This window comes from Henckelia pumila, chromosome 2 (genome assembly GCF_033568475.1).
Source record: "Henckelia pumila isolate YLH828 chromosome 2, ASM3356847v2, whole genome shotgun sequence".
Classification (NCBI taxonomy): Eukaryota; Viridiplantae; Streptophyta; class Magnoliopsida; order Lamiales; family Gesneriaceae; genus Henckelia; species Henckelia pumila.
This window is the reverse complement of record NC_133121.1, coordinates 62,080,028-62,224,206: the sequence shown is the minus strand read 5'-3', so window position 1 is coordinate 62,224,206 and position 144,179 is coordinate 62,080,028. Positions and strand designations below refer to the sequence as shown.

Sequence of the window (144,179 nt, the reverse complement as noted above, 5' to 3'; positions counted from 1 at the left end):
ACTTGAAACATCATGGAGACTCTATATGCTAGTGCTGTGCTTTGACTCGTTTACCGACTCTATGGGGGTCATCAGGTGTCGAGATTGGGTACAGTTACGACACATATAGGAGTCAATGCATTGTTGTCAAGGATTCACCACATACTTGCGAGTGTGGATATCCTATGCGATCTGAGGAGATATTAGTGTGACAAATCTCTGGCCAGAGTACTTGATGTGATTTAAGAAATGGTTTCTTAGTAGCACATGCGATGTCACTAATTTGATCTTCAAGATGCATTGCATAGTTATCGAATCTTGAGCGACTCTCGATATACCAATGGTTGTTGATTCGATCGGGATATATGGATGAAGGGACCGTACTGTACGCTAACCAAAATCTACTGGTTCTTGTAGGCACTATCAGTGATACCTAGGGAATCATGGGGCGATGTTGCTAGGCGCTTTACCATGATTCGTTGGGCAAGTCGGAAATTGTTGTTCCGAGTCACAAGGAGTTGTGAGCCCACGGCTAGCTGTATCCCTGAACCATTGAGGGTCACACAGTGTAATGGAGTTTTAATCCCCGTTGAGATAGTTAAATTTAAAGAGTTAAATTTAATGAACTAAGGAGTTGGACTTCTTAAATAAGAGTAAGGGAGTAGGATTTCCTAAAATGACATAGGGATGGACATTTTAGGAAACCACTGAATTCGGATTCAGGAAAATTTATTTTGACTTTAAAATGTGCAGAAATGGTTTCTGTGCACATTGGTAAAATCGGTTTATCAATAGGAGTCACGATGAATTTTATATTAATTTCTGAACGAGCGGGCTTTGCTTGTCGGGCCCTAGCTTATGACTAATGGGCCCTAAGGTGTTAGTGGCCTGCATTATAAATAAGTTATTGCAGTACAGAAATTAGACACAACAGGTCATAATTTTTGAGACAGGATTTTCGAAACCCTAGCCTCCTCTCAAAAGAAATCGGCCGAACCCTCCCCCTCTGCCCGAGAAATTCCAGTCTGTGATTTTTAATTGCAGTCAGGAATAACGAATCAGATTCGTTTAATCTCTTCGCAGAAAAAATTCTGATAGATTTTCTAGTGCAATCTATCAGAGGGATTTAAACCCCATTCGTGGACCTGATTGAAGGAGTTCATCCGTTCCTGGGAGATACAAGAAGCGCAGAGAAATCTGTGTGGTGTCCATTAATCTCGCTTCGAGATTGAAGGTAAAATTTAATTAATTGTTATTTGAATTTTACACACACAATAATTTAATCGTTGAATGGTTGATACCCACACCATGGAATTGTTCCATGATAAAATTTTAAACTTCCGCTGCACCAGGTATCAATCGTGATTGATCTGACCGCCAGTTTTTCAAACATCTTGATGGCTTTGTAGTTATGTGAATCAATTTGTATGTAAAGCGTTTACGTACTCTATTTGTTGAGTCGAGTTTAAATAGAGTCAAGATGATTTATTTAACGCTTTCTATATGTTGGTTATACTGAGAATGTTTTCTCACCGGAGTTTGTCCGGCTGTTGTCTTGTTTTGTATGTGTGCATGACAACAGATGGGGCAGGAGCTGGTCATCGACGTCATTAACAGCTGGGAGAGAGTCTAGCACGTGAGGACTCAGGTTGTAGATGATGTCTTGAATTTGGAAGCATGAAACCTTAGTTATGTTGGTTTTGGAATACATGTATGAAACTTGATATAGTTGTGGTCGTTTACGATCTTTAGCGACTTGTTTGATGTAATAAAATGCATGTATAAATGCTTGAAACCTTGTTTGTATGTAGATGCAAGTTCCAGATCTTTTAAACCATGTTTTGCATTGATTTTGGTGATGAGATTTGATAGTGTATCGAGTTTGACAGCAAAAACTCTTCTGCCGAATTTCTGGAATTTGGAGCCCGCTCGATCCGCAGAAGTTGACGGATCGAGCGAGCCCTGTATATTGAAAACAGAGGATTTGGGTTTTTGGCTCGCTCAATCCGCATTTGAGTTTTTGGCTCGATTGATCTGCAGAAGTTGACGGATCGAGCGAGGCCAAATTATATTTCCATCCGAGAGTTGAGAAATTGTGCTCGCTCGATCGGGTGTTTTTCACCGATCGAGCGAGACACTGGAAATTTAAAAAAAAAATGTTTTTTTTTACTTGGCTCTTGGTTTCTTAATTGATGTTTAATGAATGTTAATTGTTCATTAATTGCCCTAAGATGAGATTAGCAACCCGAGGTCCCCACAACAGGTGGTATCAGAGCGATAAGTTTCTTGGACTGAGATTAGATGAGCGGGGTAGATCGAGTCTTCTATTCTGATTTATTTATTGCTTTCATAATTGTATGGTATATGATTGATTGATTACAGATATTAAATTGTCACATGATGCTGTGATAATTTGCGAAGAATATGCTATACAATGGTTTGAATTACATGCTATCTATTTATTTGATTGAAGTACTAGCATGTATTATGAGGATGAATCGAAACTCGATCTTTTATGAAGGCAATGTGGACTGCAACAGACTTGTTGTAATTGAGATTGAACTATACACTAATCTGTTTGATTATCATATATGCCTCCCCGACCAGCACCAAGAGTTAGACAGACGTTGGCTACGAATCAGCCTGAACAGACAAATGCTGCACAGGTCCCAGTGACAGTGTCTGAACATGGACAGGGTAGTACTTCTACTGATGAGTTTAGTGATGCTAATCCGATGGAGAAACTTCTGAAACGATTCCAGTCATTCCAACCACCGAAGTTGCAAGGAACAGAGAATGCTATAGAGTGTGAGAACTGGTTGGAAGATATTGAGCAGTTATTCGAGTCTATTGATTATTCAGATGATCGTCGTGTGAGACTGATTATTCATCAACTGCATGGCCTTGCCAAGAGTTGGTGGATAGCGACGAAGAAAGCATTGGAGAACCAAGGTACTGTTATTACCTGGTCTGTATTTCGAACTGCTTTCTATCAGCGTGTCTTTCCTGTGTCTTATCGCAAGAACAAAGGAGCAGAGTTTGCAAGTCTGCAACAGGGGCAGTTAAATATCGAATAATATGTTGCCAAATTCACCAGCTTGTTGAAGTTTACTCCACATATTGCTGTTAGTGATGAAGCTCAAGCCGATCAATTCATCAATGGCTTGAATCCTGATGTGTTTACACTTGTAAACTCGGGAAGACCCAATACCTTTGCTGATGCTCTGAATCGAGCAAAGGGTGCAGAAGCAAGGATACTGAAACAACGAGGAGCACAGTTTGTGCCACAGCCAGTGAGACAGTCCCAAGAACAGCCACAGATTCCACCGCCACCTCGATTTGAAGCTGGAGGTAGCAGCAGTGGAAAGAAGAACTTCTTCAAGGGCAAGAGTAAACAGTTCAAGAGATTTGGTGGTAGTAACTCTTCGAGATCAGGTAGTTCCCGACATTCTAGAACTGGACAGAAGTCTGATGTGTATTGCACCAAGTGTGGTGGTCGCCATACCAGTGAACAATGCCGAGGTGTATTTGGAAGCTGCCACATTTGCAACAAGATGGGACACTTTGCGAGGGTGTGTCCACAACGAGGATCTGAGGGTGCGCAGGGTGCGGGATCATTGAGACCGGTAGGTCAATCTACATCTTTTGTTCACTCTTTTCAACCACAGCCTGCAGCACAGAGTGGAGGAGGAGGAGGTCAGTCAGTAAATCAACCTCCGAGGCAACAAGCACGAGTGTTTGCATTGACAGAAGAGCAAGCACAAGCAGCACCGGATGATGTGATTGCAGGTAACTGTTCTCTTTTTGGTTATCCTGCCTATGTCTTATTCGATACTGGTGCGTCTCATACATTCATATCTGAACAATTTGTTACGTTGTATTCATTGCCTGTTGAGTCATTAACTACTGTAGTGTTTATATCTTCACCGTTGGGAAAAGGTATAGTATCAGTGAAGTCTGTTAGAAACTGTGTACTACAGTACGAAGGTAATGAAGTTGAGCTTGACTGTATCGTTCTTGGTTTATCTGATTTTGATTGCATAATCGGTATCGATATGCTAACCAAGTACAGAGCAACAGTTGACTGTTTTCAGAAGATTGTGAAGTTCAGACCTGATATGACTGATGAATGGAAGTTCTATGGTAAGGGATCACGAGCCAGAATTCATTTGATATCTGTTCTTTCTATGACTGACTTGTTACGGAAAGGGGCGGAAAGATTCCTTATTTATGCAGTTGATATACTGAAGTCTAGTCCGACATTGACGGATATACCGGTGGTGAGTGAGTTTGCAGATGTATTTCCTGATGAGATTACAGGATTGCCACCATACAGAGAGGTAGATTTCGGTATTGAATTGATGTCAATTGAAAGAGTGGGTGCCCAGTGAGCCAACTTGTGGCTATGGGCTTTGATGACTCTTTGTATAAACAATCTTTTGTTTAATATAATTTACATTTTTTAATGGCAATGACTTTATCTTTCTTCATATTGTTATATTATGATATACTATTGTTGTTTTGATAAAGACCTTGAATATACTATAGTGTATGTAAGATGTGGTAGAACATGGGGATGTCTATCATGAAATACATCTTATAGTCACTGTATATTCTAAATTGTTCCTAGTCGATTGAGCCGTCCGATAATAAGGATAAGGATCGCTCGAGTTTGAGACTAGCATTTGCGATGCGGAGTACCACGTTTCATTGGTAGGGAACATGGAGATGTTCGAAGCATGCAAATGGATATTCATAGGATGAATAATCGAACTACCCTATCCGGACTTTCCAAGTGGTTATCACTTATCGAGTGGATAAAGTCCGCGGTTTTGGTTGTACACCATTAGTCCTTACTACTTGAAACATCATGGAGACTCTATATGCTAGTACTATGCTTTGACTCGTTTACCGACTCTATAGGGGTCATCAGGTGTCGGGATTGGGTACAGTTACAACACATATAGGAGTCGATGCATTGTTGTCAAGGATTCACCACATACTTGCGAGTGTGGATATCCTATGCGATCTGAGGTGATATTAGTGTGACGAATCTCTGGCCAGAGTACTTGATGTGATTTAAGAAATGGTTTCTTAGTAGCACATGCGATGTCACTAATTTGATCTTCAAGATGTATTGCATAGTTATCGAATCTTGAGCGACTCTCGATATACCAATGGTTGTTGATTCGATCGGGATATATGGATGAAGGGACCGTACTGTACGCTAACCAAAATCTACTGGTTCTTGTAGGCACTATCAGTGATACCTAGGGAATCATGGGGCGATGTTGCTAGGCGCTTTACCATGATTCGTTGGGCAAGTCGGAAATCGTTGTTCCGAGTCACAAGGAGTTGTGAGCCCACGGCTAGCTGTATCCCTGAACCATTGAGGGTCACACAGTGTAATGGAGTTTTAATCCCCGTTGAGATAGTTAAATTTAAAGAGTTAAATTTAATGAATAAAGAAGTTGGACTTCTTAAATAAGAGTAAGGGAGTAGGATTTCCTAAAATGACATAGGGATGGACATTTTTGGAAACCACTGAATTCGGATTCAGGAAAATTTATCTTGACTTTAAAATGTGCAGAAATGGTTTCTGTGCACATTGATGAAATCGGTTTATCAATCGGAGTCACGATGAATTTTATATTAATTTCTGAACATGCGGGCTTTGCTTGTCGGGCCTCAACTTATGACTAATGGGCCCTAAGGTGTTAGTGGCCTGCATTATAAATAAGTTATTGCAGTACAGAAATTACACACAACTGGTCATAATTTGAGAGACAGAAAATTGAAAACCCTAGCTCTCTCTCAAAAGAAATTTGGCCGGCCCCCTCCCTTCTCTGCGTGAGAAATTCCGGTCTGTGATTTTGAATTGCAGTCTGGAATAGCGAATCAAATTCGTTTATTCTCTTCGTAGAAAACTTCTGATAGATTTTCTAGTGCAATCTATCAGAGGGATTAAACCTCTATTCGTGGACCTGATTGAAGGAGATTAAAGTTCATCAGTTCCAGGGAGATACAAGAAGCGCAGAGAAATCTGTGTGGTGTCCAATAATCTCGCTTCGAGATTGAAGGTAAAATTTAATAATTGTTATTTAATTTTACACACACTTATAATTTAATCGTTAAACGGTTGATACCCACACTATGGAATTGTTCCATAATAAAATTTTTAAACTTCCGCTGCACCGGGTATCAATCGTGATTGATCTGAACGCCAGTTTTCCAACAGTGGTATCAGAGCCAGGTTGCTCAGATCAAACGATTAAATTAATCGATTGTACAAAAATTTTTGAGTCTTGGTTTTTTAAAACAAAATAAATATTTTAAATAAAAAAAAAAAATATTTCGGGCAAAACCCGGGCAGCGACGGTCGCTGCCCCGGGCGGCGCACGGCGCCGCCCAAAGGGGGCGCACAGCGCCGCCCACGGCGGCGCACGTCGCCGCCCAGGGGCAGCGCTCAGCGCCGCCAGGGCAGCGCGGCGCCGCCCAGGGGCGACGCTCGGCGCCGCCCAGGGGCGGCGCCAGGCGCCGCCAGGGCAGCGATTGTCGCTGCCCTAAAGGGGCAGCCGGGCTGCCCCGGCCCGCGCCCACGGGTGCGGGCCGGCCCGGGAGTGTCCCGGGCGGCCCGCGGGAAAAATTATTTTTTTTATTTAAATTAATTTTAATGTGTTAAAATTTTATTTTTGGTCCGGTCAAAAATTGTTTTTGATTGGTTCACGAGGCATCGGATCGAATTGTTCGAGTCCGAAAATTTTAAAATTGATTTTTGGATAAATTTGAATTTTTGGAAAATTTTAATATTTTATCCTTAAATTGAATTTAGAAATCAATTATTTTTGGTACAATTGATGATAAGATTTGATCTTATGTATATATTAAGTAAAATATGATTTTATCTATAAAATTAGATTCTGTAGATAAAATATGATTTTATTTAATAAAAGGTAAAATATGATTTTATATGTAAAATATGATTTTATATATAAAATATGATTTTATCCTGTTTAAATTTAAATTGCCATATGCATGATATCCAATGAATTAATTTTGAATTAAATGTTATTGGATAAGGATGATCGATTGCCATGACCAATTTTGTAGGTGTATGTTAGGAATTTACATTTGTTTTATTGTTGTTGGTTTTATTAATGGGCCTGGTTTATGGCCCAATATGAATGTCATATGTAATAAAAGTGGGCTTGGTTTATGGCCCGTTCCCACTCCTAAAATGTATCCCCTACTTGTCATTGCTATTTATTGTAAATACATTAGATTTAGTGGGAGATCAAGATTTGAAGATGGTGGGCCCAGCAGACAATAAAGACGAAGAAATGTAAATTGGAAGCTAATGTAATAGGATTGCATTGCATACTGCATATTACCTAGGATTGGACTAAGACTCGTGATTGGCAACCACGAGTCAATTAGAAATGGAATCGATCATCCTATATATAATATATGATATTATGATTGTATGCATGTTTTAGACATAATTGTATGAATCCAGCAAGCATACAATAAATTGAAAAATGATGAGACAAATTTTCATAATTAAAAATCCCTCATTTTAAATATGATTTAAAATTGATATCAAGATAAATAAAGGAAATTTAAATTTGTTTAAATGTTCCTACCTTCCATCAACGGTCAATGTATGTGATGCTACCCGCGGATACGGTCCGGCTCATATTATTGGGGGGGCCCGTCCGTCGGAAAGCTGTACATTGGATCGACACATGTTGTAAGTTGGGTGGAACTCCCATGGGATCGACTCATATTATTGGGGAATCCACATGGCGACCGTCCATCACAACTTAATATTGATGGGTCATCTTGACATGTCACTATAAACGGCGTCATATTATTGGGCCCTTATTGGACATGAGGTAAAAACATGGGGGTTGCTTTGGAAGCAATTGGGCTCTACCTTTTGAGAATTATGGTTGGCTGATATTATTCGGGACCATAAGTTTGTCAATTGGACTCCATGTTCTCACTAAGGAAAAAGTTTCCCGTTTTCACTAGAGGGTAGTGAAATCGTTAAAATAGTGGGAGTGAGATTCATAAAATTAAAATTCGCCTATTTTATGTCTTAGTAAATTGCTTAAACAATCATTGATATATGTCTGTTTTTCTTTTCAGTATTTCATACAATGAATTCGCGTAATCCATTATTCTCGATCCTCGAACAAAACAAGTTGACTGGTGCAAACTATACGGAATGGTTCCGGAAGTTGAAGATTGTCTTGACTTCGGAGAAGATGCTCTACGTGTTAGAGAAATCACCTCCGAAGGAAGCACCAGCTGACGTAAGTCCGGAGGAATTGGCCAAACTTGATGCATGGTGGGACCATGACATCAAGACCAAATGCTATATGCAAGCCTCGATGTCTGATGAACTCCAGAGGCGATTTGAGGACACCGTGAATGCTGCTGACATTCACGCTCAACTCAAGGAACTTTTTGGGGCTCAATCGAGGGCTGAAAGGTTCGCTACTGTTAAGGAGCTAATGACGTGTCGCATGCGTGAAGGGACTTCGGTCCGTGATCATGGGGTACGAGTGATTTGGCTCATACAGAAGTTAGCAACTCTTGATTTGGTGTTGGAGCATGAACTCAACGTGGATTTACTGCTTCTGTCTCTTCCTTCTTCGTTTGACGGATTTGTGGTAAATTTTAATATGAACAAGATAGAGGCCACCCTTGAAGAGATGGTCAATATGCTTGTGACATATGAATCCACACTAAAGAAGGATAAACCAGCTTTCTTGGTGGGCTCCTCATCTTCTGCTAAGAAGGGGCCAAGTACGAAGGGTAAGAAACGTTCTGCCCCACCCAAGAAAGTCGAACCCGAGAAGAAGCACAAGACAAAGGCTTCAAACAATGGAAAATCCAAGGATGTTTGCCATTACTGCAAGAAGCCCGGTCATTGGAAGCGCAACTGCAAGGAATATCTAGAGCAGTTGGGAACTGCAAAGGGTATGTTCTATATTGAAATAAACATTTCACTTAATACTACTTCTTGGGTATTGGATACCGGATGTGGATCTCACATTTGCAATGATTTGTAGGTGATGACAAGAAGTCGCAGGCTTAGAATGGGTGAGACCCAGCTGAGGCTCGGGAATGGTTCCAGAGTTGAAGCTACAGCCATTGGAGATGTTTGTTTAATTTTGCAGAACGGTTTTAAGTTATTTTTAAGAGATGTTTTATTTGTTCCGGATTTAATTAAAAACATTATTTCTGTTTTTATGCTAGATAGAGATGGTTATTCTTGCAATTTTGTGAATGGGATTTGCAATATTTACAAGAATGAATGTTTGATTGGAAATGGACAACTTGAAAACGATCTATACAACTTAAAACTAAAAGACGTTCCAATAAATTATGTTGATAAACCGGCGACAACAAACAAAAGGAAAATCGATAGCCAAAACCCGGCAAACCTTTGGCACGCTAGGCTAGGTCATATTTCCTCAAGGAGGATGAACAAGCTAGTGGGAGAGGGCATGTTTGATATGTCTGATATTAACTCTCTACCTACTTGTGAATCCTGCCTAAAAGGGAAAATGACTAAATCTCCTTTTAAGGGGAAACCTGAGCGTAGTCAAAATCTGTTGGATTTGATCCATACAGATGTTTGTGGTCCATTTAGAGTTGGGACTCAATATGGCCACACCTACTTCATTACCTTTACTGATGATTATTCAAGGTATGGGTATTTATATTTAATGAAATATAAGTCTGAAGCATTTGAAAAGTTCAAAGAATTCAAGGCTGAAGTAGAAAACAAGCTAGGTAAAAGTATTAAAGCACTTAGATCGGATCGAGGTGGAGAATACTTGAGTACCGAGTTTTTGGACTATCTGAAAGATAATGGGATTCTCTCTCAGTGGACTCCTCCTATGACACCACAGCTGAATGGTGTATCGGAGCGTCGTAATCGAACTTTGTTGGACATGGTTCGATCCATGATGAGCTTCACTGAGCTTCAACCTTCGTTTTGGGGCTATGCGCTTGAAACGGCGGTATTGTTGTTGAACAACGTCCACACTAAAGCAGTGAACAAAACACCATACGAGTTATGGAATGGCAAAGCTCCTAAGTATTCGTACTTGAGGATTTGGGGATGTCCTGCTTACGTGAAGCGAACAGTGGGAGATAAGTTGGATAGTCGATCCAGCTTATGTTATTTTGTAGGGTATCCGAAGAATTCAATCGGATATTATTTCTATTATCCTGCTGAAACAAAGGTGTTTGTTTCGAGGAATGCCACCTTCTTGGAGAAGGAGTTCTTATTGGATAAGAAAGGCGAGATGATGGAACTCGAAGAAATTCGAGAAGAACCCGAAATACAAAATAACGATCCTACACCTCAGGAACCATTACTGGACACGCCTGAACCTAGAAGATCCGAGAGGACTTCTAGACCTCCTGTTCGATATGGTCTTCTTCTTGAAGGGGATCAAGATGAACCCGACATTGGATGTGATCCAAGAAACTTCAAGGAAGCAATTTCTGATGCGGATTCGAATTTATGGCTTGAAGCTATGCAGTCTGAATTGGATTCAATGCATACAAACCAAGTTTGGTCTTTAGTAGATCCTCCTGATGGAATTGTTCCAATAGGGTGTAAATGGATCTACAAGAGAAAGCTTGGGCCTGATGGTAAGGTATTGACCTACAAGGCGCGATTGGTGGCGAAAGGTTACACTCAAAGACAAGGAGTTGACTATGATGAAACCTTTTCACCAGTTGCAATGTTCAAGTCCATAAGAATCCTTATTGCCATAGCTGCATGGTATGACTATGAGATATGGCAAATGGATGTGAAGACTGCTTTTCTTAATGGAGACATTAAGGAAGAAATCTATATGAAGCAGCCTGAGGGGTTCACATCCATGGGAAGCGAGCATAAGGTATGCAAGCTTCAGAGATCAATTTATGGTCTAAAACAAGCATCAAGAAGTTGGAACCAGAAATTTGATGAAACAATAAAAGATTTTGGTTTCATCAAGAACCCGGAGGAACCGTGCGTGTACAAGAAAGTAGTTAAGGATGCTGTGACATTCTTAGTACTTTATGTTGATGACATCCTACTCATTGGGAATGATGTAGGGATGTTGCAGTCAACAAAGATATGGTTATCAGATAGATTCTCGATGAAGGATTTGGGTGAGGCATCCTACATTCTTGGGATACAGATCTATAGAGATAGATCTAAGAGAATGATAGGACTCACTCAATCAACCTACATCGACACCATATTGAAACGTTTTTCAATGGATGGGTCCAAGAGAGGACATCTACCCATGTGTCATGGAGTTTCTTTATCCAAGTCTATGTGTCCCAAGACTGATGCAGAGATAGAGAATATGACACATGTACCATATGCGTCAGCTATAGGTAGTATCATGTATGGGATGATATCTACCAGACCGGATGTAGCATTTGCTCTGAGTGTCACGAGCAGATATCAGGCTAATCCTGGTCAAATGCATTGGAAAGCCGTGAAGGACATTCTTAAGTACTTGCGAAGGACTAAGAATATGTTCATGGTATATGGAGGACGAGATCTGAAATTGGAAGGCTATACCGACTCTAGCTTCCAAAGTGACGTGGATGACTCGAAGTCAACCTCTGGATTTGTGTTCATGCTCAATGGCGGTGCTGTCTCTTGGAAGAGTTCCAAGCAGGACACCACAGCGGATTCCACCACTGAGGCTGAATACATTGCAGCATCAGCTGCTGCTAAAGAGGCCGTTTGGATGAGGAAGTTCGTCCAAGAGTTGGGCGTCATTCCTGAATTTGTTGGTCCAGTCCCGGTGTACTGTGACAACACGGGTGCCGTTGCTCAAGCAAAGGAACCAAGGTCTCATCAAAGATCCAAACACGTACTGAGGAAATACCACATCATCCGGGAGATTGTGGAAAGAGGAGACATCACTGTCGAACGAGTGGCCTCTGCAGACAATATCGCTGATCCGCTTACTAAGCCCTTGCCAGGACCATTGTTTGACAAACATCGCGAAGCAATGGGTCTACGTAGTATGACTAGTTGGCTATAGGGAAAGTGGGAGATTGAAAGAGTGGGTGCCCAGTGAGCCAACTTGTGGCTATGGGCTTTGATGACTCTTTGTATAAACAATCTTTTGTTTAATATAATTTACATTTTTTAATGGCAATGACTTTATCTTTCTTCATATTGTTATATTATGATATACTATTGTTGTTTTGATAAAGACCTTGAATATACTATAGTGTATGTAAGATGTGGTAGAACATGGGGATGTCTATCATGAAATACATCTTATAGTCACTGTATATTCTAAACTGTTCCTAGTCGATTGAGCCGTCCAATAATAAGGATAAGGATCGCTCGAGTTTGAGACTAGCATTTGCGATGCGGAGTACCACGTTTCATTGGTAGGGAACATGGAGATGTTCGAAGCATGCAAATGGATATTCATAGGATGAATAATCGAACTACCCTATCCGGACTTTCCAAGTGGTTATCACTTATCGAGTGGATAAAGTCCGCGGTTTTGGTTGTACACCATTAGTCCTTACTACTTGAAACATCATGGAGACTCTATATGCTAGTACTATGCTTTGACTCGTTTACCGACTCTATGGGGGTCATCAGGTGTCGGGATTGGGTACAGTTACAACACATATAGGAGTCGATGCATTGTTGTCAAGGATTCACCACATACTTGCGAGTGTGGATATCCTATGCGATCTGAGGAGATATTAGTGTGACGAATCTCTGGCCAGAGTACTTGATGTGATTTAAGAAATGGTTTCTTAGTAGCACATGCGATGTCACTAATTTGATCTTCAAGATGTATTGCATAGTTATCGAATCTTGAGCGACTCTCGATATACCAATGGTTGTTGATTCGATCGGGATATATGGATGAAGGGACCGTATTGTACGCTAACCAAAATCTACTGGTTCTTGTAGGCACTATCAGTGATACCTAGGGAATCATGGGGCGATGTTGCTAGGCGCTTTACCATGATTCGTTGGGCAAGTCGGAAATCGTTGTTCCGAGTCACAAGGAGTTGTGAGCCCACGGCTAGCTGTATCCCTGAACCATTGAGGGTCACACAGTGTAATGGAGTTTTAATCCCCGTTGAGATAGTTAAATTTAAAGAGTTAAATTTAATGAATAAAGAAGTTGGACTTCTTAAATAAGAGTAAGGGAGTAGGATTTCCTAAAATGACATAGGGATGGACATTTTTGGAAACCACTGAATTCGGATTCAGGAAAATTTATCTTGACTTTAAAATGTGCAGAAATGGTTTCTGTGCACATTGATGAAATCGGTTTATCAATCGGAGTCACGATGAATTTTATATTAATTTCTGAACATGCGGGCTTTGCTTGTCGGGCCTCAACTTATGACTAATGGGCCCTAAGGTGTTAGTGGCCTGCATTATAAATAAGTTATTGCAGTACAGAAATTACACACAACTGGTCATAATTTGAGAGACAGAAAATCGAAAACCCTAGCTCTCTCTCAAAAGAAATTCGGCCGGCCCCCCTCCCTTCTCTACGTGAGAAATTCCGGTCTGTGATTTTGAATTGCAGTCTGGAATAGCGAATCAAATTCGTTTATTCTCTTCGTAGAAAACTTCTGATAGATTTTCTAGTGCAATCTATCAGAGGGATTAAACCTCTATTCGTGGACCTGATTGAAGGAGATTAAAGTTCATCAGTTCCAGGGAGATACAAGAAGCGCAGAGAAATCTGTGTGGTGTCCAATAATCTCGCTTCGAGATTGAAGGTAAAATTTAATAATTGTTATTTAATTTTACACACACTTATAATTTAATCGTTAAACGGTTGATACCCACACTATGGAATTGTTCCATAATAAAATTTTTAAACTTCCGCTGCACCGGGTATCAATCGTGATTGATCTGAACGCCAGTTTTCCAACAAGGTATACAGCCGATATCGAAAGCACCTTACCGTATGGCACGGATTGAACTGAAAGAACTGAAAGACCAACTCGAAGATTGTTGGCCAAAGGATATATCAGACCGAGTGTATCCCCATGGGGTGCTCCGGTATTATTTGTTAGAAAGAAAGATGGATCAATGAGATTATGTATTGACTACCGGCAATTGAACAAAGCAACGGTAAAGAATCGCTATCCTTTACCTCGTATCGATGATTTATTTGATCAATTGCAGGGATCGTCTGTATATTCGAAGATTGACTTACGATCCGGATATCATCAACTGAGGGTTAGATACGAAGACATTCCTAAGACTGCATTTAGAACCAGGTATGGCCATTATGAATTCATAGTCATGCCTTTTGGTCTAACGAATGCACCTGCAGTTTTTATGGGATTGATGAATAGAGTATTTCAAAGATATTTAGATGATTTTGTGATTATCTTTATCGATGATATTTTGATATACTCTAAGAATCTGTGTGAACATGCTGATCATCTCTGAATTTTATTGAGAATATTAAGAGAAGAGAAATTGTATGCCAAGTTATCCAAATGTGAGTTTTGGTTGCAACGAGTTGTTTTTCTTGGTCATGTAATTTCAGGAGATGGTATTTCAGTGGATCCGAGTAAGGTTGAATCTGTGATCAGTTGGCAGAGACCGACATCTGTGCCAGAAATTTGAAGTTTTATGGGCTTGGCAGGTTATTACCGTCGTTTCATTCGAGATTTTTCCTCGATAGCGAAGCCTATTACACAGCTTACACAGAAGAATGCACCATTTATTTGGTCTGAGGCATGTGAAAAAAGTTTCGTTGAACTCAAGAAGAGATTGACGACAATGCCGATTTTAATAATCCCTACAGGTGCTGGTGATTTTATTGTTTATTGTGATGCTTCTCACCAGGGTTTGGGATGTATTTTAATGCAGAAAGGACATGTTGTCGCTTATGCTTCTCGACAACTTAAACCACATGAAGTCAGGTATCCGATTCATGATCTTGAATTGGCTGCAATTGTCTTTGCATTGAAGATCTGGAGACATTATTTATATGGCAAGAAGTTTGAAATCTTTTCTGATCACAAAAGTCAAAAGTATATGTTCTCACAATCTGAATTGAATATGAGACAACGACGATGGCTTGATTTGTTGAAGGATTTTGATTGTGAAATCAAATACTATCCGGGAAAATCTAATGCAGCAGCTGATGCCCTAAGTAGAAAGGTATGTGCTTTATCCTTGTCTACGATAGGTGTATCTAATTTGATTGAAGATTGTTGTATTTCGGGGTATGTATTTGAGACAGATAGAAGGCCGATGAGAGTGTATGCAATTAGTGCTGAGCCAGAGTTATTGATTCGTATGAAAGAAACACAAAAAGCCGATCAGAATGTGCATAAATCGATTGAAATGATTCGATCAGGACATCAGTCTGAGTACAAGGTTAGTGATGATGATATCTTGTATGTGAATGACCGAATAGTTGTCCCCAATATTGTAGAGTTGAGACAGAATATTTTGAGAGAAGCCCATTGCAGTCGTTATAGTGTTCACCCTGGAGGCAGAAAGATGTACAACGACTTGAAGAGTCAGTACTGGTGGAAACAAATGAAGTCTGATGTGACTGAATTTGTATCTAAATGTTTGAATTGCCAACAGGTGAAAGCTGAAAGAAAGAAACCAGGTGACTTATTACAGAGTTTATCGATTCCTGAATGGAAATGGGATCACATTTCCATGGACTTTGTAACGAAGTTTCCACGATCATCTCGAGGATGTGATGTTGTTTGGGTGATCATCGACAGATTGACAAAATCTGCATGCTTTATTCCCTACCGAATGACTTATCATCATGATCAAATGGCGGATCTCTATATTAAAGAAGTGGTAAGACTACATGGTGTGCCAAAGTCGATTGTATCAGATCGAGATCCGAGGTTTACTTCGCACTTTTGGCATAGCTTACAGGAAGCTCTAGGTACGCGCTTACATTTGAGTACTGCTTACCATCCTCAAACTGACGGTCAATCTGAACGAACTATTCAGACGCTTGAGGATATGCTTAGAGCTGTAGTACTTGATTTTGGTGTTACATGGCAAAATTCTATACCACTCGTGGAATTTTCTTAGAACAACAGTTATCAGACGAGTATAAAGATGGCACCATTTGAAGCATTATATGGAAAGAAGCGTCGATCGCCTTTATATTAGGATGATGTTTCTGAGGTACCTGAGTTAGGGCCAGATATGATCAGACAGATGACTGAGAAAGTGAAATTGATACAGCGGAGAATGAGAACAGCGCAGCATAGACAGACGAGATATGCAAATGTACGATGACGGCCGTTATCTTTTGATCAAGGAGATAGAGTGTTTCTGAAGATTTCACCGTTCAGAGTCACCGTTCGATTTGGAAAACGGGGGAAATTATCTCCAAGGTATATTGGGCCGTATGAAATTCTCGAGAAGATAGGAAATCTTGCTTATCAACTCGCTCTTCCTATGTCTTTATCTGGGATACATGATATCTTTCATGTATCGATGTTGAGGAAGTATATATCTGATGCGTCTCATGTGATTCGATCTCATGAAGCTGAGTTGGATGATACTCTTTGCTATTTCGAACGACCTATTCAGATTCTTGATAGGAAGACAAAGCAACTCCGAACAAAGACTATTCCATTGGTAAAGATTCAATGGAGTAGACACGGAGTTGAAGAAGATACGTGGGAAGTTGAAGAAGATATGAAGCAACGATTTCCTTATCTATTCCACTGATGTGAGTTCTTATTCAGTTTTCAGTTATTTTTTATTCTTATGAGCATGCAGTCTGCATATCTATACTGTTTATGAATTCGAGGACGAACTCATGTCTTAGTGAGGGAGAAATGTAAGGCCCGGGATTAATTAGAAATTAATCCAAATTTATTTAATTTTAATCCGAGTATATTTAATTTGGGAATATTTAGAGTTTCGATTTAAATTCTAATATTCTTAAATTATTTAGGATTGAAATTGAATTAAAATAAGGGCCGAGGACCGAATTGCAATTATTGAAGAATTGAGGGACTAAATTGAAATTTGGGCTGAAGTTATCTGATTTGAAATATAACACTCAGCATGAAACGTGTATTTGCCTTAGACAATTCAGAAAACTTGTACAGATCAAGCCGAGATCTTTCTTTTCTTTTGATTTTCCGATCTTCAAATCCTCGTAACTTTTGAACCGGTTGTCCGATTTCGATTTCTTAAAGTGTTCTGGAATCCTTACGACGAGGGCTTCGATCTCGTGTAAGTTTTATGTTGTGTTATATGGATTTCAAAATCAATAAAGGGCAGATATCAGATGTTGAGTTTTTGATCATGTTTATTGACGTGTATGCGATTTTATCTCGAAACCGGATTGATGAGTTTGTGTTATTTGTATCCAATCTTGATTCCAGCATGTTAATCGATTTTTATAGCTATTGAGATGAGGATTTGAATGATATATCAGCTGGTTATTGATTTGAAATACATGTATGAGTTGGTTAGAAGTTAGAAATGGTTTCGGGATTACGTCGGTTACCGATTTTGAATCGCTACGCCGTCGATTCGAGTTTTTGGATCGTTTTGATAGCCTATATCTGAGCTGAAGTTGTTATCTTGATGATGTGAATGTTATAGCATTTTTATTCTTCAATTTCAGTCAAGTTTGAAGGCCAACGATTCAAGACGCCGAGTTAAACCGAAGAAGAAAGAGTTGAGGTTTGAAATGAGTTTGATTGACGATCGATTAATGGTTTTGATTCGTTTCTGAAATGATAATCTTGAATGAAGTTTGATATATGTATTTTGGTTGTATCTTTCAGATTTGAAGAGTTCAGAATCAAAATAAACGAAGGTATAATGACGACATCGCGAAGTAGGGACTTTGAAACTCAAGAACGACTAATCTTGAGTTGGCCCGCAAAAACCACATACTTGTTTATGTTTTTGATTTGATTGTGATGTTGTAAATCCATCACAGGTAGTGGATCTTTATATTCGAGTAGATATGATGCTATATTGAATTGATTCTATGCCAAGGTTGCTGTTAACCTTATTTGCGAGTCGGTTACGAACTCGTTAGATGGATATCCATGTCAAGATCAGTTATGAATCTTGATGGCTTTGTAGTTATGTGAATCAATTCGTATGTAAAGCGTTTACGTACTCTATTTGTTGAGTCGAGTTTAAATAGAGTCAAGATGATTTATTTAACGCTTTCTATATGTTGGTTATACTGAGAATGTTTTCTCACCGGAGTTTATCCGGCTGTTGTCTTATTTTGTATGTGTGCATGACAACAGATGGGGCGGGAGCTAGTCATCGACGTCATTGACAGCTAGGAGAGAGTCTAGCATGTGAGGACTCGGGTTGTAGATGATGTCTTGAACTTTGGAAGCATGAAACCTTAGTTATGTTGGTTTGGGAATACATGTATGAAACTTGATATAGTTGTGGTTGTTTACGATCTTTAGCGACTTGTTTGTTGTAATAAAATGCATGTATAAATGCTTGAAACCTTGTTTGTATGTAGATGCAAGTTCCAGATCTTTTAAACCATGTTTTGCATTGATTATGGTGATGAGATTTGATAGTGTATCGAGTTTGACAGCAAAAACTCTTCTGCAGAATTTCTGGAATTTGGAGCCCGCTCGATCCGCAGAAGTTGACGGATTGAGCTAGGCCAAATTATATTTCCATCCGAGAGTTGAGAAATTGTGCTCGCTCGATCGGGTGTTTTTCACCGATCGAGCGAGACACTGGAAATTTTAAAAAAAAAAATTTTTTTTACTTGGCTTTTGGTTTCTTAATTGATGTTTAATGAATGTTAATTGTTCATTAATTGCCCTAAGATGAGATTAGCAACCCGAGGTCCCCACAACACTTGCTACATCTCTCTCCCGAGTTATCAATGTCTTCTTTGATAAGCTCCTGCCCCATCTGTTGCAATGCACACACACAAAACAAAGCAACAGCCGGATAAACTCTGGTGAGAAATCATTCTCAGTATAATCGACATATAACTGCGTTAAATAAATTCATATCTACTCTAAACATGTCAACTCAATAATAGAGTAAAAATAACGCATATATCGACTCAAATTTCAAATCAAAACTTCCATTTATACAGCGCGCTTATCTCAAGAATTGATTCTTATCACTTCATTGCCATCAAGATTCGTAACCGATCTTGATATGGATATCCATCTATCGTCGTTTCATCAGACTAGAAAATAAGGTCCTATCCGACCTTGGAAAAGAATCAATTCATATCTTATCTCATTTCATAATCAAATAATGATCCACTACCTGTGATGGATCAACAAGAACAATAACAAATTCTCAATCAAAAATAAAACATAATTAGTATGTGATTTGGCGGACTACTCAAGATTCATCAATCTTGAGTATAATAGTCCTGAATCTCAATGTCATCTTATACCTTTCATTCTCGAGTTTGTCATGTTCCACATCTGGATATGAAGTACAACAACTCCTACAAGAATATGATCATTCAAACATCAATCAATCTTCAATCAAATTCACATCAATCTTGATCACTTCTTCTTCGGTTTCAAGTCGAGGTTCTTGAGTCAATAGTCTCCTATTAAACTCTGAAACATAACATCAAAACATGCATATCAAACTTCATTCTATTTAATCATTTCAGAATCGAGTCAAAATCATCAATATAAATTCAATCAACATCATTTCAAACTTCAACTTCTTCTTATTCGGTACAACTCGGAGTCGTGAATCGTTAGCCTTCGAAACTCAACTGAAATCGAGAAATAAAAATGTCATAACATTCATAACATCTATACAACTATCTCAACTCAGTTATAGGCTATTAAAACGATGTCAAAACATCAACCGGCGGTGTAGCGATTAAAAATCGGTAACCGACTCGGTATCGAATTCATTATTAACTTATTTAACTTCAATCCAATTCATACGTCCATTCCAAATCATTAATACATCATTCTAATCCTCATAACAGCAGCTAAGTCTATCAAATACAAGCTGAACATCATAACAAGTTCATTCCTTAATTCATTTGCAATCCGGCTTCGATATCGAACGACATACAACTCAAGAACACAAACATAAATTCATAATCTGATCTCTGCCAAGTATCGATTCTTAAAACATGCCGAAATAATAAAATACTTACATTAAATCGAAGTTCTCGTCGCAAAGATTCCAGAACATCTTTCGGAATCGAAATCGGACGATCGAATCAAAACTTATCGACGTTTGAAAATCAAAAATCAAAAGAAATGGAAAAGCTTCGGCTCCTCTGTTCAACTTTCAGAATTCCATATCAAACATACACGTGACATGCATACAAATCTGATTAAATCGGATATGTATTGCATATTTGCAACTTAACCCCTCAAGTCTTCATTAATTGCAATTCAGTCCTCGGCCCTCTTTTTAATTCAATTTCAATCCTAAATAATTTAAGAATATTAGAATTTAAATCAAAACTCTAAATATTCCCAAATTAAATATACTCGGATTAAAATTAAATAAATTCGAATTAATTAAATAATCCCAGCCTTTTGCATTTTAGCCCTTCAAACTTCGATATATGCAAATCATTCCCTGATTGGGTTTTATCTTCAAATTTAGTCTTCGTTAATTTCCGAAACATGGAATTTAATCTTAAATCCCATAAATATTCAAATCGAATATTTATTTTTTTAATTTAAGAATTCTCGGAATTTAATTCTCAAACTCCGTATATTCTTAAATTAAATATTTTCGGCTCGGAAATTAAATCTATAATTTCTTTCGCTTCTCAAATCAATATTAGCCCATAATATGGACTTGAATTCTCAAATCCCATAAGTATTCATCTAATATTTCTGGGCCTTACAATTCCTCCCCTCTAAGAAATGATTTTGTCCTCGAAATCACATTCAATCGAACTATTCAATCTGGTAGACTGAATGATCATCTGAAGTTATTAGCACTTCAATCATATAGTTCTGAACTTCGTATCTCATCCTTCATCTCTTCTCAGATTCTTTCCTCGAATCTGTTTCTATTCTCTTGTATTTTAATTAACTGAAAAGAATATCTCTGAGTTGTTTTTTTTTTCGTAAACAAGGATCTGTCAAATATTTGACTTAACTCAGAATCTCTTCAATATCTATCTCATATGATTAAAGTACAAAGAAAAAAATCGAATTGATATTTCCTTCACTTATATACGTGGAACAAATCAGATCCATCATATCAAGCTGATCAAGAAAATCATCAATTATGTCTAACCTCTCAATCAGTGAAATTCAACTTCACTAATGACTTGTTTTCTTTTTGTATATCATTCGATGTTCTGTATAGAACATATACCAAGTCTATATTATTATTCAATTCATCGCTTCAAGATTTGTATTCAATTTCATATTCTGAATCTGTAATTTAAACTCTGCTCTTTCTCTATTCTAAATTGAATGATGTGTCAAGAATAACTTTTCCGCTTAACTAATCAGTTTCAGCTTCAAAAATTATATCTATCATTCAATTACTAATTATGTTTCCTCTTCTCTGTTTTCATTTCATACAGATTCATCTTCAAAATCTTTGTGTGTCTCAAATCAATCTGATCTGATGTCATATACTTCGGTAGTATCATTTCAACACAAAGAAATCGGATTTCTTTCCATCATATCATCATAGCATTATCTCAAAATCGACTCAATAGCTGTTACAGGAATTATAATCATCAAGTGGCAACACATCAAGTTCAGTAATATCGAATCAGGTATTAAAGTTCTGAGAATATTCTCAACATCTGGAAAATCAACTCAGATAATCCATCAATCGAAGAATGGTATAATGCAATCACATATAACCAACTCTCAGAACATCAGTCAATCAATCGATGCCACATTCTGTCGAATAAATCTAAAGTCTTAATCCTGACAATAGATTTTAATCATTCCTGTAATTTCATCATATCTCTATTTTCTTCACAGCTATCTAGTCATATCTGTATCACATCTTATACAGCGTATTCTAAAATTCTGATTAGTCTATTCGGACTATCTATTAATCAGAGTATAATATGTTGTATTCACAGATTTCAAAGTATTCAGAGTTGTTGATTATCGGTATCATGTCAGGTAAAGTTCATTCTCTAAATTCGATTCATCTTCTCTGACTACTCTTCAATTCAAGAATAACATCTTGTACTTTCACATCCAAAAACAAATACTCAGAGCCTTCTGATCGTCTGTATTACAATTCACTAGTAAACCTAATGTCTCAATTTGAAACAATAATTCTTGGCTTACTGTGACATCTCACACAATTCTGATCACGGTTCAGTGATTCATTCGTACATACAGATCATCTTATTCAGTAACTTCAATCAATCTGATCATAACTACCACCTGTTTACCTCATCTATACTGCTTCATCATGGTAGTTTCGCAAAATATTCTTTCAAATCATAATCTCGTAACAATTCTGGAGTTTCTAAACTGTCACTGAACTAATCTATTCAATGATTTTCAACTTCATCAGAAACTCTCTATACGTTTAACTTTGAAAACGTACTAATTCTGTTACATCTGTTTGCTTTATCTTCTGATAAAACAATTATTGAACGAATATTGAATTCATTGTTGTGCAATTCTTCAAATTCTGATATCTCTTTTCGAAAATATCAGGCACAATCAGATAATCAGTCACAAATGAATTCATCCATTCTGATTTGAGTCTTCAATTTATATCTCAATCTGACATTCTTTACTGAATTCTCATCACTTTAGTTACTTTCTGTGTTTCTTTTATCTTCTGAACAGTGCTGGCTTATTTCCAATCAAAAATCATTCTGATTGGGATATAGTCGTCTGAATATGTAAATCAGAATACACAGAAATCTAATATCAATTTATCGAATGTTTATTTCAATTCTCATTTCTATCTCCAAATACCGACAATTCATATCATCTAACCCAAAAATCAAGGATCATAGTCAAATTCTTCTAACAGTTACGAGTCAACAATCGTAAAATACGCTGAAATATCATCAAAGGATCAATAATTCTCAAAATCAAAAGAAATAAATCAAGATTGAGAAAATCCCTCAATCAAGGTCATCCAAAATCAAATCTTCTGGATAACAAACTCAACAAAGTGAAAGCAACTCACTTGCATCACCCAACTCAGAATGAGTGAATCAACACATGCTCTAAATGAAAGCAATGTGCCATGAGAGCCAATCAATATTCAATCATTTCAAGAATCATATTTCCAATTGATGTAATCGATTCAGCATAATTAAAGAATAGACTCAACTGTAACTGATTTTCATATCATCGTCTATCTTGTAAACCTCAAATGCAGCATTCAATTCATCAAGTCGCTATAAAATTCCAGTTCACAACTTAAACTAAAGTCAAAATCTTATTCGAATATATCTGTCATCTCTATTCATCGGCATAACTATCAATGCTGATTTAGATCTTGAACATATCTAGTGCATCGAATATACTGATTTCGGAATATTTCTATAGTCAAACATCATATATCAAACCGAAATCACAGAATCTTAATTCGAAAGTCTATATCATATCATCATATTCATATGCACATTATGTTCTTGCTGATCTAATTTTATCGCTTCTTATCATCAATTCTTCTAACAATCTGTAATAGGTTATTGCATCATCATCTATCACGCAACCTAACAGATATCTCAAAATACGAACACAATCATATTCAGTTTCATTTCGTTGAAGCAAAATCATGTTCAGTCTCATTTCATCAATTCAGTAGTTTCATTCTTCAGTTCAATTCACAAATTCTCTTTTCAGATACAGAGGTAAGATATAACACAGCTTCCAGCTATCATATATCTATTGCACCAATAACATAAATAGATTAAAACAAAATAAATTTGTTACCTGCAATTTCGTTCTCAGGTGCAATTTCATTCTGATCCTCTGTACTGTATACTTCTGGAACCGTTTTTCATTCAAATCATCTCAGAATCTGATTTACGTAGGAAATCGCCTAATACATCTGCCTGAACTGTTTTTACATTGATCGTTAGGATATCTCCTCCCACAATGAGTGTAATAATCTCTAACATCCTCTGTATTCAGAACTAGACTAATCTGTCTCGGTTCGCTAGAGTTAGAGAATTACTTTCGTATTATTTACTTCATATCTTCTCTAGAATAGAAATTGTACCTAAAGTTGTGATTATCTCACATACTATGGCATGTCTACAATTTCATTCTTTCTGCCTCATCATTCAAATTCAGTTCCCTTAGCCTTATCTATGTCTTTCATAAAATGTTTCAGTCATCAACATTTATTCAGACATAATCCTCGAATCCAAACCGCAACTAACAATTCAATGTTGAGCTTCTTCATCATCATCATCAACAATTCAAGAATTGTAGTAAACTTGAAAATCAAATAAGGCATTCTCCAAGATTCAAAATATTCAAAATATTCGAATTCTAATGGGTATATTTTTCTTTCTGATCATTTCTATCTGTTGTGACAAAGAATCGTGAATCAAAATCTGTTCTGAGCACTACCAACAAATAAATATACCTCAAGTCTGTCAGAATTTCTTCATCAAAATCTATCAGCTGGTTGCTAGGTCTTGAAGTTGATAAACAGTCAATCTGATACGTCATTCATCGGTATCTTTCAGGTATCTGAACGACTGATCAAGTTATTCAAGTCAACTTCTACCTGCAATATCATCTATTTATTCGCTGATATTCTGTTCTGTTCAATCAGAGATACTTCTTTCAGCTGAGCAATACTATTTTGTTCAGTCTGACCATACCATTATGTTTAGTCTGGGGTGCTTACATCACCCAAAGAACACTGTTTTCTTCGATTCTGGGTGCTTACATCACCCAGGGAAAATCTTATAACAAAATCAATAAGAAATTCAAAAATTTACAAATCAGTAAATAATCAGGCAGTTGAATTTCAAAAGTAGATCATGCTCACATGCAATTCATCAAATCATAAAATCAAGTAATGCATAATCATGCAATACTATAAATGCATGTGACTCCATCTACCCCGCTCAGCTTCTATCTCAGTCCAAGAAACTTACGCTCTGATACCACCTGTTGTGGGGACCTCGGGTTGCTAATCTCGTCTTAGGGCAACTAATGATTAATTAAACAATTAATCAAACATTAAAAAAATAAATAAACCAAGAGCACAAATTTTTTTTTTTAAAATTCCATCACCTCGCTCGATCGGTCAAACTTCACCGATCGAGCGAGCTATCAAAATCAAGCTGTCGGTCTGCATCATTTTTGGTCTCGCTCGATCGTTCAAATCCTACCGATCGAGCGAGCAAGAAAAATCAAGTTTTCTTCCCAAGAATAACAAGCCTTGATCGATCGGTAACAATCACCCGATCGAGTGGGCTCCTTTTTCCAAAAAATCTGCAGAATCCATTTTTGCTGTCAAACAATGGTACAAGGTATGAATCATCATCAAAATCAATTTCAAGCATGTTATCAAATCTAAAAACATGCACATACACTTGTAAACAGTCCCAAGCATTAATTCATGCATTTCTTACATCAAACTAATAACTCATCAAGGTAAGTACAAACCAACTATACAACCTTTCAAAAGTGAATTCAATTCTAAACTTCGTCGAACTAGTTTGATGTATACTACTGCATAGTTTCAACTAAAAACCTGAGTCCACACTTGCTACATCTCTCTCCCGAGCTATCAATGTATTCTTTGATAAGCTCCTGCCCCATCTGTTGCAATGCACACACACAAAACAAAGCAACAGCCGGATAAACTCCGGTGAGAAATCATTCTCAGTATAATCGACATATAAATGCGTTAAATAAATTCATATCTACTCTAAACATGTCAACTCAAGAATAAAGTAAAAATAACGCATATATCGACTCAAATTTCAAATCAAGACTTCCATTTATATAGCGCGTTTATCTCAAGAATTGATTCTTATCACTTCATTGCCATCAAGATTCGTAACCGATCTTGATATGGATATCCATCTATCGTCGTCTCATCAGACTAGAAAATAAGGTCCTATCCGACCTTGGCAAAGAATCAATTCATATCTTATCTCATTTCATAATCAAATAATGATCCACTACCTGTGATGGATCAACAAGAACAATAACAAGTTCTCAATCAAAAATAAAACATAATCAGTATGTGATTTGGCGGACTACTCAAGATTCATCAATCTTGAGTATCATAGTCCTGAATCTCAATGTCATCTTATACCTTTCATTCTCGAGTTTGTCATGTTCCACATCTGGATAGGAAGTACAACAACTCCTACAAGAATCTGATCATTCAAACATCAATCAATCTTCAATCAAATTCACTTCAATCTTGTTCACTTCTTCTTCGGTTTCAAGTCGAGGTTCTTGAGTCAATAGTCTCCTATTAAAATATGAAACATAACATCAAAACATGCATATCAAACTTCATTCTATTTAATCATTTCAGAATCGAGTCAAAATCATCAATATAAATTCAATCAATATCATTTCAAACTTCAACTTCTTCTTATTCGGTACAACTCGGAGTCGTGAATCGTTAACCTTCGAAACTCAACTGAAATCAAGAAATAAAAATGCCATAACATTCATAACATCTAAACAACTATCGCAACTCAGTTATAGGCTATCAAAATGATGTCAAAACATCAACCGGCGGCATAGCGATTGAAAATCGATAACCGACTCGGTATCGAATTCATTATTAACTTATTTAACTTCAATCCAATTCATACGTCCATTCCAAATCATTAATAAATCATTCTAATCCTCATAAAAGCAGCTAAGTCTATCAAATACAAGCTGGACATCATAACAAGTTCATTCCTTAATTCATTTGCAATCCGTCTTCGATATCGAATGGCATACAACTCAAGAACACAAACATAAATTCATAATATGATCTCTGCCAAGTCTCGATTCTTAAAACATGCCGAAATAATAAAATACTTACATCAAATCAAAGTCCTTGTCGCAAAGATTTCAGAACATCTTTCGGAATCGAAATCGGACGATCGGATCAAAAGTTATCGACGTTTGAAAATAGAAAATCAAAAGAAATGGAAAAGCTTCGGCTCCTCTGTTCAAATTTCAGAATTCCATATCAAACATACACGTGACATGCGTACAAATCTGATTAAATCGGATATGTATTGCATATTTGCAACTTAACCCCTCAAGTCTTCATTAATTGCAATTCAGTCCTCGGCACTCTTTTTAATTTAATTTCAATCCTAAATACTTTAAGAATATTAGAATTTAAATCAAAACTCTAAATATTCTCAAATTAAATATACTCGGATTAAAATTAAATAAATTCGGATTAATTAAATAATCCCAGCCTTTTGCATTTTAGCCCTTCAAACTTCGATATATGCAAATCAGTCCCTGATTGGGTTTTATCTTCAAATTTAGTCTTCGTTAATTTCCGAAACATGGAATTTAATCTTAAATCCCATAAATATTCAAATCGAATATTTAATCTTTTAATTTAAGAATTCTCATAATTTAATTCTCAAACTCCGTATATTCTCAAATTAAATATTTTCGGCTCGGAAATTAAATCTATAATTTCTTTCGCTTCTCAAATCAATATTAGCCCATAATATGGATTTGAATTCTCAAATCCCATAAGTATTCATCTAATATTTCTGGGCCTTACAAAAGTAGAGACAGGAAAGGGAGTTGGTAGTTTCCCAGGATAGTGTCTGTTGCTAAAGAGAAACTGATATTGATTCCTGCAATTGCTTAGTGATAGTAATTGCATACACAGGTTGAGTGAGGAAAGGATTAAGTTTTGCTTCATGTGAGAGTTGCCCACTAACAACGATATCAAGGGTGTCAACGGAACATTTTGACAAAGTGTTCTTGTGTTGAACCGTTATGTTGAAACCGACGAGTGTAGGAAAAGCTAATGGACATTAGCTAGGATATAATTCTCAAGATCTAGCAGGTTGTGTCATTGGTTTTCCAGCATGAGATGCGTGATGTTGTTGAGGTGATTGAGATAATCGATGATAGGCTTAGTAGCCAACAAGGTTTGCCTTTGGAATTGAAGAATTCGCAAGAATCGGGATGGATAAAATTCGTTCTTTCCAGTCAGTGAGTCACATCTGTGCGGACTGTTTGTCAAGGATATTGCGTTTTAGCAATGGACAATGGTCGGATGCGTGATAGGTAGCTAGTGATGATGGTGTCATCAGAGACCTCGAGGTTGGTTATACCAGGTTCAATGACTGTTGAGTTTCGAGACAGAATAGGAAGCGTTTCCATATTTTTGTGCGCTGTGGAATGTCCCAGTCGAGCATATTGGTGGGGGCTTGCCTTTGTCTTGATTTGTGTACAGTGATTGCGAGTATGTATAACTATCAGGAGGATGTTCATCGATAGAATTAATGGGTGAATAACCTATGGTCGAGATGATGTAGATCATCAGAGGTGTGATGACTTCCATTGTAGTATATGCATGGCTTCGCAAGCCAACGGTTAAGAGATGACTTAGCGTCATTATTGGCGACCGATGATAGTTTTCATCAGGGCATAGTGTCGAGTTATACTGAGAAACATGAACTATGATTCGCACTATACTTGGTGGTCTGAGTTTCTAGTATTTCTTTAGAAGCTTGTCTTTTCTTCAAGGGAGCATAGGAGTAATGAACCAGTCTGGGAATCTTGATAAGCATTTACGTTGAAGTATAGCTTTGTGTCAACCGAATTTTTTTGGGAGAGATTCATGCGTTGCTATATATTAGGACGGTGTTGGAATGGGTATTCTACATAGCGAGCTTTTGGAACCATTAGATGGTTGGATTGGGTTTAGTGATTTGATGAATATCGTAAGATAGTTTTGTTATGACTTGGTCTTCGTCAGTCTAAGATTTTTCCTTGGGATGATGATCTCAATCGAGCGGGTGTTTGTATCCTTCGTGATCAGGGAGATCGTGGTTAGGATGGAAAATGTATCAGTGTTGTGATACATTAGTGCCTGATAAGTTTGACTGTCGTCAAGTAGCGCAGTAGTTTTCAGCTGGGAGAATGCTAATGCGGTTCAGCATTAATGGAGCCTACAGGAATTTAGACAAGAGTCTGAGTGTGTTGAAATCTATTCGACCAGACACGCAAGTAACGATTTTTAATACGTTCTCGAGGTTTTACCCTAGATTTCGAGGGCAAAATATTTTAAGGGGGGAGAATGTAGTGACCCGTATCCAGAATTAACGATTAAATGAGTAATTAATCATGTGATCATGTTTAGATTAATCAAAACATGATTAAGGATATTTCAGATCAATAAACGGAGTCCTAAAATGGATCCAAAACACTCGAATTATGCCAAAAAGGTTCCGAAGGATTGGACGATCCGAACCAGGTACGGAGGATCCGAATTGGGAACGTAGCCAAGGATCGGAGAATACGAGCAGTTCGGACACTGAGAAGTCAAGTTCGGATGATCCAAACTTGAGCAGGGACATGTGTCTTCATATCATCGGAAGGCTGACGTCACGAATGACGTAATATTGAGTTCGGACGATTCAAAGGGCCAGATTGGACCATACGAACAGTGTATGGGATAGGTGCATGGTTGCATGCGATAGGTTTGACGCGTGGCGGATATCGAAAGATCCGATGAGGCAATCGGACGGTCCGAAGCAGATCGGACGGTCCGAAGGCATGATCGGACGGTCCGAACGTGTTCTATAAATATGGGGTCCGAGTTCCTCATTCGTGCAAATTCCGAATTCCTCTCTTTCGCCCACGAGGCTGTAAGAGTGGGTGCCCAGTGAGCCAACTGTGTGGCTATGGGCTTTGATGACTCTTTGTATAAACAATCTTTTGTTTAATATTATTTACACTTTTATGGCAGTGACTTTATATTACTTCATATTGTTATATTGTGATATACTATTGTTGTTTTGATAAAGACCTTGAATATACTATAGTGTATGTAAGATGTGGTAGAACATGGAGATGTCTATCATGAAATACATCTTATAGTCACTGTATGTTCTAAAACCGTTCCTAGTCGATTGAGCCGTCCGATAATAAGGATAAGGATCGCTCGAGTTTGAGACTAGCATTTGCGATGCGGAGTACCACGTTTCATTGGTAGGGAACATGGAGATGTTCGAAGCATGCAAATGGATATTCATAGGATGAATAATCGAACTACCCTATCCGGACTTTCCAAGTGGTTATCACTTATCGAGTGGATTAAGTCCGCGGTTTTGGTTGTACACCATTAGTCCTTACGACTTGAAACATCATGGAGACTCTATATGCTAGTGCTGTGCTTTGACTCGTTTACCGACTCTATGGGGGTCATCAGGTGTCGAGATTGGGTACAGTTACGACACATATAGGAGTCAATGCATTGTTGTCAAGGATTCACCACATACTTGCGAGTGTGGATATCCTATGCGATCTGAGGAGATATTAGTGTGATAAATCTCTGGCCAGAGTAATTGATGTGATTTAAGAAATGGTTTCTTAGTAGCACATGCGATGTCACTAATTTGATCTTCAAGATGTATTGCATAGTTATCGAATCTTGAGCGACTCTCGATATACCAATGGTTGTTGATTCGATCGGGATATATGGATGAAGGGACCGTACTGTACGCTAACCAAAATCTACTGGTTCTTGTAGGCACTATCAGTGATACCTAGGGAATCATGGGGCGATGTTGCTAGGCGCTTTACCATGATTCGTTGGGCAAGTCGGAAAGTGTTGTTCCGAGTCACAAGGAGTTGTGAGCCCACGGCTAGCTGTATCCCTGAACCATTGAGGGTCACACAGTGTAATGGAGTTTTAATCCCCGTTGAGATAGTTAAATTTAAAGAGTTAAATTTAATGAACTAAGGAGTTGGACTTCTTAAATAAGAGTAAGGGAGTAGGATTTCCTAAAATGACATAGGGATGGACATTTTTGGAAACCACTGAATTCGGATTCAGGAAAATTTATTTTGACTTTAAAATGTGCAGAAATGGTTTCTGTGCACATTGGTGAAATCAGTTCATCAATCGGAGTCACGATGAATTTTATATTAATTTCTGAACGAGCGGGCTTTGCTTGTCGGGCCCCAGCTTATGACTAATGGGCCCTAAGGTGTTAGTGGCCTGCATTATAAATAAGTTATTTCAGTACAGAAATTACACACAACAGGTCATAATTTTTGAGACAGAGAAAATTTTCGAACCCTAGCTCTCTCTCTCTGTTCGGCCGACCCCTCCCCCTCTGCCCGAGATTTTCCGGTCTGTGATTTTGAATTGCAGTCTGGAATAGCGAATCAGATTCGTTTATTCTCTTCGCAGAAAACTTCTGATAGATTTTCTAGTGCAATCTATCAGAGGGATTAAACCTCTGTTCGTGGACCTGATTGAAGGAGTTCATCGGTTCCAGGGAGAGACAACAAGAGCAGATCAAATCTGTTGGTGTCCATTAATCTCGTTGCGAGATTGGAGGTAAAATTTAATAACTGTTATTTAAATTTTACACACACAATAATTTAATCGTTGAACGGTTGATACCCACACTATGGAATTGTTCCATAACAAAATTTTTAAACTTCCGCTGCACCGGGTATCAATCGTGATTGATCTGACCGCCAGTTAACCAACAGAGGCTCTATTTTAGGGCTTTGGGTACTCTTATTTTAGAGTTGGAGTAGGGAATATATATTTGTTTGCACACAAAATTTGGCTCGAGCGGGTCGATTGCAGGCGTGCCAGGCACGTGAGTGCCGAAATGAAATAAAAATGAAAAATAAAATCTAACTTCTGAAACCAATCGAATGTGATCCCCGATTTTGTCGGCGGTCTCAAGTTCACCGGTAAAACCCCAAAAAACTAAAATGACACAAAAGATGAATTATTAATAGCAACTAAATATGAATTCAGTGCCACTGAAAATTCTAAATGACAAGTGTTTGTCATAACAACACAAAAGAAATTCCTGCAATAGTTCGAAGAACCCAGCAAAAACAAGCTAAATATGTACGATGATATTTCTAGAAAATTGCTAAAATATGAAGCTGATAAAATGTAGAAATGTTGTTAAAAAGTACAAAGCTTTTGGAGCTGTGTCTGTTGATGAGATGATGTCTGTCCTTTCCTTGTTATGCCAATTACCTTCTGTTCCCAATTTTTGCCATAACCTCTCACTCCATTATCCCTTAAAATGTGCCACGTTCACCACTCCATATCCCTCAGATTGACCTTGACTTGGTCTTAATTTTGAATGTAACTCTCCATTTCAAATTTTGCCGCTTGATCTTTAACTCTTGGACTCATTTCTGATGGGCCAAAATATTTGGGCTACATGATTTCGAGGAACTGGGCCAAAGAACTTAAATTATTAAAATATTTTATTTTATGGGCTAACAATTGCCCCCTGCAGGTTGATGGCCCATTGGGCCATCGAAATTGGGTTATGAGTCCATTTCTAGCTTTTGGACCGTGCATCTTCACCATAGTAGTTTACACTGGATAAGCTTTGTGATTTTCAAAAACTACATCAGTGATCCTGTTCCACAATTTTTGAATTGATTGATCACATCATTCCAGCTTTATCATTATTGTTCCTCCGATGATCGCGCCTCTCTCTCTCTTTTAGACTCTTCATCTTCGCCGAATAATCACGTTGATCTGGTTTTTTGATCTCATCTCCAACGCATCAATATCTTAGGGTTTTTCCTGACCTTATGCTGCTTCTCTGACTAGTAAGTCAATCTCCCTTTGCTTGTTCCTCTGTTAAACCTTGCATAGACAACAAAATCACCTTGAATGGGTTGATTCACCTTTTTACTAGTGTGGTAGTTCCTTCGTATCCTTCTATGTCTTCTACCCTTTCTGGTTCATCGAATGTTCCTGAGGAAATGGAAGTAATTAGGTATGCATACTCCCCTTGGATTCACGATTAATTTCATTATTACTTCATTTGTCTAGCACCCCTATGTTCTTGATTTGACTTTTGTTCTTCTCAGGCCTCCAAATCCCCTTTCCACTAAACCTAATTGTGTTGAGGTTTTGGCTACAATAACTCGTGTTCCTTATGTAGATGTTCCCTTACCACCCACAGTCTTTTCCAACATGTTTCCTCTAGCTTCTTTATCTTCCTCCTCTTTACTTTTAAACAGTTCTGTGCAACCACCTGCCAAAGCAGCTAAGCTCAAATCTTGACCCTGTTACTTCCTTGAATGGGTCAGTTGGATCGATAAACTGGAACCCTATTTTAGTGACCTCTGGAAATCTCAAGGTTTTTACTACTTTATTCAGCTTACCAAAGGCCCATTCCCGTTACAAACAAATTTGTTAGAATCTGCACTCTGTTTTTGGGCTCCCTCTTGTAATTCCTTCATATTTGCTAGTGGACCAATGACCATTACCCTTCATGATATCCTTCGCTTACTGAGGCTTTCGGTTATTGGCTTGGAATTGATAGGGGTCATATCGATGAAGGATGTTCCAAATCTTCCAGATTAATATCCTAAATATACTTCTTATGCCTCTATAATAGGAACTTGGTACACCTCTTCCAATACTCCTAATGCTGAAGAACATATCTTGTTCATGTGGGTACTCATTTGTAAATTTTTGTTTTGTCCCGCTTCCGGTTGTCCATCCACTGAGTATTTGTCTCTTGCGCGTCTGCTAAGTACCGGTAACGTTGTAAACTTTGGGATCATGTTCTTATGATCCACTCTCGAGGGTTGAGTAAGAGTGTACTTGATACTCCCCTCCGTAAAATTCAGGGCATATGCTAGTTCTTTCAATTGTGGCTCTTCTCCTATTTTCCAGACATCAGAAACCTTCCTTTCACTAGCATTAGTCCTTCTGACAGTAATGCTCTATCCTACTGCATAACCACAGTTTCTAAGGACTTCTTGATGACTTTATTTAACACGCTTGGAGAAGGACGTTGTTATTATTTGCCAGTGGTTCTCAGCACGGCATATTATCATGGATATTACGTTTTATGTCCCACCAAATCAAATCATTTCCACAAGTTGTAGATGAAATACGAACTGCCTGTCTGCATGAAAAATTTTTGGTTAGCAGTGGTACCTTAGCCAATGATAATGCAACTCTCCCTTTTGAGATATACAACCCCTTGATTGTAGCTCGGCAATTTGGTTTCCCTGCTACTATACCCGAAAAACCCTTTTTCTTCCCCCAACAACTGCCTGAGAATATTTGGGATGAACTAGTTGACCGCCGGTTCTCCTTGGCCACTGCTAAATTAAATGTTGTATGGGGATCCTTCTTTCAAGCTCCGGTCCAAGAAATAACTTGTGACAACATGGTTCCTTTTATGCCATGGTGGACTCCAAAGTACCAAGCTCTTACTACTGTTTTGACAGTTCCTCCTGGTAATCTTACAACCTTTGAACTGGAATTTGAAATTAGTTTGCATACTTATAATTACCTTATTTTCTTTAGTAGTTCAAACTTCTACCAAAAAACTGAAAACAATGGGTGGTGGAGCGCCAAAGGAATCTCCCCCTGCCAAGATAAAAAAAAGTACTCGTGTATCGTGAAGATTGGCTATGCAACCCTGACCTAGTTCTGAGGTTCCTGTTGATGCAGATGAAGATGATACCATATTTGTTTCCTCAATTCCCACCACCGTTGATTCTCCTGGATCAACCGTTGAAGTAGTTCAGCCAAAGAATTCTATGCCATTAAAGGATGCAGCGTCCCCCAAACGCACCCAACGCCTGCTGATGTTGCTGAGAACATCATTGCGGCACAAATCATCACGGGCATCTCCTCTAAAGCTCCTCCTATCAAGCTAAGTGTTCCTGGTCAGGCACTTCCTGTTGAACAAGTTTCCACCACAGTCACTGCCTCAACTGTTTACACGGTAATAATTCGCTTATGACTGGTGTCCTGCTAATGTTATCATTATTTCATTATCTCCTGGTACCTTATCTTAGGATTACTCCTCTCGGCGGGTTGAAATGTGCACTCTTTCCTCTGTCACGATGGACTTAGATTTTAGATTTCTACAGGATATTAAAATTGAACCCATTCCTGAAGTTCCACAATATCCTAATTCATAATCCATCAATCGTGCTATGACCACCGTTAAATACCTAATCCTTCAGGATTTATTTGCATTAATAGACCAACAACATCAAGAGCTTCTGGCAGCTTTTCAATTAATTAAGAGTTCCCCGGGGTTTTCTGAATCTCCCTTAGGTATGTCTTCCTACTCTTTTCTTTCTATCCTTTCTCAGGCAAGAGATGCTATGGACAAGCATACATAATTCTCTGCCAAGTTGGAAGCCTTCAGGATTTCTAAAGAAACTTGGGATAATCTCAAGAGAACGAGAGACAGTGATGTCAACAAACTGATTGAAGTGGGTCAGAATTTTGATGTTGTGGAATAACAAATATTGCAATTGAAAAAATAACTGACTGCTCATGAGGGTAAAAGAGTGCAATTGCTGGAGGAAGGTGAATCCCTCAAGGCACAAATATTGTCTGTCGATAAGGAGATTAGCAACACTGGGGGCCGATTGGTGAATTAAAAAAAAACTGAGTATCAGGGATGGAACACCGTTTTGAATGAATACAAGTATACACAGCTAGAATGTAAGCAAAAGTGGGAAGAATTGGCGGCCGCCGTGGGGTAATTTTTAATGTTTTATGATGAAAACAATATTTCTTTTTGTTGCTGGGAACTTGTCAAACTTATGCTCTCAAACACTCTCATTTCCTTTTTTGCTTCAGATTGATGGCCCAATCGACAATTTATTGCTTGCTACTTTGTACCATCATTTCTATCGCAACTTTTTTCAATTTTTTTATTTATTTACAAATGCTTATGGCCATAATTTAGCCTGATAATTACAAATGTGGCCCTTGAAGACACTTACACTATTTAGGTTACATATTCCTCTCGCATACTAGGAATATATTGTTTTAAATATTTGACATTGATGCACCGTTTGTGAGGTTCCCCTTCTATAATGGCCAACCAATACGCATTCCCATCAAGAACTCGATGAACTTTAAATGGTCCTTCCCAATTGGGAGACCATTTTCCCAATTTCCTATCTTTAACTCCCATTGGTAATATGACTTTCCACACCAGATCACCTTCATGGAATGACTTCTTTTTAACCCGTTTATTATAACGCCGAGCCACTTTTTTTTTTCTTAAGCATGAGGCTATTGAGAGCTTGCATTCGCATGTCATCGAGATCCTCTATCTCTGTGATCATAGCTTCATTACACAATTCTGGAATCAAGTGATTTTTCATAGCTATTCGCAATGATGGAACCATGATTTCCATAGGCAATACAACTTCGTTTCCATAAGCTAATGCAAAAGGACTTACCCCAGTTGCAGTTATCTTTGATGTTCTATATGCCCACAATGTTTCGGATAACAGCCTAGGCCAATCTCTTAGATTATCCTCCATCATTTTATTTCAAGATTTGAATCAATACTTTGTTAGAAGCTTCTGCCTGCCCATTGGCTTGAGGGTAATATGGTGAAGAACAATGTAGTTTAATACCATAATCTGCTGCAAAATCTTTCACTTCTGATCCTACGAACATGGTTCCTTGATCAGTGATAATGGATTTTGGTATACCAAATCAATGTATAATATGTTCCTTGATAAAATTGATCACATCTTTCTGTTCCACCTTTTTTTAATGGTATTGCTTCCACCCATTTAGTGAAGAATTCAGTAGCCACAATAATGAAATTATGGCCTCTTGATGAAGATGGATATATTATTCTGATTAAATCCATAGCCCAACCTCGGAATGGCCATGGCTTTACAATAGCATACATTTCATCCACAGGAACCCATTGAATATTGCCATGTTTTTGGCAAGGCTGACCCCCTTTAGAGTATCTAATACAATCCTTCAACATTGATGGCCAATAATACCCATGTCTTCTTACGAGCCACCTCATCTTAATTCTCGACTGATGTGAACTGCATACTCCTTCATGGACCTGTTTCATGATTTCCATCGCATCGGGGAACCCAAAACATCGTAACAACAAACCATCCATTCATTTCCTATATAAGTCACCTTCAACCATCACATAATTAAGGACTTACATCCTTACTCCATAGGGAACCGACTTCTCAGGAAATTGCAAGGCTTCCTTTAGTTCATCCCTCCAATCACTTGCCAAATTAACATCCAAATTAAAAGTTTCAACCTGTAATCACCTTTGTAGGATGGAAGGATGATTCCTTTTCTGAATTAACACCAATCTATGGGTGAGTTCCTTGGACAATTTCAACCCCGATGCAATCTGAGCTAGTTCGTTGGCTTCCCAATTTTGCTGTCTTGGTACGTACTGAAAGTTTATTTACTCAAAATCATCAGCCAGCTGGAAAGCGGCAGAAAAGTATGGGACGAATGATAAGCTGGTGCATTTATATTCTCCAGCTACTTGCCGAAGGACCAACTGCGAATCTCCAATTACTTGGATGTTTTTATCTTGCAAATCTTTGAGAATTTTTAAGCCAATCACCAATGCTTCATACTCAGCATGCTTGTTAGTACAAGGAAAATCCAAATTAAATGACAAAGATGTTTTTACTCTAGTTGGAGATACAATTACTACCCCTGCATCTGCAGTTCCCTCAGTGCTGGACCCATCAAATTTTAGTGTCCATGGTGGTTCTTCTACCCCCATACACAGGAATTTCCACCTCTTCTGGTATTGATTCATCAGAGCCTGTATGGTGAGCTAAAAAATCCGCAATAGCTTGTCTTTTTATGGACTTTTGAGGACAATAAATCAATGTAAACTATGTTAAAGCTAATGACCATTTAACAATTCTACCTGATAATACAGGTCTACTAAGCATGTACTTGACCAAATAAGTTTTTGACACAACAAAAACTGTTGACTGAATTAAAAAATGCCTCAATTTGGTACACGCGTAAAACAAAGTTAAACACAATTTTTCAATAGCAAAATACTTGCATTCCACATCATGAGTGACCTACTTAAATAATATATAGCATACTCTTTATCTTCTTCATTGTTTTGGGCTAGTAAACACCCTATCGTTTCCGGAGCGGCTGCAATATATAATTTCAAAGGAACTCCATAACTTGGAGGCATCAGTATTGGCGGTTTAGATAAGTACTCTTTTATCCTTTCAAAAGCTTCTTGGTGATGAATCTCCCATATGAATTCGTCAGACTCTTTGAGCTTCAACAGCTGAGATAACTCTTTGGTTTTACCTGCCAAATTTGAAATGAACCTTCTCAAGTAATTTACCTGGACAAGGGACCTCTGTAGTTTCTTTTTACTCTTCGGTGGCCTGGCCTCTAAAATGGCTTTGGACTTGTTTTGATCCACCTCAATGCCCCGCTGGTGCACTAAAAAACCCAAGAAGTTCCCAGCTTTAACTCCCAAGGCACACTTCATTGGATTCAACTTTAGATTATGTTTCCTCATTCGTTCAAAATTTTTCCTCAGATGTTTCACGTGATCCTCTGTTTTTTAAGATTTTACCACAATATCATCAATGTAAACTTCAACAAAGTGGTTAATCATATAATGAATGATTGCATTCATGGCTCTTTGATAAGTTTCACCAGCGTTCTTTAACCCGAATGGCATCACAAGCCATTCAAAAGTTTCAATAGCACCTGGACACCTAAAAGCAGTCTTTGTTAAGTTGCACCAGAGTTCTTTAACCCGAATGGCATCACAAGCCATTCAAAAGTGCCAATAGCACCTGGACACCTAAAGGTAGTCTTTGAGGTATCTCTTTCGTCAATTTTTATTTGGTTATACCCAAAGTAACCATCCATAAATGATAATAATTCATTGTTGGCTACCGAATCAACGAGCATATCAGTTATTGGCATCACATATACATCTTTTGGAGTGGCTCTATTAAGATCCCTGAAATCAATACAAACTCTCAGTTTTCCATTCTTCTTTATCATAGGAACTACATTCGAGAGCCACTCTGTATATCTGATTGGTTTAATGAACCCTGCTCTCACCAATTACTCTATTTATTCCTTCACCTTTTCTTCCACTTCTTTAAACATCCGTCTTGATGGTTGCTTATATGGCTTGAAATCATCTTTGATGGAAAGACGATGTTATACTAACTGCCGATTCAACCCCGGCATATCTTCATAACTCCACGCAAAACAATCCTTGAATTTTGCTTCCCACATAAATAATCTCATATCCATTTACTTCCCATAGTAGACTGTCCTGTATTAATTCAATTGTCTGCTGCACCCGTGCTTTCCTGATAGAGGTTGCAGCTACCTCTAGTTCCACATGATGGAACTCAGTCATCAACACCTTCAATGAGCAGCTGGATCATCGACCTGGGAGGCGCAATGACAGTAGTCTTAAGAACTCTATCAAACATTGGATTAGTTTCTAGTGTCTCCATATATACAGATTTGGGATGCCCACAATCTGGATTCAACCACACTGGAACTTGCCTGGAAAGGTTGGGAATCTGCTTGAAAATCTCCACATTGTCCCCTATCCAAAACAACAGGAACTGGTGCATTGACGAAGGTATGTAATGATTTGCATGTATCGAATCTCGGCCTAACAAAGCCTGAAAATTGGCAGAAGAATTTACCACAAAGAATGCTGAAATCGACACTTTACTTCCCACAAAAACCTCTGCAGTGAATACTACGATAGTCTTAGTAGCTTCACCGGTGAATGCTATTACAGAAACCTCCGTAGGAATAAGATCGGATTCTTCTTTTCCAAGGTTCTTAAATACCCTTAATGGCAAGATGTTCACTGCAGAACCATTATCAATCAAAACCCTTGAGATTGGGTGACCATTCACATGTTCCTTTATATATAGAGGTCTGATATGTTTGGTCAATTCAATCGCGGGGTTTTCAATAACCACTCTCTTTGGTTTATGTGGTTCTTCTTCTATAGTCACCCCATTACATGGTTCTTTATAAACATCCTCCTGCATTAATTCTGCTTGACTAGCATATCCTTCCTTAGACTTAAACATGTCAGGCAGAACCACAGATCCAGTGGCACAATCCACCGATATGGTGAATTCCTCTTTTTGGAAACTAACCTGTTTATTGTTACTTGGTTCCTCATCAGAGAACAAGTCATCATCCTCAAACTCTTTATCTTCTGTTGCCTTTCTACCAAATTTGATTTTGTTTGGTATAGGAGGCCCTTCCTTAGCTCTGCGTGCTATTGATTTTTCCCTTAGAAGCCTCCTTTATTGAGTTCTTGTGAGTGGAAAAGGAAATTTTTTGTGACGCAATAACTGCCACTGTCCTTCATGTTGCACATTTGGTGGAACAACAAATCTAGGCTTCTCTCTTCGTAAGTTTTGAGTTTCGTGACCATGGTTCACCTGCCTGGACAATGGTCGATTAGTTTGAGGAGAAACTTTTACTTGCCGGGGAACCACCTTGTTGCCCCCTGAGCATGGTCATCTAGGATTACCAGAAGAATTCCTTGGCCCATAGGCCATGGTTTTTTCTTCATGTTCCATTATCCTATGGTTATTTTTATATCAAGTGGGCTTATCTCTATATCTCTCTGCTTTGACTTCAAATAACATATCCTTGGGAACCCAACCTTGCTTCACTGATTTCCTCATATGCATCTCCCTGTCTCTTCGAGACTTCCTTTTTTGGTTAATAATGTTTTTGAGATCCGGAGTACTGACATTCACTTGCGCCACCGGAGGAAAAAGATCTTCATCTATCAGCATGGTATCTTTCTTCTCAGGGAACTTCAATATTCCCTTTGTAATCCTATCCTGGACGATGTTCTTGAAAGCCCAACAAGCATTGGTAGTATGACTAACAGAATTATGATACTTACAGTATCCTTTTCCTTTCAATTCCTCTTTCTTTGGGACATGATGATCTGTCGGAAAGGTGATGAACTTCTCCTTGACCAAGAAATCAAAAATATCTTCTATTTTTGACACATCAAATGTATACTGTATAGTATTCTGTCCTTGCATCATTGAAGAACTTGATTTTACTGGTTCCCCTACCTTGCGCTTTAAAGACGGGCATACAAAGGATCCTGATTTACCAACCTCTTCCAATGAAACATCCTCCACATCCTGGTAATAAGAACCAATTGTAACTCTCTTTCTACGAGACTCCTCCTGCAAGAGTTCTTCATATTCAGCCACTTTCACGTCGATTTCATAGAAATCGCGGAACATAGTTCCCTGGAACTTCTTCCTCAATTCTAAGTCTAAACCTCTTTGAGCCAACTTCACAAATTCAGGTTCTGGAAGAAACACCTTGCAACGGCTCTTTAATTTCTTGAATAGTTCGATGAATAACCACGTTGTTTCTCCAGATTTTTGAGTTAATCTGGACAAATCAGCAATACTCGTCTCTAGTTCAGTTCGGTAGAACTGAGTGTGAAACAATTTCTCCAATTCATGCCAAGTGAAAATAGAATTACGTGGCAATTGAGTGTATCATGTGAAAGTTGTTCTGGTAAGAGTATTCGGGAACAACCTCATTTTGAAAAATGGAAATTGTCATAATTAGCCAACATACCACATCGGATAGTGAACCGTGCTATGTGTTCTGTAGAAGATTGATCATCATCCCCTCAGAACATTGTAAAGTCAGGTACCTTAAATGTAGTGACCCTTACCCGGTACACCTACTAAAGAGAACTTAGGCATGCAATTAACTTAATAAAACAGATGTCAGAATAAAACTGCGGAAACCATAAACATTATACAATCCCAAGTAAAGGAATCTGTAATTTATCCAAATAATATACAACCAAATCAAATAGCTGTATAAAACCCAAACAACAGTAATAAAACCTAAGTGAAGCTCCAGCTGGCCAACCACTGACTAGCCCCTCCTGGATCCACCCTCCTCGTCCAACCGCAAACCTGCCCCATGGAATAGGGTGTCCAGAAAATACAGAGTACGAGACGTGAGCATAAAATGCTCAGTGCGAGAGTATGAGTATACATGTATGCAAAGTGAACTCCCTATAGACTCGAGGTCAAGGATCAGATAACAGAGACAAACCGGGCCCTGGTATGTAGCACGCTGTGCCGTCGCTTCAGGAGGTGGCTCCCATACCGAGATAACCGTGGAAACGCCAAACCGAAATCGATGGAAGTCCATCCACTAACAGGATAGGGTACAACCCTACTAACAGACATCTCGAAGGAGATACAGCAAGATGCAAATGAATGCAGCATAATATCATGGCATATAAATCATGCAGTCACATAATACATGCATACTCAGTCAGGATATCTCGAACAGTACTTTCATACCTCAAAATAGTGCAAGCTCTACCAACTCTAGGTCCACGCCTATAGTCTGCTCTACACTGCCAAATGATACTACTATCATTAAAGTGCTCTAAAAGCCTTAACTAAGCTATTGCATACTCCTAAATATTTATAGGAAGCAAAAGCTATACTTTTGTCCGTCGTTAGCCCTTTGATGTCGATGCCTCCAGAACTTGGGCACAACTCCGCTACGACTACCGAATGCCTCGCCGACCTCCGGACCAAGCCTAAGAAGACTAGAACAGCTCCAAAAGGACTAGAAGGAAAAGGAGAACTCGGAATTGGCAAATGAAAGTGAAGTCTCGGCCTTCTATTTATAGACAACGATCGGAACTTTCGATCCTTGATCGGAACGTCCGAACCTCGATCGAAACGTCCGATCCTGCCATCGGAGCTTTTGAAGATCCTGATCTGCCACGTGTCAAAATATCACTTGTTGATTCCGGATAGGGGTGATCGGAGCCTCCGGTCCTGATCGGAGCTTACGATCCAACCACACGTCATGCCTGACGTAATAACATCGGTGCCTCCGATCGCTCATCGGAGCTTCCGATCCTGTTCGGAGCTTCCGATCGTGCCTTCGGAGCTTCCGATCCGTCCAATACCCAATTCAATTAATTAGCATTAATCCTTTAATTACTCAATTAGGGTACGGGCTACTACATTAAAACCCTTCGGATAAGGATTATTAATATCGATGATCTCTGTGTAAGGCTTGTGGAACTCTGGCCTAACCATCGGCCTAATACAAGGTCCATATAGATCCTGAACCATTTCTCTCAACAACTCTTGATCCACCGGTGCATGTCCAACCAATGGATGATGGTAAGTGTTTGCCCCCCGATCATTCATCATGAGATAAGGGCAAACAAGTGGTTCCTCATAAAATCCAGGCTGAGCTCCTGGATTCTTGACTGCAAAACTTTGAACAATAGGTCCTTTTTCCACTTGCTCTCGAATTTGGCAGAACTCTACACCACAGTTCCTCTTCCCTTCTATGAGGAGGAGTATACCTTTCACTTTGGTGAACAAAACCAGAGTGCCTAGGGCGGCGAAAATCACCTGCCGGGGACCCTCTATTTGAACCATCACCTTCATTAGGTTTATGGCTTTCTTCAACAATCTTTTTCGGATTCACTGTAGGTTCCTGTGTTACAGTTATCTTAGGAACTGAATCCCCATCAGACTTAATTTTGCTCATTTCACCTCGCATAAAACCCATGGCGGATACCACCAGCCTATGAGCCTCTTCCAGATGTTCCATGGTGCTATCAACCACTATATCCATATCTTCAAATTTTTTCGACATCACGGAATCAAACTGCTCATCAGGAACCAACAACATTTCTGGAACTCCGCTGGGTCTTCCGTCTTCATTAGTTTGATCGGTCTTCTCAAAATTTTCACCCTCGATGTGCATGATAATTTCTGCATCACCAACTTGTGAAATAGAACCTCCTGCACCATCTCCTTGCGACAACTTTCCGTCACCTTTCTCTTGGTCCCTATAGGTCTTCGGCGCCATAAGAGTCCCACTGGGCGTGCCAAAATTATGTTTGCACACAAAAATTGGCTCGAGCAGGTTGATTGCAGGCGTGCCAGGCACGTGAGTGCAGAAATGAAATAAAAATGAAAAATAAAATCTAACTTCTAAAACCAAGTAAATGTGAGCCCCGGTTTTGTCGGCGGTCTCAAGTTCACCGGTAAAACGCCAAAGAACTAAAATGACACAAAAGACGAATTATTAATAGCAACTAAATATGAATTTATTGATACTAAAAATTTTAAATGACAAGTGTTTGTCATAACAACACAAAAGAAATTGCTGCAATAGTTCGAGGAACCCAGCCAAAACAAGCTAAATATGTACGATGATATTTCTAAAAAATTGCTAAAAAATGAAGCTGATAAAATGTAGAAATGTTGTTAAAAAGAACAAAGCTTTTGGTGCTGTGTCTGTTGATGAGATGATGTCTGTCCTTTCCTTGTTCTGCCAATTACCTTTTGTTCCCAATTTTTTCCATAACCTCTCACTCCATTATCCTTTAAAATGTGCCACGTTCACCACTCCATATCACTCAGATTGATCTTGACTTGGTCTTCATTTTGAATGTAACTCCCCATTTCAAATTTTGCCGCTTGATCTCTAACTCTTGGACTCATTTTTGATGGGCCGAAATATTTGGGCTGCATGATTTTGAGGAACTGGGCCAAAGAACTTAGATTATATAAATATTTTATTTTATGGGCTAACAATATTTTAGCATAGTCAGACAGTGTCTGACATAGTAGCGGAGCAGTGCTCGAGGCTGTGGAGCTGTAGCAGGGGTGTGCCCCTAGTTGCGGGATAGTCGCCATCAGTGGGCTGACGACGGACGCAGGTATAGCTATGGTATCCTTCAATTATTTAGGAGTATGCAATAGCTTAATTAAGGCTATTAGGGCTTAATGATTGATGCATGGGTAATTTGAATTGTAGAGTTGATGATATGCTTGGAACCTAGAGTGAATCTACTAGGACTGCCTATAGTAAGGTACGTAAGTACTGACTGAGATGGCCATCATGATATATATTATATGTGTTGCATGAGTATGTGCTATGTGTCTTGTATGTTTTACTGCTTTAGCACATGCATGATTTTACGGTAGACTGCATCTGGTATGATGTGAGTCATGACAGTGTCCATCGGTGAGGGGTTACTCCTTATGGATTCGTGTCTGGGAGACTCACCCCCTAGTTTTGCTATCACTAAGAGCGGCCACGACGGTGGGTTTTGACACTATTGTCGGTAAAAGAATATGGGAGCGGCACCGCAGATTAGCTATCCGGCACAGCCTTGCATATTCTTGGCGCCCCTGAGTATACTGTTTTACCCTTGTTTTAAACACACTTATGTATTGCATATATTATATATATCATTGCTTATGTATTTGTGACGCCCGGGGCTGAAGAGGCAGGGAGTGATCGCCGGTGCCAAGAGGTTGCACGGACAATGAGCGTCTCCTGGTAGGCTTCTAGGCGGAGGGAGACATGAATGAACCAATCCCGTGCCGGAATGAGAGGGGATTCTGAGACTGTGTAGGTATGGGACTACATAGTTGAGGAGGGCTTAAAAGATTTCATATGTACTGCTCAAATCAAGAAGATGCATCTTTTTTTCGGAAGCTCATCACATAAGAACTTCAAAGTTAAGCATGCTTGACTTGGAGAAATTATAGGATGGGTGACCTCCTGGGAAGTTTTTTCAGGGTGCGTGTGAGTGAGGACATAAGCACGCTGAAAAGACCCGTCTTGATACAGTGGGGCATTACAGTATTAAGCTTAGAGCTCACGTCCAGTCTTTTCTGTGTATCTGGACACCCCATTCGATGGGGCAGGTGTAGGTGCAGTGTTGAGCACCAGAAGCTTGGAGTAGCCAATGACCAGTAAAGACAGAACGATTAGTTGTAGGTCTTTACCCTTAGGATTATTTGAAATTCAATTGGGTTGTGTATTGGTTTATTTAACCGGTTGTATTATGCCGATCTGCTTTTATTTAAGTCTTCCGCAGTAATTTATTTTACATGCATGCGTAATTATGCCCTAACTCTGATTAGGTAGTGGATCCGGGTTGGGTCGCTACAGGTCTCACTTGATCGGTAAAAAATTACGGATCGAGCGAGAAAGTTTCTGTCCAGCACGCAACGAATTTTAAAAATTCATAACTGGAGTTCTAGCTGTCGGATCAAGCAGAAATTTGGACAACAACTTCAAAACATCTTGACTTCATTGTGAACAGTGGAGATCAGATTTAAATATCTCTAGCATCAAAAATAAGTTTTTGACCATTGCTGCTCCGTAATTCATTCTTGCGGCTTTCCTCCACTCCAAATTCTTTCTTTTTCTGCGCTTTTCTTCCATCATTTGCTCCATTTATTCTCTTTACCTTCATCAAATCACATACATTGATTAGGAACTATAAAATGAATTTAATCAATCAAAACGCACCTAATCCTCACAACTTAATCCAAGTAATCGTAGAAAAATATCGACATATCAACATACCCCAAACCCTGGAGAGAAGCATCGGTGTAGACTACGAAACCACCAGATCCAGATGGCAATGCTAGCACTAGAGCTGTCGTCAAACGACGTCTCAACTCACGAAAGTTCTCTTTGCACTCTGCAGACCAAACGAAAGAAACATCCTTCCTCGTAAACTGCATCAATGGCTTGGCTATTTGAGAGAAATTCTCCACAAATCGGCGATAGTATCCTTCTAACCCCAAGAAACTACGAATCTCGGAGGATGTCGTCGGACGCAACCAATTCAAAATAGCCTCTTTTTTTCTAGGATCAACTGCCACACCATCTCGAGAAATCACATGACCAAGAAATACAACTCGTTCAATCCAGAAAGCACACTTGCTGAGCTTAGCATACAACTGTCGCTCTCTCAATATCTGCAACACAACACGAAGATGAAAAGCAAGTTGTCCACACTGCGAGAATAGACCAAGATGTAATCGATGAACATTACCACGAACTTATCTAAGAAATCGTGGAAAACCCTGTTCATCAAGTCCATGAAAACAGCAAGAGCATTCGTCAATCCAAACGGCATCTCCAAGAACACATAATACCCATACCATGTGCAAAATGTTGCTTAGAGATGTCCTCATCTTTAACTCTCAATTGATGATATCCTGATCGCCGATCAATCTTAGAATACACAAAAGTCCCCTGAAGCTGATCAAACAGATCATCTATCCGCGGAAGAGGATATTGTTCTTGATAGTCACCTGGTTCAACTGGAGGTAGTCTATGCAAAGACGCATTGAACCATCTTTCTTCTTGACAAACAGCACTGGCTCCCCAAGGTGAAACACTAGGTCAAATGTAACCCTTATCAAGAAGATCCTGCAAATGCTTTTGCAATTCCCTCACATCGGTCGAAGCCAGACAATAAGGTGATCTGGAAATCGGCGATGTCACTGGCAACAACTCAATGCCAAACTCTACCTCTCGAACAGGTGGCAAACCGAGAATCTCGTCAGGAAACACATCCGAAAACTCGCGGACCACTGGTATCTCCTGAATGTCCGGACCTTCTAAGGATGTATCGATCGCATAGATAAGGTAGCCTTCACCTCCAGACTCTAAAGCATGACAAGCTTTCAAAGCAGAAACCACTGGTATCGGGGGTCGCGCTCCCTCACCATAGAAATACCACGCATCCCCATCCTCAGGGCAAAACTAGACAAACCTCTGGTAACAATCCACTACGGCTCTATAGGTAGTCAACAAATCAATCCCAATGATACAGTCGAAATCATCCATCACTAAAACCATCAAGTTAGCACTCAACTGATGACCCTCAAAACTCAAAACACAACCCAACACTGGGCGTTTAGCTAACACCTCCTGACCCATAGGAATCGAAACAGCTACTAACACGTCTAAAGGAAAATATGATAGTCTAAACCTCTTAACAAACCGAGTTGATATAAAAGAATGGGATGCACCAGTATCAATAAAAACGCATGCAGGAAAGCCACACAAACTGAAAGTACTTGCAATCATGCACTCGCTATCAGCCTGAGCCTGGTCCTGTTTCAGCGCAAAAACTTGCCCCTGAGTACGAGGGCATAAAGTAGAATGAGCATGAGAACAAGATGGAAGTCACTAATGCTGCAGGTGTTGCTGTGACTGCTGATGCGACTACTACGGCGACTGCTGCTGCTGGACGGTAGCCTGAGAACCACTACCGCTACCAGATTCACTCGCTTCTCCCACAAGGTTAGGACAGTCCTTCCTCAAATGTCCCATCTCACCGTAGAGAAAACAAGCACCAGAAGCACGATTACACTGGCCTGGAGGGTGTCGCCTCCTACACTGTCAACAACGACTCATCCGCTGACCACCGAAATGATGTACACCGCTAGATCCGAAAGAAGAAAAGGAAGTACCGCCTTGATTCTTAAAAGACTGGGAACGCGGACCTAAAGAACTCAAAGGTCGAGACGACTGCAGCTCTCTCCCTTGTCTCACACTGATCTCTGCTTAGCGACAATGATTCACCAAACCCTCATACGATGTAGTATTGTCACGTACAGTCACCCTATTAAAGATTTCCTGATTTAGGCCCTGGAGAAAATGGTCGTACTTCGCGTCATAACTGGTGCAAATGTGCGGGCAATAGGGAAGAAGATCAATAAACTTCTGCTGGTACTCATCAATGTACATCGTCCCCTAATTTAGATTAAGAAGCTTGATCTCCTTCACCTGACGAAGGGCTGGAAGAAAGTGCAACTGACAGAACAAGCGACAAAAGTCTTTCAACAAATCATGGCCCTGATCATGGATCAATTGAGCGGACCCGGATCTCCACCACTTACGGGCTCGTCCCTCCATCCTCAGTTCCTTGGAACAATCGAATTCACAAAAATAGTGCTTCATCCGTTCAAGCCAATCTTCTGTTGCCTCAGGAGTCTCACCTCCCACCAAAGGCTTATGCCCGATCTAAAAAAACTTATGCAGCTCGAATCTACATGTAACGCCACAAATTTATCTTAATTTAGTTTATTTGAGATAATCGAAGATTACAGAATTAAAGAGCCGATTTGTTTTTTATCAGGGTCTATTTTACAAATTTCGGATTTTTCAGGGACTAAAATGCAAAAATGGGACTTGTATATTATTAGGTCTTGGTATTGTGTTGAATAAGTCTCATTATCTTTTCCATCATCTCCTCCATCGTGCTCTCTCCATTGAAGCTTGGAAAAGCTTTCTTCAAGCTTTGTTATTTCGGTTTCCGGTCGATCCGTCCGTTAAAAATTATTTTCAAAGGCAGATTCGCGATCCGGGCAGCGATAGCTTCATTCTATTGTAAGTATTTCTCCGATCAGTTATACTTCTATTTTTGGATGTTGTTAGAATCGATTGAGTTTTGGTTATGTCATTCTTGAGATAGTTCTTATCGTTTATTCTTAGTCGGTTTTGAAATAGAGCGTCGTTCGGATTTGTTATGATTTTCGAAAGCATAATTCGAAAATGGGGATTTTGAGATGTGTTGGATTTGAATTGTTTTTTTATGTTTTAGCATTGATTTGAGTTTTTTGCAATGCTATACTGCAGTCTGTGTTTCCGATTTGATAAGTTTATAGTCATTATGCCGCCGGTTTGAGTTTTGGGATTTTGAACCGTTTGAATTGTTGAACTTTGGCTATTGGGTTTGTTCGTCTTTGTTGATCTTCTTTGGCCTCCGTACAGATTCCTTTGAAGTCTGTTGAGCCAGGGGTTAGCAGAAGTCGATCGTCGAAGAGTTGGACGAAGAACGGTAAAGAGTTTACCTTGAGCGTTGTTGTTGTTTAGGTTGTATAGATTTTGATATAACCTCTTTTGTAGCGTATCCAGAGTTGGAGCTAATTGCATCAAAAGGTACAAGTAGACAACGTTTTAGCGGGATAGCACACTCAAGATAGTTGGTTCTTGAATTTCCCTTAAAATCACACACTTGCATCAATACTTGTTCTAGAATGTGGGACTTGTATTTTGTTGTTTGAATTTTTGTTTATGGTTTAGTTTTTGTGTTTCTGTATGTGTTAACCCATAAAATAAATATTTTAGGAATCCAAAGTTCCTTGGCCCAGCTCCTGAAAATGGTGCATCCCAATTATTTCGGCCCATCAGAAACAAGACCCAAAAATGAAAATCCAGCGGCAAGAGATGAGGTGTGTTGTGAAAATTACTCGCAAGCATACGAGTGTCATGTTTTAATATAGTGAAAGAGAGAGTGTCGATCCCACAAGGAGTAATTTGAAAATATTCAATACTTGTAATTAAAATAGTCTTAATTTTATCTAGAAAATCAAACTTTGGAAATTTGCTGAACAATTAAATAAATAGTAAAATTTGTAAAAACGCGCACACACACAATTCCAATAAATAGTCTAGAGGTTTTGATTTCACCTGGTCTCGAAAATATTCATTCCTAATTAATCTATTTTCATGAGTTCATTTCAATTAATAACGAAGAACACATAGATTATATTATTTCCCTCTCCCGAGTATCAAATAGAATGTATCAATCACAGATCGATTCCAATATCCCTATTAAAAATCTACTTGTAATGATATGTGCAAAACAATGTTCTTTCTAGGCTCTATTAAAGTTATAAGCTCTCCCGAGTCATGTAAACAATTAATAGTGTGAATTCTATTGATCCTATTCTAAATCCCCTCTCCCGAGTGTCGAATTCTAAATAAATATGACAAATCAATTTATGGCCAGTAAATTGAAAAGACTTTCAAAACTAGAATCACAATTAATGTAGAAGAACTCAAATCATTAAAATCAATAATTCATAAACATGTCTTGACCAGGCTACATAAACCTCTAGACTTAAAAAGTTTAGTTCATAATCAAAAATAGTTGAAACCAAATCATATTCATGAAACTAGAAATCAAATCAATAATACAAATTCTAGAGAAAGAAAACAAATCCAAATATTCGATCTTCCGTGTCCGGAAGATCTATATTCGTCTTTGTTCTTTGATGTTCTTCCAACTTGTGCAGAATTTTCTCTTCCAAAGTCTCCAAAATTTTCTCTCAATCAATCTTTGATGTGTTTCTCTCTATGTGGCGGCTTCTTCTTTCAATTGTGTGCAAAAGAATCCCTTTTATATGTGCTTCAAATCCAATAAATAAAAGCCCACGAAAGTCCAAAGGTTTTCTTTCCAAAAAACCCAAAAAGCTGACTTTTGCGATGGCGCGCCCGCGCCTGAAGAGAGGGGTGCCCGCGCATGACTCTCTATCTCCGGATGCTCAAAATTTACCCTGACGCGCGCCCGCGCGTGAATGAGGCACGCCCGCGCATGCCTCTCGGGTTAGAAAATCTGCATCGCGCGACAATTTTCAAATAATCATAACTCACAATCTAACCGTCGGATTGAGCTGAAATTTTGACAGTAGCTTTAAAACATCCTAAAATATATTCTAGACATGAAGATTGGATTTTGATGCCTGAATAATTCCCAGTAATTTTCTGAATTTGATACTCTATAATGCATCCTTCCGCTTCTTCTTGCTACTTTTGCACCAATCCTTGAAACTCACAAAAACAACAACTAATACACATAAAATCCACTCGATACATTACAAAATCCAAGTAAAATCATACATATATTAAGTGCATAAATTGCACTTATCGAATTCCCCCAAACTTAGACTTTTGCTAGTCCCGAGCAAAACAATAATGAGCAATATAGTTAGCCTCCGAATTTTTACATTCCAAGATTAAATACACATGTAGGCTAATTTTCTCAAGAGTTTTCGTGTATGTGTGATTTGTCAATCTTGTCTATCCTCCTCGCTTTCGATACAATAATGCAATCCGTAAGCTTCACAGATTCATTAATCCCGCCCTCAAGTTTCAAGACACTCTACATCAAGTTAAACTTATAATTGCACAGATCAACATGACTTTTTCGGTTAACATTAGGCTCAAGTATAATCAGCAGGAGATAAGAATCCATATGTATATCAATGTAAACAAGGACTCAGGATACAAAGCAAAGGGAATTGAATATTTTCAATTTGTGCAGGATGATGAGTAGCTAAAAATATTTATTTGCACTGCCAGACATTAGTCTTGGCTTTCTTCTGCTCCATACATCTCCATCTTTATACCTTGTGTTTGGACTAGAATTTCAATCCATTTTTTTTCTTTTCAAGGCCTCCCCTCACCTTACTTTCTCCGCAATTACTTTTCTTTGAACTTTTTAGCTACTCAATTTGTTTTGGATTTTTCATGATTTATATGACTAACAAATGAATAATGGCTAAAAAGGCTCAACGAATTCAAAAATGCCTAAATCACTTCTGTGCTCTTAAAAATCTACCTCAGTTTCAAATAAAAATCACAAGAGTTAAGAATCAAATCATCTAATCCACATCACAAATCCACATAATTTTTTTTAATTGCTAGGAGTATCGAAAATCATGGCATTCGTGCATGAATGTGAGAACTCAAGATTAAATATAGCTAACATTAACTTTTTAGCACAAAAAATTATTTTCATCATAGGCCAACACAATTACAACATCATTTTTTCAACTCCAATTAAATCATAAAAAATTTCAGATTTTCACAATTTTTAAACATCCCCCCAAACTTAAATTGTGCATTGTTCTCAATGAACAGTATCATTAAAAACAAGGGACACATACCTTGTGTACCAAGCGTCAGTACTCGGTACCATCTTAATCACTCAATACTTTTCATCAGGGGTGGCTCCTAAACTCTTTCAGCTCCGTACTTTTTCACCTACACAACTCAAAATCATTATTGATGTCTAGTCTCAACATGCACAAAATATTAAAAAAAACAAACAAACAAATCAGCATAAAGAAAATAACAAAAAAAAAATCTTGGGTTGCCTCACAAGAAGCGCTTAGTTTATAGTCCATAGCCTGACTCTATGCCGCTTTCAGCCCGGTTCCGCTTTATTGGAGGATTTTCCTTTTTCCTTCACCCTCCAAATATATTCTACAATCCGCTTGATCTTTGGTTTCTTTCTTTTCTTTTTCTTCTTCTTTAGCACCGGTGGATCCTTCTCTCTTGGCACTTTTATAGCACTAACATCTGCACGAAAACTTTCCATCTTCTTTGATTCTTTAATCATAAACACCTTTTTCGTGGATGGATTGTTAGCCTCGTTGAACACATGAAAGATCACTTTCTCACCATCAACTCCCATCAACAGCTCTCCTTTCTTAACATCAATCTTGGCTTCAGCAGTAGCCAAGAACGGTCTCCCCAATATCAATGGCATATTTCCATCTTCCTCCATATCCAACACCACAAAATCCGCAGGAAAAATAAAATTATCTATTTTTACCAGAACATCCTCGATGATTCCACGCGGATATGTGAGAGATCTATCAGCTAGCTGTAATGCGATCGTCGTGGGCTTCACATCGCAAAGTCCTAAGTTTCTGAAAACAGACAAAGGCATCAAATTAATGCTAGCTCCTAAATCTCAAAGTGCATTTTTAAAATGAGAAGAACCAATAATGCAAGGAATCGTAAAACTCCCTGGATCTTTTAATTTTTGTGGTAGCTTCTTTTGCAAGATAGCACTGCACTTCTCAGTCAGATTCACTATCTCGAACTCTTCTAACTTCCTCTTCCTCGACATCACTTCCTTCAAGAATTTGGCATAATTCGGCATTTGCAGCAAAGCATCGGCGAATGGAATATTGATATGAAGTTTCTTGAAGATCTCAAGAAACTTGACAAACTGTTCATCCAACACCTTTTTCTTGAATCTCTGGGGATATGAAAGTGGAGGCTTGTACATCGGTTTTTGCTTAGTTTTAATCTCCTTCTCCTTAACTTTTTTCTCATCAACCACCTTTTCTTTCTCTACATCAGCTGCATGTTCCTGGACTCCAACTTCTTTCTCACTCCTCAACTCTATGGCCTTACACTGTTCTATAGGATTCACCTCAGTATTGCTTGGGAATTGACCGTGGTTGTTGTCTTTTAGTGTGTTCGCCAACTGTCCTATGCTAGTCTCCATAGACTTCATCATGACACCCATATTTACCACACGTGTCTCCAAGTTGTCAAGACGAGACTCAGTTCTCGCCATCCTCTTACCTGATTCTTGAACAAAGGTAATAACCACATCCTCCAAAGACAACTTACCATCACCCTTATTAGTATTGTTATCATATGAAAAATTTTCATTATTCCGCAAACTAGGATGAAAAGTATTGGGAACAGTATTACCTCTATAAGCTCCATAACCTCGGTAGCCATTAGGATGGATATAATTAACTTCTTTTGGGGTATGTGATCCTTCAACTCCAGTTGAATTTGAAACATTAATCTTATTCAAAGAAGCTACCTGTGTAGTCAATGCAGATAATTGAGCGGTGATCGATGTGAGAGGATCCACTGCATACACTCCAACTGGCTTCTTGACTCCCATACGCTCAGATGTTCATTGAAAACTATTGATCGTCATCTGTTCATTGTAAAACCACTCGATCTGAGCGGGACCCTTTGCAAATATAGTACCTCCAGCCGCAGAATCCACATTCATCCTTGTAGGCGCATTCAGTCCATTGTAAAACCACTCGATCTGTTCCCAATCTGCAAAATTGTGGTTAGGACAACGTCTAAGTAATTCTTTGTACCTTTCCCACGCCTCGTATAGTTGTTCAGTGTCCATCTGCCTGAAGGTGCTGATTTCAATTTTCAGTTGGGTGGACTTGGCAGGTGAAAAATATTTTGCAAGAAATTTGACCGCCATATCCTCCCATATAGTAATGCTCCCTAGCGGCAGTGACTGCAACCAACTCCTTGCTTGATCCCTGAGAGAAAAAGGAAACAAGCGTAAACGTATAATATCCTCAGACACACCATTAATTTTTACCATATCAGATATTTCCAAGAAAGTGCGTAGGTGTAGGTGAAGATCAGCAGTGGCGCTCCCATTAAATTGGTTCTTTTGAACCATGTTGATCAACGACGGCTTCAGTTCAAAATTATTGGCGTTAATGGTCCCTCGAGCGATTCCAGAATAGTGAGCCTGGATCGTCGGCCTGAAGTGATCTCTGATAGGCACCAGGGGAGCTTGATTCACATTATCTTCAGCCATGTTATTGACTTCTTCTCTTCTAATTCTTCTCAAAGCACGTGCAGTGCGCTCGATCTCTTGATCAAAAAGTAAAGAATTCGCACTTTGAGATCGTCGCATAAACTACAATTAAAAATAAGAAAAAATCAATTAGTAAATTAACATAAAATAAAAAAAACTCTAAATTAAAGTCTAGACTAATTGGTAACAAGACTAAAAAATAATCAAAATTTACTCCCCGGTGATAGGAGTCATTTTTGTGCGTTATTTTGCATGTTTTGTGTTTGTTTTGCATTCGTTTCGTTTACGTTGTGTCTGTTCCTTACCATTCTTGTTCTGTTTTTTTGTTTTATTGTGTTTGTAGTCACTCCTCTGGTTTATTTATTTATACTGCAAAAAATCACTAGGAAATGCTGATTTATAGTGAGAAGGAGTTGCACGCATGAGGCCGTGAGGAAAGCAAGAGAAGGACTTTATATTTCTGGAAAAAGACAAGGCGCTCGGGCGGCACTTTTCTACCGCCCGCGCAAACTCCCGTTTGAAGAAAAACCCTCAAGGCAGAGCTCAGGCGCTCGGGCGGCACTTTTCTACCGCCCGAGCGCAATCCCGTTTGAAGAAAAACCCTCGAGGCAGAGCTCAGGCACCCGGGCGGCTCTTTTCTACCGCTCGGGCACCTGCACGTAATTTTGGGAAATATTTTATTTCGGGTAATTGGTTTGACGAGGACTCTTGGGCCATATAAATAGGATTTATTAAACGGTTTTGAGGGTTGGACACACGCACAGACACAGGAGGAGGCGGCTCTGAATATTGGAGATTTCTCATCTCCGTTGGGAGTTTTTCTCTTCATCTTTTCTGAATTTTTATGTTAAACATTTTTTTAGATTGAATTTTGTAATGACGTTCAGTAGCTAAACTTTTATTTTGTTGGAATCAAGGGGATCCGAACCCCAAAACACTGTAATGTGATTGAATCACCGGACGTATTGAGATTTGATTTATTTTTATAACTGATTTTATCATGTGTTTTTCTCTATGTTGATGATTAGCTACCCTTAACATAGATTCGTAAATTGTGAATTGCTGTCGAGAGATAGGTTCATAATTAAGACGAATGATAGAATCCATGGACTTAAAATATGCATAGAGATATGGTATTTAGTACATGTTGATAGTCATAGACCACCAGGTTGAAAGCTGTAGAATTCATAGAACGCAAAGCAATCAGTCGTGATAAATAATTAGAGAGATTTAATTGTTTCACTGATTTGATTAGTTTGGCATAATCTCGAGAGAGAGTGTCAATGTTACAGGGATTTCTGTCAAACTTATGCGCATTAATTAAGTTTCAATCGTCCAGTTCAATTAGGGGGAAGGTGAACCGAAATTCCAACAAAATCTTTTCAAATTGTTATTTCTTTTAGTGGTGCAAATTGGTTTCGTGGTTGTGAAATTTAGATTTATTTACATTGAGTTCTTAGTGTTAAATGTTAGATAGAATCCAAAATCAAATTTTCGATACTTTGTGTAGTTAAAAATCAAAGAAACAAATTATTATTGTTTGGTCCCTGAGGACAATACTCGTACTCATTACATCTTATTATAACTTGAATCGTGCACTTGCGATTATTTCGACTGGAATTGAGAGATTTTTAGAACAAAGGTGAGGTATGAGGCGGCCAAATCTAATAGGAATCCAATTGCAGAGAGGGGATTCAATCTCTTCGAAGAACGCACCGCCTCCCTTGGCATCGTGGCTCGAGGATGGACCAAATTTTGCCGACAACCTCTAGCGGAGATTGTCCCCTTGGTACGAGATTTCTACACCAATGCTGTCAAGCGTACAGATAGCACGGTTTTCGTGCGGGGTAAGATGGTTTCTTTCACTCCTGCCGTTATTAATGATTTTTTGGAAACTCCGGATGTTGATGATAGCCAATTTCAAGCTTTTAAGGCTAACCCGGATTATAATGAAATTACTAATGTTCTGTGCTATGATGGAAACGTTTGGAAAGACTCAGTGAAATTTGTGTCTTTTAAAGAAAAATATTTGCGGCTGGAACCGGCCTTGTGGTATGCTTTTCTGACTCACAGATTAATGCCGGTATCCCACACCAATGAGGTGGTAATGAGCATGGCGGTGCTGCTGTATGCCCTGCACAAGCAATGGCCGCTCAATGTCGAACGAATTATCAACCGAGAGTTGTACACTTCCATTCGCACTTCCAACATTGCGATATTCTTTCCGACCATTGTTTCTGCACTTTGTGTGCGAGCTGGTGTCCCAACCAGGGATGACGAAGAATGGTTGCACCCAACGCAGGAGGTGGATGACACTATTTTGAGGGCGAAAAATTCGTTCCGACTCAGGGAGTTTACATCTGATGGCCGGGCACGTTCTAGGCCCGGTCAATCATCAAGGAATGTGCTTAAGCCACCCCCTGCTCGACGCACCACGAATGAGACAATGAGAGAAATTTCTGCCTGGGTGCAACACATGGATAAATGCCAGGAGGTGAATGCAGCCCACAAAGAATCTACCAATGCCATGATGCGAGGGCTGCTCGCAAATGCTGGGATGGACCCTGCAGCTTATCCAGTTCCACCGCCGTATCCTCCGCCTTTCCCATTCCAATATGCTCCGCCGCTTCGGGATCTGCCCGAAGACCTCGATGGGGAGGATTTTGATTCAGACCAGGGGAGTGATTAGTGCTTTTTGTTTTTATGTTTCTTTTGTGTTTTTAGATTTGGTGGTGTCAAGTATCATTGGGGACAATGCTCATCTTTAGTTTGGGAAGGTTGTATCTTTTGTGTTTTCATTCTGTTTTCATGTTTTTTGTTCGTTCGAGTCGTTTGTACTGTTGTTGCAAGTGTTGTGAATGAAACCAAAAAGCCAATGATAAAAAAAATAAAATATTTTTTTTTTTAGTTTTGAATCCATGATCATCTTCTTTGCTTGACAAATAGTTTTGAACTAGTACAACCAAGTCGATGAATAGATCTCTAAACACTCTGTGAGGTATACTTGAATCTGAAGTTGAAACATACAAACTTGGATATGATTGAGGCAATTTGTTTGATCTTTGGGCTTAAAATTTTTCATGAATTATCCTTAGATGCCCAGTTGAGCCTTCACGTTTATATGAGCACGAGAGGTGCATAATCTGAAGCTTGTTTTGGTGTAATCATCGCTTACTACTGATGATTCTATGTTCTGCACTGATTGAGATCTGTATGAGTTAACTGTGAATTGAAATTTGTCTAGAACAAGTTCAAACACCCCTTGAGGCGCAATACGGGTATACTGTGATTTAGGAGTGATATAGGCAATTCTTTCTGAATTATGTTTGTGTCTTTCAAACCACCCTTGACTTAATGTGTCCCTATTGCCTAATTTGAGCTTAATAAAAAACAAATGGCATGCGTGAAAACGTGTGGTAAACCCCCATTCTACTTTGTTCAATATCCTATAACTTCTACCCATAGCTTAAACACTCATTCCTACCTTGTGGGGAGTAAATTGAATGTAGTTTATTTTTGTTTATGCTCCGAATGAAAAATTGAGATTGGAATGGTGTGTTGGTTGTGTTCAGTACAAAAGAAATAAAAAACAAATGGTGGAAAATAAAGAAAGAAAGGAATGTTGGCAGAAGGCAAGTGAAAAAAAAAGAAAAATTTGGAAATCAATGAATGAGAAGAGGTGCAAATTTGTTAGTCAAAAGGAGTAGACTGTAGAGAATGATCATCATTTACTCCCTCTTTGAATTCTTTTCCTTCATTTGGAGCCATTAACCTAGCCTGACATTATAAGCCGAATAAGACCTATTGACCGAGTCACAGTCGCCCAATATACTAGTGGAGAGGGGTTGTAGGAATTTTGTTGATGGACTGTTGATAGACACGGTTAATGAATGTGGATTCTTGACCAAAACACGCACACACTATTTTTCGTTGAGTTATACCAGTCGTGAGTGTGTGTATCATTGAATGTTTCTAAATCTTGATCCCAGTATAACTGAAAAAGTCCTTATGATCTTAGAATGTGTGAATTGAATTCGGAGTAGAGTATTCCAAAAACGGAGTTGTGAGATTCTTAAGTTTGCAAGGTTTGCTAGTTATTGTTAAATTTTTTTTGTTTTAAAAGGTCGGCATGTTGATATGATTGGATTGGTTATCTGTTGGAAAAAGTTTTGAGGCTTGAGAAGGTTGATTTTACCTACTTGTGTCGTCTATTTGTTGTTTCTGCATGCTAGAATTGTCACCTATTTTGCTCGAAGGCGAGCAAAAGGTTAGTTTGGGGAGGTTGATAGGAGTCGTTTTTGTGCGTTATTTTGCATGTTTTGTGTTTGTTTTGCATTCGTTTCGTTTACGTTGTGTCTGTTCCTTACCATTCTTGTTCTGTTTTTTTTTGTTTTATTGTGTTTGTAGTCACTCCTCTGGTTTATTTATTTATACTGCAGAAAATCACTAGGAAATGCTGATTTATAGTGAAAAGGCGTTGCACGCATGCGGCCGTGAGGAAAGCAAGAGAAGGACTTTATATTTCTGAAAAAAAACAAGGCGCTCGGGCGGCACTTTTCTACCGCCCGCGCGAAATCCCGTTTGAAGAAAAACCCTCGAGGCAGAGCTCAGGCGCTCGGGCGGCACTTTTCTACCGCCCGAGCGCACTCCCGTTTGAAGAAAAACCCTCGAGGCAGAGCTCAGGCGCCCGGGCGGCTCTTTTCTACTGCTCGGGCGCCTGCACGTAATTTTGGGAAATATTTTATTTCGTGTAATTGATTTGACGAGGACTCTTGGGCCATATAAATAGGATTTATTAAATGGTTTTGAGGGTTGGACACACGCACAGACACAGGAGGAGGCGGCTCTGAATATTGAAGATTTCTCATCTCCGTTGGGAGTTTTTCTCTTCATCTTTTCTGAATTTTTATGTTAAACATTTTTTTTAGATTGAATTTTGTAATGACGTTCAGTAGCTAAACTTTTATTTTGTTGGAATCAAGGGGATCCGAACCCCGAAACACTGTAGTGTGATTGAATCACCGGACGTATTGAGATTTGATTTATGTTTATAAATGATTTTATCATGTGTTTTTCTCTATGTTGATGATTAGCTACCCTTAACATAGATTCGTAAATTGTGAATTGCTATCGAGAGATAGGTTCATAATTAGGACGAATGATAGAATCCATGGACTTAAAATATGCATAGAGATATGGTATTTAGTACATGTTGATAGCCATAGACCACCAAGTTAAAAGCTGTAGAATTCATAGAACGCAAAGCAATCGATCGTGATAAATAATTAGAGAGATTTAATTGTTTCACTGATTTGATTAGTTTGGCATAACCTCGAGAGAGAGTGTCAATGTTATAGGGATTTCTGTCAAACTTATGCGCATTAATTAAGTTCCAATCGTCCAGTTCAATTAGGGGGAAGGTGAACCGAAATTCCAACAAAATCTTTTCAAATTGTTATTTCTTTTAGTGGTGCAAATTGGTTTCGAGGTTGTGAAATTTAGATTTATTTACATTGAGTTCTTAGTGTTAAACGTTAGATAGAATCCAAAATCAAATTTTCGATACTTTGTGTAGTTAAAAATCAAAGAAACAAATTATTATTGTTTGGTCCATGAGGACGATACTCGTACTCAGTACATCTTATTATAACTTGAATCGTGCACTTGCGATTATTTCGACTGAAATTGAGAGATTTTTAGAGAAAATTTAAGTGTTAGTATTCCGTCGATTACCCGGAAACGACGCCAAAAACTTGTTGTGAAAATTACTCGCAAGCGTACGAGTGTCAAGTTTTAATATAGTGAAAGAGAGAGTGCCGATCCCACAAGGAGTAATTTGAAAATATTCAATACTTGTAATTAAAATAGTCTTAATTTTATCTAGAAAATCAAACTTTGGAAATTTGCTGAACAATTAAATAAATAGTAAAATTTGTAAAACGCACACACACACAATCCTTAAGAGATTATCAATCACAGAGAAATAGTCTAGAGGTTTTGATTTCACCTGGTCTCGATAATATTCATTCCTAATTAATCTATTTTCATGAGTTCATTTCAATTAATAACCAAGAACACATAGATTATACTATTTCCCTCTCCCGAGTATCAAATAGAATGTATCAATCACAGATCGAATCCAATATCCCTATTAAAAATCTACTTGTAATGATATGTGTAAAATAATGTTCTTTCTAGGCTCTATTAAAGTTATAAGCTCTCTCCCGAGTCATGTAAAAAATTAATAGTGTGAATTCTATTGATCATATTTTAAATCCCCTCTCCCGAGTGTCGAATTCTAAATAAATATGACAAATCAATTTATGGCCAGTAAATTGAAAAGACTTTCAAAATTAGAATCATAATTAATTTAGAAGAACTCAAATCATTAAAATCAATAATTCATAAACATGTCTTGACCATGCTACATCAACCTCTAGACTTAAAAAGTTTAGTTAATAATCAAAAATAGTTGAAACCAAATCATATTCATGAAACTAGACATCAAATCAATAATACAAATTCAAGAGAAAGAAAACAAATCCCAATATTCGATCTTCCGTGTCCGGACGATCTATTTTCGTCTTTGTTTTTTGATGTTCTTCCAACTTGTGCAGAATTTTCTCTTCCAAAGTCTCCAAAATCTTCTCTCGATCGATCCTTGATGTGTTTCTCTCTATGCGGCGGCTTCTTCTTTCAATTGTGTGCAAAAGAATCCCTTTTATATGTGTTTCAAAACCAATAAATAAAAGCCCACGAAAGTCCAAAGGTTTCCTTCCCAAAAATCCAAAAAACTGACTTTTGCGATGGCGCGCCCGCGCCTGAAGAGAGGGGTTCCCGCGCATGACTCTCTGTCTCCGGATGCTCAAAATTTGCCCTGACGCGCGTCCGCGCGTTAATGAGGCGCGCCCGCGCATGCCTCTCGGGTTAGAAAATCTACATCGCGCGACAATTTTCAAAAAATCATATCTAACAATCTAACTATCGGATTGAGCTGAAATTTTGATAGTAGCTTCAATACATCCTAAAATATTTTCTGGACGGTGGAGATTGGATTTTGATGCCTCAATAATTCCCAATAATTTTCTGAATTTGATACTCTATAATGCATCCTTCCACTTCTTCTTGCTACTTTTGCACCAATTCTTGTAACTCACAAAAACAACAACTAATACGCATAAAATCCACTCGATACATTACAAAAGCCAAGTAAAATCATACATAAATTAAGTGCATAAATTGCACTTATCAAATTCCCCCAAACTTATACTTTTGCTAGTCCCGAGCAAAACAATATTGAGCAATATAGTTAGCCTCCGAATTTTTACATTCCAAGATTAAATACACATGTAGGCTAATTTTCTCAAGATTTCTCGTGTCTGTGTGATTTGCCATCTTGTCTATCCTCCTCGCTTTCGATACAATAATGCAATCCGTAAGGTTCACAGATTCATTAATCCCGCCCTCAAGATTCAAGACACTCTCCATCAAGTTAAACTTATAATTGCACAGATCAACAGGACTTTTTCGGTTAACATTAGGCTCAAGTATAATCAGCAGGAGATAAGCATCCATATGTATATCAATGTAAACAAGGACTCAGGATACAAAACAAAGGGAATTGAATATTTTCAATTTGTGCAGGATGATGAGTAGCTAAAAATTTTTATTTGCATTGCCAGACGTTAGTCTTGGCTTTTTTATACTCCATACATCTTCATCTTTATGCCTTGTATTTGGACTAGAATTTCAATCCATTTTTTTTTTCTTTTCAAGGCCTTCCCTCACCTTACTTTCTCCGCCATTACTTTTCTTTGAACTTTTTAGCTTCTCAATTTGTTTTGGATTTTTCATGATTTATATGACTAACAAATGAATAATGGCTAAAAAGTCTCAACGAATTCAAAAATGCCTAAATCACTTCTGTGCTCTTAAAAATCTACCTCAGTTTCAAGTAAAAATCACAAGAGTTAAGAATCAAATCATCTAATCCACATCACAAATCCACATAATTTTTTTCTAATTGCAAGAAGTATCGAAAATCATGGCATTCGTGCATGAATGTGAGAACTCAAGATTAAATATAGCTAACATGAACTCAAAAAGCTCTGTATTTTTAGCAATCTTTCCGCAAAAATTTCATACCTTAATCTTGTCATTTTCTAGACATTTTAGCATACATGTTTTGCTTATTGTTGTTGGGTTCTTCGAACTTTTACAACACTTTCTTTTGTGATTAGTATGGCAAAAATTTGTCGTTTTGAATTTTCAGTAGCAAAGAATCAATATCCGATTGCTTTTAATAATTCGTCTTCTACTTTATTTTAGTTATTTAGCATTTCACCGGTGAACTTGAGACCGACGACGGAACCAGGGCTCATTTTCTCTTGGTTTTAGAAGTTAGATTTTTATTTTTATTTGTTATTTTCATTTGGCACTCACGTTCCTGGCACGCCTGCAATCAACCCGCTCGAGCCAATTTTTTGTGTGCAAACGTAATTTTGGCACGCCCAGTGGGACCGTTATGGCGCCGAAGAACCGTAGAGATCAAGAGAAAGGTGATGGAAATTCATTACAAGGAGATGGTGCTGTAGGTTCTGTTTCACAAGCTGGTGATGCAGAAATTATTATGTATTGAAAAGACCCAACAAACTAACGAAGATGGAAGACCTAGCGTAATTCCAGAAATGTTGTTAGTTCCTGCCGAACAATTTGATTCTATGATTTCGAAAAAATTTGAAGATATGGATATTGTGGTCTCTAGCACCATGGAACATCTGGAAGAGGCTCATAGGCTGGTGATATCTGCCATGGGTTTTATGCGAGCCGAGATGAGTAAGATTAAGTCTAGTGGGGAATCTGTTCCTAAGGTCACTGTCACACAGGAACCAACAGTTAATCCAAAGAAAATGCTTGAAGAGAGCCATAAACCAAACGAAGGTGGTGGTTCAAATGGAGGGTCTCCAGCAGGAGATTATCGCCGCCCTGGGCACTCTGGTTTTTTTCATCAAAATGAAAGGTATACTCCTCCTGATCGACGGGAAGAAGAACAGTGGGGTAGGGTTCCTCCAAATCCACGAACCAGTGGAAAAGGACCTGTTATTCAAAGCTTTGCAGTAACAAATCCAGGTGCTCAGCCTTGATTGTATGAGGAACCATTTGTTCGACCTTATCCCATGATGAATGCTCGGGGGGCTAACACTTATCCTCACCCTTTGAATGGGCCAGCGCCAATGGATCAGGATCTGTTGAGGGAAATGGTGCAGGATCTATATGGACCTAGGATTAGGCTGATGGTTAGGCCAGAGTTTCACAAGCCTTATCCAGAGATCATCGACATTAATAATCCTTATCCCAAAGGTTTCAAGGTACCTGATTTTACATTGTTCTCAGGGGATGATGATCAATCTTCTATATAACACATAGCACGGTTCACTACTCGATGTGGCATGTTGGCTAACTATGAAAATTTTCCATTTTTTAAAATGAGGTTGTTCCCGAACTCTTACCGGAACAGCTTTTACATGGTACACTCAGTTGCCAAGGAACTCTATTTTACCTTGCATGAGTTGGAAAAGTTGTTTAATACTCAGTTCTACCGAACGGAACCAGAGGCTAGTATTGCTGATTTATCCCGATTAACACAAAAATCTAGAAAAACAGCATGGTTGTTCATTGAACGGTTCAAGAAATTAAAAAGTCATTGTAAGGTGTTCCTTCCAGAACCTGAATTCGTCAAATTGGCTCAAAGAGGGTTAGACTTTGAGTTGAGAAAGAAGTTTCAGGGAACTGAATTCCGTGATTTCTATGAAATGGCCGCAAAAGTAGCTGAGTATGAGGAGCTCCTATAGGAAGAGTCTCTTCGGCTTAGGAAAACAAGGAGCCGAGATCATTAAAGGGCAGTGATCCAAATTTTCCCAATGCAGATGTTCAATTTTAAAGGAATTAAAAAAGTTCGCCCAAAATGAAGATATCAAGACTTGATCCAAACGTTTCCAAATCCTAGAATTCGTCCAGGTGAATCTAGAACCAACAAAACCAGCATCCGCCAAACCAGCGGAAACTATGAATTCAGAAAATTCATACATACCGCCAGGATGATTGAAAATTCCAAGAGAATGATCCAACGGATCTGCAATGATATTAAAATCTCCGCCAACAATCCATGGACAACCATCTCGCAGTTGACACTCGAGGAGACTTTCGCATAAATGCCTTCGAAGAACCCGATTGGATTTGGCATAGACAATAGTTAGGAAAAAAACAGTCGGAAACAAACCGGACGAAATCTTCAGATGAATAAACTGATCATGATCAATGATTACAGTAGAAAAAATATCATCAACACAATAAAACCAAATATTGTTATTCACATTAGCAATAACAGAAGAAAAACCAAATTTATTATTAGCCCATCCATGATCTAACACATGCAGCGGTTCCAAAATCGCTAAAAACAACAGATGGTACGAGTCTTTCAAGAATTTAATCCTACGTTCAGAATATTTATTCTCAATACCACGCACATTCCAAATGATTCTGTTCAACATTGAGAAATATTTTTCGGGTCTGCAAATTGCATACTTTGACCACCTCGGTTACATAAGGAACTAACCGATTTACTTATTTTAGGCGAACGTCCAGGCCCCCTCTTCTGCGAAACGGCACCATGTAAAATAGGTTTGTCAGCCACAACTTCAGAAATCTGTACACATTTCGACACCCCCCTCTTCCAACCGTGAAGGAGAAGTACATCGCACATTATCCCCTTCCCCATCTACCAGACGATTTTCCAGGCTGTTATCTTCAAAATCAAGAGGCTGCTCGTGCTCACTTTCAGAAATATCATCACTTTCAGCAGCAAAATGAACATCTTGATCGTCCTCCAACCCGGCTTGAACAAACACTCCATCGACCCATGAACCATGCCATAGCCCATCAAATTTCTTACTCCCAACAGAAACATTCGGAATAGCCAAATTCCTAGCTAGCATAGGATCACCTGCAAGAATATCCACACAAGGATCAAATTTACCCGAATCTTCCTCCTGTTGGATACGCAAAGAAGCCATGTCCATCTCAGTACCCTCCGGACACTACAAGAAAAAAGCTCATACACAACACTTAAAAGATAACGTTTTTTGTAAAAAATGTTGTTTTTTTTAACAACGCTTTTAGTGAAAAGCATTGTCATATATATATTTTTTATTTATAAATACAACACTTTTTCGTAAAAGCGTGTCTATAAATATTTTTTTTGGTTAAAGACAACGCTTTTTAAAAGTGTTGTGTATGAGCGTTTTTTAGTCTCTACAACAACAATTTTTAAAAAGCATTGTGGATGACCAATCTATTTTTTTTATTCTATGACAAAGCTTTAAAAAAAAAATTCTCTCCCCTCCACCCACGTCCATCCGCGCGTTCCTTTGTTCTCTTCTTCTTCACTATTCACCAGCGCCTTTGACCGCCGGTTGCTCCGCCATTGGTGATCGAAATCTAGATCTGAAAGTAGATTCGGAATCCTTGCAAAGAGAGCTAGCTAGTGATACCTACATTGTAAGGTTTCTTCGCGTCACCTGGAAACCCTTTTTCCCAGCTGTCGTCGTTCCGCCGCCCTTACCGTCGCCGACAGTCATTCAGCCTTGGGTTGAGGTCGTTTATTTGTTTGGAGTTTGTTTGCGTAGCCAAGAATAAATCGAATTCTAGAGTTTCGAAATTTGGAAATTTTGATTCATTCGAATTTGTATTATTGATATTTGTTTTATTGTTGATTGTAGGTTCTATATTTGAGCCGATTGAAGGTATCAATTGATTTTTTAATTTCTTAAGAATTATTTCGAATTTTAAAAATTTATTTATCTAGGATTTTTGGATGAAATTGAGTAGTTAATTAACAGAAACCATGGAAACAGGATTAGAGGGGCCGGCCGTTTCTTTCAGCACCATCTTTCTATGAAATTTGATTTATTTCTACTATCTATAGCTTTGGTTTTATATGCTAATATCACTGGACTTTTCTTTATTGTTTTTGTACTCTTTATCTTATGTTAATGTACGTGCTAATTTGTCATCCATTATATAGATGATCGTGTTGATTATTTAAAATGACGATTGTGTCGGTAGAAGCATCCAAGCACATGCTGCATTCATTATAAGGTTAGATAAAAAAAAATTTCAAACTTTGAAACATTATGGATAAGTGGATCTGAAAATTGTAGTGAGAGGGTCGAAATGTATTCGGAAGCAACACTTTATTTAATATATCATTTTCTAAAGGGCAATTTTTTTAGCCATGAATTGTGGTGGCTTACAAGATGAGTTACAATTAAAAAATTTTGAATTATTCAGCCGACTTGGTTTACAAATGCACACCACCTAATAAAGTGAGTTGTTAATTAAAACTCCCTGACAGTATATATTTACTTATATTTTTTAAATATTCCTTCAAATGCTATAATTTCTCGTATGCTCACTGTCTCTTAGTGGTAAGAACTTGTATAGACTACAGACAGCTACTAGAACATTTTTGTATTCATTCAGCTGTAAGTCCAGAAAGGCTTCTTACGAGATACTTTATGGGTCACTGGAGGGGATTAGCCGAATAAATTATTATAGGAATCCACCTTCTCCAAAAACATGTTCATATACTTTGTTTCTAACCTACTAGGAATTCTTAGTAGTAATGAAATTTAAAATTGTGTTGTGGCTTTGAAAGAGGGACTGTAGCATATTCATAGAACAGAAATGACTAGCACATAGAAAATTGGCTATTCTAGCATTTATAATGCTTCCTGAAAAATTGTTCCTCTAACATGTGCCCTAAATGTTTGCCACCGTAGTTTGTTTGCAGGTACATGGCACCAAGGTTTTGCGCAAATTTGCAGAAGTCAGCATTATTCTTATCTCCTATTCCTGAGGTTGATCTGAGTAAATCACCTGATTGGGATGAGGTTTATTCTGTTCTTGGGAACTTATCTCTTGATGGAATTGGTTATTTTCCACAGACAAAATCCAGCAAAGTTCCATATGAGTCTTGCAGTGAACATTTTAATGTCAAGTTGTCTATATGTCAGTGTTTGATTACCATTTTGATTCGGATGCATGAAGAATATTTCAGTTTGAGATCATCATCATTGTATATCACCGGCATCCTCAACCTCAAGAGGTATTTTGTTGACATTTAATTTCCATACATACTCTATCTATTTGTTCCAGTATTTTAGGAGAGTTGCTTGTCTTTATAGTATCTTAGAATAACTTTGACTGCTTATTACAATCAATATTGTTGGTTTTCTGGATAATAAGCGTATCATATAATATATTTACTTCTCTATCCTTTTCTCATTGTAAGATGCTAAATTTCAGGATGGCAATTTGCTGTCATTAAAAGGCTAACAGGTGAATTAACTTGTACATTTTAATTCATATTTATATAAAAATGAATAACTTTTGTTGCTTCATAACCTCTTCAAAAGTAAATATGATTATATTGTACAAAAACTTTTAAAGTAAAACATGAATTTTTTAAGACCCTAGTAATGATGATAAGTGTTTGATCGGAATTTCCTTATCTGATTTTGATATTGGTTATATGCTTGTAGCTGTCGGAAAGATGATTATAATTGGACATATGATAATGATGACCTTCCTGATGATATGATGCATGCTTCAGCTGCTTTAGAAGGTTGCCTTCGCCGACCATCACCTAGGTTAGGAATAAGGTTGCTTGAAATGATGTGGGACTGGTTTTGATTCATTAGCAGCTGTGTTTGTTTTGAGGTGATGTTTCTACGTCAAACTTCCTTGTTTTTTCGAGGTTTCACTTTCTCATTTCACGTGATGCAAAATTTCAATAAATTCTGGAGCAAGTCTTGATACTTACTGAGTTGTGAGTGGAGTAAGTAATGGCAGTATATATTAGTCAAGATCTTTGCGAAAGATCTATTACTGTTAGTGGAATTCTCATATTTTCTTTGACACTCGAAATCTTACTCAGTTTATGTAGGTAAATTTGATTATAGACAGTCGTTTATAGCTTGTAGGTAGATGAGATGGTGTTCCAAAGTGTGTTGTTTCAACAAAATTTTTGAATTGCTGCTCCTATTCTATATTGCAACTGGCGACAACCATTATAGATTTTACACTTGGAATATCAAATATAGCGATATCTATCCCCTAGGTGTTAAGCAAGAAGTTTTTTTTTTGGGTGTGCGTGTATATGTGTTGTGTAGTTTCTTGGATTTTCTTGGATTAGAAGTCTTTGATGGTAAGGAATGGTGATTCTTGCTGAGTTGTTTTTATTCTCTTTGCCCGTGTCTGCGTGGGTGTGTAGTGTCAAAATAGGAGCGCATTGTTCTCGAGGGAAGCTGTTTAATGCAGTTTAAAGCTGAAATTAACTTTATTCAGTACTATGAATTTGATTTTTTGTTTCCTTTTCATTTGAGGAAGGTAGTACCCACTTAAACTGCTAGATCTGTCTTCTTAGTTTCTTGGATTAATGATATTTTGAATGTGAAGTAAATGGTGATTTTGGTGCAGGGAATTCTGATTAATGGGCAGTTTCCAGGGCCTCAAATCGACTGTAAGACTAATGATAACTTGATTAGGTGTTTACAACTACTTGGACGAACCCTTTCTCATTTCTTGGTGAGTGAGCAGCGTATTCACACCATACTAGTATTTTAAAAGAGTGTAGCAGATCTATATATTTTCTTGGTATTTAATCCATATGAAATGAATTACGTAAGTTGTGATAAAATTTGAGTAGTCTGGCTTAGTTCTTGTCATGTTGATAGGAATCTGTTTTTTTATCTGTCATTGGATTAGAATACTAAAATGGAAACTTTTTAATGGAAAGTGTCGCTCTTCGCCAGTCCATTGTGTTGGTATTGCCTTAGAATACACTTAAGTTCTTTTTTCACATTCAATTTGTGATGGGGTTGTACGACAATTTCACTTGTGACATCTAATTTTCAAATTTTTCAAAGAGGATATGTTCAAAATAATAGTTTAAAACAGAGCTTAATACCCCATGTTTATGTATTGCTAGTTTTGAGTCAAAAAGCAGAATATGATACCGTCTTTTTAAGCTGAACTTTTTTTTGTTAAATTTGCTTGAAGTTGATGGCTAATTGTGTTTTATATATTTGGTTCAGGTCTATGAGTGGGGGAAGTTTCTCGTGGCTGATTGTGTTTTACTTCTACGAAAGCGCTGAGAAGATTTGTTTTTTCTTTGAAGGTAGGAATCTGTGATTGATTTTGTTCTGTTGTATATTGATTTTGAAGTGAAAATTTTAGTATGTGTTTTCAAGTTGCTTGGCTTCACTGTTATTTAATGCATAAAGTAATGGTTGCTAGATTTATTTCGAATTTTTCCCATTTTCATGTCGTTATATTCATTATCGGATTGTTGTAGGTTCAATCGTTTGACAAGTTCAGTATCCAAAAGAGACAACGTCAATGCATACAATATGTGTTTTTAAATGTTGAAGGGAAAAGCTGAATTCTATGATTTTTTTTTTACAAAAATAAAACATGCTTGTTATATGTAATTAATTCTCTTTTAAAATCCCGAGTTTTTAAAAATATGATGCAAAAGCCCCTGAATCTGACAATGTATCTGATTTTTACAAAATATGAGCTTTTAAAAGATCTCTAATTTAATATGAGAGCTTGTAATGCTTTATTTGTATTAGTCATTTTTTTTGAAATGTTTATTAGTCGTTAACACATGTTTTGCGCATATATATGTATATATATGTAGATACATATCTACTTGTAGTAAAGCATCAATAATTTGAAATATGTGTGTTTCTCGCCCGTTCCCGATAAGAAAGAATGCCCGCGGCATGTTTTTTTTCTACAAAACCTAATCACATCAAATGTGTTGAAATAACAATGGTAGAGATAATCGGTTGTTACCACTGTTCGTCTCTTTTGCTTCTCTTGGTGGTTTTCTTTTACTCAGTCAAACGATTCCCCTTCTTCTCTTTTCCCAATCTTTCTTTGTTCTCACTTCTGCATCATATGCTTCGCTTATGCTTTCACTGAACGTCCCCTTCTCTGCAGTGAATTAGGAGTTACACCATCCTTCCAACAGTTCTGCGTCGTGTTGCTTGTATTTGGGAGTTGGAAACATCTTACATGTAACTGGTTCACCTTTCTTTGTTTTGCCCATTTTGTGTTGCAAAACTTGATGACATATCTTTTTCTGTTTCATTTTTTTTTTTGTTTGTTATATTATATAGAAAATGGGATATTGTTTCTGTCTCATTTGCTCAAGTAAAATAAGCAAGAAAATAAGTGATGAAATATCTTTTTCTGTTTCATTTTTGTGCCAATGAAGTGTTTATTGTGTGGTTTTTGTATATTGAATTTTTGTGAAAAATGATTGCTGGTCATGAGATGTTTATAGGGTTTCTTAAGGCTCAGTTGCTTGGCACATATTTGAAATAACATCATTACATATTTGAAATAACATCATTAGAACATGCATATAGGTTGAAGTTTCTCTTTTCTTGTGATTTATGTCTTATGCCAGCTCACTTTCATTTTTTGTCATGCAATTCTTTATTCCCTCCAGTCTTAAATATGCATGTGGTGCTTCTTGCTTAGAAATTAAAATTCTTGTTTGCTTTGAAAGAGGAGGAATCCGAATTATAAACGTGATCACCAGAAAGCTCGTGGGCTAAGTGCATGGAAACGTGGAGGTATCATCGGTGTTGCTGCACTAACGAGGAACATTGATGGCTATTACTGGAGGTATACAAACTAGGAACATTGATGGCTATTACTGGAGGTATACAAACTTTATCACTCATTAAATAATTGAGTAATAAAGTCATGATTGTTAAATCTAGTATCTGGAAAGAAGATATTTCCGCATTCTTTAATTAAATGGATAACAACTTGATAATTCCAATCGCTTAGTGATAATTTCATAAACCGTAGTTCATTTGATAATTTCAATCTCTTAGTGATAGTTTCGTTATTCGTAGTTCATGTTCTTTTACTGATAAATATGTTTGCTTTTACTTTTCATTGTAATCTATTTATATTTGTTTTATGTTTGTTTTTATTTTTAATAATTTACAGTATGAAGATACAAATTAAAGAAAAAGAGATTGTTGCGGCTTTTATGAAAGCTTGGGACGCTAACATGTGCTGAAGGAAGGAATCAAAGTTTATCGAGATTAATGCATAGTTTTTTCCTAGTGTTCATTAATTTAGAATTCGATTATTTTTTTATTTGAATGATTTATAATATTGGAAGACTCTATATTAAATTTTATTCTACAAATTTTTGAATTTTGAGTGATTTATAATATTAAAAATTTGTTAATTAAATTTTTTTTTTGTTTTTTTTTAACAATGACAACGCTTTTTAAAGTGTTGTCTTTACCAAAAAAGACAACGCTTCTTTGAAGCGTTGTCTTTACCAGATACAATGACGCTTAAAAAGCGTTGTTTTTTCCAAAAATAACAACGCTTTTTATAAAAGACAACGCTTAAATAGTGTTGCCGTTTTTAGATACGACAACACTTTTTAAGCGTTGTCTTTTCCAGAAACGACAACGCTTTTTTTGCGTTGTCTTTGAGCGCGATCTTTTACAACACTGGCTACGACAACGCTTTTTCGGGGACATTAACAACGCGAAAAAAGCGTTGTCTTTAACCGTTTTTCTTGTAGTGGGAGGTTGCTGAACTAACGGTTCCTCATAAATTAATTCCAGAAGAGGATCAAAATGATTAATAGATTTTAAACCCTAACCATTGAACGGGTTGCGAGGCCCCAGAGATTTTAAACCCTGACCATTGAACGGGTTGCGAGGCCCCAGATATGCGTGATCATCTTCAATCAAATTAGGAGAACCATGCAGAGCGTGAGAAGGAGTATTGAAAGAAGTCAGTAAATATTCATGAATTGGTTTTGCTTTTCCTTTCTGAATTACTCTCTCGAGTATTGTACGTTCTTTTTTATACAAGAAAGGCCTAGAACTATCTATGACAAGAACACACAAATAATCCAATGATTAATGGGATACATCCGATAATAGAGATATACACAATGTCAACAAATAATTAAATAAGGAAATTAAATTTAGAATATATGTACGGTGGAGTATGGCTCACGCTAACACTCCCCCTCAAGTTGGTTCAAAGATATCTTTGATACCCAACTTGTCCAGTGAGCTATGGAAGCTTTTACTTGAGATGGCTTTTGTAAGCATGTCTGCTAGTTGATCTTCTGACCTCACAAAGGGAAAACGAATCACCCCTTCTTCAAGCTTTTGTTTAATGAAATGTCGATCTATCTCAATGTGTTTTGTTCGGTCATGTTGAATTGGATTATGGGATATCTCAATGGAAGCTTTATTGTCGCAAAACAAATTCATTCCTAAGTTAGGAGCAAAACAAATTTCTGAGAGCAATTTTCTGAGCCACATAAGCTCACAAAGTCCCTTTGTCATTCCTCTGAATTCTTCCTCGGCACTTGACAATGCCACTACTTTTTGTTTCTTACTCCTCCAAGTAACCAAGTTACCACCCACAAATGTAAAGTACCCCAATGTAGATTTCCTGTCCACTAAACTCTCTGCCCAATCTGCATCTGTATACCCTTCAATGTCTAAATGCCCACTCTTACTAAACATGAGCCCCCGTCCAGGGGCTGATTTCAAGTAACGAAGTATTCTAAAAACTGCATCCATGTGGTCTTTACGAGGGCAATGCATAAATTGGCTTACTAAACTAACAGAATAGGAAATGTTCGGGCGAGTGTGGGATAAATATATCAACTTACCCACTATTCGTTGATACATCTCTTTATTTGTTGGTTCTTGATCGGGGAGTTCTTCAAGTTTCAGATTTTGCGCCATTGGGGTGTCAACTGGCTTACAATCCAACATTCCCACTTCAGCTAATAGGTCAAGTACATATTTTCTTTGTGATAGAAAAATACCTTGTTTCGACCTCGCTACTTCAATTCCCAGGAAGTATTTCAGTCCACCCAAGTTCTTCATTTCAAATTCAGCAGCCAATTGCTTTTGAAGCTCGCAAATTTCTTCCATATCATCCCCTGTAATAATCATGTCATTTACATAAATTATCAAGGCAGTTAGTTACCTTTCCTTTTTTATGTTTCATAAAAAGTGTATGATATAAGTTGCTTTGCTGAAAACCATACTTTTTCATTGCCATGCTAAAGCGTCCAAATCATGCCCACGGTGACTGCTTCAGCCCATATAAAGACCTTCGTAGCTTGCAAACACTCTTAACAGTAGATGAAGAATAGCCCGATGGGACATCCATGTATATTTCCTCCTTTAGATCACCGTGAAGAAATGCATTTTTCACGTCAAATTGGTGTAGTGGCCAATCCAAATTTGTTGCTAGGGATAGCAAAACTCTAACAGTGTTTAGTTTTGCTATTGGAGAGAACGTCTCTTGATAATCTATTCCGTATGTTTGAGTGTAACCCTTGGCTACCAATCTTGCTTTGTACCTTTCAATAGATCCATCTGCTTTATGTTTAATGGAGAACACCCACTTACATCCAACTGTTTTTTTCCATTTGGTAGAGGAACAAGATCCCATGATTTATTATTTTCCAAGGCTTCAATCTCTTCTTGAATAGCTTGTGACCATTTTGGATCTGTTAGAGCTTCATCGACACATGAGGGGACTGGACAAGTTGATAACTTGTTTGCAAAGGCTTTCAGGCATTGGGACAGCCCTTGCGTAGTAACATAATTAGAGATTGGATACTTCGATCTTTTCCCTGCACCATCTGGTGAGTAACGAATTGGGGGTTTACCCCTGTTGTGCCTGAAAGGTAAGCCATAACCAACAGAAATGTCCAAAGTATGATTAGGAGTTTGAGCAGTAGATGTTACCTCACCAATATTCTCAATGACAGGATTCTCATTGTCAGGTACATGAGGGAGATGGGTTTCTTTCCTTGCTGTAAGAGATTCACTTTCCTGAGTTGCATTAATTGTTGGAGCAACCCCAGCTGGAGAGATAATTTCTCTATCATCTTCACTCTCATTGTCAAAACATTGTGTAACTGATGCAATTTTTTCATTCTCATGATCAGCTGAACAATCAGGCCCTTTCTGCTCTTAATTCCAGATCTGTGCATTCTCATTTTCGGTTGGACAATCATGGCACTTCTGCTCTTCATTCCAAGTCTCCCCCTGAAGAGAAGAAGTTGATACATGGGAAGGGTAGAAAGTTTCTAATTCTAAAAAGGTGACATCCATTGTGATATAGATGCGCCTTTTTATAGGATCATAGCACCGATATCCATTTTTATTTGTACCATAGCCTAGAAAGACGCAGCGGACAGCACAAGGCTCAAGTTTCGTTCGTTGAGTTTTGTGTAAATGTACGAATGCAACACATCCAAATATCCGTGGGGCAATGAGCAACACAGATGGCAAAACAACATATTTAGATAAACTTTATAGTGGAGCTTCAAATTTCAAAACTTTGGTGGGCATTCGGTTCAATAATTAGACAGCAGTAACAATAGCATCATCCCAATGTTGGCTAGGAACTTTAGCTTCAATAAATAATGCACGGGCAGTTTCTAAAATGTGCCTATTTTTCCGTTCGAAAACTCCACTTTGTTGCGGGGTTTGGCTACAGGTTGTTTCATGGATGAGACCATTCTTTTGAAAGTATTCAAAGAAATTTTTGTTCACGTACTCTCCCCCATAATCCGATCTAAGGATTCGAATTTTAGCTGAAAATTGATTTTGAATCATAGCATGAAATGCACAAAAAACACCAAACACTTCATCTTTGCGTTTTAACAGATAGAGCCATGTCATACAGGTACAATCATCGACAAAAGTTACAAACCACCATATACCAGCAACAGTAGTAATAGGAGATGGTCCCCAAACATCGGAGTGAATCAGAGCAAAAGGAATTTCACTTTTATTGAGAGAAACTGGGAAAGGAACACGATGACTTTTATCTAAGATGCATGTTTCACACTTGAAATCAGAATGGTTCAGATTTGAGAACAATTTAGGGAATAAATGTTTCATGTAGCTAAAAGACGGATGTCCCAAACGACGGTGCCACTGCCATATCAATTTTTCTTTTATGCTAAGAGAGCTGCTCACATTATTAACTCTTCCAAGGATAAAGTCATCCATGTAGTATAACCCCTCTCGCTTAGTACCACGCCCAATGATCTCCTTTGTGAGAATGTCCTGAAAAAGGCAAAATTTTGGATACATTAATGCCACACAATTCAATTCTTCAGTAGCTTGGCTCACATACATCAATTTATTTGAGAGTGATGGTACTAATAAGGTATTAGATAGAGAAAACGAGGGAGATATATATGTTCACTGTTCCAGCCCCTGTAACTGGATATAGAACACCATTAGCATTGGATATATTCGTCCGCCTTGGTTTCGTAATTCTGACAAAGTCAACTGGACAAAATTTCATATGATCCGTTGCCCCAGAATCCACAATCCAACCGCTGGAATGCTCCTTGAAAACATGTAAAGCACTACTGTCATGACATCCATTTTTACCTTGATTTTCAGTTGTAGTTGTAGGTTCATAATTCGATTCCACAAGTGGCGTAAATGTAAGTTTATGTTCTGCATTTGCCATAGCTGCTCGACCAATTCCACCTGCAGTTTCCTTTTGTTTCCGTGCTTTAAATTCAGCCCACCATTCTGGATATCCATGTAGTTCGAAACAGGTTTCATGAGTATGTTTCTTGTTTCCACAATGAGTGCAGCCACTTCCTGTACCTTCGGCTTCTTTAGTTTTTGACTGGAAGTTTGATTTTCCCCCACGTGACAAAGATGTTCCTTGCTTGGCTCTATGGAGTGCAGATTGTAGGGACAGACCATTCTTTATTCCTTTAGAAGCCATTACTGCACCGGTAGTGAGCTCAACATCCGTGAGCATGATAGTTTGCCGAGTATCTTCCCTTCGAACAAAGGCATACGCTTGCTCAAGTGTGGGGAATGGTTTTAATTGAAGTACATCACTCCGAATTTTATCGAGTCTATCATCAAGTCCATCAAGAAAGGTATACACCCGATCCTCTTGAAGAAGAGTATTATATTTCTTTGTATCATCGGCATACTTCATCGGATTTGGTCGACGAAAGTCGATCTCTCTCCATAAGCCTTGGAGGTTATGGTAATATGACTCAATAGATCCACCAGATTGATGCATTTGAGTCACACGTCTCTTTAAACCATATACTTGTGCTGTGTCGGTGCCATCAAAGAAGGTTGTGGCGATTGAATCCCATACCTCTTTTGCAGTTGCGAATCGAAAAAAATTTCCGATTAAAGATGAATCCATTGAATTAATCAACCATCCTTTCACAATGGAGTTCTCTGTTCTCCATTTCCTAAAAGTGGGATCTTCTGGTTCTGGTGGTGGTAGATCGCCATTTATGTATCCCAATTTGTCCTTTCCCGAGATATACATCTCAACAATTTGGGACCATAATGCATAATTGGTACCATCAAGTTTGATACCAATATGTGCCGCTGCACTTTCGTGTATCATAGTTGGAATCTGAGTTTGGTTCTGGGACAAAGCCTGCGCCATCTTCAGTGTGAGATCTTCAAGAATTGCAACTGTATTTGGCTGGTCTTGTCGTATTGATTCAGCCATTATCAATATTATTAGTGAATGGTAGAGATTAGAAAATCATCAAGGATCTCCTCTCTGATACCAAGAAAGAAGTCAGTAAATATTCATGAATTGGTTTTGCTTTTCCTTTCTGAATTGCTCTCTCGAGTACTGTACGTTCTTTTTTATACTAGAAAGGCCTAAAACTATCTATGACAAGAACACACAAATAATCCCATGATTAATGGGATACATCCGATAATAGAGATATACACAATCTCAACAAATAATTAAATAAGGAAACTATATTTAGAATATATGTACGGTGGAGTATGGCTCACGCTAACAAGTATTAGCTAAACCTTCTTCTGATTCTTTTCCACTTCCTTCTCTTTTCCTTTTTTTTAGAACCCACTTTCTTCCAAACCATTCGAGGACCATCAGAGCTCGTCCCTAAATCTGAAGTTTGTTGGACAACAACTCCCTTAGAGGCTGCTTCTTTGGATTTCTTCTCGTTAATAACTTCACGTAAATCACCCAGCTTTTTACTTTTAGGAGACGGCCTCGGAACACTACCATTAACAAAAAATTCCTCAATTCTATGTCCAACATGGCAGCAATCTATACAATATTTAGGAATGGATTCATAGATCACTTTTTGCTGGACAATCTTATCACCGAGTCCAATATAAACCTCATCATGTCGGGGTTGCAAAAGATCAATTTCCACACAAACTCTAGCCAAGGAAAGTCTCTCCGATTTAGAGGTGGCTTCGTCCATCTTTAAAGGTTTACCGACAAGGTAGGAGACCGAATACAAATGCTTTTTATCAAATAACGAAATTGGCAAATCAGGAAATCGAACCCAAACCAGAACGATGGAGCTATCTTTCTGATAATCAAACTTATGCGTCCACTTGAACACACGCAACAAATGGCCCTGTAGATACCATCTCCCCCTTCCCCAGAATCTAGTCATGTCTTTCTCCAGCTTAAAATCAATGAACAAATACCCTGGTCGGAGGAATTTTACTTTGTAAGGCCCTAAAAACCCGACACCTACAAAAGCCTGAAGTATAGGCTTAAGTAAATATGTTAAAAACACAATAACAAGTTTCGTTATCATCAAAATCAAGATTGCTTGTGTTTTTAGAACCAACATAAACCACTTGAGATTAGGTGTAAAGATTACACTGTATAAAATTTCAACTCCTCACAAGTTTCATTAACACAAGGATCCATATCATTCAATTGTATTAATACTAATCAATATAGAGTTCAATCTGCTGTAGGACGATGCCTCAAATATATATCCAATAATCCATAAATATTTTTTTTAGTTGAGAAAGATGCTTATTATATACTCTGTCATGAACATTCATTGTATCAAGTTACAACAAAATATTGTTATGCTTGATATATAGACAACATCAGTAAGTAGAGACTGTATGATTATTTTGCAAACGTGTTATGTATATGTATATCTGACAGGAAATGTAAGTTGAATTCAAATAAGAGTTATATAAAAACTAAAAATAATTTATTAAATTATATATATGTTATATTCACATTCTTCATATGTATAATCACTCTTTTATCATTCGGCCCCATCGTGACCTGCATCAACATATCCATTAATATGGCTATTGCGTTAGTTCGGGGTTTACCCAGAGCGCACGTAAGGATAGCGGCCGCGGGTTCTCATATAAAAAAAAAAAAAAACATATCCATTAATATTTGTTATTATATCTCATATAGTACAGCTTCTGTTCTCAGCCTTGTCTGAAAAAGACAACGAGGTTATTTATCATACTAGAAGTGATTGGTTGATTTTTATTGGGTCTTATCTCTATCACATGGTACGTATAGAATTAATTGATTGATTTTTTTATCTAATTAATTGGCCGTTGGCCGAAGGTAGATTATCTACCAAATCCTTGACAAATGAGACTACGTACCCAATTTGTTTGTCTGGAAATCTGAACTTTTCTTCAATTAGTCACCTTCTTCCCGATTTTTCTCATGTGTCTTAGTTAAATCTTGCCTTTTAGTCCTAATGTTTCCTTCGAACCAATATTGTCTTCCGAGGCACGACTAAGTTTATAATGTAGGGGCATAACCAAAAATTTTTAATCTGATGGGCTAAAATTTATTCTAAAGCACATAGATAAACATAGAGAAGCAATATGCAATATATATATTACGTAGATTAATTGAGCAACAAAAGCGGAGAGCAAAAACTTTTGTCAAGAGAAGCAATATGCAATATATATTTTTTTAATTAATAAATAAATTTCAAAGAGAATTGATATATAATTTGTTACAATCCAAGTAAGTAGTTATCAAAATCATTCAAAACTTTTTTTTAAAACAAAATAAGGGCAAATTATTTTAAACTCCCCACTACCAAACTTTTCTTTAACTTAACTCCCTACCCACCCTTTTCTTTATTTTCACTCCCTAGTGGCCCCCATATTTGAATTAAAATATAATTAAAACTAATTCTTTGTACGTGGCTTTGTTATACCTATCGAACCAGTCCCGGCCATGCAAGACTATTAGTTACGCAAGGTTTCCAGCCGATATACTTCAGATTAGGGTCCAACATGCTTCCGTACGATGAATTAAATTTAAATACCTCTTTGACCATAATGTCGTCGGGTCATACCTGCCGAGTTTTACGAAGTTCTCCTCACACTCCAACCAGGCAGTCGCAGCAGATGGTTTCTGCACAAGCTCCTTCAACGACACCCAGCACAGCCTTAATTCGTTTTCTACCTTAAGGCGTATGGTATATAAATTTAATTATAAAATATGAGCATGAAGAACGAGAGATTTAGGAAATTTATTCAGACATAATATTATTACATAAATCAACTCCTTTAAGGAGGAGAAGACAACTTGTTTAGCTACTCTTAGTAGCCTTGTTTTTGAAATATATAAAAGAAAACTTAATACAATAGAAAGAGAAATATTACAACAATTTATTTGTAAGAAAACTGAAGGGAATGATCGATATCTTCAGCTTCCTCAAATGCCTGTATTTATAGCTGTAGTTCCACTCGTTTCACCGAGAAACTTCAGGAAATCTCACAGCTGTCTTGTATTTCTTTATGTCATTATTGATGGCATCTTTTACTAGTGGAGGAGGCAGCTGTCTGGAATTTTTTATGCCATTATTGATGGCATCTTTTACTAGTGGAGGAATCACATGCCTGCCACTTTCTTTTGGCTTTATTCTCCTCACATGCCTGCTTTATTGTTGTCGGGGCATCTTTTGCTTTTGAAGTAGGCCCCTGTGAAAACGCATCTTCGGTGGTCTTTGTCTACCTTTGCTTGTCTCGGAAAAATTCTTTCGATCCGTTCGGGGTCTAAAGGTTTTTTCAAATTCTGGCTCCTTCTGATTTGGGCATTCTGGGCAGATATTCTCTGACCATCGTCCAATATGAGCCATGTTACAAAATTTTCGGCGAGTTTTCTTATTTCCCGGCAGCTTGCTGTTCCACAAAAGGTTTCTCTTCTTTTCGAAGAGTTCTTCCGCAAATGCTGTAGTTTTTCCTGTCATTGTGTTCAACAGGAACGATCCATTCACAGAATTCTGATAAAATTTGAATGAAAACTTGACTTTGTTCATCTCAGTAAGACAGACCCAAATACCCCATGCCCTTCTGGTTGAGATCTCATTTTCCCCGAAAGTGGACACCAAGGGTATTTCTTCAGTTTTAGGATCCTTGATAAATTTATGACTGTTTATATCAAGTCTCCTCAGCTTGATGAAATAAAAGGGTTCATGTGATCCTTTCACTGTTGGTTCTGGAGCTGCACTAAAAAAGTATAACTCAAGCACATCTCCTCTGGACAAATGATCATTATTTGCCCATGTTTCTTGGACTGCTTCCTGGATTCATTTTGGTAACTGTGATATCTTCGGGAAGCTTGGTGACGTTGTATAAACTGAGGCCAAAGCCCCATATTCATACCAGAGTTTTACATCTTTAGGATTGACATTATTTTTTAGCCAAACCCTTGGATATATTCCTGCAACATCAACCCTGCAAGTGTTCGGGTTGATTTCACTCCTTGTATTCAATTTCTCCCACCTTTGTTGATAAACCTGGAATGGAGAAATAATAGATGGATTAGTATCAATCTTAGATTTGCCCTTGTCAGTGTTGGGCCTAAGATTGATCTCTTCCTCTTTTACTCCAGAGGCGGAGGGTTGACTTGATGAGTTATCCTCATCAATTGTTGCTTCATCCAGCTCATCAAAGGCTGATGATAGATTAGCACTTGTTTCTTGAGTTTTGGATTCCTCAACATCTTGTTTCACAACCGGTGGTTGTATTTCTTGTTCTTGTAAAACCAATGGTTTTAGCATATCTTGTTTATGAGAAACCAATGGTTTTTCTATAGCCTTCACAATTGGCCCTTGAATAGCAGCTCATAGTTGTGTTTGAGCTTGCATACATCTTGTAATTCGATTAGATATTTTGATCCGATCAGCTTGTTGTAACCTGCCGGCCAATATTTCAGCATTAATGGCTAACTGGTTGAACTCGTTTTGAAGAAACCCAATGTGTTCCCTGAGATGCCTCTGCATTTTCATGATGGAATCCACGTCACTGCCTTCCATCTCTTGTTAAGAAATCTGCAAGAATATTTTCATGAGATTTAATAATAACAATATCAAAAATATAATTTTGACATAATGCTTGCCATCTTAATAACCTAGCTTTCTCAGGTTTAGATTCAATCTTATTTTTTAGGAAAGCTTTTACCTGGGTGTTATCAACCTTCAGAGTGAATTTTTTAGCAAGTAAAAATAATGGCCATTTTTCAAAAGCCCTTTTAACTGCATAAAATTCCTTCTCATTGATATGTCATCTAATGGCCTCCGATTCTGAAAAAGACCGCTACAGTATCTGTATGGTATTTCCCCATCTGGAGTGATCTTGGTAAGGACTGGTGCCCACCAATCGTCGTTGGCATCCGTAAATAATACCATATCATCTTCATCTACGGGTATAGCCATTTTTGGGAGATTCTTACATATCTTTTTTAATTGTTTTACCCCTTTAGTATGGTCATCGGTCCATATAAACCTAGCATCCTTTTTTAACAAAGGACTGAACACTTTTCTGTACATTGCTAGATTGTTAATAAACATCCCTGCAAAATTAACTACTCCAAGAAAACTCTGGAGTTGTTTTACATCTTTGAGTTTGTCTGAAAAATTCTTTACCTTTTCCACAATATGGGGTTGTAGAATTATTCCAGTTTCATCAATCTCAATACCGAGGAATTCAATTTTTCTCGTTGCTATGACTGCTTTTTTTTCAGATAAAACCAATCTTTCTTGTTTACAAATTTTAGAGAAAATCTCTAAGTGTTTAACGTGTTCGTCTATATTTTTTGATGCTATAAGAATATCATCAATATAAACAAACATAAAGTTGAAATAATCTTTAAAAAGGTTATCCATCTTTCTTTGAAATATCTGGGGTGCATTAGCTAATCCCATAGGCATAACTTCCCAAATATAGTGTCCTTGTGGAGTAGAGAAGGCTGTGAATTTCTTACTTCCTTCTTCCATTCGAATCTGGTAAAATCCAGACTTACAATCAAATTTTGAGAACACTCTAGCATTTCGTACACAGCTAATTAGGTGTTCTCTACTCGGTATGAAGTACCCATCAAACTCCAGGATTTTATTAATACCTTGGTATTTAATAACTAGCCTGGGTTTCCCTCTTTTTATTTCACCATGATTTCTAACCAGAAAACCTGGGCTGCTATATGGTGAAACTCCTTCTTTGATTAAACCAAGGTCCAAATATTCCTTGATAATTATTCCCATATCCCTTTAATCTGTTATGTTCATCGGGATATGCTTATATCTGACGAATTCATACTCTTTGCCTTCCTTTAGAGTAAGACTGACTTTGAGTTGATTTCTATCCCACCATGCCAATGGATGCTCGTTGTAACTTTTTTTGAGCTTCTTTTTGACATCTTCAAGGGATACTTTATTCTCTAACTCTATATCTCTGTGATTTAGAGTTACCTTGAGAAGCTCCATATCCTCTGTTTGGAGTTCTTGTTCTGTTGTTATTTTCAACATGGTTTCTCCAAACCTTCTTGGATCTTTCATTTTTGGGTGAAAAAGTTGTCCTTTATCACCACGCTGGCTGCGAAATATTATCGGCAATTGTCGATAAAAAGCAACCTTGAGTCTTTGAACGATAATTTTATGCTCACAAATTGTAGTGAACATAAGTCTTCTTGACTCATTGTCTTGTATGTACTTCTTAAACATTTGTAAGAAGTTATTTCCTAACAGGATATCAGCTCCTGTATCATGAAAATAGATTTATGGTGTTTTTACCTTGTACCAAGGTGTTTGAATTGCACCTCCCATAAGGATCTCTGCTTGTTTTATTTCTTTGCAAAGAATTAAAATTCTTCGAGAGAAATCTCGTCCAGAAATTTTTGGCAATTCCTCTTCACATTCTTCAGGGAAGACTCCTCTTTTTGCTGTACAAATTCCTGCTCCCGTTGTAACTTTTTTTGAGCTTCTTTTTGACATCTTCAAGGGATACTTTATTCTCTAACTCTATATCTCTGTGATTTAGAGTTACCTTGAGAAGCTCCATATCCTCTGTTTGGAGTTCTTGTTCTGTTGTTATTTTCAACATGGTTTCTCCAAACCTTCTTGGATCTTTCATTTTTGGGTGAAAAAGTTGTCCTTTATCACCACGCTGGCTGCGAAATATTATCGGCAATTGTCGATAAAAAGCAACCTTGAGTCTTTGAACGATAATTTTATGCTCACAAATTGTAGTGAACATAAGTCTTCTTGACTCATTGTCTTGTATGTACTTCTTAAACATTTGTAAGAAGTTATTTCCTAACAGGATATCAGCTCCTGTATCATGAAAATAGATTTATGGTGTTTTTACCTTGTACCAAGGTGTTTGAATTGCACCTCCCATAAGGATCTCTGCTTGTTTTATTTCTTTGCAAAGAATTAAAATTCTTCGAGAGAAATCTCGTCCAGCAATTTTTGGCAATTCCTCTTCACATTCTTCAGGGAAGACTCCTCTTTTTGCTGTACAAATTCCTGCTCCCGAGTCAATATAAGCTACAAAATACTCAGCCTTATATTGTTCATATAACATCCCTATCGGAATGTATATGGAGAAAGGACTTGTTGTCATTTTTTAAAGGGATTAATAAATGGCCCCGCCATTTTTAACAGACTGTGTTGTAACTCAGTAATCCGATTAAGACTATTTACCTTTAGTTTCCCTAATGCCTCAGAAGGTAGAGTATGGTTACTCCTTTCTATTTCTTCAATGTGTTCTAGTAAATCATGTTCATGACTTACTAATTTCAACTGTTGCTTCTTCCTCTGTCTGCGAACAGAGTTCTCGAATCTGATTAAGGGATTGTCCCTTATCCAATTCTCTTGGTTTTTCATTTCGTATAATTCTTATTGAATTCTCCAAGTCTTTTCTTTTTCCATGAACTCTATTCCTTTTTCAAGGCGTTTCCATGGTTTATGGTCCTCCAGGAATTCTAGACCAAGAATGAGTTGATCTATTTCTTTTTCTGGAATTCCCCATATTTGAACTTCCAATTCTCCAATATTTATCACTCCTTGGTAAGTTCCTTTTTCCTGTTGTTCCAAATAGTAAATCGAGTTACAAGAGAACAAGTTCCGATGACTTGTAATTTCGAATACTATTTTCAATTCTTTCCATCCTTCTGGAGATCTAAGTTTTTCTATTATAGAAAACTCTTTTTCTTCTGGTGGAATTTCTTGAATAGGAGATTTGTCCCATCTCCTGCTTGTCATTCTGTCTCCTTGGAAAGATAACCTTCGGGGTTCTATTTTAAGGTCTCTGTATAGAACCGGTATGTCTTGAATTTGAATGTCTGTTTTCTGAATTGAAGGAAACTCGATTCTTTCCGGATATATTTCTTGAGCAACTTTCCCAAAGATCTCTGGAATTTCAATGAACTCATTTCTAATAAATAATTCAGAATGGTGAGTATTAGAAAGAGCATATGAAATTTGATACGTAATAGAATATGGCCTATTACCTTCCTTCATTAGTCTTTTTTCCTTGAATTTTTGATGCAAAGTCAAGGCTCGACTAAAATCTTTATCAGCTAAATTGTAGGCTATTCTTGGATAAATAACTCCCATAATTTTTCCTGCACATAAATTTCCCGAGATAGTTCCTAGAACCGCATCTTGTATATTCCCCATTCTTTTATCGCATACTATGATATCTATGGGTGAATCTATTCCCTCTTTAAAAGTAGCCTTGATCATAATCTGGATTGCTCCAATATGAATCCAAGACATTGTCTTTGCTACTTCTGCTTTTAATTTATGTAATTCTTCTCGAATTTCTTCAAAGGAAATTAACTGCATTTCAATTTGATTACTGGTTAGTTCTATAGGGATCGCCATTTCCCTTCTGGATACCTTATAAATCAAATTATGTCTTCTTTGTCTTAACCCTAGGTTTCCTAAGACTCTTTCAACTTGTCCTGCCGAAAATCCTTGGTACTTCTGTAATGTTGGATTTTCTCTCATAATTCTTTGGACCATATTATGAGATATCGTGGTTTGACTAAAGAACCCAGCCAAACTTTCATGTGTTTCATGACAAAACACTTCCTCTTTACTCTGATTCTGATTCTGATTCATCTTCAGAAACTTCTCGACTAAACAATATCTCTTCTTCGTATATGCTTTCATCTTAGGGGATATCCTCAAATTGATATACTTGGACTAGATCTTGAAAGAAGACCGCATCATCCATATCTGGTGTTGCTTCAAAGAGTTTAACTCATTTTTTCTCGTTTTCTGGACAATTTTTAGATATATGTCCTCTTGCTCCACATGTCCAGCAGTTGCAATCCTTGAAACTTTCACTTGCTCTTGTATGAGTTCTTCGGAAAGTTCTTCTTGATGGTGTTCTTCCCCTGCTTTGTGATGAGCTTTTTGTTGGGGATGTTCTTGTAGGTCCACTTCTTCTACCTGATCTATAGAATCTGACCTTTTGTTTGGACCAAAATGTTCTTGGTTTCCAAGAACTTTTCATTCTTTTATTATAGGGATTATTTTTGAATTTTTTCCTTTTAAATCCCTGTGATCTATTTCCAATGATCGTTGGAAGATCATTTTCTCTACAACACAAAGGTGTACGCTTATCTATACCCCTTATTTTCTTGTAGTTCTTCTGTAATGCTGTCATATGGCACCATTCTGCTAATTTTCCTTTCAAAAAGGAGGCACGTCTTGCCAATATATCAAGATTGCCTGGAGCATATTCTTTAATCAGCATTTCTCTCCAGGGACTTGACATTTTTTCAAAAAATAGCTGAATAGCTATATTTTCCTCGACTCCCGAATTCCATCTGTATTTAGTGAATAACATAATGTATTTATCAACTAAGCAGATATCATGTAACTCGAGGCTATAAAGAGCTTGAGTATATCTTCTCTTTTTCTCTGTATCTTGATTATTGAAATAGTCTACCCCTATGAATTGTGCTTTAAATAGGGTGGCCATTCTTTCACCAATCTCGCTGAGGGATTCTCCTGCTAAGATTGATTCCTTAGTTTCTGGCATATTCATCTCCCATGCGATCTTAACAGATCCCATTAGACTCATTTCTAGAAGTTTAATGAATCTTTCTTTATTGAGATCTAATGTACCTGCTGCTATTCTCATAGCTGACGTCCAATCATCTATAAGATCTTCTCTGTTTTTGAAGTCCAAAACATCAAGGTTTAACATAACCCCGTAAGGATGTATTGGATCTAAAACAGTTTTTTCGTAAGGAGTTTGATGGAGTGGGATTTTAATCCTTATCGATCTGGTTCCTGCTGGATGTGAATTTTCTCCAACCTGAAACTCACTATGTGGTTCTTCTGTTTTAACCACATATCTTGGGGGATTCACTATGGGTTGTTCACCCTCAGGGGAATTCATTTTTAGATCTACTACTTTGAGATTCGCAAAAGAATCCGCAAGATCTTGTAGATCCTCGAGATTTAATCTTTCTAAAGTAGTCATCAGATAGTGTTTTTCTCTGATACTGCTTTTATAAGATTAATCATCATTTCATCATTGGTTAAAGGTTTTTGGACCATTTTTGTTTTACCTTTCTGACGTAACAAAGGTTCGGTACCAAATGAAAGTGGTAATCTTCCTCCTGTATTTCCTTTTCTATAACCCAAAGTGTGTTCTAGATTTATGATTTTATTTTGAAGATCCTTTAGGTTTCCAATAATTTCTTCTTGTTTCTTAAGGATTTCTTCAATTTGTCGAGACATTTCATACAGCTGATTGCTGTAATATTGTACCGTCTTTTGAATTTCTCTAAGATCTCCGGAGAGTTTAGAGGAATCTGAGGTAATCTCTAAAAATTGAGAGTTAGAAATCATTTTTCTTTATATCTTCAAAATTAAGAGCATTAATCACAACCTGTTGTAAGTAATCTATTGTGAATAGATTAACTTGTTTATAGGATTTCATATGAATAAAATCCTCTTGATTCAAACCTTCGTTTGAAGTCATCTTTTTTAAAAAAATCTTCTCCTCAACAAAGAAAAGCATGAATTAAAGAATAATATTATGTCTGAATAATTAACCTAAGGCTTTGATACCATTTTTACGGATAATTCTTTGTACCATGAATAAGCACAAAATCTTCAGATTTTAGCATAAAGTCTTTAGATTTTAAGCATAAAAAAGCATAAATCCAGTACAAGAATTAAACAATTAAATATTCAAGTTTTGTGGTCCTAGGAAGATATTGCAAAGAATCTTATGGGTAGGGAGCTAGGGCAAAGTCAAGTTTGGGTTTGGAAATTTATCACCAATTTGCTCACAAAATAAACGATAAAGAATAATTATAATCAAAATGTAACGTACGTAAATAATCAAACAGAAAATTAAATCACAAATATTTCACTTTACACAAACCAACAAACTGCAATGAATAATAATAATTTAATAAGAAAAAATTAATTTTCTGGTTTTGTAGGTTTGTCACTTTTTGATTTTGGTCATCTATGCTTTCATGTTTCAGTTTTAGTCGGTTATCTTTATTTTTTTGGCAATTCTAGTTTTTTTTTCGATGTGGCACTGATGTGGCACCATTGCAGTGCTGCTGTGGAGCTGACGTGTATAATGTCACGTAAGCATTTTCGATGAAAAATGACTGAAATTGCCAAAAATCAGAACATGCAGGACTAAAACTGAAATATGAAAATATAGAGGACCGAAATCGCAAAGTGACAAACATACAAGACCAAAATTACAGTTTTTCCTAATAATAATAATTAAATAAATTGAGTTTCAAATTTAAGCTTTAGACTATTGGAATTTTGTTAACCCTCCTGTCATTGTCCATTAAATAATATATTATTTTAGAGTTTGTTGGGATTATTGTTAACGTGTGTAGAGGGGGAGTGCATAATATTTTTAAAGTATTTGCTTAAAAATCACTAACTAATGTGGTCGGTCAAGTAGGTGTTAACCAACTTGACCAAATATCTCAACACCTAAAAATTGTCGAACAACTAAATAGAATAGTTTGAGTATTTTCAATGATTTCTTTTATACTCGACATAATAATGAACACAACAAGATAAGTAATAATGAAATATAAAGAACACATAATATATGGAAGTTCGAAGAAAAATCCTTCTACGTCTCCCCCTCTTTTTTTGAGGTAAAATTGTAAATTTATTAAGAAATATCGTCATTACAAATTCTATCAACCACGAGAAAAACTCATCATTCACCCAAACAAACGATGAATGTGAGAAAGAATAAAAATGAGCAACTTTATGAGCTATACTATTAGCCAATCTATTCTCATGAATCAAATTGTTAATAACAGGAAGCTTCAAAAGGTTCTTGATCCTTAGACGAAATAATCATTATAACTAAGGTTTTCTTGCGTAGTCAAGACTGCATGCACTGATAATAAAGAATCAGTTTTCAACTTGGACATTAAAGAAATTTTTTCCATAAAGAAGTTGGACCCCTTCTCAGATGGCCAAGAGCTCGCCATGAACCACAGACAAAGGTTGAGAGATTTAATTACCAAAGTCCAGAAGCAATTGACCTTGTTCATCTCGCAACACTCCTCCCACACTGTATCTAGATGTCATTAACACACATGTCCACATTCATTTTGAGCATACTATCATTTGTACGTTGCCATTTTTTGTTGGCCCTTCTCCCCGAATGCGCCTCACTGGATTGAGTTGCGTGGCATGCTGAACGAAAGTTGGCTAAGAAGGACTCACACCAACTTACATCCACTGATATCACAAACTTGCCTGAATCATGTATGAAGCTTTGTGTATCATGTCATGCACACAACCCAAGTTTGGATAGAAAAATGTTCAAATTCATCGGTAGTCAGCTTCAATCTCATCCATTCACAAAAGTCTAGTGTGCAACCGTCCTTCTCCCTCTTCATCACCTCAACAAACTCTGTTCATTTCCAAAAGTGTTTAATCGCATCACAAAAGAATAAAAAGTGGCAGGTAGAATCTTGAGCAAAGTTACATAAACTGCAATTGCCACTAGTTGGTATAAAAAAGTTACACTCTTTTATTCCATGATGAAACTTTGGTTTACACACTCTTATATACAAATCACTCCTAAAATAAACTGATCCTAGTTAACTCAATGATAAGACCTCAAATCCTATCAATATACCAAAAATTAATTGCTATCCGGGAAGGACTCAAAGTTGCTCGATCTAGGGGATTCCTGAGTATTCAAGTTTTTTGAGATTCACTTTTGGCAGTGCAAGCAGTCACGGAGCCTTCAAGTGATCTGAGTTATGCTGGTTTATGTGCTCTAGAGATTGAGTCTCTTAGCTCTATTTTTGATAGTATCTCTTTTTTTTTTTCATTCTAGGAGGACGGCTAATGAAGTAGTCCACTTCTTAGCAAAATTTTTTCTTTCTTCCCCTACACCTTTTATGTGGGTATGTCGAAATTTTTCTTTGTAGTTGGATCGACTTATAACTCGTGATACTCTTAATCTTTAATAAAGATTTACAAACTCCTGTCAATATATATATATATATATATATATATATATATATATAAGAAATTGTTTGAATCTTTCGATCTAAACAAAGCAAACTCTTCTCCGAAGACTCTCTCTCTTGAACCGGTTCAAACTCTGATAACCCTGAGTGATCTTTGATGACCAAATTTATATCTCTTAGGCGATGGTGGTTTGGGTAGATAAAGATAGAACTCTGAGTGTGCTCAAATAATCAATAGGAATGCACACTTTTTGAATGAGAGATCAGAGAGATAAGCACCTGTTCAAATTGGTTTTCACATTCTCTCATAAAAGCATCCTCTATATACCTCTATATATAGAGTCTCTTTCAACGTTCATGTTTAACGTTCGACTGTAGGGACATTAAATTTCTCATAAATGCAAGAGTATAAATGTCGATGTCATCCTTGATAGATAGTACACTTCAATTTATGCGCGATTTGGACTGCGTCCAAATAAGAAAACAAGGATTGCAGACATTTTCTGCGCATACTCTAGGCATTGCACAGTTAGGTTATAATTCCGACTTCTTGATTCTTGATAGTTGTGCATTGCTTCTCAACCGAAATGTTTCTGATAAAACATCTGAAATACTTCGAAGTATGTGAAACTCGTATCATAAGATATTCTCTCGACCGTTGTGCAAAATCTCTGATATGGTAACCGGTCTAGGAAGGCTGTTTGTTGAAAATCTGAGAGAGGCAAACATCCAAGGTGAGACAATCCTTCTGTCCGGGTGAGGTGATCATCTTGACCGGGAGAGACAGAGAAGGAAAGCATCTGATTGAGATCTTGAACTGCTTGAGTCTTGAGAACCTGATTTATTAGTAAAAGGCAGCTAATTTATAACAATGATATATTGTTTTTTATCATCAAAACTAAAGGATCTAATGGACTTAAAAAAATTGATGGGTTACACATATATTAAGGTTTAAGATAAAAAATAACTAGTAGGTTACAGCCCAATTTTGTCCCTCGGATAATACGCTCTGTTGTAATGGGCTTTGATCTATAGCAAAACAATTTAATTATTTTTGTAAAACGAAGACAAATATTAAGGGAGTGTTTGTAATTACTAAAAAAAAAAAGTAATTGTTAGATGTAGGCTTAAAAAAATCATTTTTGTGTGTTTCTTAAACCTAAATTATGTGTTAGCTTATGCTTAAATTAATTGAAATTCAAAAGCTAGTATTATGATTCTCCAAAAGTGATTATAATAAAAAGGTCAATATTAAATCACTTTAATCACTAATTTATCAAACACTACCCAACTTTTATTTTTAGATTTTCACATTTTTTTTTCAAACACTACCAACTTTTAAATTATCTTAATTTTTTTATAATTTATAAATTTAATCATTTTTACAAAAATATAATATTTTGCAAAACACTCCCTAAATATGACTTAAATAAACTTTTTTATGCAGTCTTGTTTGCACGGACATAGAGTAGTGCGGGGAGATCAAATTATCCCCCTAGATCTATCCTATGCTTTTCAAATTTACAAATCCTAATCAAACTTGGGTCTTCTCTGAATTACGTCCAACATTGTATTAATTCACGTCCACAAGTGCAAGAAATCACAATCTTCGTGGGGTCAATGCATGATTTTGAACCATAAGTTAATTCTTGCCTCATAAATATTTAAATCCCGGAGGTGGGACCGATCTAAGATATACATTAATTAGGAAAGAAAATTTAAAGTATATGTTTTTTACAAAATTAATTTCTCTTTGTAAAAAAATAAAATCAAATAATCTTATTTGGGATTAAGATTGTCTAGCTTCTCTCTAAAAAGCAAAAAACAAAGAAGAAAAAGATTTTCTACTTTCAAAAAAAGATTGCCTAATTTCATTAATTATGGGTCTGCTTACTTCGGATGAAGATTGTCTACTTGGGAAAAAAAACAAGATATTGCCTACTTTCTTTAATTTTAGGTGCATAGTTTACACCGATTAATCCCGATCATAATATCATATGCTATTTGGAAAGACATTTTCATTCGTATACCTAAAGGGAACTTATACTTGATATGATGATATAATTTGGAAAATGGACTTTTGTTCATAATTTTTATGTTGTGGTCCATACCGTGTAAGCATTACCGTAAACAATGTTCTAAAAAACGCAAAAAATGCTGCTTAATCGCGATTAAGCGTGAAACGTGAACAGAAATATTCACTTTGGTAAAAAATGTGAAAAAACGATCAACTTTTCGATTAACCATATTAAGCGCAGAAAAATATGAAAAAATCATGAAAAAATAATTTTTTAAAAATCATATTTAACTAAAATTTTTATTTTTTAATTTTTTTTAACTTTTAAAATTTATTTTAAATTTGCTTCGTGCATTTCTTTTCTTCGCGACTAGGATATAAAACCTAACCCAACACAGATATTTTACTCCATATAATTTGTTATTTTGAGACTTGCATTTTTTATAACTTAAAATATATTTATTTATTCTTAAAATTTTTAAGTTTATATGTAATTTATTCTGTTGATTAACTTGATATAATTAAAATTATATAAAAAATGAAAAACACATTTTCACTCTTAAGTTTATTCTAAACTCGCTTAAGTTTGTGAAGTTTAAAGCTTGATCGTGACGTTTAATCACGCTTCGCATTTTTTATAACCTTGCTGTAAATAGAATTTTATAATAAGAGAAAATAATTTTTTTGGTCCATTAACCTGCTCGTTTTTTGTTTTGGTCCATTAATTTTTTAAAGTTTGGTTGTGGTACATTAATTATTAATTTTCGGCAATTTTGGTCCAACGAACGACGTGACACCGAAAAATGCTAACGTGACATTGAAAAATGATGATGTATCGTAAAAAATGATGAAATGTCAAGATGTCACGTCTTAAATTGGATCAAAATAACCTAAAATAAAAATTAAGTGTACCAAAACTAAACTTTGAAAACTTAATGGATCAAAACCAAAAAATAAAAAAGTTAAATGACCAAAAAATCATTTTCTCTCGTAATAACTATTACATATCCGCTTTTCGTGAAATGAAAATTATTTCCCAAATTCTTTAGAACTCAATTGCATCTCAATATAAGCTCGTTTAAATATCAAAATCTACTAGGACAATATATATAATCTAACAAAACCAAATTCTCTATCAATAAGTTCCTCAAAAATCTGATTCAAGAGGACTCTTTCCACAATTAATGAAGAGATCTTGGTGGACCAATATGAAATTGAGCACAATTTCTTTCAGTTGAGCACAATTTCAAATAGCTAGATGACCCACCTGTTTCTCTATAACCTGCCCATTAATTTGTTTGAATAATTATTGTCAAAAAAAAAAATTTGTTTGAATAATTGGCCAAGCTTGGTGTTTTAAAAACCTCTACTTAAATTATTATTTCTCATAAAAGGAAAAAAAAAAAAAAAAGAAATCAACATTTCCCCAGTATTTTTTATTTGTGATCCTGAATTTCAATTAATTCTATTTCGCCTCTTCCTCCAAACTTATTGTGGATCGAATCTTCCATACATGCAATATATGCGAAATTAATTCAATTACATATATTTGAATAATATCTTTAATTCCAGTGATTATTTCATTATATATCATGTATTTAGTATGATGTTTATTTTTTCCTTTAAAAAATAAATTCATATCATTTTCAAAGAAATTCAACCACGATCATTAATATCATATTACATTTCACTTTAACCCTTCTTATGATTTATTAAAAAAAAAAAACTATTCAATTTTATTTCATTCAAATATCATACACATCATAGTCAAAAAAGACATATATATATATATACACACACACATATAAAAATCATATTTTATTATGGTCATAAAAACATATATATATATATATATATATATATATATATATAGAGTTCTTTTATGGTGCCCAACTCTATATGCCCAACTCCATGCCCACCATGTACAATATGTGATAAGTCACTCATCAATTGTGTTGTCAACTCACATATTGTACATGGTGGGCATGGAGTTGGGCATATGAGTTGGGCATCATAAAAGAACTCTATATATATAATCAAATCTAGCATACTTTTAATTCAGTCCATACCTTCTATTACATGAAATCCATATCCATATCCATAATAATTAAAAATATAAAGACAAGCGGATCATATTTATTTTTGAATGCCATGTTTATTTAAAACACACGTTTTCAGAAATAGTACTACTATCTTAAAAAATTACTTGAAAAAAAAAAAAAGAAAAGAAAACTATGGAGAAATAATAATGGGGTCCACACCAACCCTACTACTACTACTGCCATTATTCTCACCAACCTCATCATCGTCGTCGTCACCGTGAATCCGATCAAGCACCAAAACCAGAGCCATAGCGAAGGCTCCATCGAAGCCAGGCTTCAGCGAAAGCAAGAAAACGTCTTTTCCAAGAATCACATTCGTGGTGGCGTCCACCTTGCGGCTTATCTCCGCCACCGCTTCGTTCTCCTCGTTCAAGATTCTGCAGCTCCGGCACCCGAAGGAGCCCTCTACATGGTACTCCACGCTCCCAACGCTGTAAACCTCCACCTCCACGCTGGATCTGCCGATTATGGATGATCTACGTACGCTGAAGAGCGGCTTTTGCCCTTCGCTTCTCTCCCCGACGAACCCTTCCCATCTCTGATGCAGACTCGGCCACTGTCATGAATCCCATCAGAAATCACTGGCTACTTGTCAAATAAATAATATAAAATCTAAAAAATCACGACCTTTCTGCGGACTGTGAAGAGGCATCTACCGTCGGCCTCCATGAGAACGAGTTCGCCTGATTCAGCAGCGTCGGGGCCGTAGGAATCCACACGGAAGACGAGTTGGCCTTTGGAATCATAAGCACTGAATCCGTCTCCAGAGAAGAAATGAGAGGTTTTGAGCACTGTGAGGTGGGTTTCTTCCTCATACACATACCCACCTTCTTCCAATATCGTCATTATATTATTGATTACGGAGGGAGGGAGGCTGATGATATTTGGGTGGCTCCTACTTATTTGTGAACAAATGGAATGTGAAAAGGAAAAATTCAGCAAGAAAATGATCTGTTTTCGGCTCCAAGTTAGGTAAAATATTCTCCAACCCAAATTTCTTAGAACTCGAGGCCAAGGACTTAGATGTCTTTTCATGCTTCTATTATCATAATTTACTTCTAATTACCTATTAAACTTAATGAATATATATTGGAATATATTTACGCAAGATTTTATGTTATATCGCGGGTTTTTTTGTATTCAATAATTTAAGATTTTTTGAAAAGAATAATTCAACATGTTATTAGTCAATAAATTATTTTTGTATTAATTTTTTTTATGATATAAGAATTGATGCACATGTATCATCAATCGCTTAAAAACAGATTTGTTTATCCATTTATGATTTTATAATATATTATTAAGTTGTTCAGAAATCTTAAATTATCGATATTTTATCTTTTTTCTCTATTTTAATTTATTTTTTGGATTTAGAACATGTAATTCGTTTTTTGTTTTTGTTTTTTTGGAAAAACTTGAATTCTTGTTCTTTTCTTGTTTTGTATCTTTATTTTTATTTTAACTTGTGTTTGAAATTATTTTTTTAGTGAAACTGTGATTTTTGAAGGTTGCGTAAATATGTCTATTATTCTTGGTCAGAGTTTATTAACTTTCACAAATTTTTAAAATTTTATTAATGAAAAGCTGAGAAGTACTTCCTATACTTACTAAAACTGGGTACGGGCTACTACATTCTCCCCCATTTAAGATATTTCGTCCTCGAAATCAGATCTTAAGTACTGAATGTAAAACAAGGTGCAGAAACATGCTTTTATTCAAATTGCAAAATTTACAGAGTTTACAACTGAATACAATTCGAAAATGAAATCAAAATAACTCAGGATGTTCTGTGCGCATCCTGCTTTCGAGCTCCCAAGTGACTTCTTCAGTGCCTCGGCACTGCCACTGAACTAATACCAGGGGAATGACTTTATTCCGCAAGACATTATCCTTATGGTCCAAGATACGAATAGGTCTCTCAATATAAGAAAAATTCTTATCCACCTGAACCTCAGACCGCTGCAGAATATGAGACGGATCTGCCACATACCGACGCAACAGAGATACGTGGAACACGTTGTGAATACTGGACAGATACGGTGGCAAAGCCAGACGATAAGCCAAATCGCCAATGCTCTTCAAGATCTCAAACGGACCGATAAATCTGGGAAACAACTTCCCTTAAGGCCAAATCTGAGAATCCTGCGGAAAGGTGACACCATCAGAAACACTTTCTCCCCAACATCAAACTGCAGAGGCCTACGCTTAGTGTTAGCGTAGCTGGCCTGACGATCCTGTGCAGTCTTAATCCGTTTCTTGATCTGATCAACAACATCTACTGTCTGCTGGATAAACTTCGGTCCCTCAGCCTGTCTCTCCCCCACTTATTCCCAGAAGAGTGGAGTACGACAACGTCGCCCGTATAACTCCTCAAAAGGTGCCATCTCAATGCTAGTATGATAGCTTTGTTGTACGCGAACTAGATCAATGGCAAATGATCCTGCCAGGCTGTACCAAAGTCCATATTGCAAGCTCGAAGCATATCCTCCAAAGTAAGGATAGTGCGTTCTGACTGACCATCTGACTCCGGATGATAGGCAGTACTCAAGCTGAGAGTAGTGCCCATCGCACGCTGAACACTCCCCCAGAACCTAGAAGTGAACCTGGGGTCTCGATCGCTGACAATTTTCACAGGCACTCCATGAAGTCGAACGATCTCCTGAACATACAAACGGGCCATACGATCCATGGTGTACTCTCGGCTATAGGCAATGAAATGCGCTGACTTGGTGAGTCGGTCCACCACAACCCAGATAGCATCACAATTCCTCGAGGACATCGGCAAATGGGTCACAAAATCCATCGTGATAAAATCCCATTTCCACTCCGGAATAGGCAGACTGTGAAGCAAACCTCCAGGTCGTCGGTGCTCTGCCTTGACCTGATGACACACCAAACATCTCGAAACATACTGATACACGCTCCGTTTCATCCCCTTCCACCAAAACCGAGTACGTAGATCCGTGTACATCTTGTTGCTCCCCGGATGAATACTTAACTTGGTGCGATGTGCCTGAGACAAGATCTCCTCTCGCAACTCTTCATCCTGCGGAATCACAAGTCTACCAGACAAACACAGAAAACCATCTGACTGATAGTGAAATCGAACGTACTACCCTCGTTGGCTAGACGAGCCAAATGCTGGGTCTTTGAATCCGACATCTGAGCATCTCGAATTCGCGAATACAAAGCTGGCTCGGATAATATCGCAAACATCTGGATACTCTGCATACCTTTCTTTTGCTTGAAGGTATACCCTGAAGAACAACAATCACCGATCGCACTAGACATAGAATAAGTCTGAAGTGCGGACAGTCGCACCTTGCGACTCAAGGCATCAGCAGTGAGATTAGTAGCTCCCGGATGGTACTTAATCTCGCAATCATAGTCCTTAAGCAAATCCATCCAACGCCTCAACCTCATGTTCAACTCCGTCTGAGTGAACAAATACTTGAGACTCTTGTGCTCGGTGAAGATCTCAAATTTCTCACCATACAGATAATGACGTCAGATCTTCAAAGCGAACACAATGGCTGCCAACTCCAAATCATGAACTGGATAATTGTCTTTGTGCAACTTCAACTGTCTAGAAGCGTATGCGATCACATGCCCATTCTGAGTCAGGACACAACCTAACCCTTGAAGAAAGGCATCCGTGTACACCACATACCCTCCAGATCCTGACGGTAATGCCAACACCGGCGCAGAAGTCAACCACCGTTGAAGCTCACAAAAATTCTCCTCGCACTCGGAGGACCACTCGAAATCGACACCCTTGCGGGTAAGGTGCGTCAACGGTCGAGCTAGCTGAGAGAAGTTTAGAATGAAACGACGATCATAACCTGCTAGACCCAGAAAACTACGGATCTCAGCGACCGTCGTTGGACGCGACCAATTAAGCACAACTTCAATCTTGCTCGGATCAACAGAAATCTCATCCCTGGATATGATATGGCCAAGAAAAACCACTCGATTCATCCAGAACTCACACTTGCTCAGTTTGGCGTACAACTGCTCATCCCGAAGAGTCTGCAGTACCACTCGCAAGTGAGAAACATGCTCTTTCACATTACGCAAATACACTAAGATGTCGTCAATGAAGACCACGACAAACTTGTCTAAATACTCCCTGAAGACACGGTTCATCAGATCCATAAATATAGCCGGCGCATTAGTCAATCCAAATGGCATCACTAGAAACTCATAATGCCCATAGGGAGTACGGAATGCAGTCTTGGCTATGTCATGATCTCGGACTCTCATCGGATGATACCCAGATCTCAAGTCAACCTTGGAGTAAACTGAAGTACCCTGCAGCTGATCAAACAAGTTATCAATACGAGGCAAAGGATACTTGTTCTTCACGGTAACTCGATTCAGCTGACGGTAGTCAATGCACAACCGCATAGACTCATCCTTCTTCTTCACAAAGAGAACATGAGCTCCCCAAAGAGATACACTAGGACGAATGTACCCCTTATCCAAAAGATCCTGTAACTGATTCTTCAACTTTTGCATCTCTGACGGAGCCAGACGATACGGTGCTCGAGAAATAGGCGAAGTACCCGACATCAACTCTATGCCAAACTCGACTTCCCTAGCAGGAGGAAAAATCGGAATCTCATCTGAAAATACATCTGGGAATTCATCCACAACAGGAATGCTCTATATCCCAATGCTCTCAGCGGACAAATCAACTGCATACATAAGGTAGCCTTCCCCGCCAGACTCTAGAGCTCGACAGGCTCTCAAAGCTGATACTAAAGGCATCGGGGGTGGCGCTCCCTCACCATAGAAAAACCAGCTATCACTCCCATCCGGATGAAAGCGTACTAATCTCTGATAGCAGTCCACTGAAGCTCGATAGGTAGTCAGCATGTCTATCCGCAGAATACAATCAAAGTCATCCATCGCAAGAACCATGAGATTCGCTATCAAAATGTTCCCTTCAAACTCTAAATGGAAACCCATTACTAGACTCTTAGCCAAAGCAGATTGACCCGTCGGAGTAGAAACAGAAATTACTACGTCATGGTAAGTTATGCCTCTTAAGAAAACGTGCAAAAATGAAGGAATGAGATGCACCAGTGTCAATAAGTACGATAGCAGGTATACCATAAAGTAGAAATGTATATGCGATGACCTTCTCATTCTCCTCCACAGCCTGATCATGCCTCAAGGCGAACACCTGGCTAAAAGCCCGCGGTCTCAAATGAGAACTCCCAACAGGCTGTCCATGCGACCTCTGCTGAACAGTGGTCTGAGAACCCGATCCTGAACCAAAACCAGAACCGCCTCCCCCAGACAATGGACAATCCCTCCGGAGTGTTGGAAAACTGGCGGTCAGATCAATCACGATTGATACCCGGTGCAGCGGAAGTTTAAAATTTTGTTATGGAACAATTCCATAGTGTGGGTATCAACCATTCAACGATTAAATTATAAGTGTGTAAAATTCAAATAACAATTAGTTAAATTTTACCTTCAATCTCGAAGCGAGATTATTGGACACCAACAGAATTAATCTGCTCTTGTTGTCTCTCCCTGGAACCGATGAACTCCTTCAATCAGGTCCACGAATGGGGTTTAAATCCCTCTGATAGATTGCACTAGAAAATCTATCAGAAGTTTTCTGCGAAGAGATTAAACGAATCTGATTCGTTATTTCAGACTGCGATTCAAAATCACAGACCGGAAATTTCTCTGACAGAGCAAAGGGGGGGCGGCCGAATTGTGAGAGAGAGAGGAGGCTAGGGTTCGAAATTTTGCTCTCAAAATTATGACCTATTGTGTGTAATTTCTGTACTGCAATAACTTATTTATAATGCAGGCCACTAACACCTTAGGGCCCATTAGTCATAAGTTGAGGCCCGACAAGCACTGCCCGCATGTTCAGAAATTAATATAAAATTCATCGTGACTCCGATTGATAAACCGATTTTACCAATGTGCACAGAAACCATTTCTGCACATTTTAAAGTCAAGATAAATTTTCCTGAATCCGAATTCAGTGGTTTCCAAAAATGTCCATCCCTATGTCATTTTAGGAAATCCTACTCCCTTACTCTTATTTAAGAAGTCCAACTCCTTAGTTCATTAAATTTAACTCTTTAAATTTAACTATCTCAACGGGGATTAAAACTCCATTACACTGTGTGACCCTCAATGGTTCAGGGATACAGCTAGCCGTGGGCTCACAACTCCTTGTGACTCGGAACAACACTTTCCGACTTGCCCAACGAATCATGGTAAAGCGCCTAGCAACATCGCCCCATGATTCCCTAGGTATCACTGATAGTGCCTACAAGAACCAGTAGATTTTGGTTAGCGTACAGTACGGTCCCTTCATCCATATATCCCGATCGAATCAACAACCATTGGTATATCGAGAGTCGCTCAAGATTCGATAACTATGCAATACATCTTGAAGATCAAATTAGTGACATCGCATGTGCTACTAAGAAACCATTTCTTAAATCACATCAAGTACTCTGGCCAGAGATTTGTCACACTAATATCTCCTCAGATCGCATAGGATATCCACACTCGCAAGTATGTGGTGAATCCTTGACAACAATGCATCGACTCCTATATGTGTCGTAACTGTACCCAATCTCGACACCTGATGACCCCCATAGAGTCGATAAACGAGTCAAAGCACAGCACTAGCATATAGAGTCTCCATGATGTTTCAAGTCGTAAGGACTAATGGTGTACAACCAAAACCGCGGACTTTATCCACTCGATAAGTGATAACCACTTGGAAAGTCCGGATAGGGTAGTTCGATTATTCATCCTATGAATATCCATTTGCATGCTTCGAACATCTCTATGTTCCCTACCAATGAAACGTGGTACTCCGCATCGCAAATGCTAGTCTCAAACTCGAGCGATCCTTATCCTTATTATCGGACGGCTCAATCGACTAGGAACAGTTTAGAATATACAGTGACTATAAGATGTATTTCATGATAGACATCTCCATGTTCTACCACATCTTACATACACTATGGTATGTTCAAGGTCTTTATCAAAACAACAATAGTATATCACAATATAACAATATGAAGTAATATAAAGTCATTGCCATTAATAAAAGTGTAAATTACATTAAACAAAAGATTATTTTTACAAAGAGTCATCAAAGCCCATAGCCACAAGTTGGCTCACTGGGCACCTACTCTTTCAATCTCCCACTTGCCCTATAGCCAACTAGTCATACTACGTAGACCCATTGCTTCGCGATGTTTGTCAAACAATGGTCCTGGCAAGGGCTTAGTAAGCGGATCAGCGATATTGTCTGCAGAGGCCACTCGTTCGACAGTGATGTCTCCTCTTTCCACAATCTCCCGGATGATGTGGTATTTCCTCAATACGTGTTTGGATCTTTGATGAGACCTTGGTTCCTTTGCTTGAGCAACGGCACCCGTGTTGTCACAGTACACCGGGACTGGACCAACAAATTCAGGAATGACGCCCAACTCTTGGACGAAATTCCTCATCCAAACGGCCTCTTTAGCAGCAGCTGATGCTGCAATGTATTCAGCCTCAGTGGTGGAATCCGCTGTGGTGTCTTGCTTGGAACTTTTCCAAGAGACAGCACCGCCATTGAGCATGAATACAAATCCAGAGGTTGACTTCGAGTCATCCACGTCACTTTGGAAGCTAGAGTCGGTATAGCCTTCCAATTTGAGTTCTCGTCCTCCATAGACCATTAACATATTCTTAGTCCTTCGTAAGTACTTAAGAATGTCCTTCACGGCTTTCCAATGCATTTGACCAGGATTAGACTGATATCTGCTCGTGACACTCAGAGCAAATGCTACATCCGGTCTGGTAGATATCATCCCATACATGATACTACCTATAGCTGACGCATATGGTACATGTGTCATATTCTCTATCTCTGCATCAGTCTTGGGACACATAGACTTGGATAGAGAAACTCCATGACACATGGGTAGATGTCCTCTCTTGGACCCATCCATTGAAAACCGTTTCAATATGGTGTCGATGTAGGTTGATTGGGTGAGTCCTATCATTCTCTTAGATCTATCTCTATAGATCTGTATCCCAAGAATGTAGGATGCCTCACCCAAATCCTTCATCGAGAATCTACCTGATAACCATATCTTTGTTGACTGCAACATCCCTACGTCATTCCCAATGAGTAGGATGTCATCAACATAAAGTACTAAGAATGTCACCGCATCCTTAACTACTTTCTTGTACACGCACGGTTCCTCCGGGTTCTTGATGAAACCAAAATCTTTTATTGTTTCATCAAATTTCTGGTTCCAACTTCTTGATGCTTGTTTTAGACCATAAATTGATCTCTGAAGCTTGCATACCTTATGCTCGCTTCCCATGGATGTGAACCCCTCAGGCTGCTTCATATAGATTTCTTCCTTAATGTCTCCATTAAGAAAAGCAGTCTTCACATCCATTTGCCATATCTCATAGTCATACCATGCAGCTATGGCAATAAGGATTCTTATGGACTTGAACATAGCAACTGGTGAAAAGGTTTCATCATAGTCAACTCCTTGCCTTTGAGTATAACCTTTCGCCACCAATCGCGCCTTGTAGGTCAATACCTTACCATCAGGCCCAAGCTTTCTCTTGTAGATCCATTTACACCCTATTGGAACAATTCCATCAGGAGGATCTACTAAAGACCAAACTTGGTTTGTATGCATTGAATCCAATTCAGACTGCATAGCTTCAAGCCATAAATTTGAATCCGCATCAGAAATTGCTTCCTTGAAGTTTCTTGGATCACATCCAATGTCGGGTTCATCTTGATCCCCTTCAAGAAGAAGACCATATCGAACAGGAGGTCTAGAAGTCCTCTCGGATCTTCTAGGTTCAGGCGTGTCCAGCAATGGTTCCTGAGGTGTAGGATCGTTATTTTGTATTTCGGGTTCTTCTCGAACTTCTTCGAGTTCCATCATCTCGCCTTTCTTATCCAATAAGAACTCCTTCTCCAAGAAGGTGGCATTTCTAGAAACAAACACCTTTGTTTCAGCAGGATAATAGAAATAATATCCGATTGAATTCTTCGGATACCCTACAAAATAACATAAGCTGGATCGACTATCCAACTTATCTCCCACTGTCCGCTTCACGTAAGCAGGACATCCCCAAATCCTCAAGTACGAATACTTAGGAGCTTTGCCATTCCATAACTCGTATGGTGTTTTGTCCACTGCTTTAGTGTGGACGTTGTTCAACAACAATACCGCCGTTTCAAGCGCATAGCCCCAAAACGAAGGTGGAAGCTCAGTGAAGCTCATCATGGATCGAACCATGTCCAACAAAGTTCGATTACGACGCTCCGATACACCATTCAGCTGTGGTGTCATAGGAGGAGTCCACTGAGAGAGAATCCCATTCTCTTTCAGATAGTCCAAAAACTCGGTACTCAAGTATTCTCCACCTCGATCCGATCGAAGTGCTTTAATACTTTTACCTAGCTTGTTTTCTACTTCAGCCTTGAATTCTTTGAACTTTTCAAATGCTTCAGACTTATATTTCATCAAATATAAATACCCATACCTTGAATAATAATCAGTAAAGGTAATGAAGTAGGTGTGGCCATGTTGAGTCCCAACTCTAAATGGACCACAAACATCTGTATGGATCAAATCCAACAGATTTTGACTACGCTCAGGTTTCCCCTTAAAAGGAGATTTAGTCATTTTCCCTTTTAGGCAGGATTCACAAGTAGGTAGAGAGTTAATATCAGACATATCAAACATGCCCTCTCCCACTAGCTTGTTCATCCTCCTTGAGGAAATATGACCTAGTCTAGCGTGCCAAAGGTTTGCCGGGTTTTGACTATCGATTTTCCTTTTGTTTGTTGTCGCCGGTTTATCAATATAATTTATTGGAACGTCTTTTAGTTTTAAGTTGTATAGATCGTTTTCAAGTTGTCCATTTCCAATCAAACATTCATTCTTGTAAATATTGCAAATCCCATTCACAAAATTGCAAGAATAACCATCTCTATCAAGCATAGAAATAGAAATAATGTTTTTAATTAAATCTGGAACAAATAAAACATCTCTTAATAATAACTTAAAACCGTTCTGCAAAATTAAACAAACGTCTCCTACGGCTGTAGCTTCAACTCTGGAACCATTCCCGAGCCTCAGCTGGGTCTCACCCATTCTAAGCCTCCGACTTCTTGTCATCACCTGCAAATCATTGCAAATGTGAGATCCACATCCGGTATCCAATACCCAAGAAGTAGTGTTAAGCAAAACGTTAATTTCAATATAGAACATACCCTTTGCAGTTCGCAACTGATCTAGATATTCCTTGCAGTTACGCTTCCAATGTCCCGGCTTCTTGCAGTAATGGCAAACATCCTTGGATTTTCCATTGTTTGAAGCCTTTGTCTTTTGCTTCTTCTCGGGCTCGACTTTCTTGGGTGGGGCAGAACGTTTCTTGCCCTTCATACTTGGCCCCTTCTTAGCAGAAGATGAGGAGCCCACCAAGAAAACGGGCTTATCCTTCTTAAGTGTGGATTCATATGTAACGAGCATATTGACCATCTCTTCAAGGGTGGCCTCTATCTTGTTCATATTAAAATTTATCACAAATCCATCAAATGAAGAAGGAAGAGACAGAAGCAGTAAATCCACATTGAGTTCATGCTCCAACACCAAATCAAGGGTCGCCAACTTTTGTATGAGCCAAATCATTCGTACCCCATGATCACGGACCGAAGTCCCTTCACGCATGCGGCACGTCATCAACTCCTTAACAGTTGCGAACCTTTCAGCCCTCGATTGAGCCCCAAAAAGTTCCTTGAGTTGCGCGTGAATGTCAGCAGCATTCACCGTGTCCTCAAATCGCCTCTGGAGTTCATCAGACATCGAGGCTTGCATATAGCATTTGGTCTTGATGTCATGGTCCCATCATGCATCAAGCTTGGCCAATTCCTCCGGACTTACATCAGCTGGTGCTTCCTTCGGAGGTGCTTTCTCTAACACGTAGAGCATTTTCTCCGAAGTTAAGACAATCTTCAACTTCCGGAACCATTCCGTATAGTTGGCGCCAGTCAACTTGTTTTGTTCGAGGATCGAGAATAAAGGATTACGCGAATTCATCGTATGAAATACTGAAAAGAAAAACAGACATATATCAATGATTGTTTAACAATTTACTAAGACATAAAATAGGCGAAATTTAATTTTATGAATCTCACTCCCACTATTTTAACGATTTCACCACCCTCTAGTGAAAACGGGAAACTTTTTCCTTAGTGAGAACATGGAGTCCAATTGACAAACTTATGATCCCGAATAATATCAGCCAACCATAATTCTCAAAAGGTAGAGCCCAATTGCTTCCAAAGCAACCCCCATGTATTTACCTCATGTCCAATAAGGGCCCAATAATATGACGCCGTTTAAAGTGACATGTCAAGATGACCCATCAATATTAAGTTGTGATGGACGGTCGCCATGTGGATCCCCCAATAATATGAGCCGATCCCATGGGAGTTCCACCCAACTTACAACATGTGTCGATCCAATGTACAGCTTTCCGACGGACGGGCCCCCCCAATAATATGAGCCGGACCGTATCCGCGGGTAGCATCACATACATTGACCGTTGATGGAAGGTAGGAACATTTAAACAAATTTAAATTTCCTTTATTTATCTTGATATCAATTTTAAATCATATTTAAAATGAGGAATTTTTAATTATAAAATATTTGTCTCATCATATTCAATTTATTGCATGCTTGCCGGATTCACGCAATTATGTCTAAACATGCATACAATCATAATATCATATATTATATAGGATGATCGATTCCATTTCTAATTGACCCGTGGTTGCCAATCACGGGTCTTAGTCCAATCCTAGGTAATATGCAGTATGCAATGCAATCCTATTACATGTGCTTCCAATTTACATTTCTTCAGTCTTTATTGTCTGCTGGGCCCACCATCTTCAAATCTTGATCTCCCACTAAATCTAATGTATTTACAATAAATAACAATGACAAGCAGGGGATACATTTTTAGGGGTGGGAACGGGCCATAAACCAAGCCCACTTTTATTACATATGACATTCATATCGGGCCATAAACCAGGCCCATTAATAAAACCAACAACAATAAAACAAAATGTAAATTCCTAACATACACCTACAAAATTGGTCATGGCAATCGATCATCCTTATCCAATAACATTTAATTCAAAATTAATTTATTGGATAACATGCAGTGGCAATTCAAATTTAAACAAGATAAAATCATATTTTATATATAAAATCATATTTTACACATAAAATCATATTTTATCTCTATATCAAATAAAATCATATTTTATCTATAAAATCCAATTTTACAGATAAAATCATATTTTACTTAATATATTATAAGATCATATCTTATCATCAATTGTACCAAAAATAATTGATTTCAAAATTCAATTTAAGGATAAAATATTAAAATTTTCCAAAAATTCACATTTATCCAAAAATCAATTTTAAAATTTACGGACTCGAACAATTCGATCCGAAATCTCGTGAACCAATCAAAAACAATTTTTGACCGGACCAAAAATAAAATTTTAACACATTAAAATTAATTTTAAATAAAATATAATTTTTCCCGCGGGCCGCCCGGGACACTCCCGGGCCGGCCCGCACCCGGGGCGCGGGCCGGGGCAGCCCGGCTGCCCCCTTAGGGCAGCGCCGAGCGCCGCCCTGCGCTGCGCCAGGGCAGCGCACTGGGCGGCGCCGTGCGCCGCCCGGGGCAGCAACAATTGCTGCCCCACCGGGCAGCGATCCAATCGCTGCCCGGGTTTTGCCCCGAAATTTTTTTTTTTTATTTAAAAATATTTATTTTGTTTCAAAAACCGAGACTCAAAAATTTTGTACAATCGATTAATTTAATCGTTTGATCTGAGCAACCTGGCTCTGATACCACTGTTGGAAAACTGGCGGTCAGATCAATCACGATTGATACCCGGTGCAGCGGAAGTTTAAAATTTTGTTATGGAACAATTCCATAGTGTGGGTATCAACCATTCAACGATTAAATTATAAGTGTGTAAAATTCAAATAACAATTAGTTAAATTTTACCTTCAATCTCGAAGCGAGATTATTGGACACCAACAGAATTAATCTGCTCTTGTTGTCTCTCCCTGGAACCGATGAACTCCTTCAATCAGGTCCACGAATGGGGTTTAAATCCCTCTGATAGATTGCACTAAAAAATCTATCAGAAGTTTTCTGCGAAGAGATTAAACGAATCTGATTCGTTATTTCAGACTGCGATTCAAAATCACAGACCGGAAATTTCTCTGACAGAGCAAAGGGGGGGCGGCCGAATTGTGAGAGAGAGAGGAGGCTAGGGTTCGAAATTTTGCTCTCAAAATTATGACCTATTGTGTGTAATTTCTGTACTGCAATAACTTATTTATAATGCAGGCCACTAACACCTTAGGGCCCATTAGTCATAAGTTGAGGCCCGACAAGCACTGCCCGCATGTTCAGAAATTAATATAAAATTCATCGTGACTCCGATTGATAAACCGATTTTACCAATGTGCACAGAAACCATTTCTGCACATTTTAAAGTCAAGATAAATTTTCCTGAATCCGAATTCAGTGGTTTCCAAAAATGTCCATCCCTATGTCATTTTAGGAAATCCTACTCCCTTACTCTTATTTAAGAAGTCCAACTCCTTAGTTCATTAAATTTAACTCTTTAAATTTAACTATCTCAACGGGGATTAAAACTCCATTACACTGTGTGACCCTCAATGGTTCAGGGATACAGCTAGCCGTGGGCTCACAACTCCTTGTGACTCGGAACAACACTTTTCGACTTGCCCAACGAATCATGGTAAAGCGCCTAGCAACATCGCCCCATGATTCCCTAGGTATCACTGATAGTGCCTACAAGAACCAGTAGATTTTGGTTAGCGTACAGTACGGTCCCTTCATCCATATATCCCGATCGAATCAACAACCATTGGTATATCGAGAGTCGCTCAAGATTCGATAACTATGCAATACATCTTGAAGATCAAATTAGTGACATCGCATGTGCTACTAAGAAACCATTTCTTAAATCACATCAAGTACTCTGGCCAGAGATTTGTCACACTAATATCTCCTCAGATCGCATAGGATATCCACACTCGCAAGTATGTGGTGAATCCTTGACAACAATGCATCGACTCCTATATGTGTCGTAACTGTACCCAATCTCGACACCTGATGACCCCCATAGAGTCGGTAAACGAGTCAAAGCACAGCACTAGCATATAGAGTCTCCATGATGTTTCAAGTCGTAAGGACTAATGGTGTACAACCAAAACCGCGGACTTTATCCACTCGATAAGTGATAACCACTTGGAAAGTCCGGATAGGGTAGTTCGATTATTCATCCTATGAATATCTATTTGCATGCTTCGAACATCTCTATGTTCCCTACCAATGAAACGTGGTACTCCGCATCGCAAATGCTAGTCTCAAACTCGAGCGATCCTTATCCTTATTATCGGACGGCTCAATCGACTAGGAACAGTTTAGAATATACAGTGACTATAAGATGTATTTCATGATAGACATCTCCATGTTCTACCACATCTTACATACACTATGGTATGTTCAAGGTCTTTATCAAAACAACAATAGTATATCACAATATAACAATATGAAGTAATATAAAGTCATTGCCATTAATAAAAGTGTAAATTACATTAAACAAAAGATTGTTTTTACAAAGAGTCATCAAAGCCCATAGCCACAAGTTGGCTCACTGGGCACCTACTCTTTCACGGAGATGACCAACCTCTCCACATCGAAAACAAGCTCCAGAAGCTTTGCGGCATCGGTCGATCGGATGGTTCTTCCCACAATGATCACACTTGTCCTTCTTCCCAAAACGGACAACACCAGCAGAACCAGAGGAAGAAGAAGTAGATCCGGACTTCTTGAAAGTCTGAGCACGGGGACCCAAAGAAGTCGCAGGCCTAGACTGAGAGAAAGACTTGTTCCGCCGAATGCTATCCTTCGCCTGGTGACAACGGCTCACCAAACCCTCGTAGGTCATGTCATCACCAAACGCCACACGGTCATGAATATCAGGATTAAGGCCCTGAAGGAACAGATTATACTTCATCTTAGAGCTGTCGGCAATCTCAGGGCAATAAGACAACAGATCAAAGAACTTCTGCTGATACTCGTCAATAGACATGGCTCCCTGCCGTAGACTCAGCAGCTCTCCCTCCTTCGACTGACGGAGTGCAGGAGGAAAATACAGCTTCTGAAAAGCTGTGCGGACTTCGGCCCAGGTGGCCACTCCTCTCGCCGTAACAAAGGGTGCAGAAGTAAACCTCCACCACCTACGGGCTCGCCCATCCAGAAGGTAAACCAGTGTCTCCATCTCCTGCTCCTTAGTGCAGTGGAAAGTCTGGAAAGTCGTCTCCATGCGGTCTAACCAGTTTTCCGCATCCTCTGGAGACTCGCCTCCAACCAAGGGCTTAGGACCCATCTGCAGGAATCGATGCACACTGAAACGATCCTCATCACGACGACGATGATGGCGTTCCCGATGACGCTCCCGGTCGGCATCGCCCCAACGTCCACCAATACTGTCGTGACTACTCTGATCATCACGATCCGCCATCTACAAAAATTACCTCACGGTTATCTTATGCAGAATCTACATTCCCAAGAATACTATGCATGCTCTGATACCATAAATGTAGTGACCCTTACCGAGATCACCTACTAAATAGAACTTAGGAATGCAATTAACTTAATCAAACAGTAAATCAGAATTAAACTGCGGAAACCATAAACAATATAAAATACTTCAATCCCAAGGCAAGGAATCTGCAAATACCCAAATAGTTATACAACCAGATCGAACGTTGTATCAATGCAATACAACAGAAATAAAAACCTAGACAAAGCTCCAGCTGACTAACCACTGCCTAGCCCCTCTTGGATCCAGCCGCCTCGTCCAATCGCAAACTTGCCCCAAGGAATAGGGTATCCAGAAACACAGAGTACGAGACGTGTGCATAAAACGCTCAGCACGAGAGTATGAGTATACATGCATGCAAGTGTACCGTTTACTGATTGGAGGTCAAGAATCAGATAACAAAGACAGACCGGGCCCTGGTATGTAGCACGATGTGCCGTCGCTTCAGGAGGTGGCTCACATACCGAAATATCAATGGATATGCGGGACCCAAATCAATGGAAGTCCATCCACTAACAGGATAGGGTAAACCCTACTAACAGACATCTCAATAGAGATAACTCAAGATGTAAATGTATGCAGCATAAAATCATGGCATATAAATCATGCAGTCACATAATACATGCATACTCAGTCAGGATATCTCGAACAGTACTTTCGTACCTCAAATACTAGGCGCGCTCTACCAGCTCTAGGTCTACGCCTATAATCCGCACTACACTGCCAAATGATACTAATATCATTAAAGAGCTCTAAAAGCCTTAACTAGGCTATTGCATACTCCTAAATATTTTTAGAAAGCAAAAGCTATACCTTCGTCCGTCGTTAGCCCTTTGCTGTCGATTGCCTCAAAACTAGGCCACAGCTCTGCTACGACGCCTGGATCGCTATGTCACTTCCGGATTCCCAATAAGACGCCTAGAATTTCCTAGATCTGAGTTAGAAGGCTAAGGAATCGAGAGAGAAGAGGTGGATGGTGTGCTTTGAAATGAATCTCGGCACCTCTATTTATAGACCACGAACGTTCCTCAACGTTGCGTCCGTTCTGCCTGACGAACGTTGCGTCAGTTCACCATCGTTGCTTCCGATGGTGCCAATGTTACATCAAGTACGTAAGCAGTGACGCATTTCTGATGGCATGAACGTTGCATCCGTTCCTAGAACATTGCTTCCGTTCTGCCTGACCCTCCGGACCATTTCTGATCATTCTGGGTCTAATCCCGGGCTCCGTTAATCCATTAGAAGTCTTCTTAATCATGTTTATCGGTTTAATTAGCAATTACTTACTAAAACTGGGTACGGGCTACTACACTTTTTCAGAAGGTCAGTAAGAGGTGCTGCCACAGAGGCATATCCTATCACAAACTTTCGATAATATCCTGTCAATCCCAAGAATCCATGAAAGGATTTAAGTGTGGTGGGAGGGGGCCAATCCTGGATAGCAATCATCTTTAGGGGGTCAGGTTGCACCCCTTGAGCAGAAACAACATGGTCCAAATAGTCAATAGAATTTTTTCCAAAAAAACACTTGGATCGTTTGGTAAAATAAGATTTGTGTTGGAGGCATTTCAAAACTATGGCTAAATGATCAAGGTGAAGCTCCCAATTCTGGCTAAAGATTAAGATATCTTCAAAAAAGACGATAACAAATTTTCGAAGGTAAGGTTTAAAAAGGTTGTTCATGGACGCTTGAAAGGTATAGGGAGAATTTGTAAGCCCAAAGGGCAGGACTATGAGCTCATAGTGACCCTCATGAGTTCTAAAAGTTGTTTTAGGAATATCATGTCGGTAAATACGAATTTGGTGATATCTCCCTCGTAGATCAATTTTTGAAAAAATAGTAGCCCTATGGAGTTCATCTAATAATTCATCAAAAGTTGGAATATGAAATTTATCCTTAACAGTGACATGGTTTAAGGCTCGATAATTGATACAAAAGCGCCAAGTACCATCCTTTTTTTTACTAAGGTACCGTTTGGTAGCCTTTATAATTAATCTATTTATAATTTATCTTATTCAATCTCACGTTTTTTTCGTCATATTATTTATCCATCTATTAACATGCAACAGTAAGCTTATTTGGCTGACAAAATTCAATTAGAACAAAAATTTATGGGGAAAGTTACTCAAAAAAAACTTAAAAATATATGTGTCATAAATAATATTTAGGTATGCCAAAAAATCAATTCAAGCTTACATGTTTATACTTCTTAACTTCTAACTCTCTTTAAAAATAGATGTGGGTTTAACATATGTGAAACACATGTATTGACTCCATGACAAAATAAATTTGGAATTTCAAGTTCAAACTCATGTGACCAATCCAAATTTATTTTCTTTCTTTTCATGTCTTGGTAGCTCCTACTCTAAAGAGACCTTCCATTGGGTCTTTTAGGTAGCTTTTTCCAAACATGCATCAATAATTTTATTAAACTTCCTCTTCCACTTGTAGGTTGGTAGCTCACACTCTAAGAAAACCTTCCATTGGGTTTGTTAGGTAGCTTTTTCCAACCATTTTTTTTATCCAATTCACTTCTACTTCCAAATCACATCATTTTTTTTTCAAAAAAAATTGAGAATTGGCCAAGATTAATTCTTGAGTCACAATAAATTCACATAATTTATCATTGTCAAGGACGATCATTCACAATTTCCAAAAAAATGTATTCACCACACAATCTAACTCAATTCAAGTCAAAATTTAATTTTCTAAACTTGTAAGCTCAAACATTTAAAATACAAACAATTTAATCTCAAAAGTGTATGGCACATATATTTGAAATTTTTTTTCTAAGTAATTCACACCCACAGAAATCAAGTGCCTTCATGAATATGTCATAATTTTGTTTTACTGTCGCAACAGGCTCTAGAACAACCTTTTCTCAGAAATTTTTTTTTCAGCAGGACATGCTTTTAAGGATGAGCAAGCAATAAAATCATTCAAATCAGATTTTTTAACCCAAATTTTCTTAACCAAGTTTTGAGTTTTATCAATTTTAGTTCTAGGATACGATCTACACATTCTATGAATGAATGACATGATTTTTCTTCTCTTCAAATCTCTAATATACTCAAAACATTTGGGTCTTATGTGACCAGGTTTTTCACAATAGTGACATATGGGGACGAATTTAAATGACTTACCTCTATGCCCTTGATGTTGGTTCATCTTTGAATCTTTCACAAATCTTGTATCTGAATTTGAGTTGTTGCCTTGGTACCCTAATCCAACTCGATCACCATAGTTCCTCTGCACAGATAAAACATGATCAAGATTAGTCGTTCCAACATTAAGCAATTTAATACATTCTTGCAGGAGATTGAGTTAATGTAAGGCATTTGTTAATTTTCTTTCACTCTCTGCAGCACTCAATTCAAGTTCATGTGCACGTCTTTTCCATTCTTCTTTCTTACATTCAAGTAATTCTGATTTTTCGGTCAGCTCCAAATTCTTTTTACACACAATCTTCCGCATACTGTACATTTTTGAATATGAATCCAATATTTCCTTTTCTTCAAATTCTTTGTCACTGTCTTCATCATCATTCGAGTCAGCTTCAGTTTCAGAATCAAAAATTTCTGCCTTTGTTTTACTGCATGTCGCGACATCAAGTAAGACAGGTCCAGGACATTGTGTTTCCAGCAATTCTTTTCCTGACAGATTGGTGTGAGCAGTCAAGGCAACATGATTGTTCACGTGTTCCTCGGTATCTTCTTGACTTTCCTCTGAGTCATCATCACTCCAAGTGGAGTTCATCGCTTTATTCTTCCTTTTAAGAGTGTTTGCACATTCTGCTTGAATGTGTCCAAAACCTCCGCAAGCCCTGCACTGTATTCCTTTGAATTTGTTGTTCTCTTTAGCAGTACCGATCTCTTCCTTATTTTTCCTGAAATTTCGAAAATTGTGAGATTTGTTAGCACTAGAATAATTCAAAGTTTTACCCTTGTTTTTCATTCTTTTCAAAAATTTGGAAAAAAATTTTTTGTAAGCAAAGTAAGAGATTCAACCAGGTCATTGTCATTTTCTAACACATCACTTCCCTCAAAGTTTTGAGTTTATGCTTTTAAGGTGATCCCTTTGTATTTTCTCTTTTGCTTGAATTTCATCTCGAAGGTGAGCAGTGATCCCGTAAGTTCATCAAGTCGCATGCCATCTATATCTTTGGCTTCCTCAATAGCTGCAACTTTTATATCAAATCTTTTTGGAAGTGATCGTAGTGTTTTTTGAACAAGTTTTGCTTCCGAGTACTTTTCGTCCAAGGCAAAGGCCTTATTTGTAATATCACACAACTTTGTATTGAAATCGTTGATTGTTTCATCCTCCTCCATCTTCAGATCTTCGAACTTGGTGGCAAGAATTTGCAACTTTGAAACTTTAACAGCAGCGGTGCCTTCATAAGCTGTTTTCAAAATATTCCAAGAGCATCCCTAGCACATTCACAAGTAGATATTTGTTTAAACTGATTTAAATTTACCGCAATAAAAATAGCATTAAGAGCTTTTGCATTTGCGACTCCCAATCGCTCTTCCTCGGTGGTCCATTTGTCTTCTTTCTTCGGTGTGGTTTCTTTTCCTTCACTGTTTTTGTCCATCGGAGGCTTCCATCCAGTCACAATCGATCTCCAGGCCTTTTCAATGATGGATTTAACGAATGCTCTCATCCTGGATTTCCAGTATGGATAGTTAGTACCGTCCAGGAGTGGAGGCCTTATCATTGATCCACCTTCTCTTCCAAAATCCATATCTGTAACAAAAACACAGAATACAAAAATCGGAATCTCACTATTTAGTAAATGAAGTGAACCTCTCTGGTACCAATTGAAACCCGTGTTTTTAATTTGCAGTTTATGTGTCTTTTAAATTAGCATTATTTCTAGGATATGTAAGCAGCGGAATAGAAAATAAAGACACAGGATTTTAACGTAGTTCGGTCAAAAGACCTACATCTACGGGACCACGCCCAGATATCAAATAATCCACTAAAATTGAATATGTTACAATCATGTAAGGGCTTATTCAATAAAAAAAAGACTCCCTCTTTTTATGACGCCTCTATGACGAACACTCACTACAACAAATTTGATGTACAACAACGTCTAAACGACAACGGTTTTGTGAAAAAACCGTTGCCTCATTAGCTTTCACAACGGATTTATTAAATTCCGTTGTCTTTGCCTTATTTTGTTAAAGAAACGACAACAGATTATGACCTACGACAACGGATTTTAAAATCCGTTGTCTATTAGCGCTTTTTTATGGCCTACGACAACGGATATTAAAATTCGTTGTCGATGGGCGTTTTTTTTATGGTCATACGACAATAGATTATGGCCTACGACAACGGATTTTAAAATTCGTTGTCTATTAGCGCTTTTTTTATATGGCCTACGACAACGGATTTTAAAATCCGTTGTCTTTGAGCGCGTTTTTTATGACCTATGACAACGGATTCTACAAAACCGTTGTATTATTATTTTATATATTAATAAAATTAATTTTTTTTAAATATAGAAACACATTTTCTTTCTCTTGCGATCTCTCGTTTCTCTCCTCAACGCTTTCTCCTGATCGCTCTCGCCATCAATTACCAAACCCTAGCCACCATAGCACTCTAGCGGACTTCAGATCGAGAGTTGCAGAAGAAGGATTGATGATGGAAGACTTCTCTTCTCCGCTTCTCTCTCACTCTTACTTTTCACCTTTTTTGTCTTTGTTTTTTGGTTCCTTTTTCGATGTTTTCCCCGTTTACTGTGTAGAAATCAATCGATTTTGTTGGAGTTGGATGGGGAATGGAGCAGTTTGGGGATGAACTGATCATACAAAGCTTCAAAATCCCATGGCTGATATGGATCCATCTTCTTGTCACAGTTCTTCTCGTTATTCTCCTCTTTTTTGGGTTCATTGTGTTCAGGTCAGATGATGATATCAGCCTGGCTTCCGCCACAGCTGCTTTGCCGTCTACATACTCCGCCGCTGCTGTCTCGGCCCATCTCAGTAAACCCAGTTCTTCCAATAGGAAATCCAAGGTTAGGTGGTTTTCTTTATTTAGTTTTTACTCTTTTTAAGTCTAGTAATGCACAAGCTTTGTTGTTTTCTATTTTTCGCTCATTTTTCTTTGGTTGAAAATTTCTATCGGTGTATTCTTTTTCATTTCCTTTATAAATCCTTGTAAAACATTCGAGCATTGTGAGGTCAATATTTGTATTCTTGATTTGTAGTGAAAGGAAATATGTTACTTGATGATAGGTTTTCTTGCTGATTATGCCGTCTTTAGCAATGTAAATGATTGTGATTGTCAGATCCTACGAAATTGATAAATTATCTCGAAAAAGAAAATGAATGATGAAGTGAATTTGGGCTTTGCTTTCGTCGATGGTCAGCTCAGCGCAAGGGATGACTCGAGAAAGTGTATAATTAGGTCACATTGTAGACTGGATTAAGGTGTATGTCATGCAGCAAATGAAAATCGTTTCGAGTGGGCTACGGTGGTCCGAGGTTGTGATAGAAATTTGCTCCCCAAGTAATTACTGAGGGAATTATATGCTCAAGGTTCATCCTACCTATAGTTCTAGGCTTTTGTGTTTAAGCTCTCCACTTATCTATATGGACTAACATGGAGTCAAAATCTTGAATTAAATTTTTGCAGTCTATTGTTTATACTTCATGGATTTTTCTGAGAAAAATTACAAAATTTCAAGAAGTTTATTTGAAGCTACTTCGAGAGAGCAAACACTTTTGGCTGGTTATTGATGTATCGAGGATCTAACTTTTGGCTGGTTATTGAAGCTCCTCTCTCATTTATATATAATAATCAAACGACCCAGATTCTGAGGACATGAGTGAGTGCACAGACTTGCCCGCGACAAAAATAAGGAAGAAACGAGAAGTAAGGAGCGGCAGAGAAAGAAGCAGCGACGCCGCCACATTGGGAGACATAGGGACCGCAATCTCGAAGAGCGCTTTGATGATGGCTGAGGCGATGCAGTCACGGGAGGAAGCAGACGGAAGAAGACACAGAGAAGTATTGGGTTTGCATGAAAGGAGACTGCAAATCGAGGAATCGAAGGCGGATATCAAAAGACAAGGCATAAGTAATCTGGTGGACGCAACAAGCTCGCAGATTCTATTCAAGCTCTGCTTCGGGTAACAAAAATCAAGAAAGCGGAGCCACCCATTCTTAATTGATTATTATTATTATTATTATTATTATTATGAAAATTAACCCCTATAACTGAAGGAAGGATTATTATTATATTATTATTATTGATTCTTAAACTTTGATATTACATTTAATTATCATTGGTTGATTTTAATGTAGACGCATTTATATATATGATATGATGATATGATTGAATTATTAATTAATAAAAATGTGTTGAAATATGTTCTGCCTTAGCTAGAGTAGAACACATATAATGTTATTCTACAAAAGTCGTGAGTAGTGCTTAATTGGCAAAGATTTGAGAACAACAATCTAGATACGAGCTTAAAGAATGGAAGCAAAGTTCCTTGAGTTTGGTTTCCTTAACTTCCGAAGAGTTGGAGTAGTCCATTGCAATCCTTGGACGTATCTATCTTTACGGCATTTTATTTCTATCATATCTATGTTCATTGTTTCTGTATATTTTGACTGTTATACTTGATTGTCAGATTTGTGTTCCCTGCATTGGGTTTTTTCTTTAGCTATGATATTGGTGCTACCTCCGGAGCTACCATCTCATTGCAGGTAACATTCCTACTTGATGTCCTGGATCTCCATTGGAGCTTTGATAATTCTTGCTGTCATTTTATATCTCATTGCAGGTAACATTCAACCTTTCAGCAGTTCAACTTGGTTTAGTGGTTAGCTTCAATTTTTATTGCATGTCCCTTTCTATTTCTTCAGTTGTTGTTTAGGAGGGATTCGATTATTTTGGCGGTTTCCTGATAAAATTTTGTTTGTTTACTTTTCAATTTAAGTTGGTGAAACAACACTTAGGATATTTCCCAATGGTCCAGTTATTAGCCAGAGTCAGTCCAATCACTAGAACTGATTTGAAGGTAATGACAGTTGGACCTTTTTTTTTTTTTTTGTTTCTCCTGCAATTGAAATTTTTTGTCGCTCTTGAATTCTAAACAATTTATTTATGCTAGGTTGATTTGATTGTTACCCCTGAGTTTGTCTGGAAGGATCGGTTTCATGGTATTGTCCAGCGCTGGTGGATTTTAGTGGAGGTACGCATTTGCTAATTTATCCCTAGGTTTTAAGGAGTTAACATTCTTTTCTCTTTAGAAGGTAAATTGCTTGATGAAATCTGCCAACTATGACATATGAAAGCAAATAATGAGTGACAAGGACAACTTAAATATTGATCTCTTTATGAATATTGGCATTTGTTGATCTCTTTAATTCTATGCCAAGTAGCTGCTCTGAAGTCTAAATGTGCATGCCATCATCTAGTGGTTCCTATTGTTTTACTTAGGTAATAAAATGAGCCAGTCATATTCACCGAGAGCTTGCTGTTGCCAAGAAAAAGCTAAAGGAGATCAGGGCTTTGTTCCACAACTTCTCTTACCGCAGTCACATTGCAGTGATGAATCAAAGATCGAAGAGTAGTTGATGTGAGCTGCAGCTAATTACACCATCAAGGATGCAAAGCGTTGGACCACCCTGCCGATATTTTTTTTAGTGTGCATTGGATTAGAATTTTAATTTTGAGTGATTTGTAATACTAAAAAATTGTATATTAAATTTTATTTATGAAATTTTAAATTTTGGTTTATTTATAATATTTTTATTTTTTTTGTTTTTTATATAGAAAAAGACAACGGATTTTATCTGTTGTCGTAAGGGGTCTAAAAAATTGTTGTAATTGATGGTGTTGTCAAAACTGCGCCCCTACGACAACAGATTTTATCCGTTGTCGTTTCTCTCAAAGACAACGAATTTGTACCTACTACAACGGATTTTATCCGTTGTCGTAGAGACACAGTTTTGACAACACCATCAGTTACAACGGTTTTATATCCCCTACGACAACGGATAAAATCCGTTGTCTTTTTGCGTTTTTCTTGTAGTGACTTTCAGCAGATCCACTTGGCGAGCACCACTCGTCTTTGGTTCCACTCTCTTCGAACTCCCTTCGATGCGGCTGATTGTTCTCTCCCGAGAACTTCACCTTCCTCTCCCGAGGAATGTATCAAAGTCTTCAATTGTGAGCATGTATCACGATAAAACTTGAACCCTCAACACATAATGTATTTTCGTGATATTTTTCTCAACTTGTCTCATTGGATGTCGGGACAATTAGTAGAACACAATGTGTTTTCTTCTCCAGAATAAGTCCCGTGATCTACTGCAGTATTTCTCATAATAATATAGGAGTTTAAGCCCTTGAGATATCACAAACACGAAATCTAAGCAATTTTATCAATTATCAACATATCATTATCATATATGGAGTTTAAAGATTTTTCCAACGAATCTAGACATGTTCTCAATATTTATTTATTAGCCTGATCAAATCTTCATTAAGATCTGAAATATGATAGTCAAAACAAACCTTATCAAATATAAAGATATAAAAGATCAAATATCATAGAATATCCATATGTCAAAATAATCAAAACAAGCCTATTAAAATTACACTTAACAAAATGTTTAATTACATTGGCATTGTATTGCACGCCTGGGCTTTGCTAGGCAGAGTGGTGTAACTTTGGTATTATGTGGTGTGCGCAATATTTTAAAAACAAAATAGGCAGTATATATTATAATACTAATGAATTTAGTGTTCATAGAAATCATAACCATAATCATTATGCTTCTTGGTTTGTTCTCCCGTGCTTATTTTCACTGGCCAGCAATTATCCACTCAAAAACAAGTACTACTACACTGACCACTTTTGGCTTTGGAAATCCAAATGTTGGGAATTAACATGGCTTTAACATTTTATAAATTCCTAATGACTCTTAAACTAATAAGTAATCTGATGATTCGTGCGCAACAGAAAGTTGAGTTTACTTCTTTTTTAAAATTGAAATATTGGACGAGTTGCTCGTGATAATATAACATGCATCGCACACATAAATGAATATTATATTATTTCTAAAATTGGGTACAGAAATTTTTTCTAATTAATATCTACGTTCTTTTTTTCTTATAGTCGGGGTGAAGTTTGTTACAATTTGTGTACAGCACTCCATGTTATTGATAGTTGAAATCGTGTGTAGACATGCAATGCGAAATTCAGTTCCTAATCGAAGAAGTGAAATGTTACAATATCCGGTACTAATGAGATATATGTGGTTACCGTTCAAATTCTTAGAGCCAATAATAATCTTGCTTCTATATGATTTCAAATTTTATTATATATGTTCGTGGTAAAAAAAGAAAACGTATTAAAAAAAAATGCAACAAGTATGAAAAATTTCTAGTCAGGAATTATATTAGATCGTCAAAATATATGAAAGGAAAAATTAAAAGCCAACTTGAGATCTATTTTTTATTTAATTTTTTGGGGAAAAAAGATTATTGAAAATTATAACGGACTTATATTAAAGGTGATCGCAAATTATTATTTCCGTAGCAAATTATAATTGTGTTAACTAGAGATGACAATAGAACGAGTTTATGTTTAAACGCACTCAAAGCAATCCACACACGTGTTTGAGTTAATCTATCTCGTCGTCATACATAGAGCCCAGTGCAAGTTCAGTTATTTAGGAAAATGGCCTATGGGCTTCGTCAAGTCCTTGTAAAAATGTAGCATACCCGGCAGGTTTACTTCTCTATGGCTAATATATATATCTACCCCATAGGCACAGGTAAATAACTCAACGGACGCACCCGAATAGATTATTTAAATTCAATAAATTGGATTTAATATCATTATATATACTCGATACAATTATATGTTCAAACTTTCAATAATGATCGTCTAATTTTAAGTTGATGCTAGGAGATTTAGTTAAAAATTGATTTTATACAAAGTTTTCGTTCGGAAAGTTTTTGATCTTGAGTATGATAAACCTGACATCGCTTGATCCATGATGTAGAACGATGAAAATAAGAAATTAAATTGAATGAGAAGGAACTATTTTTTTTTTTAAAAAATTAATCCTTGTAATACTCAACTCAACCATATAGGTGATGTAATAATGTTGATATTCATTGTTTGCATCAAATTATGTTTAGGTAGTATTTGAGATGATTTTTAGAAGGGAAAATAAGTTTTTTGGTCCAGTAACTTTACCTCATTTGGGTTTTGGTCCATTAACTTTTTAGATGTGGGTTTTGGTACACTAACTTTGCATTTTCAATGTTTTTCGGTCCAATTGCATACGTGTCAGCTTCTGATTGGTCCACGTCATCATTTTGGACCAATCAAAAGTTGACACGTATGCAGTTGGACTAAAAAACACTGAAAATGCAAAGTTAGTATACCAAAACCCACATTGGAAAAATTAATGGACCAAAATCAAAACATGGACAAGTTAATGGACCAAAAAACTTATTTTCCCTTTTTAAAAAATATTTTTAAGTTTTTCCTTCACAAAAATGTGAAAATTTTGTGAAATTTTACCAGAAAAAAGCTCAAAAATGTTTATTATAAGCAATCTCAAAAACTAACTTACTCTTTTAATAACGGAAACAGTGCTTATGATGATCAATTAATTCCTTTCCTTGTTCACGATTTGGCACTTATATATTAGTGTTTTTGTGTTAGATAATTATGATATGTTCAATGTGAACCGAAATTGGTAGACTATTAGGTATTGTTTGGTACGATGAAGTAAAATTATCAAAACCGAAAACAAAACCTAACCAAATGCCTCCTCATCACTCACTACCCACCCGCCATCTCAACGGCAGCATGCATGTAGATTTTCAACGAATTAAGCCTTCCTGTTTCTGTTGTCATCGAGACCTCATGTTGAACTTCAAAACTGTGGGTTCTATCATGCGATCACATGCCATAATTCTAGTCTACATTAAACAAATACAATCTCCTATGTTTTAATGTAATATAATATATGTTCAATTGATTATAAGAACACAAAATAAAGATACAGATCTCTCGGATGATTAATAGGTACCGCTAGATATTTTGCTGCAGACATATATGCATAAACAGACTTGACTTATTTCCGAGGCTTGTCCAAATCATTCTTTTGTTTTGTTAAAATCTGAAAGTCAGCAAGCACCAGCTAGTTATCTATGGTATTTCTCGTTCGATGAATGGATAAACTAATTCGGAATTCACAAAATAATAAGGCAGATTATTCAAGTTAAACACCAAACAAAACAAGATGGTGACTCCATCAATGGCAATACGCGCGACATCGCTCATTGGTTAGGATTGTTTTGTTTTATAGCAATCACAAACAACTCATCTGGGACGTAAGAACCAAAAACCTTTAATATTCCACCGTATATTGAAAATCAGAGCCATTAACAACACTATCGTGGAAAAAGACCCGAGTCAAAGTTGTTCTAAAGAGATAGGCCTATGCAGTGTTATTAACAGATTAACACTGCTTTACCTATCTTTCATCGACCAGAATTACACATCAGAAGCCTATCTTTCTGGCAAAAAAAAGAAAAAAAGAAAAAAAAAATTTGCCCAGACCACAGTTTAAAACTGTCTGTCTGTCTGTCTGTTAACAACACACCGTCTGGATTCTATTTTGATAAAAGATACGCGATATACAAACCAAACCAAACCAAACCAAACCATAACTCCTCACATCATCAGATCAGCTTTCATCAAGCTGGCTCCGAAAGCATCCAAACTCGGATAGCGTGGATGATATCCGTAAGCGAAACAAGCCCCGCCAGCATGCCCTGTTCATCCAGGACCCAAACCCTGTGAACACAGTTGTTGATGGCCTTGTCCAACACCTCCTGTAGCGGCGACTCGGGGTGGCAGGTTATGAGTTCTTTAGTCGAGTTTTTCATGTTACAGGCTTTGTGCAGTGGAGTCTCCGACAGTTTCTCGATGAAGTCGATTATGTTCAAATGCAGGCAGGATTCCAGCTGCGATAATGGGCATACTCGGAGATCAGTTGATGAGAATGTTCCCACAAGTTTCCTATCTTTCCCCTGAAATAGAGCCAAACAGAGCAAGTCAAAATTAGGCACTGTAAATATAGGAAAAAAAAAGAAATGATCAGTTGTCAAATTAATGTAGATGGCTTACATTAATAAGCTGGCTACGATCCTCCTCGATATCCATCGTAGCTTCAATGATGGGCACAGCATTAAGTGATGCCATATTCATGCACTTAATGGCATGGATCACTTTGGTTTGGTCGGTAACCCCGAAAACGATATCACTCACGGCTCCGAGTTGTCTCACGGGTCGACCCATAATACCTTTAAGCTCAGACTCGTGTGCTTTCAAGAACTTGAGCAGATCCATTTGGGTCAGCATTCTATAGCTGAATGCGCATTCAACCAGCTCCACTCCTGCTGCTACGTTTTCCATGTTGCTGTCCACTGGAATTAAAGCTCGGTGAATTCCTTTGCTTAGGACTTCCATACAGTCCAATATGCTGATTTAGTACAAAACAATCAAAACCAACTCAATAATTACCACCCCCAATTATATATATATATATGCTTTTATGAGAAACGTACACTTGGGAACCATTTTCAACTTATAATTAATTTAATATTTGTCATTTCAAACATGAATATGATAGAGCAATATAATGAATCATGGCTTGAACGGCTGGCCTGTTCAATTCACCATCTATATGAATATCTCAAGCTTAATTATCAAAATTAATTGAAGTCGAGAACAAACCCAGTATTAGAGTTAAGCGTCCAAAGACTGAGACTCTCGAGGCAATGGCCTATAATGGAAGAAACGGGAACCTGCATCATCTTCCGCTCGAATTCTCCGGCCTGGTCAACGTGATTCACAGCAATATGAGACAGAACATCCAGCAGAGTCACCATCCCTATGTAGTGTTTCCTGGCGGCCCCGGTCTGCTTATCGGACTCCAAGATCATGGAACCACCAGCTCCGATCCAGTGACCCGGAGGCGCCGCCACGGGCACGGCGGAGACCCTGTTGGCCATCAAGGCGTTCATGGTGTCAGCCAAAGATGCAGTGTAAGGAACCTCCACCAGCCTAATTCTTTTCATGTCAGCCATTAAATCTCTCACTTTCTTCTCCCTCAGCCTCTGCGGCTGATATTCGGGGGATTTCTGATCGATTCTCGTCGCTTGCATGATTGGGGATTAATTTTGAGGAAATATTGTGGCTCATGGATTTGTAGTCTGGGAGGAATGAGCACGCGTCAGTTTTCGAGCTTGCATGGGTTTCAATACGTGGCACGTGGCTGTGTACCAATACATTTCATTGACGTTTTCTTTTGGATAAAGTAATACACACGTACACACACACGACTTTAAAATAAGATTTCTTCAATTAAGATAAGGTTAAATTATTTTAAAATTCTTAAACTCAAATATTTCTTCCTTTTAACTCTTTACACTCAAATTTCTTTTTTTCAACTCCCTAGTGGTCCTTAAATTTGTCTTAACAAAGTGTTTAACATTTAATCCTTTGTATGTGACATTGTTTTACCTATCGAACCTGTTCAGGCAAGTCAGAACTATCGGTTACGCAAGGTTTCCAGCCGATATACTCTGGATTAGGGTCCAATATGCTTCCGTAAGATGAATTAAATTCAAATACCTCTTTGACCATAGTATCGTCGAGTCATACCTGCCGAGTTTTACGAAGTGCTCCTCATATTCCAACCACGCAGTAGAAACAGATGGTTTCTGCACAAGCTCCTTTAACGACACCCAGCACAGCCTTAATTCTTTTTCTACCTTAAGGCGTATGGTATATGAATTTAATTATAAAATATGAGCAAGAAAGAACAAGAGACTTTAGAAAAATTATTCAGACAAAATATTATTACATAAATCAACTCCTTTGAAGAGGAGAAGACAACTTGTTTAGCTACTCATAATAGCTTTGTTCTTGAAATACATAAACAGAAAACTTATTACAATAGAATGAGAAATATTACAACAATTTATTTGTAAGAAAACTGAAGGAAACGCTCGATGTCTTCAGCTTTCTTGAACGCTTGTATTTATAGCTGAGGTTCCACTCGTTTCATCGAAAAACTTCAGGGAATCTTACAGCTATTTTGTCTTGTCCTTTTATGCCATTATTAATGGCATTTTTAGCTAGTGGATGAGTCACCCGTTATCCACCTTGTCATGTTATGCCATTATTGATGGCATCTTTTGGTGGAGGAGTCACATGCTGTCTTTTTTCTTTTGGCTCTATCTTCCTCACATGCCTTTTTTATTGTTGTCGGGGCATCTCCTGCTTTTGCAGTGGTCCCCTGAAAAAACGCATCTTTGGTGGTCCCTGTCCACCTTTGTGTTGGAACATGCGTTCTCTGATCACACGGATATAATACCCGGAGCAGCGGAAGTTTAAAAATTTTATTTTTTGATATGGAACGATTCCATATCGTGGGTATCAAATCCAAACGATTAAAGTCTTGCAAGTAAAAATATAAATTCACAATTAAATATTTTTACCTCTTCAAGCTAAGGCTTGATTATGGACTCCAACAGATTTAATCTTCTCTTGTTGTAAATCCCGGGAACCGATGACTCGCTCGATCAATCTCCGGAATTAGGTCCACGAATAGAAAACAAAAATCCTCTGATTGATTGCACTAGAAATCAATCAGATGTTTATCGTAGAGAATAAACAGATTTGATCTGTCAATTTAGAAAGTGACTTTTCAGAAAAATCACAGACCGAATTTTCTCAAAAAGAGTAAGGGAATTTTCGAAAATTTCCTTAGAAATTATATGTGAGTCTTTCGAAAATACCAAGGAGGAATCAATGTCTTATTTTCGAAATTATACACATATATATATATAATTTCTAGACTAGATTAAGTTATAATTGTATTAGGACACTAACTCCTTAGGGCCCACAATCCATAACTTAAGCCCAACAAGCCAAGCCTGTTATTATAAAAATTAATATAAAATTCATCATGACTCCGATTGATAAACCGATTTCACCAATGTGCACAGAAACCATTTCTGCACCTTTTAAAGTCAAGATAATTTTTCTGAATTCGAATTCACTGATTTCCAAAAATGTCCATCCCTATGTCATTTTAGGAAATTCCACTCCCTTTAGTTAAGAAGTCCAACTTCTCTTTCATTAAATTTAACTCTTTAATTTTAACTATCTCAATGGGGTTTAGTAATCCATTACTTGTGTGACCCTCAATGGTTCAGGGATACAGCTAGCCGTGGGCTCATAACTCCTTGTGACTCGGAACAACGATTTCCGACTTACCCAACGAATCATGGTAAGAGCGTCTAGCAAAATTGCCCCATGATTCCCTAGGTATAGCTAATAGTGCCTGCAAGAACCAGTAAGTTTTGGTTAGCGTACAATACAGTTCCTTCATCCATATATCCCGATCGAATCAACAACCAATGGTACATCGAGAGTCGTTCAAGATTCGATAACTATGCAACGCATCTTGAAGATCAAATAGTGACATCGCATGTGCTACTAGGAAACCAAGTAACCTAAATCACATTGAGTACTCTGGCCAGAGATTTGTCACACTAATATCTCCTCAGATCGCATAGGATATCCACACTCGCAAGCGTGTGGTGAATCCTTGACAACAAAACATCGACTCCTATATATGTCGTAACTGTACCCAATCCCGACACCTGATGACCCCTTAGAGTCGATAAACGAGTCAAAGTACAGTACTAGTATATAGAGTCTCAATGATGTTTCAAGTAGTAAGGACTAATGGTGTACAACCAAAACCGCGGACTTATCCACTCAAATAATAATAACCACTTGGAAAGTCCGAATAGGGTAGTTCGATCATTCATCATATGAATATCCATTTGCATGCTTTGAACATCTCCATGTCCATTACCAATGAAATGTGTGTTGGAGAACTCGGCGATCAGATCAATCAGAATTGATACCCGGTGCAGCGGAAGTTTAAAAATTTTATATGGAACGATTCCATAATGGGTATCAAAACTTTACGATTAAATTGTGTGTGTAAAAATTAAATAACAATTATAAATTTTTACCTCCAATCTCGAATCGAGATTATGGACATCAACAGATTACTCTGCTCTTGTTGTATATCCCTGGAACTGATGGACGAACTGTTCTTCAATCAGGTCCACGAACAGAGATTTAATCCCTCTGATAGATTGCACTAGAAAATCTATCAGAAGTTTCTACGAAGAGAATTAACGAATTTGATCCGTTAAACCAGACTGTAATTCAAAATTCACAGGCTGGATTTTTCCCGAGCAGAGGGGAGGGGGGCGGCCACCTTTTAGAGAGAAAACTAGGGTTTTTCGAAAATTGTGACCTGTTGTGTGTAATTTCTGTACTACAATAACTTATTTATAATGTAGGCCGCTAACAGCTTAGGGCCCATTAGTCATAAGTTCAAGCCTGACAAGCAAAGCCCGCATGTTCAGAAATTAATATAAAATTCATCATGACTCTGATTGATAAACCGATTTCACCAATGTGCACAGAAACCATTTCTGCACCTTTTAAAGTCAAGATAAATTTTTCTGAATCCGAATTCAGTGATTTCCAAAAATGCCCATCCCTATGTCATTTTAGGAAATCTTACTCCTCTACTCTTAAATAAGAAGTCCAACTTCTTTGTTCATTAAATTTAACTCTTTAAATTTAACTATCTCAACGGGGATTAAAAATCCATTACTCTGTGTGACCCTCAATGGTTCAGGGATACAGCTAGCCGTGGGTAAATCGAGAGTCGTTCGAGATTCGATAACTATGCAATACATCTTGAAGATCAAATAGTGACATCGCATGTGCTACTAAGAAACCATTTCTTAAAACACATCATGTACTCTGGCCAGAGATTCGTCACACTAATATCTCCTCAGATCGCATAGGATATCCACACTCGCAAGTATGTGGTGAATCTTTGACAACAAGCATTGAATCCTATATGTGTGCTAACTGTACCCAATCCCGACACCTGATGATTCCAATAGAGTCGGTAAACGAGTCAAAGCACAGTACTAGCATATAGAGTCTCAATGATGTTTCAAGTAGTAAGGACTAATGGTGTACAACCAAAACCGCGGACTTTATCCACTCGATAAGTGATAACCACTTGGAAAGTCCAGATAGGGTAGTTCGATCATTCATCATATGAATATACATTTGCATGCTTCGAACATCTCTATGTTCCCTACCAATGAAACGTGGTACTCTGCATCGCAAATGCTAGTCTCAAACTCGAGCGATCCTTATCCTTATTAACGGACGGCTCAATCGACTAGGAACAGTTTAGAATATACAGTGACTATAAGATGTGTTTCATGATAGACATCCCCATGTTCTACCACATCTTACATACAATATAGTATATTCAAGGTCTTTATCAAAACAACAATAGTATATCACAATATAACAATATGAAGAAAGATAAAGTCATTGCCATTAATAAAAGTGTAAATTATATTAAACAAAAGATTGTTTATACAAAGAGTCATCAAAGCCCTTAGCCACAAGTTGGCTCACCGGGCACCCACTCTTTCAATCTCCCACTTGCCCTAAAGCCAACTAGTCATACTACGTAGACCCATTGCTTCGCGATGTTTGTCAAATAATGGTCCTGGCAAGGGCTTAGTAAGTGGATCAGCGATATTGTCTGCAGAGGCCACTCTTTCGACAGTGATGTCTCCTCTTTCCACAATCTCCCGGATGATGTGGTATTTCCTCAGTACGTGTTTGGATCTTTGATGAGACCTTGGTTCCTTTGCCTGAGAAACGGCACCCGTGTTGTCACAGTACACTGGGACTGGACCAACAACTTCAGGAATGACGCCCAACTCTTGGACGAAATTCCTCATCCAAACGGCCTCTTTAGCAGCAGCTGATGCTGCAATGTATTCTGTCTCAGTGGTGGAATCCGCTGTGGTGTCCTGCTTGGAACTCTTCCAAGAGACAGCACCGCCATTGAGCATGAACACAAATCCAGAGGTTGACTTCGAGTCATCCACTTCACTTTGGAAGCTAGAGTCGGTATAGCCTTCCAATTTTAGTTCTCTTCCTACATATACCATGAACATATTCTTAGTACTTCGTAAGTACTTAAGAATGTCCTTCACGGCTTTCCAATACATTTGACCGGGATTAGCTTGATATCTGCTCGTGACACTCAGAGCAAATGCTACATCCGGTCTGGTAGATATCATCCCATACATGATACTACCTATGGCTGACGCATATGGTACATGTGTCATTTTCTCTATCTCTTCATCAGTCTTGGGACACATAGACTTGGATAGAGAAACTCCATGACACATGGGTAGATGTCCTCTCTTGGACCCATCCATTGAAAACCTTTTCAATATGGTGTCGATGTAGGTTGATTGAGTGAGTCCTATCATTCTCTTAGATCTATCTCTATAGATCTGTATCCCTAGAATATAAGATGCCTCACCCAAATCCTTCATCGAGAATCTACCTGATAACCATATCTTTGTTGACTGCAACATCCCTACGTCATTCCCAATGAGTAGGATGTCATCAACATAAAGTACTAAGAATGTCACAGCATCCTTAACTACTTTCTTGTACACGCATGGTTCCTCCGGGTTCTTGATGAAACCAAAATCCTTTATTGTTTCATCAAATTTCTGGTTCCAACTTCTTGATGCTTGTTTTAGATCATAGATTGATCTCTGAAGCTTGCATACCTTATGCTCGCTTCCTATGGATGTGTATCCCTCAGGCTGCGTCATATAGATCTCTTCCTTAATGTTTCCATTAAGAAATGCAGTCTTCACATCCATTTGTCATATCTCATAGTCATACCAAGCAGCTATGGCAATAAGGATTCTTATGGACTTGAACATTGCAACTGGTGAAAAGGTTTCATCATAGTCAACTCCTTGTCTTTGAGTATAACCTTTCGCCACCAATCGTGCCTTGTAGGTCAATACCTTACCATCAGGCCCAAGCTTTCTCTTGTAGATCCATTTACACCCTATTGGAACAATTCCATCGGGAGGATCTACTAAAGACCAAACTTGGTTTGTATGCATCGAATCTATTTCCGACTACATAGCTTCAAGCCATAAATTTGAATCCGCATCAGAAATTGCTTCCTTGAAGTTTCTTGGATCGCATCCAACATCGGGTACATCTTGATCCCCTTCAAGAAGAAGACCATATCGAATAGGAGGTCTAGAAGTCCTCTCGGATCTTCTAGGTATAGGCGTGTCCATCAATGGGTCCTGAGGTGTAGGATCATTATTTTGTATTTCGGGTTCTTCTCGAATTTCTTCGAGTTCCATCATCTCGCCTTTCTTATCCAATAAGAACTCCTTCTCCAAGAAGGTGGCATTCCTTGAAACAAACACCTTTGTTTCAGCAGGATGATAGAAATAATATCCGATTGAATTCTTCGGATACCCTACAAAATAACATAAGGTGGATCGACTATCCAACTTATCTCCCACTGTCTGCTTCACGTAAGCAGGACATCCCCAAATCCTCAAGTACGAATACTTAGGAGCTTTGCCATTCCATAACTCGTATGGTATTTTGTCCACTGCTTTGGTGTGGACGTTGTTTAACAACAACACCGCCGTTTCAAGCGCGTAGCCCCAAAACGAAGGTGGAAGCTCAGTGAAGCTCATCATGGATCGAACCATGTCCAACAAAGTTCGATTATGACGCTCCGATACACCATTCAGCTGAGGTGTCATAGGAGGAGTCCACTGAGAGAGAATCCCATTCTCTTTCAGATAGTCCAAAAACTCGGTACTTAAGTATTTTCCACCTCGATCCGATCGAAGTGCTTTAATACTTTTACCTAGCTTGTTTTCTACTTCAGCCTTGAATTATTTGAACTTTTCAAATGCTTCAGACTTATATTTCATTAAATATAAATACCCATACCTAGAATAATCATCAGTAAAGGTAATGAAGTAGGTGTGGCCATATTGAGTACCAATTCTAAATGGACCACAAACGTCTATATGGATCAAATCCAACAGATTTTGACTACGCTCAGGTTTCCCCTTAAAAGGAGATTTAGTCATTTTTCCTTTCAGGCAGGACTCACAAGTAGGTAGAGAGTTAATATCAGACATATCAAACATGCCCTCTCCCACTAGCTTGTTCATTCTCCTTGAGGAAATATGACCTAGCCTAGCATGCCAAAGGTTTGCCGGGTTTTGACTATCGATTTTCCTTTTGTTTGTTGTTGTCGGTTTATCAACATAATTTATTGGAACGTCTTTTAATTTTAAGTTATATAGATCGTTTTCAAGTTGTCCATTTCCAATCAAACATTTATTCTTGTAAATATTGCTAATCCCATTCACAAAATTGCAAGAAAAACCATCTCTATCAAGCATAGAAACAGAAATAATGTTTTTTAATCAAATCTGGAACAAATAAAACATCTCTCAAAAGTAACTTAAAACCGTTCTGCAAAATTAAATAAACATCTCCCACAGCTTTAGCTTCAACTCTGGAACCATTTCCGAGCCTCAGCTGGGTCTCACCCATCCTTAGCCTATTACTTCTTGTCATCATTTGCAACTCATTGCAAATATGAGATCTACATCTGGTATCCAATACCCAAGAAGTAGTATTAAGAAAAACATTTATTTCAATGTAAAACATACCCTTTGCAGTTCGCAACTGCTCGAGGTATTCCTTGCAGTTACGTTTCCAATGATCGGGTTTCTTGCAGTGATGGCAAACCTGTTTAGACTTGTCCAATTTTGCATGTAACATTTGGCCTTGAGATCATGGTCCAACCATTTCTCTATTTCGGCCAAACTTTCGGCAGTTACATCAGCCGGGGCTGTTTTCGGAGAAGCCTTTTCTAACACTTAGAAAATCTTTTCCGAACTTAGGATAATCTTAACTTATGGAATCATTATGTATTGTTTGCGCCAGTAAGTTTGTTTTGTTGGAGAATTGAAACATGTGGATTACGAAGATTCATCATAATGATATACTGAGATGAAACAGACAATTATCGATGATTGTTTAATTAATTTACTAAGACATAAAATAGGCGAAATTTATTTTATGAATCTCACTCCCACTATTTTAACGATTTCACTACCCTCTAGTGAAAACGGGAAACTGTTTTCCTTAGTGGGAACATGGAGTCCAATTGACAAACTATGGTCCCGAATAATATCAGCCAACCATAATTTTCAAAAGGTAGAGCCCAATTGCTTCCAAAGCAACCTCCACGTTTTTACCTCATGTCCAATAAGGGCCCAATAATATGACGCCGTTTATTGTGACATGTCAAGATGACCCATCAATATTAAGTTGTGATGGACGGTCGCCATGTGGATCCCCCAATAATATGAGCCGATCCCATGGGAGTTCCACCCAACTTACAACATGTGTCGATCCAATGTACAACTTTTCGACGAACGGGCCCCCCAATAATATGAGCCGGACCGTATCCGCGGGTAGCATCTCATACATTGATCGTTGATGGAAGGTAGGAACATTTAAAAAATTTTAAATTTACTTTATTTATCTTGATATCAATTTTAAATCATATTTAAAATGAGGGATTTTAATTTTGAAAATTTGTCTCATCATTTTAAAAATTTTGTATGCTTGCCGGATTCACACAATTTTGTCGAAAACATGCATACAAACAATAATATCATATATTATATAGGATGATCGATTCCATTTTTAATCGACCCGTGGTTGCCAATCACGAGTCTTAGTCCAATCCTAGGTAATATGCAGTATGCAATGCAATCCTATTACATTGAGCTTCCAATTTACATTTCTTCTGTCTTTATTGTCTGCTGGGCCCACCTCCGTCTTCAAATCTTCATCTCCCACTAAATCTAATGTATTTACAATAAATAACAATGACAAGTAGGGGATACATTTTTAAGGGGTGGGAACGGGCCATAAACCAAGCCCACTTTTATTACATATGACAATTCATATTGGGCCATAAACCAGGACCATTAATAAATCCAACAACAATAAAAACAAATGTAAATTCCTAACATACACCTACAAAATTGGTCATGGCAATCGATCATCCTTATCCAATAACATTTAATTCAAAATTAATTTATTGGATAACATGCAATGACAATTTAAATTTAAAAGGATAAAATCATATTCCATATATAAAATCTTATTTTACATACAAAATCATATTTTATCTTTTTATCAAATATAATCATATTTTATCTATAAAATCCAATTTTATATATAAAATCATATTTTACTCAATATATCCATAAGATCATATCTTATCATCAATTGTACCAAAAATAATTAATTTCATAAAATCTGATTTAACGGATAAAATATTTAAATTTTCCAAAATTCAAATTTATCCAAAAATCAATTTTAAAATTTTCGGACTCGAACAATTCGATCCGATGCCTCGTGGACCAATCAAAAACAATTTTCGATCGGACCAAAAATAGAATTTTAACATATTAAAATTTAATTTTAAAATTAAAAAATTAATTTTTCGCGGGCCGCCCGGGACGTTCCCGGGCAGCCCGCGCCCCAAAGGGCTCGGGCCGGGCAGCCCGGCTGCCCCTAGGGCAGCGACGATCGCTGCCCGGGTTTTGCCCGAATTTTTTTTTTATTTTTTAAAATATTTATTTTGTTTCAAAAACCGAGGCTTAAAAATTTTTGTACAATCGATTAATTTAATCGCTTGATCTGAGCAACCTGGCTCTGATACCACTGTCGGAGAACGCGGCGATCAGATCAATCAGAATTGATACCCGGTGCAGCGGAAGTTTAAAAATTTTATATGGAACGATTTCATAATGGGTATCAAAACTTTACGATTAAATTGTGTGTGTAAAAATTAAATAACAATTATAAATTTTTACCTCCAATCTCGAATCGAGATTATGGACACCAACAGATTACTCTGCTCTTGTTACGTGGTATTTGACATCACAAATGCTAGTCTCAATCTCGAGCGATCCTTATCCTTATTAGCGGACGGCTCAATTGACTAGGAACTGTTTAGAATATACAGTGACTATAAGATGTGTTTCATAATAGTGATCTCTCTTTATTCACTATCTCATCTTACTTACACAATTGTATATTCAAGGTCTTTATCAAAACAACAATAGTATATCACAATATAACAATATGAAATAAGATAAAGAAAATGCCATTAATTAATGTAAATTATATTAAACAAAGATTGTTTATACATAGAGTCATAAAAGCCCTTAGCCACAAGTTGGATAACCGGACACCCACTCTTTCAATCTCCCACTTGCCCTAAAGCCAACTAGTCATACTACGTAATCCCATTGCTTCACGATGTTTGTCAAACAATGGTCCTAGCAAGGGCTTAGTAAGTGGATCAGCGATATTGTCTGTAGAGGCCACTCTCTCGACAACGATGTCTCCTCTTTCCACAATCTCCCGGATGATGTGGTATTTCCTCAGTACGTGTTTGGATCTTTGATGAGACCTTGGTTCCTTTGCCTGAGCAACGACACCAGTGTTGTTGCAGTACACCGGAACTGGACCAACAGCTTCAGGAATTACGCCCAACTCTTGGATGAAATTCCTCATCCAAACGGCCTCTTTAGCAGCAGCTGATGCTGCAATGTATTCTGCCTCAGTGGTGGAATCCGCTGTGGTGTCCTTCTTGGAACTCTTCCAAGAGACAGCACTGCCATTGAGCATGAATACAAATCAAGAGGTTGACTTCGAGTCATCCACGTCGCTTTGGAAGCTAGAGTCGGTATAGCCTTCCAATTTCAATTCTCTTCCTCCATAAACCATGAATATATTCTTAGTCCTTCTCAAGTAATTAAGAATATCCTTCACGGCTTTCCAATGAATTTGACTGGGGTTGGCCTGATATCTGCTCGTGACACTCAGAGCAAAAGCTACATCCGGTCTGGTAGATATCATCCCATACATAATACTTTCTATGGCTGATGCATATGGTATGTGTGTCATTTTCTCTATCTCTTCGTCAGTCTTGGGACACATAGACTTGGATAGAGAAACTCCATGACACATAGGTAGATGTCCTCTCTTGGACTCATCCATAGAAAACCTTTTCAATATGGTGTCGATGTAGGTTGCTTGAGTGAGTCCTATCATTCTCTTAGATCTATCTCTATAGATCTGTAACCCTAGAATATAGGAGGCCTCACCCAAATCCTTCATCGAGAATCTACCTGATAACCATATCTTTGTTGACTGCAACATCCCTACGTCATTCCCAATGAGTAGGATGTCATCAACATAAAGCACTAAGAACGTCACCGCATCCTTAACTACTTTCTTGTACACGCACGGTTCCTCCGAGTTTTTGATGAAACCAAAGTCCTTTATTGTATCATCAAATTTCTGGTTCCAACTTCTTGATGCTTGTTTGAGACCATAAATTGATCTCTGAAGCTTGCATACCTTATGCTCGCTTCCCATGGATGTGAATCCCTTGGGCTGCATCATATAGATTTCTTCCTTAATGTTTCCATTAAGAAATGCAGTCTTCACATCCATTTGCCATATCTCATAGTCATACCATGCTGCTATGGTAATAAGGATTCTTATGGACTTGAACATTGCGACTGGTGAAAAGGTTTCATCATAGTCAACTCCTTGTCTTTGAGTATAACCTTTTGCTACCAATCGTGCCTTGTAGGTTAGTATCTTACCATCAGGCCCAAGTTTTCTCTTGTAGATCCATTTACACCCTATTGGAACAATTCCATCGGGAGGATCTACTAAAGACCAAACTTGGTTTTTATGCATCGAGTCTATTTCCGACTGCATAGCTTCAAGCCATAAATTCGAATCCGCATCAAAAATTGCTTCCTTGAAGTTTCTTGGATCACATCCAATGTCGGGTTCACTTTGATCCCCTTCAAGAAGAAGACCATATCGAATAGGAGGTCTAGAATTCCTCTCGGATCTCCTAGGTGTAGGCGTGTCCACTGAAGGTTCTTGAGGTGTGGGATCATTATTTTGTATCTCGGGTTCTTCTCGAATTTCTTCGAGTTCCATCATCTTGCCTTTCTTATCTAATAAGAACTCCTTCTACATGAAGGTGGCATTCCTCGAAACAAACATTTTTGTTTCAGTAGGATGATAGAAATAATATCCGATTGAATTTTTTGGATATCCTACAAAATAACATAAGGTGGATCGACTATCCAACTTATCTCCCACTGTCTGCTTCATGTAAGCAGGACATCCCCAAATCCTCAAGTACGAATACTTAGGAGCTTTGTCATCCCATAACTCGTACGGAGTTTTATTCACTGCTTTGGTGTGAACATTTTTCAACAACAATACCGCCGTTTCAAGTGCATAGCCCCAAAACGAAGGAGGGAGCTCAGTGAAGCTCATCATAGATCGAATCATGTCCAACAAAGTTCGATTGCGACGCTCCAAAACACCATTTAGCTGAGGTGTTATAGGAGGAGTCCACTGAGAGAGAATCCTATTCTCTTTTAGATAGCTCAAAAACTCGGTACTTAAGTATTCTCCACCTCGATCCGATTGAAGTGCTTTAATACTTCTACCTTGTTTGTTTTCTACTTCAACCTTGAATTCTTTGAACTTTTCAAATGATTTAGACTTATATTTCATTAAATATAAATAACCATACCTAGAATAATCATCAGTAAAGGTAATGAAGTAGGTGTGACCAAATTTAGTACCAATAATAAATGGGCCGCAAACATCCGTATGGATCAAATCCAACAGATTTTGACTACGCTCATGTTTCCCTTTGAAAGGAGATTTAGTCATTTCTCCTTTTAGGCAGGACTCACAAGTAGGTAGAGAGTTAATATCAAACATATCAAATATTCCCTCTTTCACTAGCTTGTTCATACTCCTTGAGGAAATATGACCTATCCTAGCATGCCAAAGGTTTGCCGGGTTTTGACTATCGATTTTCCTTTTGTTTGTTGTTACCGGTTTATCAACATAATCAACTGGAACGTCTTTTAATTTTAAGTTATATAGATCGTTTTTAAATTGTCCATTTCAAATCAAACATTCATTCTTGTAAATATTGCAAATCTCATTCGCAAATTTTCAAGAAATATCTTCTCTATCAAGAATAGAAAAAAAAATAATTTTTTAATGAAATCTTGGTACGAATAAAAACATCTCTCTCAAAATATAGCTTAAAATTTTTTTTGCAAAATTAAACAAATGTTTCCCATAGCTTTTGGATTCAACTCTGGAACCATTCCCGAGCCTTAATTGGGTCTCACCCATCCTAAGCTTACGACTTCTTGTCATCATCTGCAACTCATTGCAAATGTGAGATCTACATCTGGTATCCAATACCCAAGAAATAATATTAAGTGAAACATTTATAAAATATATCCTTTGTAGTTCGTAACTACTCGATATACATTCTTTGCAGTTGCGCTTCCAGTAATCGGGTTTCTTGCAGTGATGACAAACTTATTTAGACTTGTCCATCTTTGCATGTAACATTTGACCTTGAGATCATGGTCCTACCATTTCTCTAGTTCGGCCAACCTTTCCGAAGTTACATCAGCCGGGGCTGTTTTTCGGAGGAGCCTTTTCTAACACTTAGAAAATCTTTTCCGAACTCAGGACAATCTTAACTTATGGAACCATTCCGTATAGTTTGCGCCAGAAAGTTTTTTTTGTTCGAGAATTGAAACATGTGGATTACGAAGATTCATCATAATGATATACTGAGATGAAACAGACAATAATCGATGATTGTTTAATTAATTTACTAAGACATAAAATATGGAGAAATTTATTTTATGAATTTCACTCCCACTATTTTAACGATTTTCACTACCCTCTAGTGAAAACGAGAAACTATTTTCTTTAGTGGGAACATGGAGTCCAATTGACAAATCACAGTCCCGAATAATATCAGCCAACCATAATTTTCAAAAGGTAGAGCCCATTTGCTTCCAAAGCAATCCCCATGTTTTTACCTCATGTCCAATAAGAGCCCAATAATATGACGTCGTTTATTGTGACATGTCAAGATAACCCATCAATATTAAGTTGTGATGGATGGTCGCCATGTGGATCCCCAATAATATGAGCCAATCCCATGGGAGTTTCACCCAACTTACAACATGTGTCGATCCAATGTACAGCTTTCCGACGAATGGGCCCCCCCCAATAATATGAGCCGGACCGTGCCCACCGGTAGCATCTCATACATTGATCGTTGATGGAAGGTAGAAACATTTAAACAATATTTAAATTCCCTTTTGTTAATCTTGATATCAATTTTAAATCATATTTAAAATGAGGGATTTTTAATTGTGAAAAAATTGTCTCATCATTTTAATATTTGTATGCTTGCGGGATTCATACAATTTAGTCCAAACATGCATACAACAATAATATCATATATTATATTTAGGATGATCGACTCCAATACTAATCGACCCGTGGTTTCCAATCACGAGTCTAAGTCCAATCCTAGGTGATATGCAAGTATGCAATGCAATCCTATTACATTGAGCTTCCAATTTACATTTCTTCGGTCTTTATTGTCTGCTGGGCCCACATTTGTCTTACAATAAATTTCGATGACAATTAGGGGATACATATTTAAGGGTGGGAACGGGCCATAATGAAAGAGTGGGTGCCCGGTTAGCCAACTTGTGGTTAAGGGCTGTTATGACTCTATGTATAAACAATCTTTTATTTAATATAATTTACACTTTTTAATAATGGCATTTACTTTATCTTCCTTCATATTGATATATTATGATATACTATTGTTGTTTTGATAAAGACCTTGAATATACTATAGTGTATTTAAGATGTGGTAGTACGTTGGGATGACTATCATGAAACACATCTTATAGTCACTGTATATTCTAAACAGTTCCTAGTCGATTGAGCCGTCCGCAAATAAGGATAAGGATCGCTCGAGATTGAGACTAGCATTTGCGATGCCTAGTACCACGTTTCATTGGTATGGAACATAGAGATGTTCAAAGCATGCAAATGGATATTCATATGATGAATGATCGAACTACCCTATCCGGAATTTCCAAGTGGTTATCACTTATCGAGTGGATAAAGTCCGCGGTTTTGGTTGTACACCATTAGTCCTTACTACTTGAAACATCATTGAGACTCTATATGCTAGTACTGTACTTTGAATCGTTTACCGACTCTATTGGGGTCATAAGGTGTCGGGATTGGGTGCAGTTACGATACATATAGGAGTCGATGCTTTGTTGTCAAGGATTCACCACATGCTTGCGAGCGTGGATATCCTATGCGATCTGAGGAGATATTAGTGTGACAAATCTCTGGCCAGAGTACATGATGTGCTTTAAGAAATGGTTTCTTAGTAGCACATGCGATGTCACTATTTGATTTTCAAGATGAATTGCATAGTTATCGAATCTCGAACGACTCTCGATTTACCAATGGTTGTTGATTCGATCGGGATATATGGATGAAGGGACCATACTGTACGCTAACCAAAATCTATTGTTCTTGCAGGCACTATCAGTGATACCTAGGGAATCATGGGGCGATGTTGCTAGACGCTCTTACCATGATTCGTTGGGTGAGTCGGAAATTGTTGTTCCGAGTCACAAGGAGTTGTAAGCCCACGGCTAGCTGTATCCCTGAACCATTGAGGATCACACAAGTAATGGATTTCTAATCCTTGTTGAGATAATTAAATTTAAAGAGTTAAATTTAGTGAATAAAGAAGTGGGACTTCTTCTTTAAGAATAGAGGGAGTAAGATTTCTTAAAATGACATAGTGATGAACATTTTTGGAAATCACTGAATTTGGATTCAGAAAATTTATCTTGACTTTAAAAGATGCAAAAATGGTTTCTGTGCACATTTGTGAAATTGGTTTATCAATCTGAGTCACGATGAATTTTATATTAATTTCTGAACATGAGGGCTTTGCTTGTCAAGTTTGAACTTATGACTAATGGGCCCTAAGCTGTTAACAGCCCACATTATAAATAAGTTATTGAAGTGCAGAAATTACATGTAATAGGTCACAAAATTTCGAAACCTAGAGAGCCTCCTCTCTAGAATTCGGCTGCCCCCTTCCCTCACAGTGTTCGAAATTCAGTCTGCAAATTTTTGAATTTGCAGTCTGATTTAACAGATCATATCTGTTCTATCTCATCGTAGAAACTTCTGATAGACTTTATAGTGCAGTCTATCAGAGGGATTAAACTTCTGTTCGTGGACCTGATTGAAGAATTGTTCGTTCATCAGTTCCTGGGATATACAACAAGAGCATATTAATCTGTTGGTGTCCATAATCTCGCTTCGAGATTTTAAGGTAAAATTTACATTGTTTAAATTTTATGTTATCAATTTTAATCGTAGGAATTTGATACCCATGATATGGAATTGTTCCATATAAAATTTTAAAACTTCCTCTGCAACATGTATCATTTTTTTCGATCTGAAGAACGATCGTGTTCCAACAGTGGTATCAGAGACAGGTTGTTCTCGGATTTTACGAATAAAATATTATTCAATTGTACAAGCCTCAATTTTTCAGAAAAATAAAACGAAAAAAAAAATTTTTTAAGTTTCCGGGGGGCTGCCTGCTGCCCTGCGCGCAGCTGGGCCGCGGATGCGGCCCAGCGAAGGGCTGGGCCCCCGGCCCGATTTTCGGGGACTGCCCGGGATCGTCCCGGGCAGCCCAGAAAAATTAAAATTTTAATTTTTTTTTAAATTTTGAATTTCAGCCCGTTAATTGTTATCGGGCCCAGTTTTTGGCTCGATTGAAAATTATTTCAGTTGGTCCACGAGGCAATGAGTCAAAATTGTTTGAGCCCAAAATTTTTAAGAAAATTAATATTTGGGATAAATTTTGAATTTTGGAAATTTATAAATTTAATCCAATAAATTAAATCTTTAATTATTAATTTTGGTACAATTGATAATAAAATATGTTTTTATGTATAAAATTGGATTTTATATGTAAAATATGATTTTATGGATAAACTAGATAAAATATGATTTTATATATAAAATAAGATTTTATGTATGAAATATGATTTTTTCTATTTAAATTTTATTGCCATTGCATGTTATCCAATGAATTAATTTGGAATTAAAATTATTGGATAAGGATGATCGATTGCCATGACCAATATTATAGGTGTATGTTAGGTTGTTTACATTTGGTTTTATTATTGTTGTTGTGTTTTATTAATGGGCCTGGTTTATGGCCCAATATGAATTGTCATATGTAATATAAGTGGGCCTGGTTTATGGCCCGTTCCCACCCCTAAAATATGTATTTCCTACTTGTCATCGAAATTTATTGTAAATTTATAAGACTCAGTGGGAGATAAAGATTTGAAGACAAAGGTGGGCCCAGCAGACAATAAAGACCGAAGAAATGTAAATTGGAAGCTCAATGTAATAGGATTGCATTGCATACTTGCATATTACCTAGGATTGGACTTAGACTCGTGATTGGCAACCACGGGTCGATTAGTAATGAAATCGATCATCCTAAAATAATATATGATATTATTGTTGTATGCATGTTTAGACTAAATTGTATGAATCCCGCAAGCATACAAATTTTGAATGATGAGACAAATTTTTCAAAATTAAAATCCCTCATTTTAAATATGATTTAAAATTGATATCAAGATAAACAAAAGGGAATTTAAATATTGTTTAAATGTTCCTACCTTCCATCAACGATCAATGTATGAGATGCTACCCGCAGGCATGGTCCGACTCATATTATTGGGGGGGCTCATTCGTCGAAAAGCTGTACATTGGATCGACACATGTTGTAAGTTGGGTGGAAATCCCATGGGATTGGCTCATAATATTGGGGATCCACATGGCGACCTTCCATCACAACTTAATATTGATGGGTCATCTTGACATGTCACAATAAACGGCGTCATATTATTGGGCCCTTACTGGACATGAGGTAAATAACATGGGGATTGTTTTGGAAACAATTGGGCTCTACCTTTTGAAGAGCATGGTTGGCTGATATTATTCGGGACCATGTTTTGTCAATTGGGCTCCATGTTCCCACTAAAGAAAATAATTCTCTCGTTTTCACTAGAAAGTGGTGGAATCATTAAAATAGTGGAAGTGTAATTCATAAAATTAAACTCGCCTTATTTTATGTCTTAGTAAATTAATTAAACAATCACTGATTATTGTCTGTTTCTTTTCAGTATTTCATTAAGATGAATTCGCGCAATCCACTATTCTCTATTCTCGAACAAAACAAACTGACTGGCACAAACTATATGGAATGGTTCCGTAAGTTGAAGATTGTCTTGACCTTGGAGAAGATGTTCTACGTGTTAGAAAAATCTCCTCCGAAGGAAGCACCAGCTGATATAAGTCCGGAAGAGTTGGCCAAACTTGATAAATGGTGGGACCATGATATCAAGGCCAAATGCTATATGCAAGCTTCGATGTCTAATGAACTCCAGAGGCGATTTGAGGATACCGTGAATGCTGCTGACATTCACGTACAACTCAAGGAACTTTTTGAGGCTCAATCGAGAGCTGAAAGGTTCGCTACTGTAAAAGAGTTAATGACGTGTCGCATGCGTGAAGGGACTTCAGTCCGTGATCATGGGGTACGCGTGATTTGGCTCATTCAAAAGTTGGTAATGCTTGAATTGGTATTGGAGCAAGAACTCAATGTGGACTTATTACTTCTCTCTCTTCCTTCATCGTTTGACGGTTTTGTGGTGAATTTCAATATGAACAAGATAGAGACCTCCCTTGAAGAGATGGTCAATATGCTTGTAACTTATGAAGCCACTTTAAAGAAGGATAAATCGGTTCTCTTGGTGGGCTCCTCTTGTTCTGCTAAGAAGGGGCCAAGTACAAAGGGTAAGAAACATTTTGCCCCATCCAAGAAAACCGAACCCGAGAAGAAAAACAAGACAAAGGCTTCAAACGTGGAAAAATCCAAGGATGTTTGCCATCACTGCAAGAAACCCGGTCATTGGAAACGTAACTGCAAGGAATATCTCGAGCAGTTGCGAACTACGAAGGGTATGTTTTATATTGAAATAAATGTTTCACTTAATACTACTTCTTGGATATTGGATACCGGATGTGGATCTCACATTTGCAATGATTTGCAGGTGATGACAAGAAGTCGCAAGCTTAGGATGGGTGAGACCCAGCTGAGGCTCGGAAATGGTTCTCAAGTTGAAGCAAAAGCTGTGGGAGACATTTGTTTAATTTTGCAGAATGATTTTAAGTTATTTTTGAGAGATGTTTTATATGTGCCAGATTTGGTTAAAAACATTATTTCTATTTCTATGCTTGATAGAGATGGTTTTTTTTGCAATTTTGTGAATGAGATTTGCAATATTTACAAGAATGAATGTTTAATTGGATGTGGACAACTTGAAAACGATATATATAACTTAAAATTAAAAGACGTTCCAATTAATTATGTTGATAAACCGGTAACAACAAATAAAAGGAAAATTGATAATCAAAACCCGGCAAACCTTTGGCAT

General features: G+C 37.8%; 6 protein-coding genes across 13 annotated transcripts; 2 read left to right on the top strand and 4 right to left on the bottom strand.

Annotated features, from left to right (window-relative positions):
* Nucleotides 1-47,224: 47,224 nt before the first annotated feature.
* Nucleotides 47,225-48,577, bottom strand: LOC140877685 (uncharacterized). Its single transcript, XM_073281239.1, has 4 exons — nucleotides 48,413-48,577; nucleotides 48,080-48,226; nucleotides 47,681-47,965; nucleotides 47,225-47,587 (listed from the first exon to the last, which is right to left on the bottom strand). The coding sequence occupies exons 1-4, from the start codon at nucleotides 48,575-48,577 to the stop codon at nucleotides 47,225-47,227; spliced, it is 960 nt and encodes a 319-aa protein (XP_073137340.1).
* Nucleotides 48,578-66,386: 17,809 nt separating this feature from the next.
* LOC140880653 (uncharacterized) lies at nucleotides 66,387-72,331 on the top strand. Its single transcript, XM_073285275.1, has 10 exons — nucleotides 66,387-66,656; nucleotides 66,782-66,805; nucleotides 67,844-67,921; nucleotides 68,009-68,169; nucleotides 68,606-68,783; nucleotides 69,543-69,650; nucleotides 70,160-70,242; nucleotides 71,073-71,149; nucleotides 71,647-71,802; nucleotides 72,099-72,331. The coding sequence occupies exons 3-5, from the start codon at nucleotides 67,859-67,861 to the stop codon at nucleotides 68,754-68,756; spliced, it is 375 nt and encodes a 124-aa protein (XP_073141376.1). The 5' UTR covers nucleotides 66,387-66,656; nucleotides 66,782-66,805; nucleotides 67,844-67,858; the 3' UTR covers nucleotides 68,757-68,783; nucleotides 69,543-69,650; nucleotides 70,160-70,242; nucleotides 71,073-71,149; nucleotides 71,647-71,802; nucleotides 72,099-72,331.
* A 22,418-nt stretch (nucleotides 72,332-94,749) lies between these two features.
* LOC140881485 (protein LURP-one-related 12-like) lies at nucleotides 94,750-95,805 on the bottom strand. The gene is made up of 2 exons (XM_073286833.1): nucleotides 95,478-95,805; nucleotides 94,750-95,406 (listed from the first exon to the last, which is right to left on the bottom strand). The coding sequence occupies exons 1-2, from the start codon at nucleotides 95,694-95,696 to the stop codon at nucleotides 94,981-94,983; spliced, it is 645 nt and encodes a 214-aa protein (XP_073142934.1). The 5' UTR covers nucleotides 95,697-95,805; the 3' UTR covers nucleotides 94,750-94,980.
* On the top strand, nucleotides 95,694-119,389 carry LOC140881486 (uncharacterized). 8 transcript variants are annotated; one of them, XM_073286840.1, is made up of 8 exons: nucleotides 95,726-95,822; nucleotides 116,110-116,624; nucleotides 117,423-117,741; nucleotides 118,249-118,324; nucleotides 118,402-118,440; nucleotides 118,558-118,638; nucleotides 118,732-118,812; nucleotides 119,061-119,389. In XM_073286840.1, exons 3-8 carry the CDS (start codon nucleotides 117,434-117,436, stop codon nucleotides 119,070-119,072), a joined length of 597 nt encoding a protein of 198 aa, XP_073142941.1. In that variant the 5' UTR covers nucleotides 95,726-95,822; nucleotides 116,110-116,624; nucleotides 117,423-117,433; the 3' UTR covers nucleotides 119,073-119,389. The 8 variants fall into 8 exon arrangements, with proteins under 8 accessions (XP_073142936.1, XP_073142941.1, XP_073142940.1 ...); XM_073286839.1 differs by having other exon boundaries at nucleotides 117,385-117,741; XM_073286837.1 differs by having other exon boundaries at nucleotides 116,898-117,741.
* Nucleotides 114,655-115,340, bottom strand: LOC140877683 (uncharacterized). The gene is made up of 2 exons (XM_073281238.1): nucleotides 115,074-115,340; nucleotides 114,655-115,026 (listed from the first exon to the last, which is right to left on the bottom strand). Exons 1-2 carry the CDS (start codon nucleotides 115,338-115,340, stop codon nucleotides 114,655-114,657), a joined length of 639 nt encoding a protein of 212 aa, XP_073137339.1.
* A 3,622-nt stretch (nucleotides 119,390-123,011) lies between the features above and the next one.
* Nucleotides 123,012-124,820, bottom strand: LOC140884662 (SNF1-related protein kinase regulatory subunit gamma-like PV42a). The gene is made up of 3 exons (XM_073291491.1): nucleotides 124,390-124,820; nucleotides 123,781-124,135; nucleotides 123,012-123,683 (listed from the first exon to the last, which is right to left on the bottom strand). The coding sequence occupies exons 1-3, from the start codon at nucleotides 124,818-124,820 to the stop codon at nucleotides 123,348-123,350; spliced, it is 1,122 nt and encodes a 373-aa protein (XP_073147592.1). The 3' UTR covers nucleotides 123,012-123,347.
* Nucleotides 124,821-144,179: the final 19,359 nt, after the last annotated feature.

Coding starts and splice junctions, on each gene's coding strand:
- LOC140877685 (XM_073281239.1), bottom strand. CDS start 48,577: ATGTACATTGATGAGTACCAGCAGAAGTTTATTGATCTTCTTCCCTAT. Junction 48,227..48,412: donor CTACATCGTATGAGGGTTTG/GTGAATCATTGT, acceptor CGTTGTTGACAG/TGTAGGAGGCGACACCCTCC. Junction 47,966..48,079: donor GTAGTGGTTCTCAGGCTACC/GTCCAGCAGCAG, acceptor CCTCGTACTCAG/GGGCAAGTTTTTGCGCTGAA.
- LOC140880653 (XM_073285275.1), top strand. CDS start 67,859: ATGGCACCAAGGTTTTGCGCAAATTTGCAGAAGTCAGCATTATTCTTA. Junction 67,922..68,008: donor TCTTATCTCCTATTCCTGAG/GTTGATCTGAGT, acceptor TATTTTCCACAG/ACAAAATCCAGCAAAGTTCC. Junction 68,170..68,605: donor GGCATCCTCAACCTCAAGAG/GTATTTTGTTGA, acceptor ATATGCTTGTAG/CTGTCGGAAAGATGATTATA.
- LOC140881485 (XM_073286833.1), bottom strand. CDS start 95,696: ATGACGATATTGGAAGAAGGTGGGTATGTGTATGAGGAAGAAACCCAC. Junction 95,407..95,477: donor TCTTCACAGTCCGCAGAAAG/GTCGTGATTTTT, acceptor GATTCATGACAG/TGGCCGAGTCTGCATCAGAG.
- LOC140877683 (XM_073281238.1), bottom strand. CDS start 115,340: ATGGATTTTGGAAGAGAAGGTGGATCAATGATAAGGCCTCCACTCCTG. Junction 115,027..115,073: donor TTAATGCTATTTTTATTGCG/GTAAATTTAAAT, acceptor TGAATGTGCTAG/GGATGCTCTTGGAATATTTT.
- LOC140881486 (XM_073286835.1), top strand. CDS start 117,434: ATGAGTGAGTGCACAGACTTGCCCGCGACAAAAATAAGGAAGAAACGA. Junction 117,742..118,248: donor CTATTCAAGCTCTGCTTCGG/GTAACAAAAATC, acceptor CTTGATTGTCAG/ATTTGTGTTCCCTGCATTGG. Junction 118,639..118,731: donor TCACTAGAACTGATTTGAAG/GTAATGACAGTT, acceptor TATTTATGCTAG/GTTGATTTGATTGTTACCCC.
- LOC140884662 (XM_073291491.1), bottom strand. CDS start 124,820: ATGCAAGCGACGAGAATCGATCAGAAATCCCCCGAATATCAGCCGCAG. Junction 124,136..124,389: donor ACGCTTAACTCTAATACTGG/GTTTGTTCTCGA, acceptor GTACTAAATCAG/CATATTGGACTGTATGGAAG. Junction 123,684..123,780: donor ATCGTAGCCAGCTTATTAAT/GTAAGCCATCTA, acceptor GCTCTATTTCAG/GGGAAAGATAGGAAACTTGT.